Genomic DNA, 144,179 nt, shown 5'->3' on the forward strand with positions numbered 1-144,179 from the left:
TATGCTTTCCCACTCTCTTGGGGAAATGCATGTTCAGTTAGTCAGTTGCCACCAGTAGCTCTGACTTCTCTTCTTCTGAGGCAGAATCAGTAGTCACTCTAAGCTATGAATCCCTGCAGATAATACCCATTGTAGTCCCCATCTTCTTTTTTAGAACATCTATGTCTCTTCTCCAAAGGAGAAGTGGTATTCCTTCCCATCATTAAAACAAGGTTCTCTCCTTTTCCTTCTCCTTTTCAGTCCCTCCTTTTGTTTCTTTGCCCATTCTCCAATAGGCTGTCTTCTTCCTGACTGTCTACATTACTTATTTTCCCTTCATTTTTGGCCTTTCATTTTATTCAGGTATATGACATGATACTCTCTATCTGCTTCTTCCAGGCCCCCTTTTTATGTGCCCTTCCATTTTGTAATTTAGTCCTACAAAGGCATTGATTTATCCATAGATGGGATCTGTGAAGTTTAGTCTATGATGCTTCAGGCCTGTTCTTGATCAAAATTTCTATTTGACTTCTGTTTTCACCCATTTCTCCTTTTGTACATTGAGAAAGAAGTCTTTTAATGGTGTCTTTCACTATTTGGTTATTGTCATCGTTCTTAGTTGCTCTACTTGTTTAGTGTTCTTACATTTCTACTGTCTGGGGTGTTTGAGAAGTAAAAAAATCTCTTCAAATCTGACTTTCAGGAAATGTTTCAAAGCCTTCTTTATTATTGAATGTCCATCTTCTCTCATTTATGGCAGGGCTGAGATTTACAAGTTATATCACTCTGGGTTGCCCCTTGAAGTCCATTGCTTCTTAGAACATGTTATTCCAGTCCTTTCTTTGTTTTCCGCTAGGAGCAGTCTTAGAGTATTTGAATTTCATTTTGAATTTGAATTTTCCTACATTTGAAAGTCTTCCTCCTGGTTGGCTGCAGAATTTATTATTTTTCAATGATATTGTTAAATTTAACAACTATGTGTCTTGGAGTTTGCAGCATCCCCCCCCCCGAGATGATCTGTATGGATTATTTTGAGTGGAACTTTGTTTTCTGTGTTCAGAAATTCTGTGTATTTTCTCGTATTATTTCTTACATTATGATGTTCAATATTTCAGAACATTATGGTGTTATGATTTGGACTAGAAAGTTGCATCATAATGCTTCCATTTTCTCTTTTGACTGATCCCTTCTTTCTCTACCCATCCCTCTCCTGTGAAACACTTTATTTTTCTATCATAAATTGTTGTAGACTGCTTCTAATTGTATGTGTATTTTAAGCAGATCTGAAAAGTTACAAAAATGAAATCTGTACACCAGGATTCTGAATTTGCAACTAGTAAAAGGAGATTCATTAGCATGCTAATAAATCTCTTTACTTTTGGCCTTCTGCCTTTGACCCACAGTCACTCCTGACAGACGTGACTTTCCCAAGAGGTAGAGAGAATTTCCCTAGAGTATATTCATGGTTCATGGATATGAAATGGGTGAAGATTCATCAAAAATAATTGAGGAGGGTCAGACAGATAGGAGGATAATGAAGAGAGAACAGTGTCACTAAAATCCAGAGAAGAAAGGGTATCCAGGAGGAGAAAGAAGTAATAATGTGAAATGTTGCCAAAAGCTTATAGATTGCAAAAGGATTTTTAGGTCTGTCAATTAAGAGATCATCAGTCACTTTGGAGAGAGCAGTTTCTGTACAGTAATGTGGTCAGAACCCAAGTTTTTGCAAAAGAGAGAAAAGACAGGAAGTGAAGGCACTGAGTGTAGATAACTTTTTCTTGGAATCCAGCTGCTAAGAAGAGAAGAGACATAAGTTGATAGCTAGTGGAACTGAGAGGATCTAGTGAGGATTGTTTAATGATGGATGATATTTGAGCATGTCAATAGGTATCACAGAGGGAAGCTGTAGGTGGTTATTGGGTATCACTGACATGAGGTGAGGTAGGTGGAGCATGCATATATGAACCATTGAAGAGCTAGCTCCAGTAGAACTTCAGGGGATTGGAGGAGCTCTACTAATGAAGGCAAGTGATTAAAAGGTTCAAGTTTTTGTGTGCTTATGAAAAATGGAGGAGAGATTTCCCCCCTCCCATTTATGTAGCATTTGGCAGTTTACAAAATTGTTTTTCACAAATGAACTTTTGAGATTGATCATTCAAATATTAATAAAGGCAGCATTGTGTAGAATAATAAGCATGGTACATAAAATCCAAAGACTTCAGTTCGAAGTTAATTTCTGATATTACCCCTATACCTATTATTAAATTGCTAACATTCCCTGAGATCCAATTTTACCAACTGTCAAATGAGGATAGCAATAATCCATTGGCCTAAATCATATACTTGTTGTGACAGAAGCCCTCTCCATTATTACAGCCAATCAGAGCCGTTTTCCCATCATATAGATGAGGAAATGAAATCCCAGAGAAGGGAAGCAGAGTGTTGTAAGTTCTTAGAGCTGCAAGGTTATGGAGCTGGACCTAGAAACCAAGTTATCTGATTCAGAGTATCCATTCCACAATTTTCCATCCCCAAAGGAGTGAATGTAGAGTTGAGGGAAGAGAGTCCTGGACCAATTTTGGAGGGACATCTACACTTATTGAGCAGGAGAAGGAAGAGAACCCAGCAAAAGAGACTGAAAAGGCACAGTAAGGAGAAATTAGTGAGATCGTTGCTGTAAGATCACAGAGGACTCAGGAGGTGACAAGATTTTTTAAAAAGTTAGTTTTAGCAGATCAGAGACCTACCTGGTCTGAGAAGGAGGAGATGAGAGAACAGAAATATTTGGATTCCTTCATTCTCAGTGCAGTAGTAGCATAATTTCTTATGACAGCAGGGAGGGGAGGCAAGTTTGGCACAGTCACTGTGGGGCATGACATAAGGCTGTAAACATGAGTGGGATAGAAAGATTGTCAAACAGCTGTAAGGATCTAACCAAGGATATCCACCATAAATATGTAGTGCATAAAATCGTCACCAACTCATGAATTTCTTTAAAGGCTACCAAAAAATGGGAAATAAAACATCCCAAATCAGACTCCAATCAGATTGTGGTGGATTCCTAAGGTTGAAGATGAATAGATGGGAATAGAATATAATGGTGAGGGATTCTAGGGTAATGACTGTTGAGTAATTAAGAGATACCTCACCATCAAGGTTGTATATGGAAGCAAGGGAAGCCATTTTGTAAAGATGACTATGTAATAAAGAAGGATAAAAGGACTTGAAGCAATTATAAGAGCTATGAAAAAGTGAAGGATGAGTGAAGAAGTAGAAAAGTAGAAGAAAATGGAATATAGTCAGAGTGGGCCACTAGGTGGTGCCATAGTGGATAGAGTGTTAGGCCTGAAGTCAGGAAGACTCATTTTCTTGAATTCAAATCTGGTCTCAGATACTTACTAGTTCATGACTCTGGGAAAGACAGTTAATCCTGTTTGCCTCAGTTTCCTCATCTGTAAAATGAGCTGGAGAAAGAAATGGCAAATTGCTCCAATTCAAGAAGGTTTGGAAATAATTGAAATGACTGAACAACAAAAAGTCAGAGGAAAGGTTTGTGACTTTAGTATTTGTGACCTCTGATCAGTATCACACCTTTTGTTTAGTTCTAGGTGTCACAGTTTAGGAAAACCATTGACAAATTAAAGCACATGTAGAGGAGGACTACCAAGATGAGTCCATGCCATATGAATATGGGTTGAAGGAACTGGGGATTAATTGGTAGAGAGAATGTTCATTTGGGATTCAATAACTGTTTTTAATGGGGCAGTTAGGTGGCATAGTGGTTAGAGCACTGGTCCTGGAGTCAGGAAGACCTAAGTTCAGATCCAACCTCATACACTTCCTAGCTGTGTGACCCTGGGTAAGTCACTTCATCCTGTTTGCCTCAGTTTCTTCACCTATAAAATGGGCTAGAGAAGGAAATGGCAAACCACTCTAGTATCTTTGCCAAGAAAACTCCAAATGGGGTCACAAAGAGTCAGACATGATGAAAATGACTCAGCAACAATAACTCTGTTTGAGTACTTGAAGATTTGTGATGAGGAAGAAGGATTCTACTTGCTCTTCTTTGCTTTTCAGGGCAGAACTGGACCAGAGAGGGGAAATTACAAAGTGGCAAATTTCAACCTGATGCAGGAAAAATGTTTTTCCTATCAGAACTGTCCAAATCAGGATAGACTGCCACAGGAGGCAAGTGGCTTATCCTGACTAGATGTTCAAGCAAAGAATACACTTATCCTGTATTGCATAGAGGGATTCTTTTTGGACTAGGGAATGGAGTCATTGTTAATGGTTCAATTTTAACTTGACCTAAAGTTCTTTAGTAGAATAATCTAAGGATCTCTATATGGCACTATGTTGATCAACACCATCAATGATTTTTATAGTACATCCATAAACTCTGAGCATCATTATCTCAACCTCTACTCTCACTGGCAGATTGGGTCACTGGGGTTTGACTGGCTATATTTCCACTTGGTGTTCTAGTGGAGCCTGAGAGGCTGGTAATATCTTTTCTCATATGATTATTCAAGAGCTCCCATTATGTTACTCTCTTCCTAATATCAATGAATGAGTTATCTCTTCAATATGGTTAAACCAGAGGTTAAGGCCACAAAAATCATTTTGACTAGTTGCTATCTCCTTAATATTATTGATAAACAATTGAAACTAACTGATTTTTTTGGCTTTTTTTTGTGAGGCAATCAGGGTTAAGTGACTTGCCCAGGGTCATACAGCTAGTAAATATCAAGTGTCTGAGGCTGGATTTGAATTCGGGTCCTCCTGACTCCAAGGCCAGAGCTCTACCCACTGTGCTACCTAGCTGCCCCCAAATTAACTGATTTTTAACCAAAGAATATTTGTTGAAAAAAATATAGCAAGAACTAAAGTCGAAAACATTGTCTTGAAGTAGGGTACACTCTCCATTCTGAACCTTGAACCCTGGAGAAAAGAGAATGAATATTAATGGTGTGTTAGCAAACATTTTCCTCTCCTCTGATATTCTCTTCTGAGTGTGCAAAGCTCGGGAACAAGTCTTTCCCTCACCAGCAAAGGATGCTGTCTTAGCAGCCAAGCTCATTCATTGCTGGATGAGGTCAAGCAGCTTGCTCCTCAGGAGGAGTTTTGCACTGGACTCAGTTGCTGGAAAACTGTGCTATAGACTCCTGTTCCAGGACCTTTTGTAAGTTCACCAACATTTCAACAGTCACAAGGTCATAGTCTGGGCTATTCTGTCACCTACACTCAAAGACCTAAGAGGAAGAAAGAATGAAATAAAACATAAATAAAAATACAGGATCACCTTGCCATGATTTCATAGGGGTTACGTGGGTAGATAAGACTGTCCATTTTTGTTATCTATTTCATTTTTCATATAAATGCCGGTTATCTCTCTTTCTAGGAAGTTTACAGTCATTTTTTTCGTCACCAAGCATCAGTAGAAATTGACAGAAAGTGACCAGATTTCCCCCATAAGGGCATTTGTATGCACACTCAATTCTAACTTAGGAATCCATTAAGAGACTTTTCATTACCAAGAAATAACCTCAAAGGAAACAGTCATTGCACACATCAGAATTTGATGGATTGAGGAGTAGCCTACCAATTAAATACCAACACAAAATCCTTGAAGCAGGCTCACCAAGCCTTCACTTCCATTGCCAAAAGGCATAGCATACTGGATATGATCTAAGGAATGAGCTCCCACTGACCAGCCCCTCATTTCACCTGTATAATGGTACAGCTGAAATGCTTGTCAAACTTGTTAATTCACTTCTCTTAGCATGAAGGGACTTCCTGATGCAAAGAATCCATGAATAGATGCAAGGTAGATAAAGGAATGTGACCCCCATTTTCCTCAAAATTGTATTATCCAATAGTATCTGAGGGACTGAGATCTTGCAGTGTTTTTGAGCTTATAGAAAAGCAGAAAGCACCATGATTAGAAGAGAGAGATCATGATAGGCAAAAGTATCAGAATACATTCCATAGAACCACCTTGCTTTCCTAGTACTCTACTGTCTTACAAAATCCTAGACCCTTTCATTTCCCTTTGAATTGTGAATAAGGAAATGGGCAAAGATGGTCACTGCCCAGGTCCCCCTTTAGTCATTATACTCTGCAAGTGGAAGCCTGCACCTCTAAATGCCGATTTCTCTTGTTCTGCTCTTTGAAGTAATGATTAAACCACAGGGCCATTTACAATGATTTCTGTTCCAGCCTCTAAGTGCTCATTTTGGGGTTTGGAGATAAGAAGTCAACCCAATAGAAAGATGAGATTTTCCTTAGCTCAGACTGATCTGGGCCAGTGAAGTGATTGGTGAGGTAATGTCTTCAATAATGGCCATCTCTGAGCTATTCACATGCTAGACTTAAGTGTGGAATCCAGGTGATACACCCAATGAGGAAACCTATCCCTAACACTGAATGCATTGGAATGGATGTCAGTGCATATGCCCTGTACTACAGCCTCAAAGCCCATCTGGTTCCATTGGTATTCTTTCAGCCCTCTGCAAAGTTGAATTCTGATACTCCATTGTGCCAGGAAGGTATCTGATATCTTTTTTTAAAATCTTTTTTAATTTTAGATTTAAATACTAAAACTTCAATACATAATAAGAGAAGAAAAACATTATAAACTTAACTATTAAAACAAATATAAAATAAGAAAATGAAAAATGTCACCTGCACAGCAGAAAATAAGAGGATTCAAAATATACAGCGATAAATGTCCATTTCAAGAAAGCCTTCATAATAAATACTACACGTTGTGCTGAGAGCTGTCCATCTTTTCTTTGCTTCATTGTAAGTTTTCTTTTATTCTCTGCTGTGCACTTTTTACTTTGGTCTTTCCCCCCCTTCCTCCCCCTACCAGCTTGTGTATATTTCAACATATTACTTCTTTTTTAAAAATATTTTTCCACATGTACATGTAAAAACAAATTTTGACATTTGTTTTTTAAAATTTTGAGTTTCAAACTCCCTTTCTTCATTTCTTCCCTCCCCCCTCAATTAAGCATAGGCATATTTATATATAGATATATATGTACACATATACATATATACACATACATACATACATGCATAAACATATACTTTCCCTAACAGATTCTACTTCCAATCTTTGTTTTTATGTTTGTGTGTATCACTTACTTGCTATGCCTCCTGACTCCTCTACTTCTACCCACTACTTTGCCCTCCTCTTACTTAAACTACCCCCCTCGAAGGATCCCTCATTATCCTTCTATTCCTTTTAATCTAAACACCCTTCTGTGCCTCCCTTTAACCTATTCTCTCCCTCTCCCCTCTAAAGATCACTCCCTTATCCTCTCCCCCCATCCCTATCTCCTTAGCATTTTATTTCTTTCTAATTTAGAAGACTTTTATACTCTTCTACATGTATATATACGTATTGTTCCCTCTTGAACTCCCAGCCCTCCTCCCCATCTAATTCCTCTGTGTCAGTTCTTCCTCTCACACCTCATTTGTATAAGAGAATTACTTTTTTTAGCTGTTCCTGGATGGTTTTACTTTTTGAAGTCATGTCATACTCAGGTCTATTCCAATTTTTCTTATGAACTACCCAATTACTAATACCAACCTTAGACACATGTTTTACATTTTACATACATAAAAGGTAAACAGTCTGTCCTTAATTGAGTCCCTTGTAATTGGTCTTTGGTATGTACCTTATGTTTCTCTTGGCTCTTGTGTGCCAAATCTTTCATTAAGTTAAGGGGTTTTTTTGTTTTGTTTTGTTTTGTTTTAAACAAAGTCCTGAAGGTAACCAGTTTCTGGAAGTCTTTGTTAGTTGAACACAAACTCTAGAATATTCTACCTGAATTATAATGCTTTGATTACAATCCCAGGAAATGACAGCATTCCTGCCTGTGGAGTGTGGAATATAGTTGTGATGTGGTCCTGCCATTCTGGAAAGTAACTATACTACAAAGGTCATTGAACATACCCTTTGAACTGGCAATACTGCACTCCCAGGCCTGTTCCTCAAAGTGATAAAAGAAAAAAGAAAAAGACCCTTCTGTGCAAAAATATTAACAGCAACTCTATTTGCTGTTGCAAAGAATTGGAGGCTCAGGGGATGTCCATCAATTGGAGTAGGGATGAACATATTATGGTATAGGAATATAATGTAATATCATTGATCTGTAAGAAATGAGCTAAGGGATGATTGCAGAGAAACGTGAGCAAATTCGTGTTATCTAATCAAAGTGAAGCAAGCAGAACTGGAAGAATAGTTTCTACGGTAACAATATCATAAAGTCTGAAACCTTTGAAAGACTTAGGAGCTCAGATAATGTAATGACAAGCCACAGTTCCCAAGGACAGATGATTTGGGACAGGCTCAGTCAATGAAGGAATTTATTTTGCCTGATTATGCATATTTATTACTAAAGTTCTCCTGACCTCCATCCACAGGGTGTAGAAGAAGGGGAAAAGCCTAATATTCAATTGGAAAAGTTAATTTTGGAAAAAAAATCAATGGAAAAAAACAGAAAGAAAAAAAAACCCTAGGCAAGTAGGACATCATTGAAAGTTACATGCTGAATTTATCATATACTTCAAAGGAAATCAAGTTGTGTATGATAGATGGGAATGGGTTGGGGTACGATGGTCCTCTGTTCTGGTTGGTATTTGGATATGTTCATCTTATTCTAAGATTATTAAACTCAGAATCTTTTATTTGTTTGTTTTTGTTTTTTGCAAGGCAAGCAGGGTTAAGTGACTTGCCCAGACTCACAAAGCTAGTGAGTATTATGTGTCTGTTAGAATCTTTTAAAAAAGAATTTTTATTGATATCTTTTGTTTCTTACATCACCATAGTATCTGATATATTCCTTTCTCTCCCTGAGGCCCATCCTATATAACAAATAGTGGTTTTTAAGACAGGCAAAAGTCATTACATTGAGAAAGTCCAAAAATTTTACAATGTGCACAATGCCTATGAACTACCATCTCCATGAAGGCATAGATTGGGGGTGTCTGCTCATATCTCTTCAAATCAAATTTCAATTTTATGATTTTGTTACATTTAAATTGATTTTTTTGGTGTTTAATTCTTCCCATTTACATTATTATAGTTACTGTATATATTGTTTTTTTATCTCTACTTATTTTAATTTGCATCAGTGAACATATATTTTTCCATGTTTCTCTGTATTCATGACACACATCATTTTTTTTATAGCATAGTAGTATTCCATTACATTAATGTTCAATGATTAATTTCCCCAATCCCCAATTGTAGGACATCTGCTTTGTTTTCAATCTTAGCTGTCCCAAATATTTTAGAGTACTGTATGTGAGGACTATTTCTTGTCTATGGCTTCTTTTGGGTATGGCTAGTAACAGAGTCTCTGGTTCAAAGGGTATTGTCATTTTAATAACTTCATTTGCATATTTCCACATTATTTTCCAAAATGATTTCACAGCTCCACCAATAATGTATCAGTGGTCCTGTCTTTCCACAATCCCTCCAACACTGAATGTTGCCATTTTTTGTCATTTTTGCCAATTTGCAGAGTTTGAGATGAAATCTTGAAGTTGTTTTAATTTCCATTTCTCTTATTATTAGAAATTTGGAGCATTTTTAGTATGGTTTAGAATACTTTGCAATTCTTTTGAGAATTATTTGTTCATAGTTCTCAGTTTTTTTGGTATATAACTGTAAATAATATGTTCTGATTATCTTTACATTTCTTCTTGTTTTGCTATGATTTCACCTTGCTTATTTGCTATTTTATTGATTTGATTTCTCTGCTCTCTTCTTTTCAATCAGATTACCTGAGGCTCTATCAATTTTATTAGGCTTTTCAAGAAACCAGTGTTTAGTTTTATCATTTGTTTTTTTCTTTTGAATTTATCAATTTACTTTCTAGTTCTTAATATCTTAACATCTCATGTTTTGTGCTTAGTTTAAGTTTGTCCATTTGTTGATTTTCTAATTTTTACAAGTACATATTCATTTCATTAATCTCTTCTTTTTTTATTTTGGTAATCTATTATTATAAGGATCTGATTTTTCCCTATGGACAGCTTTAGCTGAATTCCAAAAATTTTAGTATGTTGTTTACAAACACGAACATTTATGTGTGTGTATGTGTATATATACATACATATATATATGTATGTATATATACACACACACAGATCTGTTCTCAACAGCCGATAACCAAATAAAATGTGCATATCCACAGTTGAGCATGAAAATCAATTATATATTAAACCATGACTTTCTATTCCATAGTGTTTATTTTTTCAATGTGTGTGTATATTTCAACATATTACTTCTTTTTTAAAAATATTTTTCCACATGTACATGTAAAAACAAATTTTAACATTTGTTGTTTTTTTTTTTACAATTTTGAGTTCCAAACTCCCTTTCTTCATTTCTTCCCTCCTCCCTCATTGAGAAGACTAGCAATTTGATCCAGGTTATATATGTGCAGTCATGCAAAACATATTTCTATGTTAGTCATGTCATGAAAGAAAACACAGACCAAAAAAAAAAACCTCACAAGAAAAATAAATAAAGCAAAAAAAAAAGCGTGCTTTGATCTGCCTTAAGACTCCATTAGTATTTAATGAATTGTTAGACTTTCAGGACTTTGTTAAAAAAAATGTGAACTTAATAGAAAATTTGACATACAAGAGCCAAAAGAAATGCAATGTACATACCAAAGACTAATTACAGGAGATGAAATAAGGACAGACTGTTTACCTTTTCTATATGTAAAATGTAAAATGTATGTCTAAGATTGGTTATTAATAATTGAATAGTTCACAAGAAAGATTGGGGCAGAACTGAGTATGATATGACTTCAAAAAATAAAACCATTCAGAAAGCTAAAAAAAAGTAATTATTTTATACAGATGAAGTGCAAGAGGGCTGGTAGTTCTGGAAACCTACTTCATTGGGAATGGGTTCAAGAGGGAACAATACACATATATCTAAAAGAGTATAAAAGTCTTCTAAATTCAGAAAGAAATAAAACACTAAGGGGGTATGGAGGGAGGAGAGGATAAGGAGGGATCTTTGGAGCTGGGGTAGCTTAAATAATAGAATGTTAAGGTAGTGGGTAGAAATAAAATCAAGGAATCAAGAGAGATAGGAAATAAGAGATACTTACAGATATAAAAACAAAGATTTGGAGTAGAATCTGTTTGGGAAAATGCATGTTTATATATGTATGTATGTATATATGTATGTGTATATGTATATATATTTATATAATCTGTATCTTTATATAAATATATCTACACTTGATTGTAGCCTTCTGGGAGAAGGAGAGGAGAAGTAAAGTAGAGGAGTCAGGAGGGATCGGGCAGCTAGATGGTATAGTGGGTGGAGCACTGGCCCTAGAGTCAAGAGGACCTGAGTTCAAATCTGGCCTCAGATACTTCACACTTACTAGCTGTGTGACCCTGGGTGCTTAACCGCTATTAACTTGTAAAAGAAAAAAAAGACTCCCATCAATTCTTTTTCTGGAACTGGATAGCATTTTTCATCATAAGTCCTTCAGAATAAGCTTAGATTATTGTATTGTTGAAAATAGCTAAGTCATTCACAGCTGATCATCATACAAAATTACTGTTACTGTGTACAATGTTCTCCTGGTCCTGCTCATTTCATTTTGTACCAGTTCATGTAAGTCTTTCCAGGTTTTTCTGAGAGTATCCTGCTCATCACTTCTTAGGTTAGCACAATAGCATTCCATTACAATCATATACCATAAGTTGGTCAGCCATTCCTGAACTATTGGGCATTCTCTCAATTTCTAATTCTTTGCCACCACTAAAGGAGCTACAGTAAACATTTTTGTAAATATAGGTCCTTCTTTTTTTTTTATCTCTTTGGTATACAGACTTAGTAGTGGTATTGCTGGGTCAAAGGGTATGTATACATGGTTTTATAGCCCTTTGGGCATATTTCCAAATTGCTCTTCGGAATGGTTGAATCAGTTCACAGCTCCACCAACAGTGCATTAGTGTCTCAAATTTTCTGCATCCCTTCCAACATTTGTCATTTTCCTTTTCTATTAGAGTAGAAAATCTGATGAGTGAAGGGTAGTACTTAGAGTTGTTTCAATTTTCATTTTTCTAATCAATAGTGAGTTAGACCAATTTACATATACTTATAGATAGCTTTGATTACTTTGTCTGAAAACTGCCTGTTCATATCCTTTGACAAATGGCTCTCATTTTTATAAATTTGACTCAGTTCCCTATGTATTTGAGAAGTGAGACCTTTGTCAGAGATAGTTGCTATACATTTTTTCCACACCGATAATCACTGTGTTTTCCCCTCTATCCTCTTCCCCCCATTTATTCTATTCTCTCTCTCCTTTCTCTGCCCATCCTCAAAAGTGTTATGCTTCTAACTCCTGCCTCCTCCAATCTACCCTTCCTTTTATCATCCCTCCCTCTTATCTCTTTTCTTTCCTATTTTCCTGTAGGGCAAGATAGATTTCTATACCCAACTGATTGTGTATGTTATTCCCTTTTTGAGTCAATTCTGATGAGAGTAAGGTTCAAGGGCTGTCACTCACCTCTCTTGTCTTTCACTCCACTGTCAAAGCTCTTTTGTACTTCTTTTGTGTGAGATAATTTGCTCCTTTCTCTCTCTTGCCCCTTCTCCCAGTGCGTTCCTTTCTCACCCTTTGATTTTTTTAAAGAGATCATCCCTTCATATTTAACTCATACTCATGTCCTCTGCCTAGGTATAATCCTTCTAGCTGCCATAATAATGAGGAAGTTCTTAGGAGTTACAAATACCACATTCCCATGTAGGAATGTAAGTTTTTTTAACCTTATTGGGTCCCTTCCAATTTCTCTTTCCTGTTTACCTTTTTATTCTCTTGAGTCTTGTAATTGAAAGTCAAATTTTTTATTTAGCTCTGCTCTTTTCATCAGGAATGTATGAAAGTCCTCTGTTTCATTTTTTTTTCTCCTGAAGGATTATACTCAATTTTGCTGGGTGGGTAATTCTTGGTTATAATCCTAACTCCTTTGCCCTTCAGAATATCATATGCCAAGCCCTCTGATTCTTCAATGTAGAAGTTGCTAAATCTTGTGTCATACTGACTGTGGCTCCATGATATTTGAAATGTTTCTTTTTGGCTGCTTACAATATTTTCTCCTTGACCTGGGAGCTCTGAAATTTAGTTATAATATTCCTGGTAGTTTTCATTTTGGGGTCTCTTTCAAGAGGTGATTGCTAGATTCTTTCCATTTGTATTTTACCCTCTGGATCTAAGATATTAGGGCAGTTTTCCTTTATAATTTGTTTGAAAGATGATGTTTAGGTTATTTTTTTAATTATAGCTTTCATGTAGTCCAATAATTCTTCAGTTATCTTTATTTGATTTGTTTTTCAGGTCAGTTGCTTTTCCAGTGAGATATTTCACATTTTCTTCTATTTTTTTCATCTTTTGATTTCATTTTATTATTTCTAAATGTCATTTATGTCCACCTGTACAATTCTAATTTTTAAGGAATCATTTTCTTCAGGACCATTCATACACCCTTTTCTATTTGTCTAATCCTACTTTTTAAGGTGTGTTTTCTTTTCTTTTTTTGTTTGTTTTTAGGCAAATGGGGTTAAGTGACTTGCCCAGGGCCACACAGCTAGTAAGTACCAAGTGTTTGGTCTGAGGCTGGATTTGAACTCAGGTCCTCCTGACCTCAGGGCTGGTACTCTATCCACTGCACCACCTAGCCGCCCCTTAAGGAGTGTTTTCTTAAGTGAATTTTTGTATATATTTTTCCATGTCACTAATTCTGATTCTTAAGGAGTTTTCTTCAGTGAATTTTTGTACATTCTTTTCTCTCTGGCCAGTTCTGCTTTTTAAGGTATTCTTTCTTCATTGGATTTTTGTACCTCTTTTGCCTATTCTGTTTTTAATGTACTATTTTCTTTAGTGTTTTTTGTACCTCCTTTACCAAGCTGTTGTCTCTTTTTTCTATGATTTTCTTTTATCACTGTTATTTCTTTTTAATTTTTTTCTACTTCTCTTATTTGATTTTTAAAATCCTTTTTGAGCTGTTCCAACAATTGTCTTTGAGCCTGTGGCCAATTCACATCTTTCTTTGAGGCTTTGGATGTAGCAGTTTTGACTTTGTTCTTTTCTTCTGAGTTTGTGTTTTGATCTTCCCTGTTACCATAGTAACTTTCTGTGGTCAGGATCTTTTTTTTGTTGTTGTTTGATCTTTTTTCTAGCCCATTTCTTGCCTTTTAGCTTTATCTTAAAGTTGGGCTCTGCTCCCAGCATGGAGGGAGCACTGTCCCAACTTCAAGTTTATTTTGTACAGTTATTTTCAGAGCCAGGTCTGAGATTTTGTAACCTTTCAGTTCTTCCCTGGTGGTATGATCTAAGGAGAAGTTTATTTACTACTTTCCTGGCCTGTGCTGTGGTCTGTGAATGACCACAAGCATTCTTTTCCACCCTGGAGCTATGACCAGGGTCCCAGATCCCCTGTAGACACAAGGTCTGGTGTGCTAGTGGTCCTCTTTGCCCTGGGGCTGTGATCCAGGCCTGCAATCTGGATTTGAGTGTAGGTAATATGGCAGAGTTATGCACCTAATGCCAGCAAAAGGATCCTGTGATCTCCTTCTGACCAGTTATCCAACCCCCTACTATCTGTCTGTCGCTAGTTTGCTGGAGCAAGGCCTGTGCTGGAGTGAGCTCCATTCTTACCCTTGTGTGATAGCCTTTTCTGCTGACTTTGTAAGTTGTTTTGGACTGCAAAATATTTCACCGCATTCTTTTATGTATTCTGCTGCTCCAGAATTTATTTTGAGGTGTTATTTAAAGTTGTTTGGAGGGGAATTTGGGAGAGCTGAGGTGAGTCCTTGTCTTTTCACCACCACCTTGGCTCCACCCCCTAACACATTACTTTCAAAGCTGTCTCTTTTGTTTTCTTCCTTCTGAACTTCCTTCTATTCCATCCTGTGTATTTCAAAAAAGTTTCAGTGTCCCTCTTGTCTTTTCCCTTGTGAACGTTATTTATACCTACTTATTCCTAATCCACTCCTAATAAGAAAGCAAAAATAAAACAAAACACAAAACCTTATTGCCGGGAGCGCCTGCGTCCCCGGCTGTGGTCTGATGCCGGCAGAGTGTGAAGAGAGAAAGAATCACGGGCCAGGTGAGGGCAGTGAAGAACAAACTCTGTTTATTGATCTGAGGGCTCAGGCTTATATAGTACTGTATCAAGCAATAGTAACATTGTTATTCATGAAAACTACAAATCTAATTAGGTGATTTCCTTACTTCCTTGTACCTTGTCTGTTACATTCTTTCCTGCATCCTGTCCTGTACCCCATCCGTTTCCTCCCTTCCTGCATCCTGTTCTCAAGAGACGGAACAGGGGGGTGGTGAGCCGACATCCTGAGTTTCACAGCTGCCAGGCTTAGTACAAGCTGCAGGTAAGACCCGGGCTGGCCTAAGCCCTCCAACTCCCCAAAGCCGGCCCTCTACATCTCCCCTTTCTTCTGTTCTAGCTTGAGAACGTGGGATGCACATCAGGAGAAAACTCAAGAGTAACAGTCTCTTTTACACACACACACAGACACACACACATTATAGCTCTGGATCTTTCTCCTATTTCTTTGCTCTTTTCCTTTTTTTTTGGCCAGGGGAGTATGAGCCTAGTAGTGGTATAATGTATTACTGAGTCAAAAGGCAAACATACTTACTTGACTTTATGGGTATACTTTCAAATTGCCTTCTAAAATGACAGTATATAAATGTGACTGCCCACCCAAAACAATAGTCAAAGGAGAGATGAAGGTAGGAGGAAGGGTGGAGTATAAAAATATTATCAAGATAAAATCTATAGGGCTTGGAAACAGGCTAGATGTGTGTGTGTGTGTGTGTGTGAGACAGAGAGAGAGAGAGAGAGAGAGAGAGAGAGAGAGAGAGAGAGAGAGAGAGAGAGAGAGAGAGAGAGAGAGAGAGAGAAGATGACACTTGCTGATTAGGAGGGATGATGGTATCCTTGACGTTAATAACAAAGTTAGGAAGAGTAGGAGGTTTTGGGGAAAAGATAAGTTCAATTCCAGAGTTTAAGAAGTATTTAGGACATGCAGTGCCTGGCACACAATAGAAACTTAAATGTTTTTTAGTAACTGGTTAACATCCAATAGGTTGTTGGAGATGAGACTGAAAGTCAGAAGAAAATTTAGGTCAGAACAAATGGATCTAAGAATCATCCACAAAGCAATGATGCTTGAATCCATGGGAGCAAATCATATCATCAAGTGAAATGGTATAGACAGAAAAAAAAGGAAACTTAAGGTTGAACCTTAATGGGACACATGGTTATCAGATGTAACTTAGATGAAGATCCAGAAAAAGAGAGATGGAATAGAAGGAGGAGAACCAGAAGATATCAGTGTCATGAAAAACCAGACAGAAGATAGTATCAATGAGAAGTTGATGATCAACAGTGTCAAAAACCTGCTAAGTGGTCAAGAACAATGAGGATAGATTTTTAAAAATAAAAGTCAATAGATTGGGCAATTAAGAAATCTTTAGTAACTTTATAGAGAGCAGTTTCTCTGAATGATAAGGTTAGAAGCCAGACTGCAGAGGAAAGTTATTGTGTTGAGTGAAATACAGAATTGGTTAGGGAAGAGTACATAAATTGGTTTTTTTTTGTTGTTGTTGTTGTTTTTTACAGTGAAGGCCCAGTTGAGATTATGTAATACAAATTTGTATTGGACTCAGTCACTACTTTTATGACATCCTCTAGGCTGGGGTTTGGCAAGGAAAAGGTCTTCTGAGAGAATAAAGGGTCAAGGGATTTAAGAGAAAAGAACATTATGGAGTTGAACTGGTTCAAGAAAGGCTTAAGATGAGGAATGGAAGAGTGTGTAGTAGGTGATGTGCCCTAGGAAAGTAGTGAAGGGTGTACTGAGTTGCATGCTCAAATTTTTGTTGTTAACATTTATACCTCAGAAATGGGCAAACAATAACAATACAAATTGTCGCTTGATTAAATGTTTTATTGATTATCTAAACTTAAGAAAGTAAAAGAGAAAATGTTAATAATGTAGGTCAAAGTGAAAAATATGTCATAATTTTTTAGGGAGCCAGAACTCCCACATCCCCCCATGTCCCCACATGGAGGTATTGTGGTGAGGACAAAGAATAGGGTTTGGGGCTGCAAGTCAGAGGAAAAGATGGAATGATAAGAGATTAGGATCAGAATTTGATAATTCATGGACATCAATGAGGAACGCTTGTGGGTGATGTTCAGATCAAGGGTATTATGGTCATTTCTGTGTGGAACTATGATGGGTGGAGGAGTAGGTCACAGGAAATAAGTAAGTTGAGGAACTCAGAGGTTAGGGTGTTTGAGAGATTATCAGTATCTATGTGGAATTCCTCTGATATGGAGGCAAGAGGTGAGTTGGAGAAGAATACTATGAGTCAGGCTCACTTATTGAGGAAGGAAGGAGAATTTCCTAGGGGTCAAAAAATATCAGTTGTCATAATCTTGATTGGGTGACAGATTTGGATCCAATGTACTTAATGGGAAGAGAGGTTTACTGAAGGGTAGATGGAGAATCCGATTGTGCCAAGGGGAAGTAAGAAGTATTTGAATTCCTCTACCAGGAGCAGTAGCTAGCACAACCAAGGATGCAGTGTGACTGTTCTGTTAGTTCAGTCACTTAGCCTCCATGAGAATCAGAAGATGGAAGGAGAGAGAATGGAAAACGTTTAAGATGAAAGAAAATATGTTTAGCAGGCATTCCCGGAAGCACAGTAGAAGAGAAAGATAAGTTTAGAGTAGGATACCTGATGGGAGAGGGATTATGGGGGATGGGAGTAAGGAAGAAACAGTAGGGAATAGGGTATAAAATTTTACTATGATACATTAAGATTCAGGATCACTGGGATCAAGACAATATGAGGTAGCTGGAATATATCGATTTCTGAGGAATGATGTCATGCAGTCTATCAGTTACTGGAAAGGTATGTTGAGGAATACAGGTTATGAGAGTGTTCAAGGCCTTCTTCGGAAGTTCAGTCTCCTGGCAGGTGATATCATGTCCCATGATGCCCAGGAGGCCCTGGAGTGAAGAAAGCAGCTGAGAGGTAGGTGGTCTGGATCTAGGGCTGACACAGGAATCCTTGATAAATTTCTGGAGATGAAGACAGAAGTCAAATGGTTCAAATCTGTGGCTGGCTCAGGGTCTCCAGGAAGTCTTTGCAAAGGAGCTGCCAGAAGTATGTGGGATACACAAGTAGAGGCTCCTTGCAATAGCATGCTGTCTAATTGTGAGAATAACATGGGTGTGGGAAGAGGTTGGCAGTGGAGAAAATACATAGACTTTTCTTTTTGGCGCAAGGGCATAGTTAGTTATGTGGAATGAACCAGTTTGGCTGGAATGTATAATACATGAAGAGTAATAGAAATAAATAATGATAGAAATAATAAGTAATAGAAATGCTCCAGGTGAAAATACCCAGGTGATAAAGGACTGAACTTAGGTAATGTCTATGTGAGTGGAGAAAAGGAGACATATAAAAGGTTAGGAGTTAAGTTGACAAGACTTGGTAACTGATAGGACATGCTTGAGGGAGAGGAAACAGTCAAGATTGGCTATGAAGTTCTGAAGCTGGAGGAATAGAAGAGTAGCGGAAGTCTGCAAGAGAAAGAGGTAATTTAGAGTTGAAATGTATTTGGGGGAGATGATGGTCTACTGTTTGGGCATATTATGTTTGAGATGCCAACGGGATGAAAGAACAATTGAATGTAGCAGTGAATAAAAGTAATGTGAACTTGAAAACAATCAATAACTTTTATTTTTATTTCCATCTCAGGGGCTATCTAGTATAGCCCAAACCTAAATAATACTGCTTCCTACAACATGCCCAGAGATTGGTCATCCATTCTTTGATAAAAGAATTGCATTGGTAGGAAAGCCACCACCAGCTCATTCTGAATAACTGTAATTTTTAGGGCAGCTAGCTGGTACAGTGGACAGAACATCTGGCCTGGAGTCAGAAAACCCTGATTCCAAATCTGGCTTCAGACACTTACCAGCTGTGCAATTCTGGGCAAGTCACTTAACCTTGTTTATCTCAGTTTTCTCACCTGTAAAATGAGCTGGAGAAGGAAATAGCAAACCACTCCAGGATCTTTGCCAAGAAACCGCAAATATGGTCATGAGCACTCGAATACCACTGAACAACAACAACAATAATTTTTGAGAATTTTTTTATACCATATTTTCCTCTGAGATAATCAGAGCAATTTAAGATCTTTCACAATACAACCAGTCCCTCAACAACCTTCGTGTGATGCTTCCATCCTCAATAACTATGACCCCCTATGTCTTCTGCTCTTTATGGATAAACTCCTTGAGAAGACTATCTATAAGAGGTGTCTCCAATTTCTTTTCTCTCACTCTTCCCATAACCCTCTACCACTAGATTTCTGGTCTCATCATTACACCCAACCTGCTTTCTCCACAGCCAATAATGACCTCTTAATAGACAAATATAATGGCCTTTTCTGAATCTTCAGTCTTCTTGACCTCAGTTCAGCCTTTGACACTGTCCATCATCTTCTTCTCCTTCATACTTTCTTCTCTGTAGTTTTTTGGTGACACTGCTCTCATCTAGTTCTCCACCTACCTGTCTGACCACTCCTCATCTCCTTTGCTGGTTCTTCATCCAAGTCAAATCTACTAACCGTGGGTGTCCTTAAAGGCTTTGTTCTGGGTCCTCTTCTCTTCTTCCTCTAGGCTATTTCACTTGGTGATCTCATCAGCCTTCATGGATTTAATTACCATCTCTATGCTGGTGATTCTTAAATCTACTTGTGTTGTTTGTCCTTAGTTCTAAAAGAGATCCAATGACATCACAGGTGACATCTTGACTTGTGAATTGGATTAAAGTGAGGCAGAGTTGCACAGTCATCATCTCACTCTCTCTTCCTGAGTCATCAAAGTCCAGTGGCAAGACAAAAGTCCCAGGTCCAGGATGCAGTGGATGACTTTGGCATCTTTGATGGCTGACCAAGCTCTAAGTGCTCCACAGCTCCTGCTTCAGCCTCTTTCATGGCTGTTGGAACAAATTGTTTTCATCTCCCCCCATTCCACTGTGGGAAATCTTCACATGCTTGGGGTAGACGTCTCCCCAAATCACTGATGCTGTTGCTTACTTTCTACCTGGTTTAGCCCATCTGCCAAGACAGTTTACCAGGGTGTGGCTGCTGCACATGTTGCAGCTTCTTGAAGGCACAGGTGAGAGTTGGGTGAATAAGGTGGATACCAAAGGTGGATGAGTAACCCTGAGAAGGGCTCAGCAGCCCTCACACCAGAGGTGCTAGTCCTCCTGAACAGCCCATACACCCCAAATCTACTTGTAGAGCCTTAATCTCTCTCCTAGCCTATCTCCAAATGCATATGAAACATCTTGAACTAGATGTTCTGTGAATATCTTAATCTCAAAATGTTTTAAACTAAATTCATTATATATTTTCTTTTTGTAAAAAAAAATCTTGAATTTTTTATTGATGTCTTCCTATCTTCCATTTACTTACGTCACCTTAGTTTTTCCCAGTATCTCTCTCTTCTTTTTCTCCTTCCAGAGAGCTATTTCATAGATATTGATCAATTATGCTGATTTTTTCCTCTCATTTTTCTTTTATGTCTTTAAAAACATATTCTTAGCTATATGAATTCATTATATATCTACCCAAACCCAACCTTTTTCTTAATTTTCTGATTACTGTTGAGTAATCCACCATCCTCCTAGTCCCCAGACTCACAAAGGAGTGTCCTTGACTCTTCACTTTCTTTCCTCCTCCATATCTAATAAGTAGATAAGTCTTGTCATTTCTACCTTTGCTCTTTTTTTGTCCTTTTATCTCAAGCATTTAGCATGGCATCTGGCACATAGTAGGCACTCAGTAATTATGTGTTGGGCAGCTATGTTGGGCAGTGGATAGAGCTCTGGACTTGGAGTCAGGAAGACATGAGTTCAAATCTGGCCTCAGATATTTACTAGCTCTGTGACCCTGGGCATGTCACTTACCCTGTTTGCCCCAGTTTCCTCATCTGTAAAATGAGCAGGAAAAGGAAATGGCAAACCGCTCCAGTACTGTTACCAAGAAAACCCCAAATGGGGTGAAGAAGAGTCAGACACAACCAAAACAACTGAACAACAGCAATTGCATGTTGACTGGCTAATTGGAGGAAAAACTTGAACAATTTATGATATGTGAACATAATGGAATATCATAGTGCCCCACCAATGAAGGAAAGAGACAATTTCTTGCAATTTTGGGAATACCTGCAAAAATTTATCCAGAGTAAAATGAGCAGAACCAGGAAAATGATTTATACAATACTGACAATATTGTAAAGAGCAACTTTGAAATACAAGAACTCTGATCAAAGGAATGAATGAGTAGGACCTGTAGTACCATTGATGAAGCATGGTGCCCGCCCCCCAGACAGAGAGATGATGACCTTGACAGGCAGAAAGGCGGTCGCTCAATAAAGATTTAAATACTTGGCACGTGCTGGGCACTCTGCTGAATGTTTGGGATACAAAGGCATGCAAAAAGCATTGCCTGCCCTTGCCAAGCTGCCAATCTAACGGGGGAGACAGCGTGCAAACAATTATGTACACAAGGCATAACCATGATGAAGCGTTGTTTTGCTTGAATATAATTAATTTTTACAGTGTATTTTATTTTGAATTGGAGGTGATTTAGGAGGGCTGGGGTGGGGGGAGATTAACAATATGGTCCTAAAATAAAAGCACATAAAAGTGGCCCAGTAAAGAATTTTAAATGCACAGAAAAGATCTAAGGAAGGTTGGAAGGAAGCATAAATAAGCATGAAAGCTTTGAAAGTAATAGATTGAATTCTGTTATTTTTAAAAAGTAAAATGTATGCGGTGGAGATTAATGGATTCCATGTATAGTCTCCTTTTATATTATACTTTATATATGGAAATACTCCATTTTCATGTTTGTTAAGTTTAGAATTTTTTTTTTAAGTTGAAGAGACCTCTACAGATCTCATAGAAAGAGGGTATATTTTGGGAAATGGAAGAGGACAAAGAACTTAGTTCCTGTTAGCTGTTTGCTAAGGAAGGAGGGAAGCAGACAAGTGGCCATGTAACAGGATGTAGAACCATCCTAGTATTTCATCCTAGAATCTAAGAAGGGCAGTGAGCCCTCTGTGGCTCCTATGGCTCCTCTGAACCCTGTTCATTTCTCTTCCTCTCACTGCTTTGCTGACTTGACTTTTCTCAATCAGCTATGTTGATCTTGAGACAATGTCGTGATTGAAGTTGTCCCCTAGTAACCAGCCCATTAGTGATGAGCTTCTCCTCTACTTAGCCAGATCCACATGAAAAAACATACTTAACTAATGACTTGGACCATGCTGGAGGTTCTCCACCATGGTACCTCTCGTGGTTGATGCTACCATAGCAAGGGAAAGGAAAACAGAGCCAGGGACTACAGGAAAAGGATATAATGTGTTTGTGAGTATGAGGGCCACTCCTGGGCTTGAGACCACTGGAAGGAATCCAAAAAGTCTTATAGAAGATACAGACAGGGGAGCTTCCTCCCTCCCTCTATGACTGTGTTTGACACTCACACATCCTCTCCCTGGAAGCCCAGGAAGCTTCCTCTCCTCTCTGCACGTGCATACTTGTTGGAGAAATTGCTGATAGTGATTTGTACATGGTACAAAAACAATTCACTTCTTCTGGGACATCCTTGGCTCCCTTTGCAGACAGTGTCATGTCTTCTTTAGGTGACATGGTAATCACAGCTCGGGCCAATCATTTCAGAAAGCAGATCCTTATAACTAGGGTCCTCGCTGTATACATACACACACAAACAGCACACATGAATATCCTCTCTGATGGTGTCAGCCAAGCCCTGCTGTCCCAGCAAGAGTCATGAGTCTGGTAAGTTTCCCTCTGTCTGTTAGCCTCAGGTACAGAAACTGTAATCTCATAGGAAGAGAGTATATTCCAGGGATAGAAGAGGGCAAAGAACTTAGTTCCAGTCGGCTGTTTGCTAGGGAAGCAGACAAGCGGTCATGTAACAGGGTGTAGAACCATCCTAGTCTTTCATCCTGGAATCTAAGAAGGGCAGTGAGCCCTCTGTGGCTCCTATGGATCTTCTGAACCCAATTGATTTCTCTTCCTCTCACTCCTCTGCCACCTTGGGCTTCTTTGTCTTCTAAAGCTTCAGCTATTTTTCTTTCTCTTTATGAATTTAGGTGTCATGACATTCACTGCATACCCATTTTGTTGCTTTACTTGCTATGTAAATTTCCTATTTCTCTATCTTAACTTAATTTTTTATTTTAGCTTTGTCTGATAACTTGATTGCAACCCATTTTTATAGGAATCAGCCAAAGGAAGAAAAGAAGGAAGAAACAAGCATTAATTAAGCAACTACTATTTGCCAGGCACTGAGTTAAGAGCTTTACATATGTTATCTTATTTAATTCTTACAACTCCATGAGGTCGGTGTTATTATTATCCCCATTTTGCAGTCAAGGAAACTGAGGCAGGTTAAAAGACTTGCTCAGGGTCATGAAGCTAGTAAGTATCTGAGGCTGGATTCCTGACACCAGGCCCAGCACTCTACCCACTGTACCATTTAGCTGCCTGAATGAATCATAAGTTTTGTTAAGGCTCCAGTTTTCATTCTTCATGTATTTTAATTTCAGATGTATTTCTTATATGCCACAAATTCTTAGGATTTATTTCCTTATTTATGAGGCCATGCTAACTATTATTAAGTGAATGTTGATCAGGAGTCATTGGATGAACATGTCCTTACATGCTGAATCAGGGCACGTGTCCATCCCCACTAAGCCAGAATGTTCCTGCACAGCTCTATAGGAGGGGCCCCAGTCTAATAGATCATGGGTTCCCTTGGCTGTCCGTCTTCATACAGATCTCAGGTGTACTCTAGTTCTAGCATAAGGGGCTGTGTGTACTGTAACCATATGGGTTATTTTTTCCCCATATAGTCTGTCTAGTATGCCCTGTCTAGACAGGGAAGCATGAACAGATTGATGTCTCTATGGTCTTCTCCTTACCTTCCACTATTCTCTAACGGAAACTTTGTTTCTTGCCAAGAAGGGAGGCAGGAGGATGGAGACAGAGGCTATCTTCTCTGCTTTCATCAGAGAGAGAGGGTGCAAGGCTAGAATTATATCTACTGTTCCCCTAAATAATGTTAGTTTAGGGGCTATAATTTTATATTCAAGCTGAACTCCTTGTCACAATCTTTTAATGGGGAAGGAGTACCCCAAGCTATATATACGACTTGAATCCCCTCAAAATCCTAGTTCTCCAATGATCAAATAGCAAGTAGAGAATAAATCCATTTATCCTAACCAATAGCAAACAGAAATCAGAGGATTATATGTCTGACAATATAGAGAGTGAAGGAACTCTCTCATTTCAGCTTAACTAAGAAGAAGACTTCAAGATCTCATATGGGGGAAATTTCCCCAAGTCTCTAGGCTGATAAAGTAGGAATAGGGCCATAGTTGAAGTGAGAGCTCCTCTGTATGTCAGCTTCTTCCCAGAATCTTGCTCTCCTTTCTAGAACCTGAAGAGTTTAGAACCATGTAGGTTCTCTCTTGAAGCTGGAAGCCAGAAGAACAGAATCTCTAATTCTAATTCCAAGCTCTTGCCAATTCTGCTTCTCTCTCAGGTGACAAACATTATGTAACCAATCTCCACAAATAAGGTGGGTCCTTTGGAAATGGACTTTGAGGCATATGTTATACTTTTACTTCGAATCTGTATATGTTTAGGTTAAAACAAGGTGAATATGACTAATATTGAGCCTCATAAAGAGTAAATGACAGGCCACAGGAAGATGACTAGAAAAATTTTCTGAAATCACACAACTCTTCCTTTTTTCAGCTCTCTGTGGTCTTTTCTACTCTTGAAATGCTCTGTATTCCTCTAAGGATTGCTCTTTCCCCTTTACTTATTATTAGTTTCCATAATCTATTTATACCTTTCTCCACCTCCTACCTTCATCCTTGCACGGTGTGCTTTACCTTTTTCCCCTGCTCTGAGCTGCTCAAAATCATTTCTATGTTCTTAGCATCACTGATCTTGATCTCTTCCCTACTGTCCTGTGTACCTACCTGGCTGAGGACTTTCTCCTCAGTCCAGTGACACTGGACTGGTTGTTCCACAAACAAGATACTCCATTCATTGGCTTTGGACATTTTCTCTGTTTCCCATGCCTGGAATTCTCTCCCTCCTCCACTCTGATTACTGACCTTCTTGACTTCCTTTAAGTCCTAACTAAATTTTAACCTCCTATAGGAAGCCTTGCCCATCCCCTGTTAATTCTAGTGCCTTTCCTCTATTAATTATTTCCTTTTTTTCCTGAATAGATTTTGCTTTGTATTTATTGATTTGCATGTTGCCTCCCCCATTAGCAAGCTCCTTGAGAACAGTGATTATTTTTTGCCTCTTTTTGTATCCTTAGCACTTAGAATAATGCATATGTTTAAAAAAATTTTTTCACATGCTACTGGGAAATAAGAAATACAGGAAATGGGGTACAGAAGTCTATCCTGCCCTACAGGAAAATAGAAGGGGAAGGGGATAAAAAAGGCGGGGAGAGATAGAAGAGAGGACAGAGTAAGGGAAGGGATATTCAAAATGCATGCCATCTTGGGGTGGGGGAAGGGGTAAGATGGGGTGAAAATTTGGAACTCAAAAACTTGTGGAAGTGAATGTTGAAAACTAAAAATAAATAAATTTATATTAAAAAAAGAAAAAAGATTATTGATACTCTGCAACATTGCTGAAGTTGTTAATTTTTTTTGATTAGTTTTTTTTTGTTGACTCTCTAGGGTTCTCTAACTAAAGCATGATATCATCTGCAGAAAATGATCGTTTTATTTCCTCCTTTTCTATTTCTTCAGTTTCTTTTTCTTGTCATTGTCATAGCTAGCATCTTAGTACAATATTGAGTAGAAATTGTGATAATAGGTAGCCTTCCTTCACTCCTTATCTTATTGGAAAGACTTCTAATTTTTCCCCATTACAAATATTTTTGGCTTTTGGATAGATACTACTTATTATTTTGAGGAAAGTTCTGTTTATTTCTATATTTTTTAGTGTTTTTTTAAAATAAGAATGGATGTTGAATTTCATCAAAAGGTTTTCTTCATCTATTGAAATAATCATATGATGTTTGTTGTTTTTAAAAAATAGTATGGACACTTAGTAGCTGTGTGACTTTGTGGAGGTCATTTAACCTGTTTACCTCAATTTCCTCATCTGTAAAATTGGGGTAATAGCGGTACCTACCTCCCAGGGTGGTTGACCAAATTAAATAATTGCAAAGTACTTCACATAGTTCCTGGAACATCATAAGCACTATGTAAATGTTAGCTATTATTATTATTATTATTATTATTATTATTATTATTATTATTTATTATTATTATAAGCTATATTTGTAGATTTTCTAATATTGAACCAGCCTGCATTCCTGAAACAAATTCAACCTAGTTGTAGTGAATGATTTTTGTGATATAAATACTGTTGTGTTTTTGCTAATATTTTATTTAATTTATTTAATATTCATTTAAAAATTGGTTATAGTTTTCTTTCTGTTTTGATTCTTCCGGCTTTAGATTTCAGTACCTTATTTGTTTCATAGAAGAAATTTGGTAGAACTACCTCTTTTAAACCTTTTTTTTTTAGTCAATTGGGGTTAAGTGACTTGCCCAGGGTCACACAGCTAGTAAGTGTCAAGTGTTTGGTCTGAGGCCAGATTTGAGCTCAGGTCCTCCTAACTTCAGGGTTGGTGCTCTATCCACTGCGCCACCTAGCTGCCTCCAAACCTTTTTTTAAACCTATTTTTCCAACTAGTTTGCCCACTATTGGAGATAATTGTTCTTAAATGTTTCATAGAATTCATTTGTAAATCCATCTAGTCTTTTTCTTTTTCCTTGGGGACTTCAGTTACAATTTGCTCAACTTTTTTTTTTCCATGATGGAGTTATTTAAGTGTTCTATTTTCTATTCTATTAATTTGGGCAAATTTATATTTTAGTAACTATTCATCCATTTCATTTAGGTTGTTGGTTTTATTGCTTTATGGTTGGGTGAAATAGCTTTTAGTAATTGCTTTTCTGTCTCCTTTGTTGATTGTGAATTCATCTTTTTCATTTTAGATACTGATAATTAGGCTTTCTTTTTCTTATTTAAAAATTAAATTAGCTAATGAGTTATCTTTTTTAATTGTATTTTTCCTTCTCAAATTTATTATTTATTTTAAACATTATTTTCTTTTTAAATTTTAAGTTCAAATTCTCTTCTTCTTCCCACCCTTCCCCCACTTACTGAGAAGGCAAGCAATAACCTATCAATTATTACTGATGTAAAATCAAGCAACACCCATTTCCATATTAGTCATATCACAAAAAGCAGAAATAAATTATGAAAGTAAGAAAATCATAATTCAGTTTGCACTCAGGGTCCATCAGCTCTCTCTCTGGAGTTGGATAGCTTTTTGCATCATGAGTCCTTTGGAATTATCTTACATCATTTTATTGATCAGAGTGGTGAAGTCTTTCACAGTTGATCATCATGACAGCATTGCTGTTACTGTGCACAATGATTTCCTAATTCTTCTCCTCCACTTTACATCAGTCCTTGTAGATCTTACCATGTTTTTCTGATACCAGTCCCCCTTGTCATTTCTTATAGCACAATAGTACTCCATCATAATCATGCCACAACTTGTTTAGTCTTTCCTAATTGAGGAGCATTCCCTCAATTTCCATTTCTTTGCCACCACAAAAAGAGATGCTCTAAATATTTTTGTACATATAGGTCCTTTTTCTTTTTCTTTAATCTCTTTGAGAAATTGACCTAGTAGGAGTATTGTTGAGTCGAAGGGTATACTGTTTTTTAATCCCTTGGTTATAGTTCCAAATTGTTCTACAGAATGGTTGGACCAGTTCACAATTTCACCAACAGTTTATTACTGTATTTATTTTCCTTAATCTGTTCCAGCATTTGTAATTTCTGATAGATATGAAGTGGTACCTCAGAGTTGTTTTAATTTGCATTTCTCTATAGTGACTTAGAACATTTTTTCATAATTCTATAGATGACCTTGATTTTTTCTACTGAAGCTGACTGTTCATATCCTTTGATCATTTATCAATTGGGAAATGTATTTATTTTATAAATTTGGCTTAGTTTGCTCTGTTTTTGAGAAATGAGGCCTTTATCAGAGACACTTGCTGTAAATTTTTTTTTATATTACTTCATTATCTATGGTACCTTTTATTAAAATGTAGTTTCTCTAATTGTCTCTTTTAATTAGGTCTGTTTTTGCTTTTCCTTTGTCTGAGATCATGATTGCTTTTTTGTTGTTCAGCTATTTCTGTCATGTCCAACTCTTTGTGACCACATTGGGGCTATTCTTGCAAAGATACTGGAGTGGTTTGTCGTTTCCTTCTCCAGCTCATTTTACAGATGAAGAACTGAAGTAAACAGGATTAAGTGACTTGCCCAGGGTCACATAGCTAGTGTCTGAGGCCAGATTTGAACTCTATCCACTGCACCACCTAGCTGCCCCTATTGATTTCCACTCTGCCATTTTTACTTGAGCTGAAGTATAAAAGATTCTGCTCCAGCCTTTTTTATTAAGCTCCTAATTATCTTTTCATAATTTTCTTGCATCACTTTCATTTCTTTTCCCAATTTTTCCTCTATCACTCTTATCTCTTTAACTCCTCTGGGAATTCCATTTCAGCTTAGATACAATTAGCATTTTTCTTTAAGGCTTTGCTTCTGGGTATTTTCATGTTATTGTCTTCTGAGTTTTTGTCTCAGACTTCTTTGCCTTTATAGTAGCTTTTTACAGTCATTATTTTTTGTTGCTTGCCTATTTGGTAACTTTGAACTTTATGTTAAAGTTGGACTCTGTTCATCTCAGGGTGGAGAAGCTCTGTCCCAGGCATCAGGCTTTTTTGTGCTGCTATTTTCAGAGCTAGTTCTGGGCATCTATAAGTTTTCAGTGCTTTCAAAGATGTATAATCTAGGGAGAGGTGTGGTCACTACTGTCCTGGTCTGTGCTCTGGTCATTACCCAGGAAGGGCCCCTGATCCACTGCAGCCACAAGCACTAGTATTCCTTTTGGCCCTGGAACCGTGAGCAAGGCCACTGCTCTCTTGAGATCAACTACAAATGCTCCCCTGTGCCCTGAAACTGTGATTAGAACTATAACTGGTTTTGGGGATTTCTTTTGTTTGTATTTTATTGGGGGTTTTAATTAGTTGGTTTTCTTGGTATATTAATTACATTGCCCAACTTGTTGATCTGCTGTTTCTCCCTTCTTCTGATGGAAGAATATAGATCGACATTCCCTCTCCCCCACCGAATACTATTTCAGATGCAGCTTGCAACTTTTGATACGTTGTCTTATTGTTGTCATTATCTTTAATGAAATACCAATTGTTTCTGTAATTTGTTCTTTGATCCACCCATTCTTTAGGATTAAGTTATTTGGTTTTCAGTTATTTTTTAATCTTTGCTTCAAAGGTCCTTTATTGAACATAATTTATTGCATTATGGTATGCAAATGCTTTATTTAATTTTTTTTACATTTGTTTGTGAAATTTTTATTCCTTAATACATGGTCAATTTTGTAAAAGTGCTATATCTAGTTGAGTAATCATTCTGTTCCTATTCAATATTCTCCAGGTGTCTATTATGTCTAATTTTTCTCAAATTCTACTCAGGTTCATAATCTCATGTTTATTTTTTGACTAACTCAGTCTAGATTGTCAGGGAGTAAATTGAGTTCCTCCATTGTTATAGTTTTACTGTGTACTTTTTTTAGATAACTCATTTAATTTTTCTTTTAAGAATTTTGATGCCATTTGATATATATGTATAGTATTCAAATTAATTCATTGTTTATGGTACTTTTTTTTCTTTTTAGTAAAAATGTAGTTTTCCAGTTTACCTATTAAGTCAATTTTTAAAATTTTGCTTTGTCTGAGACCATGCTTGCTATCCCCACCCCTCTGCCTTTTTGCTTCAGCTGAGCCATAATAGATTTTGCTGCAGCTCTTTATTTAAACTTTATTTGTTTCTTTCTGTTTCAAGAGTATTTCTTGTAAAGAACATATTGATGGATTCTGGTTTGTAATACATTCTTTTATCTTCTGTTTTATGAGTAAATCATTCACATTCACATTCACAGTTATAATTATTAACTGTGTATTTCCCTGTGTTTTCTTATTATCTTCTTTCTCTCCCCTCCCCTTTTGGAGTACGTTTTGCTTCTGATTAATGCCTCCCTTAATCTATTCTCCTTATTCTCTCACTTTCTCTTAATCCATTTCCTGTAAATTTCTCTGTCAGGTAAGGTGTATTCTCCACCCAACTATGTGTGTATTCTTATTCTTTTTTCCTGTTATTAGGTCAGATGAAAGTGGTGTTCAAGTATCCCCTGCTGCCCCCACTGCACCCTCTTTTTTTTTTGTAAAAATTCTCTTTTCACATTCCATTTATGTGAGATAATTTCCCTCATTTTTTCTCTCATTTTCATACACTTCCAGGGTACTCCTCTTCTCTGCCCTTTACATTCTTCTTTTGAGATAATCAATACTTAACAGTTATTCCCAGGTCTTCTGTCTAATTGAGCTCCCTCTGTGATCTCCAAAAATAATAGCATTCTGAGGGCTACATATATCATCTCTCTATATGAGAATTTAAACAGATTTACTTTGTTTAGAACTTTATAATTGGTCACTTATTTTTCCTTTTATGTTTGTCTTGACTTTTCTGTTTTTATGTCAAATTTTCTACTGATCACTGGTCTTCTCATCATGAATGATTAGATGGCCTCTAATTAAAGATCTTCATTTTTTTCCCTTACAGGATTTTACTCAGTTTTTTCTGGATAGGTTATTTTTTGTTGGAAGCCTGGATCCCATGTCTTCTGAAATATCACATTCCAAGTTCTGCAGTCATTTAGAGTGGTGGCTGCTAAATCTTCATTGATCCTGTCTGCTGCTTCTTGCTACTTGAATTCTTTCTTTCTGGATACTTGCAGTATTTTTGTGTTGACCTGGGATCTCTGGATTTGGGCTATAACATTCCTGGGACTTTTCATCTTGAGGTCTCTTTCTGGAAGTGATTGGTGGATTCTTTCAATTTCTACTTTGCCCCCTTTATTCTAAGATATCTGGTCAGTTTTCTTTTGTGATTTCTTCAAATGTGATATGTAGACTCTTTTGTTAATGATTTTCAGGTAGTCCATGATTATTAAATTATTATGTCTTGTTTTGTTCACTAGTTCAATTGCTTTTTCCTAGTAATTATTTCATATTTTTCTCTTTTTTAGGCCTTTGACTTTGTTTTATTATTTCTTAATGTCTCATGGAGTTATTAGCTTACATTTGGATAATTCTAATTTTCATGAAGTTATTCCCTTGGGTAAAGTTTTGTACCTCTTTTTCCAAGCTATTAATTCTCTTTTCATACATTTCTTCCATATGTCTCACTTTTTTCTCATTTTTCACTCTTCTACTCTCATTTGGTTTTCAAAAAAAATATTTTTAGCTTTAATTAACTCTTGCTTTAACTCTTCTAGGAATTCTTGTCAGACATATTTCAGCTGCATTTTTCTTTGAGGGTTTACTTGTAGATATTTTAGAGTCACCACTCTATGTTTGTGTCTTGAGCTTCCCTGTCATCTTAATAGCTCTTTATGGTGGGATTCCCTTTGTGTTTGTTCAATGTACCAGCTTACTTCTTGAATTTGATCTTTGTTAATGCATATACATATGCTCTGTACATTTCTGGGAGATATGCCTAACTTGACGTTCTGTCCTCAGATGCTTTTCTGCCACTTTTATAGCTCAGGCTAAAAGCTGGCAAACTTTCAGTGCTCCCCAAAGTGTGATCCTGGGTAAGCTACTTCACTGCCCTCTTGGTTTGAGCCATGCAAGTTCTTGACCCAGGTCTGTCAGTTTATTCCTGGTTTAAAGTTCCAGTAGGCTACTCTTAAAATCAGCCACTATTAGCCCACTGGGAAGTTCTCTATGTTCAAAGCAACTGAGCTATCAGGTTCCCCTTTATTCTATGACTTTCATCCTGATTATTCCACTGCAGGCTTACACACTGGACTCAAGGCTAGAACTGAGTCCCAGCTCTGCTCCTGGGATCAGAGTCATAAAGCAACCATATGTTTCTGGAACTTGTTTTGTGTACAGTATGCTCCACTCTCACCCCAGTGTGACATACCTTTCCTGCCAAACTTTTAACTTGTCTTTGGCTGGAAAATTGTTTCACCCCATTCTTTTGTAGGTTCTACCACTCCAGGATTTGTTCCAGGTCATTATTTAAAGGTCTTTGGAGGGGTTTGGGGGAGAGCTCAGGTGAGGCCTTCTCTCCACCATCTTAGATCCACCCCTGCTTCAAATGTTTTTGGTGCTGTTTTAGGGTGAGTTTCATAATCCTAACATCTACCAGATAGCTTCCTTTTGTCTTTCCTTAAGAAGTCAATCAGTCAGGGGCAGCTAGGTGGCACAGTGGATAAACCTCCAGCCTTGGAGTCAGGAGGACTTGAGTTCAAATCTGGCCTCAGACACTTGACACTAGCTGTGTGATCTTGAGCAAGTCACTTAACCCTGATTGCCTCACCAAAAAGCAAAAAACAAAAAAAGTCAATCAGTCTCAAGTAGAGTTTTTCATTATCAATGACTCAATTTTTAGGATAAATATGCATATTTGTCAAAGGATATTCTAATCAAAAAAAGATCCCATTAGTACAACCCCCTTATCTTATCACAAAAGGGCAATACTGAATGTAGAAATGTTTTATGTAGTTTGCAGAGTTGGAGGACACATTATCAACATGTCCTTTGGAATGTGAATAAGCTAAGAAGTGTTCAGGAATATCATGAATCCATTATATTTCCACTCAGGCAAGCATTCGCTATAAGGACACTCCCAAGATATCTCTGAAGAATTTTAGTGTTGACTGTGAGACATGGGAAACACTGGCACGGGATCACCCAATATGGTGTGCCTACGTGAAAGAAGGTGATGTACTCCATGAGGAAAGCAGAATTGTAGAAGCACAGAGGAAACTTGAGTCGTGCAAATCCACCCTAAATGTTTTAATGGACTGCTGTGGTAGTGCCTTCTGAACTTATATTGGACTGAGCATCCACAGCTGAACACACTGTACCCTGACTCCAACATTGTGATGTCATTGGTCTTCTTTGAAAATGAAGAATATACAAGAATATTCAGGTACTAAAGGCTCTGAATGCAAATCATCTCCCAGGAATCTAAGAATATGAATCCTTATGAAATTATTCTGATGGTTGTCTTTGACACTCAGATTGCAATTGGAGTTCTAGGGAACTCTTTCCTAATTTATCTCTTCAGCATCATGATCCTCACTGGACAAAGAATGAGGGTCATAGATGAGATTCTCATCCAACTGGCCTGGGCCAACTTTTTAATGATTGTCTCCAAGAGCATCCCCCACACAATGGCAGCTGTGAACCTAAAGAATTTAGTGAATGATCATGGCTGTCAAATTTTATTTTATCTTAATGGAGTGTCTCGTGGTCTTTCCTTAAGCATGACCTGCCTCCTGAGTAGTTTTCAGGCCATCACCATCAGTCCTAGCAGCTCCAAGTGGGCAGAGCTTAAAGACAGAGCCCTAAAGTACCCCACCCCCACCTCTTTCCTCTGCTGGATCTTCCATTTACTACTAAATATCCTTGTTCTTGAAAAAGTTGAAGGACCAAGGGTCTCTGGAAATGTCTCAAACATCCTACCTTATGGATATTGTTCTACTTCAGCAGCCACCACAGTTAGTGCTTCACTATTTGTTGTTGTGGTCTCCTTCCCTGATGTTGTGTGTGTGAGTCTGATGGTCTTTGCCAGTGGCTACATGGTATTGCTTCTGTATAGGCACCACAGGCAAGTCCAGTATATCCACATGACCAAACTTTCCCCTAGAGTCTCCCCTGAAACCAGAGCCACCCGGTCTATCCTGCTCCTGGTTAGCACCTTTGTGTTTTTTTACTCATTCATTCCATCTTGGCAGCATATATACATTTGAGAAAGCCAAAAATCTGATTGGCGTACAGCTCTACCTTCCTGGCTGCCTGCTTCCCAACTTTTAGTCCATTTGTGCTTATCAGCACTGACTCCCAAGTTCTAAGGTACTGCTCTGCTCTCTGGAAAGGAATAACCTCTAGTGCCTAGTAGAGAGCCTGGCTCACATAACCAATTAATAAACTCCCATGGTTGAGTGACTGATCTTCAACCCCAGTTTTATAAGGCTCCTATTACAGTATTTCCTCTGGATTAATCTGTCACTGCTTCCCTTTGAGAATATCATCCCAAAAGTTCATTTCCCAGAGTGAAGGATAAGTGGAGGTCTATAGAGGTCTTTGCAAATGGCATTTATGACTGAACTCAAGAGTAGGGTTCTCAGATTTACTGTTCTGCATGACAATGTCAATATCATAGAACTTGAGGGTTGTTGGGACCTAAGAAGGAGTCTAGTCCTATATAGTTCGGAGAAATTCTTTCCATAATGTACCTGAAAAAAGTCAGCCAACCTCTGCTTGAAGGCTTCCAGGGCTGGGGATTCTACTTCTTCCTCCAGTGATGCATTCTACTTTGGGACAGATATGGATGTGGTGAACACACTTGGCTTTCTTTTGTCTTTACTTGCTCCCAACTCAGATCTCTCTTGCTTCTCACTGTAACATGTGCCTAGCTCTCCTGATTTTGCTTTCTAGGGCTAAAGAAAAGCTTAATCTCTTTCCATATGAAAACTCTCTTCAAGAATTTTAGAACTTGCTTGTTTCCCTAAGCCTTCTGTTGCCCAGAATAAACTTCCTGCATTCCTGCAGTTGATTCTAAAGTCGAACTGAGTCCAGTTCCCATTTTCTCTTGGTGAATTGGCTTAGTACTTTAACCCAAATTTTTTATATTCATATTTTATATTTATAATTATCCCTAATCCTGGAGTGAAAACTGAGTTCAAATGTTGGCTTAGACACTTACTAACTGTCTGAACTTGGACAAGTAACTTAAACACTGTCTGCCTCAGTTTCCTTTTCTGTAAAATGTGGATAATAATAGCACCCATTCACAGTGTTTTTGTAAAGGGAAAAATGAGGTAATATTTGTAAAACATTCTGAAAATCCTAAAATAATATATATGTGCTAGATATTATCATCATTATCTGGTTTGGTTCAACATCTGAGGTATTATGGAGATAAATCAACAGTTTATTCTTCTCTTTCAATGTATCAAAGCAGCTGGTTGGTGGCATCCCGTACCTGTGCTCCTATGTGGGTGGTGCCAGATTCTCTCACTTGGTTGGAAATAGGTTGGTGTCTTTACCAGTCAAATAACTCAGATCATTTGCTTACAATTTCTTACTACTCCTATTCATTCTTATAAATTGGGGCTCATTGAATCTCTACATATATCATTATTTTAGAAAAGCATTTAATCCTTATTATTATTTGCATAAGGATGTTAGTTTCAAACCATATAGAATTTCAATGTTATATAAATTAGTTTCAAATGATATGAATAATAAAATGACAATTTTTCAGTTAGTCAATAAACATTTATTAAGTACCTACTATGTGTCAGGCACTATGCTAAGTGCTGAGGATACAAAAAAGGGTAAAAGACAGTACCTACCCTCAAGGAGCTCATAATCTAACAATATGATTCAATCACCACTTCAAATCCTTAATCAGGAAAAAAAAATCACTATTTGGGTTGGTAGCCATGTCCTCACCTCAAAACAACCACCTGTTCCCAGGCCTGGGTCAATGGTCAGAAAGAATAATTCTTTGTTACATCTAGAAGAAGCAATACAAGGACACTCTCAAGATCTCTCTTAAGAACTTTGGAACTGATTGTGTGACGTGGGAGACACTGGTGCAGGACCACCTAGCATGGTGTGCTCTCACCAGAGAAGGTGCCATGCTCTATGAGCAGAGCAGAATTGAAGTAGCTCAAAAGAAATGTGAGATGCACAGATTTAGATAATCCAGCCCAAATGTTCACATGGACCATTTGTACCTGACCTATGATAGAGCATCCTGAGCCCATACTGGTCTGCTCAGCCACAGTTGGACGCACCGTAACTTGACTCTAACTTAGTGATGTCATTTTGGCCTTCTTTGAGAAGGAAGGACAACAGCCAATCCAGTAAATGAGAAGGTAGATGTATGCCATTAGCTCAAAGCTGGTTTGAAGAGCATTGTACAAGTTTGGACTCTTCCCTTGGTTATAACTGCACAGACAAATAGGACAATAGGATACTTATTCCAATGGTTCAAGCCTTACTCCTTGCCAAGGAATGCATTTTCAGGATGGGAGGTTGGAGCTGTTATTGCATCCCCAAACACTGAAATGAGATAGTTCAACATACTGATGGAAATGGGGAGATTTGAGTTAATACCTACAGACCAACAAAACAAGCTAGGACTATTTTGGGTAAAGAAGTTTTGGAAAAGATCTGGGATAGTTTCCATTGTATTTGACCTTAAGGCCATAGATCTGGGATGGAATTGTGGGTTCTGTTGGATATCAAGTCAGCTTTCAGGCTCTGACAAAACCCTTGAGGCCTCAAAGCACTTCCTTGCTCATTGTTTTTAACATGCTTTTACTTGCTTTGATCTTCATGAACCAATTTTTAACTATCTTGGGAACTGCTTTTACTTGGGGTCCATGAATATTTTGTATTAAATAGATGATTTATTTGAACTCTGAGTCTATGAGTGATCCTTTGCAAGAGACATTGAACCTAGTGATTGAGAGATCTGGAGCCTGTCAAGTCTTTCCAGGAGGCTGAGCAGCAAGCTGCATGGGTGACCTGTGAGAAAGCCTTGAGAAACTGAGCAAAAACAATTTTTTAATTCAGATTCTTGGGTGATAGTACAGGGTTTGGCTGAGGGGTTGGGCTGTAGAGAAAACCCAATTAGATATCTAAAGCCTTTCCACCTTTGAGGTCAGGAGCACTCATATTTTTTCTGGTGTTTTTAATAGTGCTTTGTGGGGCAGCTTAATACATATTGGACATCAGACTCACTCTGCTAAGATAAATAACCAGGTTAATGCCCTCACAAGACCTCCAGGGAGTTGAGATTAGATTCATTATCAATCTGGACATGGAGGTCATTATGTCATGTTGTGGTCGGTATAGGACCATGTGATCCCCTTAACCAAAGTTGATGCAGCCATTTCTGACCAATGAGGCTCTCATTCATGTCAGAAGGCTCACCTTTGAAGCATCAGATGGTATGTCCGCAACTGTTCTTGACCTTACTCTGATTGGCAAATTGATCATACTGGCAAAGATAATGGAGTGGTTTGCCATATCCTTCTCCAGCTCATTTTAAAGATGAGGAACTGAGGCAAACAGGGTTAAGGGACTCACCCAGAGTCACATGGCTAGTAAGTGTCTGAGGCCAGATTCGAACTTAGAAAGATGAGTTTTCCTGGCCTTGGGCCCAGTGCTCTATCCGTTGAACCACATAGCTACCCATGATCAGTAATCAATAGTCAATCATTTCTATTTGGCAAGCAATAATTCATATAGTCAAACCAATCATACATAATAAATAGATGGTATTTTATTCTCAATAATCAGTAATAACAACAGCAACCAATAATTCAAAATAAATAGCCAAGAGTACCTACCACCTTTGGCCATATTGGTTTTTTCTTCACACATATGAGCAAGGAAGTGATGTTGGATGACAGAAAAGTAAACAGTCTTTTAAAGTAGAAATCCTTTTAAAAATAATTAACAACTTGCAGTGATTTGCAGAAGAGGAGGAAGCAAAGTTGGAGGGGTAGGGTTGGAATACAGGACAACATTCTGCAGGGGGCAAGAAGGATGCTGTTAAATTGGCGTGTATAGCATCTTGAGCAAATGAAACCTGAGGTGGTTGGCTGATGAACAAAGACAGATCTTCCTGCACATAATTTTCCCTGTGCCTCGATGTAGCTTTGGATGCTCTACTGGACCTGCTGAGATATGCCCTTTGCCCTCTGTCTCTATCCCCTCTCCGGCCTCACTCTCTGCTTCACAGCTACCTGCTCAAATGGCTGGTAGGCCCTAGGAGTTTTCTTCCTCTCTCTAAACACTATTGTATTCCTGTCTTTTATATGTATTTCTGTCTTTTACTAAGGAGTAGTCTTCAGAGCCAGATGAGATAAATTTTGTGGCATTATGTGGGAGGAAGACAGGCTCTAAAGGAGCAGAGAGGACACGAGATGCCAGGACACTTGCTTTGGCCTCTAAGGTCTGTATGAAGTCCCAGAAGAGGGGCTTCACAAAATGCTAAATTAAACAACCCCTGGCCCCAACCTTGTCCTTGGGGCTTCAAGGGTTGGAGCCAAAGCCTCAGCCCCCCATGAATTCTCTTACCTGAATTGTAGAACAGCTCTGGCAAAGCTGGCACATCTTATCAGAAAGCCTATGAGGAAAGGAGTCAAGTTTGTAAGGACTCAGAAGGAATGTTTGGAAAGCAATCAAAATGGGAAGGCAGCTACTGTGGCCACAAATGGAGAGGATATAGTTCTGATTGCTCAAATGCCAAACCACACTGATGTAGCTTCCTCTAAAAGATTTTCAACTTTTCTAGAAGAATGCTAGCATGGATCAAGCCCCAAAGACATTTGGTGGCCAGAGTACAATACCCCCACTCCCACCCCCAGCTGCTGCTGGTTCCTTCTCCTCTTTGATTTGCTTCCAACTACTCTATACACCCTGTATGTTCCTAGATTTTTTCACCATTGTCATCTCCCTCAATGAGAGGTCAACTCTTGGAGGCAAGGGATTATTTTGTTCTTTCTTGAAGCAGGGCTGTGGATTCATTGAGTGACTAAATCAAGTTCACCCATCCCAATGAAAGTCATGAGAAGATTCTAAGATGTATTATACATTATTCAGTTGATAACACCAATGGATTGTTGACTCAGTTTCACCAAAGTCTGGACATTTCATTGAGGTGGAAGCAGGGGTAGTGAGCTTCCTGAAGAAAGGAGAGAGTATTATAGCTGGACCTCTGAGAAGAAATTCACAAAGGGTGGAGAAGTTCTTTTTCTTTTCTTTTTTAAAATTTATTTATTTTTAGTTTTCAACATTTACTTCCACAAGATTTTGAGTTCCAAATTTTCTCCCCATCTCACCCCTCCCTCCAACCCAAGATGGCATGCATTCTGAATACCCCTTCCCTTAATCTGCCCTCCCTTCTATTTCTCCCCCCTTCTCTTATCCCCTTCCCTTCTATTTTCCTATAGGGCAGGATAGATTTCTAGACCCCATTTCCTGTATTTCTTATTCCCAGTTGCATGTGAAAACATTCTTTTTTAACATGTGTTTTTAAAAGCTTTGTTCCAAATTTTCTCCTTCCTCCCTCCCCACCCACCCTCATTGAAAAGGCAAGCAACTCAATACAGGTTATACATGTATAGTTATGCAAAACACTTCCATAGTAGTCATGTTGTGAAAAACTAAGTATATTTCCCTTAATCCTATCCTGCCCCCCATTTATTCTATTCTCTCTTTTGACCCTGTCCCTCCTCAGAAGTGTTTGCTTCTGATTACCTCCTCCTCCAATCTGCCCTCCCCTCTACCATCCTCTTGCTCTCTTGTCCCCTTCTCCCCTATTTTCTGTAGGGTAAGATAGATTTCCATACCTAACTGAGGGTGTATGTTATTCCCTCCTTAAGCCAAATCCTATGAGAATAAGATTCACTCATTCCCTCTCACCTTTCCCCATTTTCCCTCCACTGTAAAAGCCATTTCTTGTCAGTTTTATGTGAGATAATTTACCCCATTCTACCTCTCCCTTTCCCCTTCTCCCAGTATAATCCTCTCTCACCCCTTAATTTTATTCTCCAGATATCACCCCTTCATCTTCAACTCACCCTGTGCCATCTATCTATCTATCTATCTATCTATCTATCTATCTATCTATCTATCTATCTATCCATATATTTTTTTCCCTCCAATTGCCCTAATACTGACAAAGGTCTCATGAGTTACAAATATCATCTTTCCGTGAAGGAATGTAAACAGTTCAACCTTAATAAGTCTCTTATGATTTCTCTTTCCTGTTTAACCTCTTCATGTTTCACTTGAGTCTTATATTTGAAAGTCAAATTTTCTATTCAGCTCTGGTCTTTTCATCAAGAATGCTTGAAAGTCCTCTATTTCACTGAATGACAATTTTTCCCCTGAAGGATTATACTCATTTTGCTGGGTAGGTGATTCTTGGTTGTAATCCTATCTCCTTTGCCCTCCAGAATATTATATTCCATGCCCTGGTCCTTAATGTAGAAGCTGCTAAATCTTGTGTTATCCTGATTGTGTTTCCACAATACTTGAATTGTTTCTTTCTGGCTGCTTGCAATATTTTCTCCTTGACCTGGGAACTCTGGAATTTGGCTACAATATTCGTAGAAGTTTTCCTTTGGGGATCTCTTTCGGGAGATGAGTAGTGGATTCTTTCAATTTCTATTTTGCCTTCTGGTTCTAATATCAGGGCAGTTTTCCTTGACAATTTCTTGAAAGATGATGTCTGGGCTTTTTTTTTGATCATGGCTTTCAGATAGTCCAATAATTTTCTAATTATCTCTCTTGGATCTATTTTCCAGGTCAGTTGTTTTTCCAATGAGATATTTCACATTGTTTTCTATTTTTTCATTCTTTTGGATTAGTTTTACAATGTCTTCATTTCTTATAAAGTCACTAGCTTCCAATTGCTCTATTCTAATTTTTAAGGAAGTATTTTCTCCAGTGAGCTTTTGGACTTCCTTTTCCATTTGGCCATTTTTGCTTTTTAAGGCATTCTTCTCCTTATTGGCTTTTTGGACTTCTTTTGCCATTTGGGTTAGGCTATTTTTTAAGGCGTTATTTTCTTCAGTATTTTTTTGGGTCTCCTTTAGCAAGCTGTTTTTCATGATTTTCTTGAATCACTCTCATTTCTCTTCCCAGTTTTTCCTCTACTTCTCTTAATTGCTTCTCAAAATCCTTTTTGAGCTCTTCCATGACCTGGGACTGATTCCATTTTTCTTGGAGGGTTTGGATGTGGGAGCTTTGACTTTGTTGTCTTCTTCTGGTTGTATGTTTTGATCATCTTTTTTATTAAAGAAAGATTCTATGGTCTGACTGTTTTTTTTTGCACCTTTGTTTGCTCATGTTCCCAGCCAATTTTTTGAGTTTTAAACTCTTTTTTAAGGTAGGGTTCTTCTTCCAGTGTTGAGAATGTACCCAGGCTTTGGGGGTTTTATGCAGCTGTTTTCAGAGATAATTCTAGGGACCTGTAAATTTTCAGTTCTTCCAAAGTGGTATGATAAGTGGCGAAGTGTTTACTCCTTTCCTGGCCTGTGGTCTGGTCTATGAGTGACCACAAGCACTCTTTTCTGCCTTGGAACTGTAAAGAGGATTTTCTCTTCCCACCACTATAAGATCCACCACACCAGCACTCCTCCTCGCTCGCTCCAGGACCACCTCCTAGAACTGTGACCCAGATCCAAGCACAGGCAAAGCAAGAGATTCCTGCCTCAGCACTGGCAAAGAGATCCCTGCAGTCCACTTCTGATCAGACACTCAATTCCCCCTCAGTCTGTAGACCAGAAGCTCTGTAGGCAGCCACTGCCATGGGGCCACACTTGGGGACTGGACCTGGGACCAAGCTTCTCTGTCTCACAGTAGTCACAGAATTTTCCCACTGACTTTCTAAGTTGTCTTTGGTGTTTGTGGGTTGAGAAGTCAGGAAACCACCACAGCTGCCCATGAGTAAGTCCTCTGAAGCCTGCTCCAGGTTCACTGAGGCCTGTTTTGCCTGCATGCCTGCACCAAACTGTGCTCCTCTTCCCACCTGGCATGATATAACTTTCCAATTAACCACCCAGGCTATCTTGGGCTGGAAATTTGTTCCAATCTCTCTTTTTGTGGGTTCTGCTGCTTTAGAATTTGTTTAGAGTCATTTTTTTACAGGTATTTGGTAGGGTTTGGGGAAGAGCTCAAGCAAGTCACTGCTTTTATTATGCCATCTTGGCTCTGCCTCCCAAGAAGTTCTTTTTCTACATTACCTCTTGTTCTAGAACTTCAGGGCAATTTTCCTTAATAATTTCTTGTAGTATTTAATCCAGATTCTTTTTTCTATGATAACTTTCAGATAGACAATTCTTATATCATGTCTCCTCAATCTATTCTCCAGAACAGTTGTTTTTCTAATGAGGTGTTTTAGATTCTCTTGTCTTTTTTTCTAGTTTTATTATTTCTGGGTGTCTAATAATATCATTTGATTCCTCTTGCCCAATTCTAGTTTTCAAGGAGTTATTTTCTTCCTTAACATTTTGTTTCTCTTTTTCTAATTGATTAACTTTCTTTTAATAAATTTCTTGGATTGCTTTTATTTTTTTTCCCTAAATTTTCCCTCAATCTCTGTGATTTGATTTTTTAAATTCCTTTTAAAATTCTTCCAAGAACTCTTTTTGGGCTTGTGACTGCTTGACATTACTCTTTAGCATAGGAGTGACTTTTTTTTTTTTTAGCTCACTATCTTCCTCTGAATATGAAACCAGATTTTCTCTTACACTAAAGTAGCTGTCTATGGCCAGGTTCTTTTTCCTTTGCTTACTCATTTTTATTTTGCTAATTTTTGTCCCCAAAATGTTCTTGCTCCCTGCTGTCCTACACTCACTGGACTTGTGTTGCTCCTTACCCACTGCCACAGCCATGGTGATCACATCTGGTTAGCATTGCTCGGACTGGCTCCTGGAAACAGAGGGGGTCCTTCAATCTTCCCCCACTCAGCATCTGCTGTTCTTTAGATGAAAGTTCATGAGGTGAAACTTCCTGAGATCCTGAATGATGTTAAAGTTAAGGTGAAATTTCTTGAGGTCTAGTCTGTTTCTTGACAGAGCTGCCCCAGGGCCTGCTGTTTGTTGATTCAGTAGAGTCAGCCTGGAGGTTTCTACACTTCACTCTGGCCAAAACCTCAGCCCCTGGAGGTTTTGTCTTCTCCAAGGGCCTCTCAAGTTGTCTTAGGAGGACAACAGCTTTACTCCTTTATTTTTGCTGCTCTACATTCATTTCATGCTGATTTTCCTGTCTGTGTGGAGGAAATCTGGAAAGCCTGGAAATTTCTGACCTACCCTGCCATCTTCCCAGAATGCTGCCCCCACCCCAATGCTCCTCTATTTTTACTACTAACCACCTTCTTAATTCTAGTAACTTCCGTCTGTTGAGTATTTCCTATTTATCATATATAGGATACATACATATCTATATATCTAGCTTCCTGTATATTTATTTGCATGTTGTCTCCTTCATTAGATTGTAAGCTCCTTAAAGTCAGGGACCATCTTTTACCTCTTTTAATATCCCTGGTGCCTGACGTATAGGTGGTGCTACTTGTAACTCTAACCCTAAATACATTTAGTTCCTAATGATCTCTCCCTCAAATTATGTTGTATATACTTAACTTGTACATGTGTACATATCTTATTACAACAGTGCAATGTAAGTTTCATGAGAGGATGTATGTTATTTTTTATTTGTACTCGAAAAACCTAATATTGCCTCCCATAGAGATTGCAATCTACTAAAACAGATATTTTGCCAATGAACTGGCATCTTTTGGGCTATACAAGAGATAACATCAGAGGTAGGGGGTTCTTGACTATTTAAATGACTGAACTAAAAAAGTATTCATTACTGTAATGATGGAAAACTGGAGCAGGTCTCCATTTAATGACACAATGATTTTTTTCCTTGGCATCATGTTACTCAACTGCTTTATTAATGAATGATTAAATGATGGCAGAAATCACTTGCATCTGAAACTTGCAAAGGAAGGAAAAGATGCAAAGCAGATTTCCAGGAGTCAAGATGGTGGAGTAAGAAATAAATTGTTCTCACTCTCCCTTATTGACCTCTAAAAACACAGAAAATATCATCTCAGGAAAAAACCTGGGATAACTGAGCCCACAGAAAGACAGGGTGCAGCAGTCTTTTAGTCTGGGAAGCTTGGAAGATTAACAGGAAAGGCCCCCTTGTTCTGGTGGAAGAGGAGTAGTACAGGATGGGAGGCATCCCAGCAAGCCCCACCTCAGCAAACCAGTGGGAGATCCTGAGCTCCAGGGTGGTGGAGCAGGCAAACACCAACACCAGGACCCCCAAGTGCCTTGGTACAGGCAGGGGAACCAGGAGACTCCAGCAACCAAATCTCCCCTTGCTTCAGCTCTAGGAAATACAACTCCAGGCAGGTAGGCAACCTACAGAAGCCAAACCTTTCAGTGATTCAGGATAAGCAGGTGTCCTCCATGAGCTAGACCCCGCCCCACCCTGAGAGCTTCAATGTTGCTAACTCCAGTTCAGTACCAGGTAAGCTGCCAGACCCCTATAGCCTCCAGCTGCCAGCACCTGAGGCCCCATCACACAAAGCCAGGGACCAGGTCCCTGGCCCCCAGCACAAGAAGCTTGGGTCAGGGCCCCCTGTGCTCCAGCAAGAGAGCTCAACTTTAAAAGCCAGGAAATAGGCAAACATCATGAGCAAAAAGCAGAAATGGATAATGACCATAGATTCTTTCTATGGGGGACAGGGAAGATCAAAACACAATTTCAGAAGGGGACAATATTGTCAATATACCCATATCTTAAATTTCAAAGGGGAATATGATCTGATCTAAAGCCCAAAAAGCCTTCTTGGAAGAGCTCAAGAAGGATTTTAAAAGTCAAATAAGAGAAGTGGGAAAAAACTTGGGAAGATAAATGAGATATATACAAGAGAGAGTCAATAGCTTGGAAAAGGAAGGACAAAAATTAACTGTAGAAAACAAGTCCTTAAAAAATAGAATTGGCCAAATGGACAAGGAGGTACTAAAGCTAATTGAAGAAAACGATTTGTTAAAAATTATAACTGGGCATGTGGAAGCTAATGACTTTATGAGACTTCAAGAATCAGTCAAACAAAATCAAAAGAATGAGAAAAAAATAGAAGAAAACATAAAACACCTCATTGCTAAAACAATTGACCTGGAAAATATCCAGGAGAGATAATTTAAGAATTATTAGTCTACCTGAAAGCCATGATCAAAGAAAGAGCCTGGATAGCATCTTTCAAGAAATCATTAAGGAAAACTGCTCTGAGGTCCTAGAACCTGAGGGTAAAATAGTCATTGAAAAAATCCACCAATCACCTCCTAAAAGAGATCCCAAATTGAAAATGCCAAGGAATATTGTAGCCACATTCCAGAATTATCAGGTCAAGGAGGAAATACTGCAAATAGCCAGAAAGAAACAATTTAAATATTGTGAAACCATAGTCTGGATTATGTAGGACCTTGCAGCTTCTATATTAAAAGATTAGAGGGCTTGGAATATGATATTCTGTAAGGCAAAGGGGCTTGGATTACAACCAAGGATCAACTACCCAATGAAATTGAGCATAATCTTTCAGGGGAGGAGTTGGACTTTCAATGAAACATGGGACTTCCAAACTTTTGTGATGAAAAGACCAGAGCTCAACAGAAAATTTGATCTTCAAATACAAGACTCAAGAGAGGCATAAAAAGGCAAACAGGAAAGAAAAGAAAAAAAAAACATTGTTATTCAATAAAGGCAAACTGTTTATATCCCTAAATGGGAAGATGATACTTGTAACTCTTGAGAACTGTATCTTTATTGCAGCATATAGAAGGGGTATACATAGGCAAAGGATGTGTGTATAAGTTGACTTTGATGTGATGATAAAAAATCTAATTAAGTGGCAAAAAAGGATTGTAATGGGAGAAGAGGAAAGGAGGAGGCAGAAAAGGGTAAATTACATCACATGAAGAGGCACAAAGACCTATTACAGTAAAGGGAAAGAAGAGAAGGAGATGAGCATTGTTTGAACATACTTTCATCAGATTTTCCTCAAAGAGGAATAACATACTCATTTAGGTATAGAAATATAACTTACCCTATAGGAAGTAAGAGGGGAAAGGGGAAAGAAAGGGGAGGAAGTGGATAGAAGGAAGGACAGACTAAGGGAGGCGGTGGTCAAAAGCTAAACTCTATTAAGGAAGGAATGGGAGAAAGGAGAGAGAAAAGAATAAAGGGGGTGGCATAGAATGGAAAGAAAGACACAGATAGTAATCATAACTGTGAATGTAAATGAGATGAACTCTCCCATGAAATGGAAGTGGATTAGTAGAGTGGATTATAACCTATAACCCTACAATATGTTGTTTACAAGAAACACATTTGAAGCAGAGTGACACACACAGAGTAAAGGCAAAAGGCTAGAATAGAATATATTATGCTTCAGCTGAAATTAAAAAAAAAAGCAGGGGTAGCAATCCTGATCTGAGACAAAGCAAAAGCAAAAAGAGATATAATTAAAAGAGATAAGGAAGGAAACTACATCCTGCTAAAAGGTACCACAGACAATGAAGTAATATCATTACTAAACATATATGCATCAAGTGGTATAGCATCCAAATTCTTACATGAAAAGTTAAGGGAGTTACAGGAAGAAATAGACAAAAAAACTATACTAGTAGGGGACTTCAACTTCCCCCTCTCTGAACTAGATAAATCTAACCACAAAATAAGCAAAAAAGAAGTTAGGGAGATGAATAGAAATTTAGAAAAGTTAGATATGGTAGGCCTCTGGAGAAAACTGAATGGGGATCAAAAGGAATATACCTTTTTCTCAGTTGTACATGCTACCTACACAAAAATTGACCATGTATTAGAGCATAAAAATCTCATAATTCAATGCAGAAAGGCATACATATTATATGCATCTTTTTCAGATAATGATGCAATAAAAATTATATGTAACAAAAGGCCATGGAAAGATAGACTAAAAATTACTTGAAACTAAATAATATAATCCTAAAGAATGAGTGGGTCAAACAACAAATCTTAAAAACAATCAATAACTTCATCCAAGAGAATGACAATAATGAAACAACACAGCAAAACTTATGGGATGCAACAAAAGTGATTCTTAAGGGGAAGTTTTATGTCTCTGAATGCTTACATGAATAAAATAAAGAGGAGATCAATGAATTGGGCATTCAACTAAAAAAGCTAGAAAAAGAACAAATTAATATCCCCAATTAAATATGAAATTAGAAATTCTGAAAACTGAAGGAGAGATTAATGAAATTGAAATTAAGAAAACTATTGAACTAATAAATGAAACTAAGAGCTCTTTTTATGAAAAAATAAAAACCCAACAAAATAAACCTTTGGTTAATTTGATTTTAAAAAATAGAAGAAAACCAAATTACCAATATAAAAAATGAAAAGGATGAATTCACCACCAAATGAAGAGAAAATTAACAAAATAATTAGGAGTTATTTTGCTCAACTGTATGCCAATAAATTTGACCATCTTAATGAAATGGATGAATATTTACAAAAATATTAATTACCCAGATTAACAGAAGAGGAAATAAAATACTTAAATAGCCTCACTTCAGAAAAAGAAATTGAACAAACCATCAATGAACTCCCTTAAAAAATCTCCAGGGCCAGATGGATTTATAGGTGAATTCTATCAAACATTTAAAGAACACTTAATTCCAATACTATATAAATTACTTTGGAAAAGAGGCTAAGAAGGAGTCTTACCCAATTCTTTTTACGATACAAATATGGTGCTGATACCTAAACCAGGAAGAGCCAAAACAGAGAAAGAAAATTATAGATCAATTTCCCTAATGAATATAAATGCAAACATTTTATTTTATTTTAAAATTTTTTTATTAATTTATTTTGATTTATCAACAATCACTTCCATATGCTTCTGAGTTGAAAATTTTTCTTCCCTTCCTCCCCCCCACCCTCCCCAAGATGGTGCACAATCTGATATACGCTTTACATTTATGTACCCATTAAACATATTTTCACATTAGTGAAGTTGTAAGTAAAAATTAAAACCAATAGGAGGAACGATCAGAAAGATGAAACAAAATTCAACAGAAGGTAAAAATAAGTGATAGTGATTTGACTTCCATAGTTCTTTCTTTAGATGTGGACAGCATTTTCCATCCCAAGGCCTCTGGAGATGTCTTAGATCTTCATAATGCTGAGAAGAGCTCAATTTAACAATCTTAGTCATGGCTAATGTGAAAACATGTGTAATATGAATGTATATGTAAAGCCTATATCAGATTGCATTCTGTCTTAGGAAGTGTGGAGGGGGAGGAGGGGTAAAATTAAAAACTCAAAATCTAGTGGAAGTGAATGTTGAAAACTAAAAATAAATAAATTAAAAAAAGAAAATATGCAAAGGAAAACTAAACATATTGCATGTTATCTCAAAAGTTATCTCAAAAGATAATTGACTCACTCTTGAAGTCCTAGGAAAAGATGTGTTCTTTGGCAGTTTTCTCTCTCTTTTACTGTGTATCCCAGACACTTTGATATAATCTGCTGTTTCATCGCCCAGATATTTCCAATAAACTGATTTTTGGCTTAAACACAAAGAATACACTGGGTAACTAAAGATAGATTAAGACACAAATTTAGGATGGGGCAGAGCCAAGATGGCAGAGTAAAAGCAGTGACTTGCTTGAGCTCTCCCACAAACCCCTCCAAATACCTGTAAAAATTGGCTCGAAACAAATTCTAGAGCAGCAGAACCCACAAAAAGACAGAGTGAAACAAATTTCCAGCCCAATACAACCTGGATGGTTGATTGGAAAGGTCTGTTGCACCAGCCTGGGAGAAGAGCTGTGCAGGCAAAGAGCAGGCCTCAGTGAACCTGAAGCAGGCATCAGAGGACTGAATCAAGGGGAGCTGTGGCAGTTTCCAGATTTCTCAACCCACAAATGCCAAAGACAACTTATAAGGTCAGTAGGAAAGGTCTGTCAGACCTTAGTGAAAGAAGAGCATGGTCTGGCCCCAGTCCTTGGTGCAGCCCTGGGGTGGCAGCTGCCTCTGGAGCTCTCAGCCCATGGACAGAGGGAGGGATCAACACCTCACTCTTGATCATACCACCTTGGAAGAACTGAAAATTTATAGGTCCCTAGAAGTATCTTTGAAAACAGCTGCACAAAACCCCTGAACTTGAGACAGCACATTCTCCACACTGGAAGCAGACCCCTACCTTAAAAAAGAGTTTACAACTGAAGTAAATGGCTGGGATAATGATCAAACTGCATAAAAAAAGTCAGACCATAGAATCTTTCTTTGGTGACAAAGAAGATCAAAACATATAACCAGAAGAAGACAACAGAGTCAAAGCTCCTACATCCAAAGCCTCCAAGAAAAATATGAATTGGTCACAGGTCATGGAAGAGCTCAAAAAGGATTTTGAGAAGCAAGTAAGAAAAATAGAGGAAAAATTGGGGAGAGAAATGAGAGTGATGCAAGAAAATCATGAAAAACAAGTCAACATCTTGCTGAAGGAGACTCAAAAAAATACTGAAGAAAATAACACCTTAAAAAAATAGCTTAAACCAAATGGCAAAAGAAGTCCAAAAAGCCAATGAGGACAAGAATGCCCTAAAAAGCAGAATTGGTCCTTAAAAATTAGAATGGAGCAAATGGAAGCTAATGACTTTATGAGTACTATAAAACAAAACCAAAAGAATGAAAACATAGAAGACAATGTGAAATATCTCATTGGAAAAACAATTGACCTGGAAAATAGATTCAGGAGAGATAATTTGAAAATTATTGGACTATCTGAAAGCCATGATAAAAAAAAAGAGCCTTGACATCATTTTTCGAGAAATTATCAAGGAAAACTGCCCTGATATTCTAGAACCAGAGAGTAAAATACAAATGGAAAGAATTCACTGCTCACTTCCTGAAAGAGATCCCCAAAGGAAAACTTCTAGGAATAGTATAGCCAAATTCCAGAGTTCCCAGGTCAAGGAGAAAATATTGCAAGCAGTCAGAAAGAAATAATTCAAGTATTGTGGAAACACAATCAGGATAACCCAAGATTCAGCAGCTTCTACATTAAGGGACCCCAGGGCATGGAATATAATATTCTGGAGGGCAAAGGACATAGGATTACAACCGAGAATCACCTACCCAGCAAAATGGAATATAATTCTTCAGGGGAAAAATTGTCATTCAGTGAAATAGAGGACTTTCAAGCATTCTTGATGAAAAGACCAGAGCTGAATAGAAAATTTGACATTCAAATGCAAGACTCAAGAGAAGCATGAAGAGGTAAACAGGAAAGAGAAATCATAAAGACTTGTTAAAGTTGAATTTTTACATTCCTATATGGAAAGATGTATTTGTAACTCATGAGACCTTTCACAGTATTAGGGTAGTTGGAGGGAATATATATAGACAGAGGGCACAGGGTGATTTGTATGTGAAGGGATGATATCTAAAAAATAAAACTAAGGAATGAGAGAGAATTGTACTGGGAGGAGGAGAAAGGGAGAGGTAGAATGGGGTAAATTATCTCACACAAAAAAGGGAAGACAAAGCTTTTACTGGGAAGGGGAAGAGGGGGGAGGTGAGAGGGAATGATTGAATTTTGTTCCCATAGGATTTGGCTTAAGGAAGGAATAACATACACACTCAACTGGGTCTGGAAATCTATCTTACCCTACAGGAAAATAGGGGGAAAGGGGATAAGAGAGGGTGGAACAATAGAAGGGAGGCAGATTGGGGGAGAGGGTAATCAGAAGCAAATACTTTTGAGGAGGGACAGGGTCAAAGGAGAGAAGAGAATAAATGGAGGTGGGATAGTCTTGCCTCCAGAGATCCATAATGCCTGGAGGAGCAAGGACTGTAGATGGTAAACTGTCTTGGTTATAAATATAAATAAATAATAAATAAGTATAAATATAAATGATAAGGACCCTGGGAGACTCTTGACACTACAGTCACACATGTCCTGATGTAGTTATGAATGCTCCAATGATGACAGCCTTTAACACATGGATATAACCTCTGAAATTAACCATGTGTCAATGCAGGGGATTGGCAGAAGTAACCATGTGTTATAACAATGGTGTAATCACCTATTTCAATAATTAGCTGTTTTTTAATCTGAAACAACTGAATGGACCTGAAGGGCCACGGGGTTCCCAACTCTGGGGCTTTGGGGAATTTACTTCACACATTAAAGCATGATGCTCTGAAATTCCTGGAAAGTTGGTGAGCTTCATAAATATCTCACTTTTCTGCTCAGCTCAGTCATCTTCATTTGCTTCTCCTTTTGTTGGTTGCCTCTCAAGGGCTGGTATTTTCCAACTCAGGAATATATAATCCCACCTTTTCCTCCTTGCTTTCAGACTCTTGGAATATCAATTTGGTTCTAAGGGGGCATCTCACCTGATGTACAAGTTCTTCCAACCAAGTCTCACTTATAGTGACTTTGATTGATTCCAGATGTACAGGCAGTTCATTTCTTAGGAATTCAACCAACCAATAAACATTTATTAAGTGTCTACTAGCCAGAGACTATGCTAAAACCTGGGGATAAAAAGAGGCAAAACACTGACCCTGCCCTGGAAGAGCTTACAATCTAATGAGGGAAACAAGATGCAACCAAATATTTACAAAGCAAGCTCTATAAAGGATAAATAGAAAATATTTAATAGGGGAAAGGCATTGGAATTAAGAAGGTTTGAGGAAGGCTTCCTGTAGAAGGTGGAATTTTAGTTGGGACTTGAAGGAAGTCAGAAAAGTCAGTAATTAGATTTGAGGAGGGAGAGCATTGCAGGCATTTCAGGGATAGCCAGAGAAATACCCAGAGCCTAGAAGTGGAGTGTCTCATTGCTGGAATAGCCAGGAGGCTAGCATCAGTAGATCAAAAAGTACACATCTGGGAGTAAAGTATAAGGAGGCTGGAAATATAGAAGGAAGTTAGATTGTGAAGGGATTTGAATGTCAGAGAACTTTGTATTTGATCCTGGAGGCAATAGAGAGCCACTAGCATTTATTGAGTAGAGGGATACATAGCAGAATCTGCAGTTTAGGAAAATCACTTTGGTGGCTGAATGAAAGATGGTTACCCTGAAGAATAGAAGGCCTCATGAGATAAACTAGTTTCTAAAATATTTGAAGAGTTATCAGATGGAAGAGAAATTAAATTTGTTCCATCTGGGCTCAGAGGGCAGAACCAGGAGAAAAGAATCCAAGTTGCAGAGACAAGGAGATTTTAGTTTCAGGAAAAAAAAACATTTCCCAACGTTTATTTCTGTCCCAGCAAAGATTGCCTAAAGGAAGTTGTGGGTTTCTTCTCCTTGGAAGTGTTCAAGTAGTGTTTATAAAAACTTCATCTAATACACTGAGGAACTGCTTTTTCAGGTATTCATATCACCAGGTTTTATTTCTCTTCGGTCCACTCCAACCCTGGTATCCAGTGATTCTGGGGCTGACACTGAAAATGATAAATCACAGAATGATTCTCCTGAGTTCAGCCACTGACCTCAAAAGACCTCAAGGGATATCTAGATAGCTATGCTTCTGGGAAAAAGGTCATGGGAAGATATTTTCAAGAGCCATCACATATGAACCCTGGGGGAAAATGAGACCTTGGGAGTCCTAAAGTTAAATATCCATCTGCCAATCAATCAATATGTATTAAGCATGTACTATTAGCCATATTCTGTGCTTAGCATTGGAGATGCAATCAAAATCAAAAGTCATGGGATGATTCTTCCCCAAAGATCACAGCAGTACCTTCAAACTTGGGTGTCACTGCTGATTGGCACAAATGAGCTAAAAGTTGGGAAACAGGAACCCAGGAAGGCAGAGCACTGTACCAGCCAGGGTCTTGGCTTTCTGAAATACATATATGTGAATAAGATGGAATTGAGTGAGTAAAAACAGACAAAAGTGGTCACCAGAAGCAGGATAGACTGGGTGGCTTTGATCTCAGGAGAGGCTCTTGAGGAAAGGCTGGTTATGTGTATATGCTTCACTCTCTTATGGTGCCTGTCCAGAAGAAACATCATGTAACTACTGGCAAAAGCCATGAGCCCCACACACACAGCATCAGGGAGTATGATCACAACTGTAAAGAATTCAGTACTAATTGTAGTGGCTTCTAAAGTAAAACAGTATCCATAACTGCGTATCTCTGAGCTGTTTCTGGATGCCCTTGGGCTTTGAATTTTCTCCAGAACAATTATATTGAGTAGAAGTTGCAAGAACCAACAGAGAAGACTGCAGGGGATGATGGACTTTGGGCCTTTGTCTTTAAACTTTGCCCATCTGTAGGTGGTAGGACTGATGGTGATGGCCTGAAAGCCACTCAGAAGGCAGGTCAAACTAATAGAAAGACCACGACACACTTTGTGAATGTAGAAGACAGTTTTACAGCCATTATCATCCAGAAAATTCTTCAGGCCCAAACTTGCTGTTGTCTCAGGGATGCCCTTAAAGAGGAGCACCAAAGAGTTGACCCAGACCAGCTGGGCAAGAATTGTATCTATGGGCCTCAGTTTGTGTCCAGCCAAGAAAGTAATGATCAAGATCCAGACTAGGAAGGAGTTCCCCAGAAGTCCAATTGAAGTCTGGAGGCTGAAGACAGTAGTTAAGATGACGGCATGAAAGGGAGACCCCTATGTACCTGTATAGAAATTTAATTAATTTATGACACTCCTGTAAACTTCAAAATAGATATGATATGGTGAAGGAAAGAGGGTAACACTTTCACCTATAACTGCTTTGTACTTGAGACTTCCCCAAAAGTGGCATCTATTCCTTATCACCAAGCTGACACACACATCATTCCCATAATTAGACTATGTACCCTTGCCAGAAGTCTCTACCTTTAGCTACACACCTCTCACTCCAGAGAATTCACAGCAAGCCCTAAGTCAACCCCAGACACAAGCCCCTGGCCCCTGTATTCAGTCCAGGACTTCTCAATGAGCCCTACATCAGTCTTGGATCTAGAATAACTACCTGCCAGCCACTGACATCATCCTTGGCCTTCCAATTCTCTCATAGTTATTTCTAGACAAGACAAGTCAAACTGTCACTTCTTGTCTATTCTTCAGATTTTCTGTAGTCCATACTGTTCCTGCTTCACTTCAAATGTGAGGTGGCCTCCCTGGACCTCACAAGACACCATTTGCCAGGAGATTTGACCTACAAAGAGGGCCTTGAACAATCTAATAACCCATCTCCCTTAACAGACATCTTTCTAGCTACTGATACATTGCCTTGATTCATTCTTCAAAGTTTGATATAGTCTACCTAACTTACTTCTCCACATCCTATTAATTCTGAATCGAGACCTGTTGTTTTAACAAATCCTATCTACCTTCTACTACCTGGTCCTTCATTCTTATCTTCCCCATCTCAACCCCCACCAGATATTCCACATCAGCCCTATCAATCCCTTTTTACTCAAGAACACTCAATTCTTGATGTCTCATCCACAATCATCCCACTTGCTTTGATCCTAAATCTTTCCTTTTTTCATTCTTTCCATTTTCTGGCTCTCAATGAGACCAGGCTAAGCCCAAGTGAGAATAACCAATATGTCTCCAAAATATTGGTGAGTTAGGGGGATGTCTAACCCAGACATGTGAAGGCTTCCCCTGGTGGAATGGACAAATGAGAACAATTTGTTCCAATGGCCATAAAGGAGGCTGAAGCAGGTGCTGTGGAACAATAAGAGCTTGGTCAGGCACCAAAGAGGCCAAAGTCCTCCACTGTACCCTGGGAAATTGCCCAACATTTGTCCTGCCACTGGACTTTGATGACTCAAGAAGAGACAGTGAGGCTGATGACTTTGTGCAGTTCTTGTTCACTTAAGTGCAATTCATGCACAAGTCATGATGTCACATGGTCTTCTTTGAAAACGAAGGACAAACAACAGCTTAGCATGATACATGGGACATTGCAAATACTGAGAAAAGGCTTTCTGATAAATAATTCTAGTCCATCTCTCAGGCTGTAGTAGTAAAAAGGACTAAAAATCACAAGGGTTCATAAACTGGGATGAGTAGCTTTCTACTTTCACTGAGATAGAACACAATGGAGCACAAAGGCTCTCAATTGCTGGGAGTTACCATGGAGACTTAGATAATACACTCACTTCCCAAGTGCCCAACAGGAGAAGAGAGGGTGGTGCAGGCTACTGTGAGAAGGTTTGGTAGCAGTCTATGCCTAAGTTGGAACCCAAACACTTCTCTGCGCAGGCCAAGCTAGGAAAGAAAGGAAGAGACAGTTCTTCAGCCAGGTAACAAAGTGGGAACTGACACCATAGAAGGTAACAAAGATGTTTTACCAATGCTAATATCATCCTGGAAGGGCTTATAGTAGAGGGAAGTGGGAGGAAATAGCATAAAAGAATTAAGGGCAAGGAAAGGAGAAAGTCAGATAGTTCAGGCAAATTCATAGAAAAGTAGAGGTTCTTAACATGGAGTCCAGGGATCCAGTGAATAGATTTTGTGGGGTCTGAGATATTGGATTGGAAAAAGTCCATCTTTATTTTGGTAAAACTAGCTCCCCTGGCCATTGCCACCTGAAGGCAAGGTATATTACATTTCACTCCTCCCCCTAGGTTCTCTGAGAATTCTCTTAAGGGGATTAAGGGTATCTAGGCTCTTTGCAAATGGTGCCAGCCCTCACCAACTGTATTCTTCCCAAGTGTAGTGGGATGCCCTGCAACCCATTTCCATTTGGCCACTAATGGATGAGCTTTGACATAGAAATAGTTTCTTTAAAAAAATATGATTACAAATATATAAATTTCCTCCCCCAAAACATGGGAGATGTAGTCTCACCACCTTTGGACCACCTAATTCTCTGGGGAGGGGAAGGGAATTAGGTTCACGTCTTAGACAGGTTCTTACAGAGCACAGTACCAGTTCCCAGTCCAAAACTTCCTTTGGGTTTAGGTCCCAGGCACCTTAGATTCTTAGAGCTTGTAGACTAGGTTGGCTGGCTGCACTATCCCTCCTTTAATCTTGACTCCAAAGTAGCCACAGCTCAAACCTCTGGGTCCAGTAGAAATCACCTCTAGCACCTAAAAATGACAAGATCAAAAGGAGGATAAACAGAAGAAACTGGAGGGAAGGAAATGCACAGTTAGTAATCATAACTGTGAATGTGAATGTGATGAACCCACCCACAAGACGGAAGCAGACAGAATGAATTAGAAACCAGAATCCACCAATAAGTTGTTTACAAGAAACACACTTGAAATAGAGACACAAATAGGGTGAAAGTAAGGGGCTGGAAGAGAACCTGTTCTGCTTTAGCTGAAATAAAAGAGGCAAGGGTAGCAATTATAATCTCAGACAAAGCAAAAGCAAAAATAGACCCAATTAAGAGAGATAAGCAGGGAAATTACTTCTTGCTAGAAGGCTAAAAAGACAATGAAGTAATATCAATACTAAATATATATGCACCAAATAGCGTAGCAACCAAATTCTTAAAGGAAAAGTTAAATGAATTGTAGGAGAAAATAGACAGTAACATTATACGTGTGGGGGAATCTCAACCTTTCCCTCTCAGAGCTAGATAAACTTAACCATAAAATAAATAAAAAAAGACATTAAGGAGATAAACAGAATCTTAGAAAAGTTAGATATGATAGACCTCTAGAGAAAACTGGATGGGAATAAAAAGGAGTATACATTATTTTCTCAGCTGTACGTGGCACCTTCACAAAAATTGACTTTATATTAAGTCATAAGATGCTCACAGCCAAATGCAGAAAAACATAAATATTGAAACCACCCTTTTCCAGACCATAATGCAATAAGAATTGCATTCAATAAAGGGCTGTGGAAACAGATTAAAAATTAATTGGAAAAAAATCTAATCTTAAAGAATGAGTGGGTCAAAGAACAAATCATAGAAACAATCAATAATTTCATTAAACATCAAGACATTATACCAAAATTTATGGGATGCAGCAAAGCAACATTTAGGGGAAATATTATATTTCTAAACATGTACATCAATAAAAGAGAGAAAAAGTGGGTCAATGAATTGGGAATGTAACTAAAAAAACTAGAAAAAGAACAAATTAAAACTCCCCAATTCAACAGCAATTTGCAAATCCTTAAAAAAGAAAATAATATTAATAAAATTGAAAGCAAAAAAATTGAACTAATAAATAAAACTAGGAGCTGATTTCATTTAAAAAAAACCCAATAAAATAGATAAACCTTTAGTTTTTAAAAAAAAAACCCAAATTACCAGTATTAAAAAATAAAAAGGGTGAATACATCACCAATGAAGATGAAATTAAAATAATTGTTAGAAGTTATTTTGTCCAGTTGGATGCCAATAAATATAACAGCCCAAGTGAATTGGATGAATTTTTACAAAAATATGTACTGCCCAGATTAACAAAGGAGGAAGCAGAATACTTAAACAACACTGCCTTAGAAAAAGAAATTGAACAAGCCACCAACGACCTCACTAAGAAAAATCCTCAGAACCAAATGCATTCACAAGTGAATTCCACCAAACGTTTAAGAAATAATTAATGCCAATATTACATAAACTATTTTTAGAAATAGGTCAAGGGCGTGGCTGGGCACGTCCAGCCCCAGGGGCGCAGGGCTCTCGGGGATTCCTGCTTCATCTGGGCAGAGCTGAGAAGCTGTGCATCCCGAGGGCCCCAACACCCAATAGCCTGGCTTGAAGACCAGGGGGCAGGTGGGAGGCGAGGCCGGCCATGGTAGCCAGGCAGTCTCCCCATGGCAGCGATGGCCGATGGCCGGACCCCTACCAGGAGGACGGGGCCAGGTGAGCCTTCCAGGCAGTCAGCGCTGGGCCCTGGGTGCTTTGGGGAGAACCAGAAATCCCTCAAGTGGGCCCCCAATTGGCCGTTAGGGGCAAGGTTGGCTCCACACTGCCTGGGAGGCCACAGGTGACCCGAGGTGGGAAGGAGCGCGGGTGACTGGACAGCCCCCGGGAAGCAGGGCACAGGGCAGGGGCTGATGAAGCATCAGAGGAAGTGGAAGAAGAGGTAGAGGCAGATGGATCCCTCAGCCGTGTGTGGGATGCCACTCAAATTAAAAAAAACACACACACAGAAGTATCCAAGGAGAAACAGAAAGTTAATTTATTATTATTATTTCAAATCTCGAGATTTGGGTGTCCCTCCACCAGAAAGCTCTGATGAGGGGAGACAGAGCACAGGAGCAAAGGATCTGATTAAATAGCCCTAATGGGTAAAGTCCCCCTCCCACCAACTGGCCAATGTTTTGGCTCACAATCTCAACACGAAACTCTACCATAGGAACAAACAACAACAAACAGTATGCATATCTTAGTTCCAAATTATATTCATATTGAGCCCTTAGTTTGTTGAAATATTACCAAAAAAGCAATTAAAGATGTGCAGTCAAGCTAGACACTGTGCTGTTGTGGCAAGGCTACCACCATAACCAGAATATAGCAACAGGTGTAACAACATGATACAAAGGTGGGGGGTTTCAGGAGTTTCAGGCTTGGCAAACTTTAACTGCTGAAATAACAATGGCATAGAAAAGGGGGCTAGACTCCCGTAACTCAGGTGATTTCTAGTAAACTAAAACTTAGGCCTGTCAGGCTACTACGCCTGACTTGAGTCTAATACAATTTCTATTTATTCTTCTGAGAAATCTTCATGGGACCCCTTATCCCACTTAGCCTTATCCTAAACCTTAATTACACTGAGGAGTCTTCACTGGGACATCACATTCAGCTGGGAAGCTGGGGCTGGAGAAAGGACTGCAAGGTGCGGGTAGGGTGAGGGAGCCGGGCTGGTGCCTTTCTCTTGGCCAGCGGTAGTCTACCCATGCCTTACCCCATAGCATGGCGGGGAGGGAGGTGCCCAGGCAGTGGCTGAGCCCCGAGGCCAGGAGATGAGGCAGTAGCGGCATTATTGAGGGACCGAAGGGCAGGTAGAGGGGGAAAGTTGGAGTTGGAGGAACAAGAGGTGGGTTACATACCTCACCAGGGGTGGGAAGTGGCTTAGGAAGTGGTTCACCAGCTCCAGGGCTTGTTAGGAAAATAGGGGTAGTGGGTGGTGCTTAGCTGGAGAGGTCCAGACAAGATTCCCTCCTTCCCCAAAACAGAGCTGTGACTGAGGTGGGGATCCAGGTGGGGCCAGGAACATCCCAGGACCTGGTGACTTCATGGTAGAGTGGAATGGCCACCACTGAGGAATGAACTTCAAAGTCAGGCTCTGGAATGTGGAGGTAGCTATCTGGGGGTGGGGAAAGGGTGAAAAGAATAGGGGATGAATGATAAGGATTGCCAGGACCTTGGGATCAGCTGGAGCAAGGGCGGGGAACCTGTGGCCTTGAGGCCACATGTGGCCCTCTAGGTCCTCAAGTGCAGCCTTTTGCCTAAATCCAAACTTCATTCATGAAGGCCATGTGCCTCAGCTTCCCCACCCCTGAGCTAGAGGATGAGTCAGAATCATTTCCCACACTTCTGTTGCAGTCTGAGAGGTTGAGACCCCTCAAAGACTAGAGTATAGGACAGGGTCCTCTGGAATGAATTCACAGACTCAAGCAATCTTTAAGTCAAGTTGGCAAAAAGTTTAGTTACGCTTTTCAGCAGACAAGGATTCTTAAGGAATCTGTGATCTTAGAGGGGTACAGTTAAAGTTTATATAAGATAAAATATTATAAAACGTGTCAAATATGCTAAATAGGGGATTCAGGGTGGGATCAGGGAGTGGTTAAGGAGTGGTCAGTTCTTAAAGGAACATACACTTCTTGTGCCTACCATGCAGGCATTTTACCCAGAGTTCACTAGGGAGGCCACATGGAGGTGTGGTTTTAGGCCTGCTACATCACTAAGTTAACTAGAGTTCAGGGGTAACTGAGAGTTCTCCTGTCTGCCACCACTCAATGTCTTGTTTGACAAGATAGATGCAGGGAGTATACATATGTCTTAGGGCTAGAATACAGATAATTAGGAGTCCAGGATGTAGATAATGAGGTAGGGTGGTAGTATAGATAGTCCAGTGTGTAAGAATATCTTTATGATCCAGTGCAAAGCCAGTTTAAATGAATAATTCCTTCAGGTGCTATTTGTAACTGCACCAGGGAAAGAGATAAGGGTCTTGCTGGGGCCCACTCATGAGTAATTGCTAGGCACGGTGTCCTTGGGCTGAGGAGAAACTGCCAGGGATAGTGTTTCTGAGGCTAGGGAGAAATTGGGGTCCAAGCACAAGCATCCAAACATAAGCACCCAAGCACCCTATCACTTCTAAGGCTATAGATGATTCAGTTATCCTGGTCAATGTCTCCAGTTACTGCTGGCATCATCGACCATCCATGCTGTCTAGATCAGAGGGTGACTGTGCATGGGAGCTCCTGCTGGGAAAGGAAGTGGTTACCCCATATCAACTTCAGTTGTCTATCCTCACATGTCCCCCAGAAGCTATATCCACTCAGTGGCTTCCTATTAACCATATTCATTCTCTTCCATTTCTTTACCCACCTTATTCTTTCCCACTTTAGTATATCCCGGGTCCCTGAAAGAGTTTTCCTTTTGAAAGTATTTTCCCTTCACTTCTGACCCAACCATGTCACCCCCCTACACAATACACTGCAGCGCCTTTCTATTTCCTCTAGGGTTAGACATCTCTTTAATTTTTAAAGCCCTCAACTACCTGGCCCTAACCCGTCTTTCCAGCCTCTTTAGACATTACTCCTATTCCCGCACTCTTAGCTCCAACCCAGCTGGCCTCTCTTCCTCATATACAACACCCCATCTCCAGTCTCTGTGTCTTACCAAAGGCAGCTGGTGACCCAGTGGAAAGAGCGCTGGGCCTGGAATCAACCTGAATTCAAATATTGTCTGGGACAATATCAATGTGACCCTGGGCAAGTTACTTATGACTAGCTGCTTCAGTTCCTCAAGTGTCAGGTGGAGATAGGAAGAACACCTCCCTCCCAGAGTTGTTATAAGGGCCAAACTAGATAACCAAAGAAGGACTTAGCACTACTGTGTGCCTGGCACATAGTAGACTATATAAATGTTTGTTCCCTTCTCTCTTCCCCTTCTCTTTACACTGGCTGTTCTCCATGCACTGGGAAATACTCCCTCTCACCTCCACCTCATAGAATCCCTCTTCAAGAATCAAACCTTTTCTTCTCCAAAATTACACTGCATTTAGTTACTTAATATGTATCCAATATATACTTGTAGAATGTAAGCCCCTTGAGGATAAAGATTGTTTCACTGTATTCCTAATACAGGGTCTGACACATAGTATACTTGATAAATACTTGTTGACCTATGATCACCTCCCAACACAATTCCCCTAAGTCAGAAAGATCACCTCTTAAATATTCTCTTTACTTATTCCTCATAAGAAGGCTTCCAAATCTAAAACCCTACCCCCACAGAAAAAAGTAGGATCTGAAGAACACACCAGGCTCTGGGGGTAGGGGTTGCTGTCTGGTTTCCCCTTTTCCCCTATCTTCCACCCTGTCCACTAAGTCAAGTTGTTCCCAACGCTCAGAGTGTATTTGTTCTTCATTTCATCCTCTCAGAAACTTTTATCTACCTCGAGTCTCAAGTCTTCCTGACCCCACCAGTTTGTGCTTTATGCCCTTGATCTGCTTTGTACTGCACTTTCTGTAAATGCGTTCCTCTCCCCATGATGCCCAGTAAAATGTAAATCTCTTAAGGGCGGGGACTTCTGTTTTTATCTTTGTATCTGTGGATACACACAGGAGGATTTATAAATATTTGTTGGCTCAAAAAGAAAAGAAAAAATGGGTAAAGGTAAGTTCCCTTGGGACACAAGTATGGTTTTGATACCTAAGCCAAGGAGGGCCAAAACTGAGAAAGAAAACTATAGACCATTTCCCTTAGTGAATATTGATGAAAAATTACAAAAAAAAATACTATCAAGGAAATTACAGCAATATATCACAAAGATTACACATTAGGACCAAGTGGGATTTATACCAGGAATGCAGGCCTGGTTCAACATTATGAAAACTACATAAGCGTAATTGACCATATCAATAATAAAAAACCAAAAATCATATTATATCAATAGACACAGAAAAAGGGTTTTTTTTTGCCTTTTTTTCTTTTAGTGAGGCAATTGGGGCTAAGTGACTTGCACAGCTAGTAAGTGTCATGTGTCTGAGGCCACATTTGAGCTCAGGTCCTCCTGACTCTAGGGCTGGTGCTCTATCCATTGCACCATCTAGCTGCCCCTAGAAAAAGGTTTTCACAAAATATAACACCCATGCCTATTGAAAACACTAGATAACATAGGAATTAATTCAGCTTTTCTTGAAATGATAAGCAGTATCTATAGAAAACCAACAGCAAGCATTGTTTGTAATGGGGATAAACTTGAAGCCTTCCCAATAAGATCAAGGGTGAAATAAGAAAGTCCACTGTCACCACTATTATTCAATATTGCATTAGAAATGCTAGCTATAGCAATAAGAAAAATTGAAGGAATAAAAATAGGCAATGATGAAACAAAAATATCACTCTTTGCAGATGAATTAACTTAAAAACAGTTGAAACAATTAAAACTTTAGCAAAGTTGCAGGTTATAAAATATACCCATGTAAATCATCGGCATTTCTATATACCACCAACAAAACCCAGAAGGAAGAGATAGAAGGAGAAATTCCATTTAAAAACTGCAGACAATATAAAACACCTGGGAGTCTACCTGCCAAGATAAACCCAAGGACTATACGGAAACAATTACAAAACACTTCTCACACAAAGATAGAATTAAACAATTGGAGAAATATTAATTATTTATGGGTAGGCTGAGCCAATATAATAAAAATAACAATTGTACTTAAGTTAATTTACTTATTCAATGCCATAACACTCACACTACTAAAGAATGATTTTATAGAACTAGAAAAAAATAACAAAATTCATCTGGAAGAACAAAAGGTCAAGAGTATCAAGGGAATCAATGAAAAAATGTGAAAGAAGGGAGTTTAGTAGTACTAGCTTTCAAACTGTATTACAAAATGGTAATCATGGAAACAATATGGTATTGGTTAAGAAATAGAGTAGTGGGCCAGTGGAATAGATTAGGCACATCTATTAGGTACATTAGGAGTGAATGACCATAGTAATCTAGTGTTTGATAAACCCAAAGATCTAAGCTTTGGGGGTAAGAACTCAACGTTTGACAAAAATTTCTGGGAAATACTGGAAAGCAGTTTGACAGAACTAGGTATAGTCCAACATCTCACATCATATACCAAGATAAGGTCAAAATGGGTAAGTGATTTAAAAGGGTGATATAAGTAAATTAGGAGAGCATGGAACATTTATCTCAGTTCTATAGATAAGGGAAGACTTATGAATAAACAAGAGATGGAGAGGATCACAGGAAGTAAAATGGATAATTTTGATTACATGAAATTAAAAAGTTCTTGTACAAACAAAACTAATGCAGCCAAAATTAGTGTGGCAAGTTTCTTTGATAAAGGCCTCATTTCTCATAAACATACTATATATATGTATATGTGTATATAGATGGAATTGAGGCACATTAATTAAAGTACAAACTATTATTCTCCAATTGATAATTGTTCAAAAGATATGAACGGGCAGTTTTAAGAAAAAAAAATTAAAGTTATCAATAGTCATGTAAAAATGCTCTAAATCACTACTTACCAGAGAAATGCAAATTAAAACAATTCTGAAATAGCACCGCACATCTATTAGATTAGCTAACATGACAGAAAAAGAAAATGACAAATGCTGGAGGAGATGAGGAAAAATGGGGACACTAATGCACTGTTGGTGGAGTTGTGACCTGATCTAACCATTTTGGAGAACAATTTGGAACTTATAGTCCAAAAGCTGAAAACTGGGCATACCCTTTGACTCTGCAATACCACTACTAGGTTTATGTCCCAAAGAAATCAAATAAAAGGGAAAAGGACCTATTTGTATTGTATTTCTTTCTTATATTTAATAACTAACTATTGTATTAGGACCAAGACTTTTCCCCTTTTCTACTTCCTCATTTAGAAATCAACCAGTGTGGGAAATCTCTCTTAGAGATTTACCCAGGCCAAGATCTAAGACAGTGAAATAAATTCTAAGTTTAGGCTAATGGGTATATTTCCACTCATTGTGTTTGTTCAGACAGGTGATATGGAAGTTGATGTCTCTTTGACCAAGATTTGACTCACTTAAATCACCCAAGATAACCTACTTCCCATTTGATTAACCAATCAGAGTTGAGTAGGCACTACTCAGGATCACCTCCTCTTTGAAGGGCATATAAACTCTGACCCCATCACCATTAGAGATATTTGGTCTAAGAGAGATGGCCAAATGACCATCCATTTGTTAATAACCTGCTGGCCTTATTAATAAAATGATGAAATTACCTAGAAACTCTGTCTCTTGAACATTTTTAAATGTCACAGTACAAAAATATGTACAGCAGCTATTTTTGTGGTGGCAAAGAATTGGAAATCTAAGGGATGCTCATCAACTGGAAATTGGCTAATTAAGCTGTGGCATATGATTGTGCTGGAGTATTATTTTGCTATGGGAAATGATGGGTAGCATGGTTTCAGAAATACCTGGGATGACATATATGAACTGACACAGAGTGAAGTGAGCAGAACCAGAACATTGTGCACAGTAATGGCAACATTGTAGCAATGATCAATTGTGAAAGACCTAGTTACTCTGATTAAGACAATGATTAAGACAATTCCAAAGGACCCATGAATGAAAAGTCCAGCTGCAGAAAAAGAACTGATGAACTCTGCAGATTGAAATACACTTTTTAAAACACTTTCTTTATCTTTTATGTTTGCCCGTGTGTGATTTCTTTTGCAACATGGCTAATATGGAAATGTTTTCTATGACCTCTCAGGTATAATCAAATATTGCTTACTTTCTCAAGGAGTGTGGGAAGGGCAGGAGGGTGTGAGAGAATTTGCAACTCAAAATTTTTAAAAAATGTTAAATTTTTTTCATATTTAATTGGGAAGTATTTAATGAAATAAAATATATATTTTTTTGGTTTTATGTTTTGTAATGAAGAGGGACAAAAAACAGAGGACAGAAATAAATACCTCAGGCCCATTTCTTGGAGCTGAGATAAAAGGAGACCAGGAGACAGAAGTCCTTCCTCTCTCACATGTTGATTCATGACACCAGCCTGTGAAGGGAATGAACTGTCATCTTCACCCTCTGCACAAAGTAGGGAAGAGCATGAGGCCGAGAAAGAGTGAGAGGCTCAGGCTTACCAGTTTTAAGGGTGCAGGCAGCCAATCAAGGGAGGCTACAACCACTGACATGGTAGGTTAAGCAGAGACCCTTCCATGAGGCAATCTGGACATGCTACAAAGGTCCTTCAGGTTGACTCAATATTTTCTGAACTGGGCATACTCAGGCAAGTATGAGTTGCATTTTCACTAAATTGTAACCAAATTTTGCCTCTTCCATCCATTTTGAATGTAGACAACCTAACAATAGTCTGAGAAGGAAATCATAGACTTTACCAGACTGCCAAAGATGGCTATGGCATAGGGAAATTTAAGAATCTCTGCCTTCCTTGGTGAGATGCAGAACATTTAGAATACAGCAGAGGATTCTTCAGGCAGCTCAAAACAGGGAGACACTAAGAGATCTCAAAGGATTGCTAAAAATCATATTTTTCAGCTCTGTCTTTTACACTAATTAGGAACTTATATTCCAAAGGCTATAAAACTGGGCATACCCTCTGACTTAGCAATACCACTGCTAGGTCTATATCCCAAAGAAATCAAATAAAACTCCAAAAAGAAGCTGAGATTTCTCTGTAGTGGGGCAGATGGGAAGTTTCCCATCCAGTGAAGCTAGGCTCACAAATCCTGTCTACACAGGGACAGGCTTGTGACCTAGCTCAGCATTTAAAGCCATGATGGGCCATCATATAAGGACCAGTTAGTCCTCATATGTCCACATGATTGGTTTGCTTTGTTAGCTAAACACCTGAAAGTAGACTTGTTCATTTCCCCCCACTGCTTTTCACATAAATGTATATGTATATAGATGTAAAATTCCATAACCATACACACATGCAATACAATACAATATACAATAAAGTACAGTAACCACAGGAGGGAAAATGTAAAATAGAAAAAAACAGGGGAAGAAAGAGCGAAGCAGCTTGGAGAGGAAAACAAACCCAACCATGTGTGTAGTATAAGAAACACATCTAAAAATAGAGTGAAAATGGGAGGCTGGGGTGGATGATTACCCCCAAAAGCAGGAGTTGCAATCCTTTTCTCAAACAAAGCGATGGTAAGAGAGAAAAGCAGGGAAACTGCATTATGCTCAAAAGCATGAAAGAGAGTGAAGCAATATAATCACTAAATGTCTATGTCCTGAATGTTGTAGCATCTAAATTCATAAAGTAAAGAAGTCATGAAAGATGGGGAGAGAAAAGATAGGGGTCAAAGAGTCTCAGCAGTGCTATCTTTAAGTTGGGTGCAGAGAAACAAATGAGATCCTGGAACAGATTCTGTTCCTCTTGGACTCTAGGATAAGATCCTCAGACTAATCTGCAGCCTCTTACAAGGCTACTTCTTTGTCACTAGCAAACATCCAATTTGAACCAAGTTCTTCATCCACCTCCATGCCCTGAATTGTATTCTCTCCCTCTGAGAAGACAGTCCCTGTATCTGAGGCCCCCACACAAAGGGAAGCTTACCAGGCTGGCATCACCAACTGGGATAGAGGACTTGGCTCTGGCAATCAGTGTGTGTATATGTGTTCATGCAGGTACAGCCAGGGCCCTAGTTATAGATAACCTATTACCTCAGAGGAGTGACCCCAGAGCTGTGATTATCATGTCACCTATAGAAGACATGACACTGTCTGCCAGGGGAGCCAGGCACATCCCAGAGGAAGTCAACTTTTGTCCCAAGTGCTAATAATCATGATTAGAAATTACTCCTGATTAATGAGAACAGTCAAACAAGCAGCCACATGCCACCAGGAGAGAAACTTTTCTGGGTTCCTAGGGAGGGAATGTTTGAATGTCAGACAACCACAGAGGGAAAGAGGAAGTTGACAATGTCCAATCTTGAGAAGGCAGCACCCCCAAAACTATGCCCAAATCTTGTATTAGATGTTTTAATTCCCTTCCATGATCTCAAAGAACTCTCCCTCACATTTATTGCCAAATACACTGTTTCCCCTTGGTCCCTATATCTTCCTTCCTTCCTTCCTTCCTTCCTTCCTTCCTTCCTTCCTTCCTTCCTTCCTTCCTTCCTTCCTTCCTTCCTTCCTTCCTTCCCTGCGCAACTGAAGCAGCAACCTGGCAAGGACCACCATGCTGGAAGGGTGTGGAGTGTGCTCCAGGCTCCTCATGAGCTTTGATTTCCTGTGGCCAACCTAGTACAGGAGATGCTCACTACCTGTAGGCTGGCTGCTTGGGGATGACCTCCATCTCAGCACTGTTTGTGACCATGGCGACCATGAGAACAAAGCCAAACCAAAAGTGCCTCTCAGTCCTGTGTTAGCCTCTTCTGTTGCTATAAAAGGTGATTTTTTTCTTATTTAATATTTTATTTTTTTCCTACAATTACACGTAAAAACAATTTTAGCTTTTTTTTTCAAATTTCGAGTTCCAAATTCTCTCCCTCCCTCCCCACTCCCCCTTATTGAGAAGGCAAGCGATTTAACAAAGGTTATAGATGTGTAGTCATGCAAAATGCATTTCCACATGTTATTCTGTGAAAATAAAAAAACACAGACAAAAAAAAACCAAACCCAGTCAAAATGAAGTAAAGAAAAAGTATCTTTGATACGCATTCAGGCTCTACCAGTTCTTTCTCTGGAGATGGACAGCACTTTTCACCATGAATCCTACAAAACTGTCTTGGATCATTGTATTGATGACAATAGCTAAGTTATTTTGTAGTAGATCACCATATAATATTACTGTTACTATGTGCAATGTTCTGGTCCTGCTCATTTCACTTTGCATCAGTTCAAGTAAGTCTTTCCCTGTTTTTCTGAGATCATCCTGCTCATCATTTCTTAAAGCACAAAAGTATTCCATCACAATCGTATACAACAACTTGTTCAGTCATTCCCCAATTGATGTATATCCCCTCAATTTTCAATTTTTTATCACCACTAAAAGAGCTGCTATAAATCTTTTTGTACATATAGATCCTTTTCCTTTTTGTTTTTCAATCCCTTTGGGATACAGACCGAGTAGTAATATTGGTTCAAAGGGTATGCATGGTTTTATAACCCTTTGGCCATAGTTCCAAATTGCTCTCCAGAATGGTTGAATCAGTATACAACTTCACCAATAGTACATTAGTGTTTCAGTTTTCCCGTATCCTCTCCAACATTTGCCATTTTCCTTTTCTGACATCTTAGCCAATCTGACAGGTGTGAGGTAGTAGCTCAGAGTTGTTTAAACTTTCATTTCTCTCATCCATAGTGATTTAGATCATTTTTTTTCACTTTTTAGTGAAGCAGTTGAGATTAAGTGACTTGCCCAGGGTCACACAGGTAAGTAAGGGTCAAGTGTCTGAGGTTGGATTTGAACTCAGGTCCTCCTGACTCCAAGGCCAGAGCTCTATCCACTGTGCCACCTAGCTGCCCCAGATTCAGAGCATTTTTTAAATAACTATAAATAGCTTTGATTACTTTGTCTGAAAACTGCATGTTCATATCCTTTGACCATTTATCAGTTGAGGAATGGCTCTTATGTCTATAAATTTGACTCAGTTTTCTTTATGTTTGAGAAATGAAGTCCTTATCAGAGAAACTCATTGTAAATTTATTTCACAATAATGATTACCAAACTATGCATCTCTCCATGCCATTTCCCTCATTTATCCTTCCTTCTCTCTCTCTCTCTCTCTCTCTCTCTCTCTCTCTCTCTCTCTCTCTCTCTCTCTCTCTCTCTCTCTCTCTCTCTCTCCTTTTACCCTCTCCATTCTCAAAAGCATTTTGTTTCTGACTTTTACCTTCCCTAAACTGCCATCTCCTCTATCAACTTCCCCCTTCTCTTATCCTCTCCCCTTACTAGTTCTCTGTATGGTAAGATCAATTTTTATGCCCAACTGAGTGTGTATATTATTCCCTCTTTGAGCCAATTCTGGGAGTAAGGTTCAAAGAAGTATGTATAGAATAATTTTACACACACACACACACACACACACACACACACACACACACACACACACACCCCTATTTGTGTCTAATGGTAGCCATCCCTAGGATGGGGAGGGGGAGTGAAGAAAAAAAAGAAATTTACATGAAAATTTTGTTGTATATTTGAAAGGAATAGCAAGTTGTCCATAGTAGATTTAGTTTCATATATATTCATCTTTTTTTATTGTACTTTGTTATAGCAATGCTTATTTTATTCCATAAATTAAAAAGAAAATTAAAAAAGAAAATGTAAAACCCTAGGAAGAGGGTAAGGATGAGCACAATTATAAACCTTCTTTGAAATAAAATGGTACCTCGATCAGAGAAAATAATACAAGTGGGCCCATAATGAAGATGAATGTGTTCTATGAGGACTTTGCTAATGTCTGAAGTGGTAGCAAAATTAATTGGCACTGCCATCCCATATCTTAAACAGGTGTTTACTGGAATCAAGGTAAACTTCTTTCCTTTAGATCAATGAAAGGGGCCAATATAATCAATTTGCCAATCAGAGCCAGTCCAAGAAGCAGGTGAGATTCCACCATATTGATGTTTCAAAGGTGGGCTCTTTTACTGACAAGAAGTGCCTCATTGAACAGAAGTGACTACATCGCATGGGGATCTTATGGTCCCATACATCCCGCAACAATGACATCATGACTCCCATGTCCAACTCCAAACTTTGCCTTTCTTGTGAGGGGATAAACTGGATTATTGATTTTGGTAGAATTTATGATGTCCCTGATAGTCACTAACCTGCTGTGGGATGAATTGTGTGCCATTAAAAGCAGCAGCAAAATTAGTTCATTGATCCTACCTGAAAACTGAAAATCCTTTAATTATCTAATTCTCTTCTTCTCAGGCCCAAAATTCATAGCCATGACACCCTGAAATCTGTATTAATAAAAAGTTCATCTGCCAGCTGTCTGGGAATAGTATAGAAAACGGAAAATAGAAAATATGGTGATTATGCATCCTGAATTTTCTCTATAGCAAATAGGTACTCTGTTCATAGGAAATAGTAGAAAGCATCCATGGGGGAAATGATGTTTTGAAATGTCCTTGATAGGGGTTACAGCATTAGCAAACTTAACTGGTACTTGACTCCTATATCCTGAATAGCTTTTAATTGCACTGAGAGCAATCCTATTGTCCTTAGGTGAGTTCTTGTGTGTGTGTGTGTGTGTGTGTGTGTGTGAGAGAGAGAGAGAGAGAGAGAGAGAGAGAGAGAGAGAGAGAGAGAATGGGAGGGAGGGAGGGAGAGAGAGATGGACTTGTCTGGCAGTCCTTTAAACCACTTCTTTTTTTTCCCTTTAGGCAATTGGGGTTAAGTGACTTGCCCAGGGTCACACAGCTAGTAAGTGTCAAGTGTTTGGTCTGAGTTCAGATTTGAACTCAGGTCCTCCTGACTTCAGGGCTGGTGCTCTATCTACTGCGCCACCTAGCTGCCTCCTTTAGACCACTTCTCAGATTAATGTTACCTATGTTCATAATTGAAGGAAATACTCAATTTCAGTTAGAAGATAATGAAAATAAAGATTTTTTTTCTATGTCCAAGTTCACAGACCCCTGTGTAAAATCAGTGAAACTCTTGGGAATCTATAGACCCTAGGTCAAACATCCTTGAGGATGATAGTATAATAAATTTGCTAAACAGACGTATATCAGGAGCCACGGGGAACTGGACCATCCTGATCCTTCAAAGATGGAATTAACTCTGTCAAGAAGAACATTGTTGCACAGAAGTGTCTATCTACATCATTCTTACTTTAGGGGATCATATACTTTTATACCCATTAAAAGAGAGCTTCCAAATCCAGATTGATGATAAACCCAAGTTCCACTATCTGCAATTCTGGAAAATGTCGATCAATATTCCAGAATCTGGAAACCCAAGTCCCACTATCTGAGGCTACCAATCTCCTTGAGGCTTTGTTTGTCACTGGACCCAGTGTCTGGTGTGACCAATTGTTAATAAGAGCCTGAGTGTTCAAATACACAGTCTCTTTAATAAGAACATAATTATGTACTCCCAGGTAAAATCTGTTCCTAAAACATTTAAAAAGGCATTTAATTAAAAAGTTAGTTGAAACAATTAATAATTTTAGCAAAGTAAAAGGTCATAAAAGTAAATCCAAAAAATCATCAGCATTCCTATATACAACAAACTGCAAAAAGAGATGGTAAGAGATACCCCATTTAAAATAACTCTAAACAGTATAAAATACCTGGGAACATACCTGCCAAACAAATCTGGGAACTATATAAATGAAATTATAAAAACTTTTAATACAAATAAAATCAGATTGAAATAATTGGAGAAATACTAATTGTGCATGGGTAGGCAAGGCCCATATAATAAAAAATGACATTTTACCCAAACTACTTTATAGAGTCAATGCCATCTCAATTAAATTACCAAAAATAATTTTACTGAATTAGAAAAAATAATAAAATTTATTTGGAAAAGCAAAAGTCAAGAATATCAAAAGAACTAATAAAAAAATGGAAAAGAAGGAGGTTTTACAGTACCAGATCTTAAACTATTTTAAGGCAGTAATTATCAAAACTATCTGGTATTGGTTCAGAAATAGAACAATGGAATAGACATACAATTTATAGCAGCAAATAAATATACTAACTTTGTATTTGACAAGTGTAAAAGACTTAAGATTTTGGGATAAGAATTCATTATTTGGTAAGAAAAAAAATTTATGGGAAACTGGAAAGCAGTATGGCAGAAATTGGCCATAGACCAATATCTTACACCATCTACCAAGATAGTCAAAATGAATATATGCCCTAGACATAAAGAGAGAGATTATAATAAAATTGGAAGAAAAGGAACATATTGCTTATTAGATTTATGGATAGGTGAATAACTTATGAATAAACAAGAGATAGAGAGCAGCAGGAAGGGGTAAAAGAGATAATTTTGTAATTAAGATGTAATTAAATGTAATTTATGTAATAGATGTAATTAAAAAGGTTTTGGACAAATAAAACAAACATAACCAAGATCAGACAGAAAGCAGAAAATGAGGGAAATTGTATAGACAGTTTCTCAAATAAAGGTCTCATATCTCAAATACATAAAAAAAACCTTTGTCAAATCTATAAGAATATGAATCATGCCCCAATTGATAAATGGCCAAAGGGTATGAACAGGCAGTTTTCAAAGAAGAAATCAAGAAAATTTATAATCCTGTGAAAAAATTGCTCTAAATCATTATTGATTAGAGAAATGCAAATTAAAATAACTTTGAGATATAATTTTACACCTATCAGATTGGCTAAAATGACTGAAGGGGAAAGCAACAAATGTTGGAGGTGATGTGGAAAAATTGGGACACTAACTCATTGTTGGTGGAATTGTAAAATGATCCAGCCATTTTGGAGAGGAATCTGGAATCATGCTCAAAGAGTTATTAAACAACCTATAACTTTTGACCTAGAAATTCCACTACTATGACTGTTCCCAAATATGGTTAGAGAAAAAGGAAAAGAACCTCTACATTCTAAAATGTTTATAGCAATTGTCTTTGTGGTGGCAAAGAAATGGAAATTGCAGGGACGCCCATCAATTGGGGGATGGCTGAACAAGTTGTGGTATGTGATTATGATGGAATACTACTGTGATGTGAGAAATGATGAGCTCAATGATCTTAAGAAAACATGGAAAGAATTACATGAAATTATGAAGAGTGAAATGAGCAGAACTAAGAGAACATTAAATACAGTAACAGCAGTGCTATTTTAAGAACAACATTGAAACAAATTAGTCAATTTGACTATTATAAATAGCCAAATTAACTACAAAGGACATAATGAAGGAAGATGCTATCTGCATCCAGAAAAAGAACTGATAAAAAGTATATAAAGAATAATTTTACATATATATGTATATGTATATTTGTGTGTGTGTATCTCTCTCTCAGTATACACACACACACACACACACACACACACACACACACACACACACACACGTTTCTATCGGTAGCCATGTCTGGGGAGAGGGGAAAAAGGAAAAAAATTTACATGAGAATTTTATTATCCATTTAAAAGGAATAGCAAGTTGTGCATCATAGATTTGTAGTTTCATTCACAATCATCTTTTTTTCTATTTTACTACATTATGGAACTTCCTGTTTTATTCCATAAATTAAAAATAAAATAAACATTTAAAAAAAAGCAGTTTAGGCAGATAAAAGCTAGTAAAAGCCACTGACGAGAATGTTAAGGCAATGAGTGAGGAAGTAATCTGGGGTCTCAGAAGCTTGTCCAAGTCTGAGAATTAACTATATCTCCAAAAGGATTCCAGCTCAGTCCCAGATGAATACCTCTGGGGTCAAAGATAACGGAACTACTCCAGAGATTTAGCATACCTTCTTCACTCACCGTAGTCCCAGCTAATGTTATGGAAATGTTTGGTGTTAGCTCAAGTCTCTACAATTCCACCAGTGTTGTGGCCCTGTTTCAGTGCTGAGGAAATGCAGAAATGGCTCCAAACCACCTGAAATCCAATTTTGTTGTAAAGAGCAATGCCTGGGTCCCTAGAGTCAACTTTTTGCTCTCCTATTTGCCTGTGCAGTGATGATTCCAAGCTTGTAAAATCAATCCTCTTTAAACTCCTTGTGGTTCAGTCATTTTTAGTTGTGTCCTGCTTTTTGCGACTCATTTGGGACTTTCTTGGTGAAGATACAGGAATGGTGGCTCTAGTCTCAGGGGAGGCTGTGGAAAAGGCTGCTCATGTGGATGTACTGGACTTGCTTATGGTCCCTGTACAGAAGTAGCACCATGTAGCCACTGGCCTACCAGAGGTGGGGAACCTACGGCCTCAAGGCTACATGTGGCCTTCTAGATCCTCAAGTGAGTCTGACTTTTAGAGAAGCAATCCTTTTATTAAGGGGATTTGTTCTGTGAAGTTTGGATTCAGTCAAAGGCTGCACTTGAGGACCTAGAGGGTCACATGTGGCCTCGAGGCCCACCCTGGTCTACATGAAGTGCTAACTGTGGTGGCTGCTGCAGCAGAGCAATGCCCATAATCCTTATGCTTGAGATGTTTCAGGGGATCCTAGGTCTTTTAATTTTCTCAACGACAATATTAAGGAGTAGCCACCACAGTGCAGCAATGGCTTTAGTGATGGACTTCTTCCCTGATGTTGTGTATGTGGGTCAACAACAAGAAGTCTAGCCTTCTCAGCCTTTTCTTCTAAGGAATTACAGGCCTTAAGTCCAACCCACATGCAAGCCAAGACACCACCCTCATGATGCCATTGGTCCTATTTGCACTGCTGTCCTGGACAGCGGAGCACAAGCGAGCATTGTATTGTAGTCATTCCATGGGAAACATTTGAAGGAAATACTTGTTCTGGAACGTGCCCAAGGACAAGGGACCTTTTCTAGACCTTTTTCTGGAATGGCAATAAGTAAGTTGGCTGTATGATGCACTCTTTGGGCACATTCCACATCCCCATCATTCACTGAGACCATGTTCTCTCCTCTTGCTAAACTCCTGTTTCAACTGCTAGTTCTTCTTTGGTACCAGAGAATTTCCCATATTAAATGTCTCTGGACCCACTTCAAAAGTGGCAAAGTGAGGACTCTTATACGGTTCACTATGATAACTTGGCTTTGCCCATTTCTTTGCTCTTGTACAGCCTGCACAGATAGCTAAGTTGTCCAGGTATTGAAAATCCGCTGATTGTTTTCAGGATTCTGCTAGTATCCTACATGGACTGGAATTGGTTCTATTCAAAGCTGACACTCCATTCCCCTCCCCTCCCCTCCCCTTCTGTCACACCAGAGCCAGACCATCCATTGTCGTGCTGACATCAGCAATATCTTTAGGGAACTCAAAAGTCACTTCAATATATCACAGATATTAATGTCTGGCTTTTGTTACTCATGCTTCAAAGGCCAAAACCTTCAAGATGCAGAATAAGTATTTCCTTCCAATGTTTCTCACAGAATAACTCTAACCCAATGGCCACTTGTGCCCCACTGTCTAGGACAGCAGTGCAGTCCACATTCTTGATTTCTCATTCTCTCTATATCAGGTCCTGTTGCTGTTTGTTTTCAAAGAGGACCAATGACATCATGAGGGTGGTGTCTGGACTTACACGTGGATTGGATTTAAGGTCTATAATTCCTTAGAGGGGAAAAGGTTGAGAAAGTTAGAGTTGTTGTTGGTGGGTACAGTGGTGATCTCCTTCCCAGTCCCTATCTCTTTTTTTTTTGAGGACTGGTCCTTTGGACCTAAATTTCCACACCACCAACATTACATTCTCATGCCTGGTGCGTGTGGTCTGTATATGGCCATCTCCTCCAAAACTGCAAGAAGAGGAATATCTGCCTTTCTACTTTCCTTCTGAAGGTGACACTTATGTATCAGGCCATCTTGCCCTCCTTTGTCTCTGATAGAAGCTGCACCAACCAATCAGAAGTGAAATGCATCTGTATAGACACTATGTAAATGTTATAAAAGAGTTGTTCTGACTGTCAGATGCATCTTAACTACTTAGGGATCTTGCACCCAAATAAATTGGATGTGCTATGTGTTAGCTATATGAATAAATTAATCATGCTCAGAACTTTGTGCCTCAATTTCTTTTCTGTGACTGGTGAAATTTGAAATAACTGAGGGAACAAAGGTTCAAGCTTTTGAGAATATCCATTTATTAAGCAATGCATGCCAATTGCGTAATGAATCAGGACCAGGCCTCATCAGGTCGGCATTGAATACGGGGGAAGACAGATTTTTTTTATGCATTAAAAGAAAACAATTAACAGGATATAAACCAGGATACAAGATTAGGTCATTCGATTTTTAATTGAAGGACAGATTAGGGACTTTTCAAGACTTGAGGGGAAAGGGAACAGGTATGATTCCCTGAAATCAGAAAAAGAGATGTCCCACTCCACCCCCCCAAGTATCTATATTTAATCAAAGGAACAAGGAAATGAACTGACTGACAAGTATGGGGCCAGTTTTCAGATAAGACATACGGTTTGCTTGAGATGTATAATGGTGAGAAAACTTCTTGCATCAATCTTTGGATCTGACTGGGTTTCTGGCAGAGGTAGTCTAGCTTTCCAGCCATACAGGGCTAGGTTCAAATAATGCAATAATTTTTTTTCACAGTTCCCATAATTGCATAAAGTTTTCTCACAAGACAGAAATCAGACAAGACCCATAAATGAACAGAAAGGGAACTGGGCTAGATTCAGAATTGAATCACACAGTGGTTCACTCAATTCTCACAATTCTCCCCTTTGATTCTTGAGGAACCAGGCCAGTTCCTTCCCCTATGAATCATTTATCTGTAATGGTTTTCACATATTCATAATCAGAAATACTTAAGTCAAGCTACAGATCAAATCTTAGAGGGCTCACTATGGACTAATCTGAGAGGGGAGGTTTACATGTTACCAAGGTAACCAAGAACACTTCAACATCATGGAGCAAAAGGCCAAAGCAATACAATAATCACCATCAACATTAAATAATAGCAAGTTTCCCTGTGTCCTAGTAACCCACTCCCAATGTCTACTTAATTGTCAGATTTTGTCTTGAGTGCCAAAAGTCCCATGTAGTCTCCTGGACTTTGGAAATATCTTCTCTTGGACATTCTGGCATGGGTCTCGTTCTTAGAACACCGCTGAAAGGGGTTTTGCTTCTCTGGTTCCAAATCACTTGTAGAGACTCCTAGATAAATCTGCTAAAATCTGCCAGAAACAAGACTTAATACACTTTAATACAACTTCCTAAATTTGGTTTTCTAATGACTATTTCATGTGGTAAAAACTGGCTCGAGATTTACGGTTCTGATCATGTCACCAACAGAACTATAAAAAGAATGTCAAATTGGGAACCCATAATTCACCTGACACTTTAGAGAATTTCAGTTTTTATATGCTTCTTGCTGTTTCTTTCTTTACCTAAACACCGTACCAGAAACAAGAATCTTTTTAAAAAAATTCATAAGAGTTTAGTTTGTAAAAAGAACATTTCTGCCTTTTGAAAGGGGACAGGGGATCCTTTTTCTCAGTTGTAGGTTCTTTTTTTTAAATATTAATTTATTTTATCCACAATCATTTCCATAAGCTTTTGAGATTTAAATTTTTCTCCTCCTCCCTCCCCAAGATGGCATGCAATCTGATATAGGCTATACATATATATTCCTATTAAACATATTTTCACATTAGTGATTTTTTTGTTTTTTTTTTAAATTTTATTAATTTATTTTGATTTATCAACAATCACTTCCATATGCTTTTGAGTTGAAAATTTTTCTCCCTTTTCCTTCCCCCCACTCTCCCCAAGACAGCACACAATCTGATATAAGCTTTACATTTACATACCCATTAAACATATTTTCACATTAGTGAAGTTGTAAGTGAAAATTAAAACCAATAGGAGGAACCATCAGAAAAATGAAACAAAACTCAACAGAACATAAAAATAAGTGATAACGAATTCGACTTCCATAGTTCTTTCTTTGGATGTGGACAGCATTTTCTATCCTGAGGCCTCTGGAGATGTCTTAGATCCTTGTAATGCTGAGAAGGGTTCAGTTTAACAATCTTAGTCATTGTATAATGTGGCTGTTATTGTGTACAAAGTCCTCTTGGTTCTGCTCACTTCACTCAGCATCAGACCATATATGTCTTTCCAGGTTTTTCTGAAGTCAGCCTGTTCGTCATTTCTTGTAGCACAATAGTATTCCATTACATTCATATACCACAACTTGCTCAGCCATTCCCCAATTGATGGGCATCCTATCAATTTCCAATTCTTTGCCACCACAAAAAGAGCTGCCATGTATATTTTTGTACATGTGGGTCCTTTTCCCATTTGTTTGATCTCTTTGGGATATAGCCCTAGAAGTGCTATTGCTGGGTCAAAGGGTCAGTCACAGGTTCTTAAATTTCAGTACTTTAGATTTTTGTAACATGTAGTCAGTAGGACTGATAAGATCTTATGATACAGTCTGCATACAAAGTCTCAAGGAACACACAGGTAAAGACATCTTAAAGGGCTGTGCAACTGCTTTCCCCAGATGGCAAATTATTGTTTCATTACTGTTGTTGTTATTATTATATTATTTACTCTAAAACAAAATATGCCCCATTTAATATTTAAGTTTTCAAATATCTATTTTATCACATTCTTTTAACAGGTCAATTTATAATCTAAAAGCATCAAGATTTTTTTAGAAAAAGGAATTGTTTTCTAATAGCATTCTGATACAATGATTTCCAAATTTCACAATTTAAGAGAATTTAGAAACACAACAGTAACACACAAAATCATATTTTAAAACATGACACAAAACTTATTATCAGTCAAATGACATCAATTTGGCCTAATGCATTTCCAAATTATATAAAATCCAATACAGAATAATTCAGCATGGGGCAACCACAAATAGTTACAAAGAAACATAACTGCTCCATACTGGGCCACTCCATTCAGTATAGAGTTACCACGTTATACAATCAAAGAAGCAATAACAATAGTTAATACTAATATAGTGTTTACCATATGTCAGGCACTGTGTCAAACACTTCACAATCATTATGTCATTATGATCCTTGTAATAACCCTGGGAAATGGGTGCTATTATTGTTTTCCTCTTTACAGATTAGGAAACTGAGTTAAACAGAGATAACATAACTTGCTTAAGATCACACAGCTAATAAACTTAGATTTGCCTGTTATGGTTCCAGCATTTTTTTTTAACATTGATGTCACAATTAATAGAACACATTTCATCACATCATAATTTTGTTAACAGGACAAATCTCAATCAATCAAACCTAGCTTTACCACCACAAAATCAAAATCTCAGTTTTCCAGGGCTGTTAGCCACCTGGGCTTTAAAGTCTAAAGCTCAGAGGTAACAATTCACTCATTTTCAAAGGTTCACAGCAGCACTTTCACCTTTTTATGAGTTTTTTGTTTTCTTTCAAAAATCACCCAAAGAGCCAAATAAATTCCTTTTACGGTGGTAACCTAACCCCACTCTCCCTTTCCCCCCAATGCTTTCAAGTTTTAACCCTGATTGAAAAGAAGGGGAGAGACTCCAGATGGCAATCTCAGGTTCCCAACCCCTTGCTTTGGAGTTCATGAGATTCTAAAGAATGTGGAATAGAGTCCTGGAATGGTCTTTCAGGGGCAGAGTCTTGTATACTCCAAACTATTGAAATAGCTCATCTTTATGCCATAGAATTTCTCTTTCACAATTTGGCACAACATTTTACAAAACTCCAATTAATTGCAATCCTATTACCTTTTTGGGTTCCTAAGAGCTTACACCTGCATTTTTTTCTAGTTTTCTTTGGTGACCTTGCTTCTTAGGTTACTGAAACAATCAATGCTGTTTTATACAGCTCTGACAGTTCTACTTCAGCCCTCCCAAAAGCCATTCCTAGTTCATTGTCACTTCTCCTACCCCTTCCCATCACTGTGAATATCGATCCAAGGTCTAGGCTTAGGTGATGATGGGCATGGGGTAGGTGGTCCCTCCTCATAGACCCCTCTTCAGTTTAAATAACTCCATTTAAGGAATGGAAAGGATTAAAGTACATTTTTACTTATTTCCATGTTGCTCCCTGATTTAAACGAGCTTTTCCCTTTTCATGGTCAAGAAAAGGTTAACAAGCAGCTACCAAGTTCCAGATAAATTTAAAACGTAAACCACATACCTATATTTTTTCTTCACTCTGGGATTACTTTCAAATTATCTACCTTTCTTCATTATGCTAAAATAATAGATCTCTCCATCTTCAGGGGGAAAGTTGCAAACACGTCCCCCGGTCTTCCGCTTTCCTTCTAATTTGGGTGGCATTGGCTTTGTGCAAACCCTCTTTTAATTTAATGTAATTGAGTGCTCCATCTTGTTTGGTTATGAATTCTTCCCTTATCCATAGACCTGCCGCGAGAGCGATTTCACACTCTCCCAATTTGCTCGTATCCCCCTATGCGCAGTCACACGCCCACTCCGATTTGTCTGGGTTTAGACGTCGGGCTACACCTGGTTTCTGCCAGTTTTCCAGCAGCTGCTGTCCAATCGTGATTTTCCCTTTATCCGTGCGCGTGTTTAGCCCTGGTCCAGCACAAGCTCCTTTGAGGCATCTTTATCTTAAGCACTCTAAGCCTTAGAGGGCCGGGGTCACCTAATCCGGGCTTCTTAACCTGGGGGGCTGTCTGGGACGAGACCCGGGTGACCGACACTCAAAGACAAGGGACAGAAGCGCGTCTGCGAGAGGATGACGGAGCCGCGTCTGGGCACAAGCCCGCCGATCAGCGGCCCGCAGTCTGCGGCACATCTTCCGGAGTTCAAATCCAGCCTCAGACTCTTATTAGCCGCGTGACCCTGGGCAAATCACCTGTTTGCCTCAATTTCCTCATTTTACAGATGAGTCTGTCTCATTCCAGGCCCGTTGCTCTGCGCACTATGGCACCCCTAGCGGCTACATCATCCATATCCGAAAATGCATGTATCTCAAGACTTCAAGTCTCGGGGCTGGGGTCCAGAGCCCTGGCCAGTTCTCCCGTCTGTTGGAGTTGTTCTTGCCCGTCCCACCATCACACGTGGTGTGTCCGGTCCTCCTGGTCCGGCTCCTCCACGGCACCTAGAGCTCAGGATTCTGGTCTACTAAGTAAGCCAGACCGTCCAACAGGCTGAGGCACTCCAACGGGCAGGATGTCTCATATGAGCAGATACCCGCCATACAAGAATATCTCAATCATCAACATTTTAAACAAGGCATTTTCCAAGCCCACGGCCCCATTAAGGGAGTCTGAGTCCTAGCTCCAGTGTCTTGGGAAGGATGCATGAGACTGTTGTCCACGTGAGTAGTCCTTCTTAATATACAGTATCATCCCATACCCCTTCTGTCATCCTATCTCTTTTGAATCAAGTATACCAAACTGGTGGAAAACACATTTGTGCCCTTCTGGACTTCAGTTTCTTGCCCCAGACGTCCTAATTATTGGCAATACTTTTTAGGCTCCTTCTGAAAGTGTCATTTGTGCCCAGGGGAATCACCAGAAATGAGTTGCCATCTGTTTTGGTAAGTCTCAGGCCATACCTTGTAGTCTTGGGAAGACAACAGACCTCTTTGTTACTATCAGGTCTTCAAAGAGTTGTTATGGTATCTCTGAGTAGGCAATCACTAACTAGTATTCTTCTGTTTCTGAAGGGGTAATTTCTCACTTTGTAGGACCCTTCTTACTTTCCAGTCTTCTTAGACTTATAATTTACTATCCAGTGACACTGGTTTCCTTGCTGTTCTCCCAAGAAGACACTCCCAACTCCGACTGTTTGTACTGCCCTGTCCCTCACACCTGGAACACTCTTCATTCTCATGTTCATCTGCAAGCTTCCTTCGAGTCTGGGCTGATGTCACAGCTGCACGAAAAACTTCCCAGGCCACCTTAAGAGGCAACAAGGGGCGTGCTAGGCCAGGAACTGGGAAGACCTCAGTTCAAATTGAGCCCCAGACACTTAGGAGGGTCACTGTGAGAGCCTGGGCAACCATAAATGCTCTTTGTCCCTTACTTCTGTCACTACCCCAAATGCATCCTGTACATAGATGTTTGCATGTCATCTCCCCTAATACCTATGAATCCCTTGAAAGTAGGGACTGGCCGCTCCCCCACTCCCCTACTTTGTAGCCCCAGTGGTTAGCACTGTGCCTGGCAAAGTAGGCACTTAATAGCTCACCAATAGCGTTGGTGCCTTTCTATCATTCTTGAGAAGACAAGCACTTTCTTTATCCACAGGAACTCAATTGTCTCCTCTTTATCCAATTCTCAGAGGGAGCTCCATTAACTGTAAGTGAATTCATGTTCATGAGAAAATCTTTGAATGCAGTAAATACATGAAAGCTTTTAGCTGAATGGATATATGTTACTTATCATCAGAGAATTCATACTCAGTGTAACTGTCCTCAGTGCCCGGGGCCTCCACCCTCCTGAAACATCCAACCACAGACAGTTCTCCCTTTTCACAAGTGGACCTTTCAAATGCCTCAATTTTAAGTGATTTTTACATAATGCAAATTTACCCCTACACACCCATTTCACTTAGCCTATATAACAAAGGCATACATAAAATAACACCTTTATACCAAAATGTACTAAAATGCAAACATTAAATACTGTGCCATGATAGTAAACAGAATTATAAATGAAAGGTAAAGTTAAAGATAAAATATGCACAGTACTGTTAACAGTATGTGGCCCTTTCTCCACCCACTGCTCCTAGCTTTTATCATTGGTGGTCCCCAGTGAAACTTTCTTAAAGCTTTCTAGAGATGTTTGGACAGTGGCTCTCTATTACATTATATATATATATATATATATATATATATATATATATAAAATGTGTGTGTGTGTGTGTGTGTGTGTATGACACACTCACATATATATAGCTATATTATCCTCAACTAGTCTTTCAGAATTCTTTACACAAAGGTGCTCACTCTGATACATTCCTCTGCCCGGCCAGCCCCATCTCCCGTGGGTGAGTTCTTCTAATGCTGTTGAGCTGTTTCAGTCATGTCCATCTCTTTGTGACCACACTTTGGGGTAACTGTTGGGGAGGGGAATGGCTAGAAAACCATCCTTTCTAACAACCTGGAGTGTGAAGAGGCATTCTTTGAAATCCTTTCGCTTTGTCCTCCCGGAAAGTGATGTCGAGAACTGGGATAAATCACTCAAATGTGGCAGACATATAAAGACTGCACAATCAATGTAAGTCACTGCTCAGTTTAACCATAAAGGTTAAAATGTTCAGTATTTTTTTTCTTGAAACTACTTATGGGTATTTGCATCTCAACTTGAAACACCTTGTTAGAAATGTTTCTAGCCAATTATTAATTTTTGTAAGTTATAAAATCCACTAATCCACTCTACTGACTGAGTTGTTTAGTCAAGTCTGACTCTTCAGTGTCCTTATTTGGAATTTTCTTGGCAAAGATACTGGAATAGTTTGCCACCTCCTTCTCCAGCTCATTTTAAAGATGAGGAAACTCAGGCAAATGGGGTTAAGTGACTTGCCCAGGGTGACACAGCTAGTAAGTGTGTGAGGTGAGATCTGAACTCAGGAAGATGAATTTTTATGACTTCAGGCCCGCTTTCCATGCACTTCCCCACCTAGCTGTTCACAGCTCTTTTGTTCCACTTACCTTTTCTTACTCACCTACCTTGTCAACTATCTTCTCTATACCTTTCTGGAGTCCATCTTCTCAGGTTCGACTCCCTCATCTTTCTTAATTCTCTTATATCCTTCTTAATTTTCCTTCATCTTCCTTCTCTTACAATCCAGAAATTGATTATGGAGTTATATTTGGGCTTAGAGAATGTTCTTCTTTTAATTTTCTTCAATTTCTTCCACATTGTGCCCAAATTCTCTTCCTCCCATTCAACTTCTGATCATCTTCATGAATCCAAAGCCCCTCCAACTCATCTATATGATTCCCTTCTTAGTTAACTCAGGTCCTCTCCTCCCATTTTCCAAGAAAGCAAGGATGTGAATGTCTCTTGGAATCAGGAAATATTCAAGTTCCATGTCCCACAGCATTTACATATGCTTGCATTATGCAACATATGTACAACAGTAATACAGGTGAGGCTGGCAACTTTTTGTACAAAAAATATTCACAGTAACATTCATAATAAGAAAACATTAGAAATAATTCATATGTCTTATGATTTAGAGAATAGGTAAACAAATTGTATTTTATGAAAATGATAGATTATTGATTTGCCTCAATAATTACATAGACTCCAAAGAAAAATGGGAAAATGTAAACAGTATTATATAGAGTGAAGAATTCACAGCAAGAACAACGCACACAGTGACTATAACAACAAATAAGGAACAACATCACCAAGAAAAATCGAAGAAAAAGTGTTCTCCAGGTGACAAGGAAACAGAACCTTTTGGTTACTATCTTGTGAAAGTAAATAAACAAGTTTTACTTTTAAAATGGCACAGATTATTTTTGCATACATACTTTTTATTGCTATTATATTTGAATATTTTTGTGGGTTATTAAATTTAGGAAAAAAGGAATGAAAATAAAATTAAATTTCCACATAAATAAAACAAAAAAATCTCATAGATTTTGCTTAAAAGATCAGTTAAAAATAAAATCCTGAATCAGGCACACTTGCTACATTAATTTATGCAACTCTATTTTCACTTAATGGCACCTTTATTGTTTTACAGAAAAGAATCAAGGAAGGCAACCCTTTAATTTTGAAAGCAACGAACAACATTGTAGTTGCTGACACACTGCAAACTTGACTTGTAGTATTTAACAAAAGATGAGTCCTTATGAAGCTTTCTCCACATTTTTACATGCTCACAATTAATCTCCAGCATAAAGTTTAGCACTGCCTCCTTTCCCTGAAAGGTATCCCCATGGCCAATACAATTCAGAATGTATTCTTCCAGATAAATTAGCTTTTTTCTTGTAGGTCCAGCTGACATAGAAAGCATTCTTGCATTACATTTATAAGGTTTTTCATAAGCATAAATTCCCTGATGTGCAATATGGTGTCTGTCTCCTCTAGCTGACAGCTTAAGACCATGCAACACTTTTGAACTTTATCATGGGAATCCTGCATTCTAAGCATTATGATGCATGATGTGGAGATGAGAACCCAAATGAAATCATTCCTGCCCTCAAAAAACTCACATTGTACTAGGGGAATACAACATGTACACAATCAATCAATCAACATTTATTAAGCATCTACTATGTGACAGGTACTGTGCTAAATGCTGGGGATACAAAAAAAGTCAAAAGACAGTCCCTGTCCTCAAGTAGCTTACCATCTAATGTGTTTTTATGTTTTTTTGGTTTTTATTTTACCTTTCATTATGAAGTCTCTGAGGGTAAGTCAAAGATGACAAACTGCTAAATATATACTAATGTTCATGTTTCTCCATCATGGAGTCTATTATTTTGTGAAGTCCACTTGAGCTGGAAGGATTTTCTACACTCATTACAACCAAAAAGTTTACTTCTAGTATGAATTCTGCTTCATACAATAAGGCATTCCATTGGGCTTAAGCTTTTTTTTTTTTCACATTGCTTACATTTAAAGGGTTTCAATCTAGTATGAGTCCTCTCTAGCTGAGAGGTTTTCCACAATCACTATATTCATTGAGTTTTTTCCTAGTATGAATTCCCGGATGATAAGTAACACATATCCACTCAGCTACAAGCTTTCATGTATTTACTGCATTCAAAGATTTCCTCATGAACATGAATTCACTTATATTTAATGGAGCTCCCTCTGAAACTGAAGATTTTTCCACATTCATTTTACTCAATCAACAATTAGTCAACAAATGTTTTTGGTATGCATCCATCAGACACTGTGCTAAATGCTAGGGATGCAAAGAAAGGTGGAAAAACAATCCCTGATCTCGAGGAATTCACCTTCTGATGGATACAGGTAAATAATGGGTACATCCAAGATATATACAGAGTCGATGGAAGATAAAGAGGGGAGACACTAGGGAGGAAGGTGGAAGGTTGGGAACAGCAGAGCCCTCCTAAAGAATGTGGGATTTGAGCTGACTTTTGAAGGAAGCCAGGGAAGCCATAAGGCTGAAGTGAAGAGAAGGAACATTCCAGGCACGAAGGACAGCCAGTACAAAAACAAGAGTCAGAAGGACTTTTGTTTGTATGAATCATACATGTATACATGTATGATGAGGAAGAGCAAGTAAACCACTGTTTCTCAATTTTACCAGCCACACAGGGGGGTAAAGTGCAAGAAGACTGGAAAGGTTGAGAGGAGACACATTATAAAGGGCTTTAAATGCCAAAAAGACTTTACATTTGATCCTGGGGGTACTGCAAAGTCTTGTTGTGTGACATGTTCAGATCCATGCTTTCAGAAATTCACTTTGGCAGCTGAGTGGATGATGGATTGGAATGGAGAGAAAACTGAGGTAGGAAGACTAATTAGGATTTAGGTTACTTCAGTAGTCCAAGTTGAGAGATTATGAGGGCCTATACTAGGGTGGTGAATGGAAAAAAGGGGATGTATGTGTGTGTATGTATATACATACATACATTTGTATGTATATGGCATAGACAGGACAAGATTTGGGGATGGAGTAGATATGTAGGGTTGTTTCCCTTTGTTAACTTCTATTGAATACACCTTCTTCCCTAATCTGTTATTGCCCCTACCTGGGTGCAAACCTCCTCACTTCATACCCGGACTGCTGCAGTAGCTGCTGGTGGGTCTGCCTGCCTCATCTCTCTCCATCTTTCAATCCTCCATTCAGCTGCCAAAGTGATTTTCCTAAAGCACTGGTCTGACCATGTCAACCCACACCCCCCCCACCTCAATAAACTCCAGTGGCTATCATTAAAATGATTAGATAGATATAGATATAGATATAGATATAGATATAGATATAGATATATAGATAGATAGTCCTGTTTGGCATTCAAAGCCCTTTATGACCTATAACCCACCCCTCCTCACACTTCCAATCTTCTTGTGTCTTACACCACCACTGCACCCTACACCTCACACCCAGTGACTCCAGGCACTTTCATTGACAGTCCCCCACGCCTGGAATGTTTTCTTCTCCTTATCTCTGACTCCTGGCTCCTCTAGCTTTCTTCAAGTCTCGGCTAAATCCCACCTTCTACAGGAAGCCTTTCCTGATCTTGCATAATTGTAATGCTTTCTGCTAATTATATCCAATTTATTGTGCACATAGCTTGTGGGTACATACTTGTTTGCATGTGGCATGTTGTCTCCTGCCTCATACTTGTGAGTACCTTGAGGACAGGGACTGTGCCTTGTCTTTCTTTTCCTAGTATGTAAAAGTGCATGGCATTTAGCAGGTGCTTAGACAGTTACAGACTGATTTAGGTCAAGAAGTTAAGTAGGAGACTAAGGTTGTAAGACTTGGTACGTGGGAGGATGGTGGCACCTTCAGGAGTAGTATTGCTAACTTCTGCAGTGCACACACCAAAACTGGAATGACAAAGAAGATTCACATGGCCCCTTGCACGAGGATGACATGCAAATTTATAAAATGTCCCATATTTCATTATTAAGTGAGTAACAGGGAAATTGTAAAAAAATGAGGGGGAAGATGAGCTACTTTGGACATACTGAGTTTAAGTTGGCTAAGGAACACCCAATTGTAGATATAAAAAAGGTGATTGGTGGTGATAAAATCCAGAGACTTAAACTCTGTAGAGAGTTTAGGGCTAGATACATACAGATCTGTAAATAATATGAATAGAGATAACTGAACACCTAGGAGCTGGTGAGATCACTGATATATAGAAGAGACTCCAGGACAGATACTTGGGGAATATAGTTAGTGGACATGACATAGATGAAAAACCAGCAAAATAAGACTTATAACACAAATGGAAATGAACAGTGTTGAAAAACCTTGATAATATTCAGGATGCAGTGGTTAACAATGTTAAAGGCTACGGAAAGGTTGAGAATTAAGATTAAGAAAAGCATAATCAATTTGGCAAGCAATGGATCCTTGATAACTTTGCAGAGGGCAGTTTCTGTAAAATGATAGTCAGAAGTTAGACTATAGAGCAGGCCTGCCCAATCTGCAGCCCTCAGGCTGCTCACGGGCTGCTTGTGGCAAGCTGAAGGATTTCAGGCTGCCCACGAAAAAACGTAGAGGAAACATCCTTTGTATGTAGAGGAAATCCTTTGGCTGCTGCAAGCAGCAGATTCTGCGGGCCTGCTACAGAGGATTTAAGAATGAATGGGGACAAAAAGTGCAGGCACCAAGTGTGGAGTGTTCTCCAGGAGTTCAGGTGAATAGAAAAGATATACAATAGCTAGTGGAGATGATCAGATCAGATCAAGTGTTTAAGTATGGGGGAGATACGGTCTTGTTTGTAAGTAGTCAGAAGAACATAGGGAGTGACTGAAGATTGGGGAAAGAATAGGGATGACAGTGGGAGCAATGTTCCAGAGAAGAATGGAATGTGTAGAGACATTTGCATTGGAAAGAAGGGCCATTTCCTCACCAAAACCAGGAATGAAGGAGATAGTGGGGTAAGATGTGAAAACTGGAAAGGTGTGAGATAGCCTCTAAAAGTTATTGATGTAGGGGCAGCTAGGTGATGCAGTGGATAGAGCACCGGCCCTGGATTCAGGAGGATCTGAGTTCAAATCCTACCGCAGACACATTAACACTTACTAGCTGTGTGACCCTGGGCAAGTCACTTAACCCCACTGCCTAGCCAAATAAATAAATAAATGTTATTGATGTGGATTTTCTTCTGAGTCCTGTCATTTTTATTATTCACAGGCTTCTTTCCAATGAGCTCTCTGATATTTAAGGTCATATTCGGAGTGAAGACTCCCCAACATTCACTAAATCACAGAATCAGAATTCTAGTTTCAGTTAGAAGGGACCTCCCTTGGAGGCTATCCAATTGAACACAGAGCTCCTAAAAAAGGATCTTCTGCCATACACCTAATAAGCTGTCATTTAGCCTTGGCTCCAATCAGGGCAATTCTCTACTTGCTGGGCATTTCATTCCACATTTGGACACTTTCTTCTTATGTCAAGCCTAAAGTTGTCCCTGTGAAACTTCCCCCCTGCTCCTAGTTTTGCCTTTTGTAATCAGGCAGAATAAGACTAATACTATCTCCATACCTGAAAGCTCTTTGGGTTCTATCATGTTCCCCAGGAGTCTTCTCTACTCAAAGCTAAACATCCCTAGACCCATGAAATGATCTCCACAAGGCAGATACCTTCACAGGGCCCTCCACCACCCAGTTTGCCCTCTTCTGGAAAAAACAAATCATCCTACTACTTCCTTCTTAAATTGTGTTGCATGGAAATGAGCACAGATGTGGTCTGACTGCGGCAGAGGACAATGTAAAATGGTTTGATAGATAACTTCCTACTTTCAGGCGACGATGCAACTTTAGTGCATTCCCTTAATGCACCCCAAGATTGAATCCACCAAAACAAAAAATCCAATCTTTGCAAGGTGCTGTTGATCCATTCCTCCCCTATCTTGGACTTCAGAAGTTATTTTTAAAAAAATACAAATGTAAGTTGTAATATCTGAACATACAGTCTTGATCAGCAGTGGCAATGTGGGCCACTTGACCACCAGTGTGTGATCAGTCGGAAAGGAGACATATGGGTTGTATCCCCTTTCACCCCAAGACAATCTTGGGCTTGTCACAAACACATACACACACTATTCCCTTCAACACTTCCCCATTCTGACCCTTCTCACTGCTGGCCTACCTGCTGTGGCTGCCTAGGGCCACTAAAATCTAAAGCAATGAAGACACCTCAGCAGGAACACAGGCAAAATTAAAATCCCCTCCCCCCCAACCCCATCTCCTGGTCACGTGCCAGAGTTTGGTTGCCATCAGTGGATGGGCTCTGAGCTCAGGAGCAATGGAAGGGGAGTATTATTCCACACACTTCATTTTCCCATGAGAAAGAAGAAGTAACCCAGGCACGGGTTGGACAGGCATGGATGGGTTGTGATCACATTCTCTTTCTTCTCAAACTTACCTTTTCCATAAGAGCATCCCCAGCCTTATAGTCTGCCAGGTAACTTCCTTGTTATCCTTGACTTAAATGAAATTGCTCTCTTGAAAGTTACCAATAATCAATTTGCCAAAAGAGGTGGCCTTTTATCAATCTTTATTCTCTGGACCTCTGCAGCATGACCCCACCGACCACCCTCTCTTCCTAGATTTACTTTCTTCTCGATGACTTATCGTTCTGAGGCTCTATCTGGTTCTTCTGATTGTGACTTCTTTTTCAAATGTCTGTAGCAGGCTCATCACCCACATGACTTTCCTTAATGCAAATATTGCCCAAGTCTGTCTTCAGCGCTCTTCTCCATACACTCACTTGTTGCCTTAATCAGTTTTATAGGTTTAATTATCATCTCTGTACAGATGACTCATAAAATTAAAAATCCAGGCCTAATTTCCATTCTGCTCTCCAACCCCACATCATCAAAGATCTACTGAACTTTTTGAATCTGATGTCCCATAGCTGTGTTCAAAACATGGCTGTTTACATTTCCTTAAAATGCTACTGTTGGGGCAGCTAGGTGGCACAGTGGATAGAGCTCCGGCCTTGAAGTCAGGAGGACATGAGTTCAAATCCAGTCTCAGACACATGACACTTATAGCTGTGTGACCCTGGGCAAGTCACTTAACCCCGACTGCCTCACCAAAAAGCAAAAAAAAAAAAAAAGCTTCTGTTTTTCCATACTTCCCTATTCCTGTTGAAGGTACCACTATCCTTGTCATTCAGTTTCATAACCTTAAAGTGTTCCTCATTCTTCCATCTCTCATCCCACATACCCAATTAGTTGCCATATCTCATCATTTCAACCTCCACAACATTTCTAAATCTGTCCCCTTCTTTTTATGCATATGGCCACCAGGCCTTCATCACCTCTTCCCTTCCTTTAAAGCCTCCTAATTGATCTCCCTGCTGAAATTCATTGATTTTCCTAATGCAAAGCTCTGATCATGGCCTTCCCCTACTCAGTAAATGCCAGTGGCTTCCCACAGACTTTAGAATCAAATATTTCATCTTTGCCTTTTTAAATTGTATTTTAAAAATTATTTACCTAATTATTCATAAAACTGTTGTGTTAATTGATTTTAGTCAAGTCTGACTTGCCTGGCACTGTATCCACTATGCCACCCAACTGCATTGATTAAATAGTACATGTAAATGATTTCTAGATAAGTCAATCAATTATTGCTAAATAAGTGAATTTACATATATGTAGGGTGCATATTCATATAATTTTTATTGCTAGAAGTGTACAATTAAAAAAACTGGATACCATTATTTTAGACTGTCAAGATCTTACCAGATCCAGATTCCAATATCTGAAATGTCAGCTATCCTTCCTGGATTTGAATATTTTATGAATATGGGTCATAGATAAAGATGTTAAAATAGTATAGGTTCAAGTATGCCTGGAGCAATTCATTCCATCAACCCATTAATAACTACTCTGTGGGGCAAGTCATTCCAATTGTCCTGAATCCACTGGATCGTTCTATTGTGTACCCCCAACTTCACCACCTCTTCTTGTGAGGATTTATAAAATGCTTTGCTGAAACATCGGTCAATCACGTCTACAACATTTCCCAATCTACACATTTTGAAGTACTGTCAAGAAAAGGATCTAATCTCAAACCTGCATAATCTGCACTTTGTTTAATAGTTTTTAAAGGATAAAGTCATTGGTGTACTTTTTTCTTATACCACTTTCATTTCCAAATATATCCTTCCCCAGCTTTTCCTCCAGTGGGCCATTCTGGAGGGCAGGGGGGGGCATGAAGAAGAGGAGGAAAAGGAACAAAAAGTAGTCAGCAAAAGTAACCAAAACACCAAGAAAGTAGCAAAGCATAAGCAGTATTACACACAGTTGCCAACTTCCACAAAGGGAAAGAGATGCTTTTCCCTCATTCTCTGGGACCATACTTGGATATTAAAATTATATATTGTTCAGTTTCTTTTTTCTTGTTCTTTCCATTTACATTGTTGGAGCCATCATATATATTGTTACAGCCCTTTACTTCCTTCTGTAAGTTATTATCCATGTTTTCCATACTTCTTTAAATTTACCATATTCATCATTTCTTACAGCACAGTAATGCCCCATTATATGAACATATAACAATTTGTTTAGCCATTTCCTAATTGCTGGCCATCTACCTTGGCATAATCTGATCTCAATAAAGATATTTATTACACTCAAAATGTTACAGTCCAGGATGAATTCTCTGATGTTTAATAAGGCTCTCAATTTCTCAGAAGCCCTTTTCCCATTTATTATATTAAAACTGGTTCTCTAAAGTGTAAGTATTCTTATGGGTAGTAAAGTATATGCTTTGGCTGAAGGCTTTCCCACATTCATTTACATTCAAAAAGTTTTAACCCAGTCTGAATTCTGTGATGGGTAACAACATGTGCTTTTCTGCAGAAGCCTTTCCCCAATTCATTACATTCAAAAGGTTTCACATCAGTATGAGTTCTCTGATGTCTAATAAGGGCTTCCTTTTCAGCAAAGGCTTTGCCACATTCATTACATTCAAAGGACTCTATTCCACTGTTAATTTTCTGATGGCCATCAAGGCAATTCTGGTTGAAGGCTTTCTCACACTGACTTTGTTCAAATAATTTCTTTCCAACATGTATTTTCTGATGGCTTTTGAGGTAACCCTTATGGCTGAAGGTTTTCCCACATTCATTACATTTAAATGGTTTCTCTCCAGTATGGATTCTATGATGACTTTTAAGGTAACTCTTCTGGCTGAAGGCTTTCCCACATTCATTACATTCAAAGGGTTTCTCTCCAGCATGAATTCTCTGATGACTTTTAAGGTAACCTTTCTGGCTGAAGGCTTTTCCACATTCATTACACTCAACAGCTTTCACTCCAGTATGAGTTCTCTGATGAGTAATAAGGTATCCTTTCCGACGGAAGGCTTTCCCACATTCGTTACATTCAAATGGTTTTTCTCCACTATGAATTTTATTATGATTTTTAAGGTAACCTTTCTGGCTAAAGGCTTTTCCACATTCACTACATTCAAAAGGCTTTTCTTCAGTATGAATTTTCTGATGACTTTTAAGGAAACGCTTCTGGTTGAAGGTTTTCCCACATTTATTACACTGAAAAGGCTTCATTCCAGTATGAGTTCTCTGGTGGCTCATAAGGTTTCCTTTCTGATTGAAGGCTTTTCCACATTCATTACACTCAAATGGCTTTACTCCAGTATGAGTTATCTGGTGACTTTTGAGTAATCTACTCTCACTGAAGCCTTTCCCACATTCATTACATTCAAAGGGTTTCACGCCTGCATGAGTTCGATGATGTGCATTGAGGTTTCCCCTCACACTAAAGGCTTTCCCACATTCATTACATTCAAAGGGCTTTACTCCACTATGAGTTCTCTGATGGCTCTTGAGTTTTCCTCTCTCACTGAAGGCTTTCCCACAATCACTACATTCAAAAGGTTTCTCTCCAGTATGAATTCTAGTATGTTTAGTCAAGCTTCCCCTGTGGTTAAAGGTTTTTCCACATTCATCACATTTATAATGTTTCTCTGCAATTCTACTTCTCTGATGTCCAGTAAGATCTGATCTTCTGTCAAAGGCTTTTTCACATTCACTGTGTTCACGTAGCTTTTCTCCCACATGTATCTGATGAAATTTAATTAGGTTTGAGTGATAACTGAAAGGCTTCTTGTATCTGTCATATTTAGAAAGATTCTTTTCCAAGGATAATGCATTAGATGTAATTAGGTTTAAAAAATCCCAGAAGTTCTTTCCAAGTGCTGGAGATTTATGAAGACTCTCTTCTGCAGCATCTCTGCAGAGTGGAACAAAGACCGAGCCCAGACTGAAACTTCTTGCAAAGGTGTTACAGAAAGGCACACTCACTCTATTAAATGTTATTTTAGGAGTGTCTATTACTTGTCCGGACACTGTCCCTGGGCTGTCCTTGTGTCTTTCTAAGTTGAAATGAGCTTCTCTTATTACGGAATACCAGGAACCATCCGTTGGCAGTATTTTCTTGGATAAGGTTCCCATCCAAATGTCTGACATCAGACTTGAGTCCTTGATTTCACACTGTGTCCCCTGACAAAGGGAATCTGAAAGAAATTGTTTTAGAAACGTCACTAGCCACTGTTCTCCATGCTGGAAAAAAGGAAACTGCTTCAGAGTATGTTCTAGTTTCTATCTCTTCCACCAAGGAAAAAGATGCTCAATCTAGGCTATGCAGAAAAAAGACTATTTTAGGAAGAATGGAAGCCAAAGAGAGTAGAGGACATAGTAACAGAAGACCTAACTGCCTAGCACTAACTGACTTACTTTCAGGGAACTGAAAGACCACACAGAGGTTATTTAAAACAATTGTTGTTAAGTGGGTGTGTTATGTTCTGAAGGATAGAACAGTACAAAACTACAAAGAAGGGAAACAGAGCTCAAAACATTACTCAAATGGAAAACAATTTGGCACCTCTGTATATAAAAGTGACAGATCTGGAAGACCAAGCAATTAGAAACAATTTAAGAATTACTAGGCTTCCTCAAAATTGGGAAAGATAAAAATATCTTGAATTTTTCAGGAAAATTTCACATATGCAATATTTTCAACCTTTAATAATATAATAACATAATTCTTAAAGCCACCAAGCAGAAAGGCAAAGAATTTCAATTAGCAATTTGATTTGCACAAGTTATTCTGTCAAAACAAGAAATGAAAAACACAAGATAACATAATTAAATGAAATAGGTAAGCTACATTTTAAAGCCCTGTTTTGGATCACACTTGAACAAAGGCATATACAGCATGATAATCAAATTTGCCAATGACAAAGATCTGGGAGTGATAGCTAACATGGAGATGGTTAGGACTGAACAAGAGCTCAACAGGCTTTAGAAATGATCCAAGGGGCAGCTAGGTGGAGCAGTGGATAGAGCACTGGCCCTGAAGTCAGGAGGACCTGAGTTCAAATCCAGCCTCAGACCAAACACTTGACACTTACTAGCTGTGTGACCCTGGGCAAGTCACTTAACCCCAACTGTCTAAAAAAAGAAAAGATCCAAAAATAATAAGAAATGTTAATAGAGATAAGTCCTATATTTGGACTGAAAAACAACTCCATGAATATAAAACAGGGGAGGCAGAGTTAGACAGCAGTTTATCATTAAAAATATCAGAGGTTTAAGTAATTCATGAGATCAAGATGAGCAAACAAGTTTGCATGGCAACCACGGCTGATGCGATCCTTCTTAGCTTCATTACAGCAGCTAATAGTGCAGTGGATAGAGTGCTGGGCCTGGAGTCATGAAGACCAGTGTTCAAATCCTGCCTCAGACAATTCCCAGCTTTATGACACTGGGCAAGTAACTCAACCTCAGTTTCCTCAAGTGTAAAACAGGACTAATAGCACCTACCTCTCAGAGCTGTGAGGCTCAAATGAGATAATTTCTAAAGAGAGCTTAGCACAGTGAGCTCAGCACGTATAGAAGGTGTTATATGAAAACTTATCCCTTTCCCCTGCAGAGGGGAACATGGAGTACAGATTGTGAAAAGTGATGTTCTGCCCTGGTCAGACTCTACTGTATGACGTTCACTTCTGGATGCCACATTAACAGCAGAATACTGCTGAGCTGGAACACCCAAAGAAGGGCAGTCGGCAAGCATGGTGAATGCCCCAGTACCATCTCATCCTAGAATTAGGAGAAGGAACTGGGATGCAGACTGATGAAGAGAAGGCTTTTGGGGGAGATAAGAGTCATCTGCAGTTATCTGGAGGATTCTCATGTATTAGCATTGGAAGGAAGACGCAGAAGACATGGAGAAGCTACAGAGCTAAGTGTAGCTTGATGTAAGAAAACCTTCCTAACAATCAGAGCTTTCTAAAAGCGGAATGGGCTTCTCTAGGAAGCATCCAGGGCCCTCTTCCCGGAGGGCTTCCCTTCAAGGCTGGGTGGCTGCTTGTCTGCTATCTCCCATGAGGCTGTGTGAGGAACAGCAAGGCAGGCTGTACTGCCAAGTGCAGAAAGTTAGGGAAGAGGGTCCTCAAGTCCAAGGGACAGACTTGCCTGTCAGGAAAATCCCTGTTTAGCATCTGTGTGGAGGATGGACCAGCATGGGGAGAGAAACGAGGCAGGGAGACCCCAGAGGAGGGGCTGAACAAGGGTGAGGGCACGTGAGAAGAGGACAGAAGCAAAAGATGTTGGGAAGGCATGGAGGACGGGTTCAGTGAGGGAGGGAAGAAGAGTTGAGAAAAACAGAGGTCGTGAAACTAGGTAACCAAAAGAACAGTAGTGTCCTTGACAGAAATAGGGAAGGTCAGAGAGAAGTAGGCTTTGAAATATCTAATAGGTAGTTGGAGGTACTGGACTGGAGCTCAGAAGAAGGCCAAGCGCCACATATATAGAATGGAGAACCACTGGCACAGAGATAATTAAAGCCACGACAGTTGATAAGGTCGTATGAAAAAGAGAAGAGAAAGGGGCCCATCAGGAGACTACGATGGACTCTCACCATTGAGGACACAAAGATACGGATGATAGACCAGCAAAGGGCCAAGAAGGGGGGATGCTGAGGAAAGGGAAGAGAGAAGCAAGGGAGAACTGCATCACACCAAACGAGACATGGGAGAGACCAAGAAGGCAGTGATTTGCAGTGGCAAATGCTGAAGAGAACAGAAAGGGTAAGGATCAGAGGTCACTGGTGACTTTAAAGATGGTGGCGTAAGCTGAGAATGAAGTCAGAAGTCAGATTTTGGAGAGATGAAAGCAAGTGAGAAGAGAGGAAGCAGAAACACAGAGTGGAGACAGTCTGGCTGTGAAAGACAAGAGGTAAAGGGCAATAGCTGGAGCAGAGAGTACAGTCTCATAATGGTTTTTTAAGAATGGGAGAGAACTGGCTATGTTTGTAGGCTGCAGGGAAAATAGGAAGAGATGGAAAATTAGAGAAAGTGGATGACTGCCAGGGAAATCTGGAGGAGACAAGAGGATGTGAGAAACAAAGACAAATACAGGACTGGCTTGAGAAGAGTGGCCTGCTCATTAAAAACCACAGCAAAGAAGAGGGGATGATGTCAAGGGGTCTTGAGAGGCAGCCGAGGGGAGAAGGAATTCACGGTGAACGATCTCTTCTCAGTGAACTATGAGGAAAGGCCTTCAGCAGAAAGAGTCAGAAACAACAAAATTAAAAAACCCAGCATTCAATAAACTGGAAAACATCAACTACACAAGAAAGAACACCACGTCTGACAAAGCAACTCAGAACACTAAGAAGTAATTCTATCTCATACCATGTAGTACAGTAAACTCAAAATGGGTATACAGCCTGAATGTTAACGGTCATACCATTCAAAACTTAGGAGATCAAGCTCCCTTCCTCCCATGAAAAAGATACCAACATGAACTATTTAAAGAAGGAACACAACAGAGCAAAGGCACAAGAAACTATTCTAGGTTTCAACCGTAAACATTCAAATGAAAGGAACAGCGAGGTAAATCAAATTTGAAAAATTCAAAATTACAAACGTTAATGCTGGCTTATGTGCAAGTTCTTAATAGCAAAGAAAACTATATTTTCATATTTTAATGCTGGTGAGGCTGTGGAAAAATAGACAAATATTACAAATTTCTAGAGCCAAGAAACAGTACCATCCTTTGGGAAAGTAATCTACAATAAGACTACAAAAACTGTTTCTCCCCTTGGATGCAAGGACGCTACCATTAAATACGTGGGCCTAGTGGTGCTACCAATATCTTAAGGATGTTACTGACGAAGGGGACAAAGATGTCCTTCTGCAAAAGGGCTAAAAATAGCATTACTTGTAATAACAAAAACTTTAAAATAGCTCAGATGTCCAACAAGTGACAGGGGGCTAAAGAAGTTGTTGAATGGTCTTAATGTATGTAGTTATGACAGAAGAAAATACAAATGAGAATAATAAATAATATGAAAAAACTCATTAGAAGTAACACAGAATGAGGAAAGCAGAATTAGCACATAAAGACAAACCACCAAGACGTGAAAGATAGTAAATATGTCAACCACAAAATCTATAAGACATAGAAGAAAACAGTTCAGAAACAGACCAGGATACGAACAGGACCTATATCTTACTGTGATGTTCAGGTTAATCTACACTTAAAAATAAACTGGCTGTGTGATCCTCGGTAAGTCACTTCCCCATCTACCTCAGTTTTCTCCTCTGTGAAATGAGAATAATGAGAGCCCCCACCTTCCTGAGCTGTTGTGACGATGAAATGAGAAAATGATTGTAAAGTGCTTAGCACAGAGCCTGGCATGCAGTAGGGACGAGATAAGTGTTAGCTCTTTCTGCGCTCAGTGTAGGATCATTCTTTAATCTTGTCTGTATATGTATGCATGTGTGCATGTGTATACCAACTATGCATATCTGTGTGTGAATATATTTACTGACAGTTTTAAACTTTATAAGCTGCTAAAAATAAAACTAAAAATTGAGGAACATGTCTCTTTTAGAGGGAGCTAAATATGAAAGAGCTAGAGAGGCAGGAAAGTGATTTGCTTCAGTGAAAGCAGCCCCTAATGACTGACAGCATGAGGGACCTCTGAGGGGAGGTCTCATCAGCTGAGATACTGCTTGCAAGCCCTCCCACCTGCCCACATCTCACTCACCTGGACAGCGCCCTCGGGGCACTTCTCGCTCGGGGTCTGGGGCACTTCGTCTCTCTCCAACAGGGAGATTGGATCCAGTTTGGAAACAGATAGCCCTGCTCACAGAAGGAGAAATGGCTAAGTGCTAGGGACAGAAAAGCATCAGAGAATTCAAATCTATTCAGAGAAGAAGGTGGCTTAGAAAGCACCAAGGCTGGTAAGAAAGCCCTCTGGAGCACACTTTGTCCCGTGCTTCAGAGGAGGAATGGTCACAGATCTGAGGGAGGTTCAGAGAGAACACAAGCTCTGCTAACCCCCTCATGCGAGGAGGGGAGGACGCTTCCATGTCCATCTCAATCACCTACTGAGCATTTATGAAGCAGTCACTGTGCACCAGGAGTCGCTGGGAATAATGAGCCATAATGAACAGTCACTGGTTGGCTGCAGGGAACCTCTGCTCTATCCAGGGGTGGATGTGTACATATGAGCAGAGAGGAAATGAGTACAAATTAACTTCAGGGAGGAGGAACTAGGACCTGCAAGGATACGGGAAGGTCTCGAGTAGGAGAGGGCAGCTGAGCTGAGCCCTAGGCTGAAGCAGGGGACAGGAGGGTGTCATGACAGAAACTGAATTTGGATAAGAAATGCCTTCTGGGACGCAAAGCAAGCAGCCCCGTTGGGGGGGATGGCAGAGTGCCCCAGGGGAGGATGGGGTAATAGGCCTGAAGGTCGGCTGCAGCCCCATAGGAAGAGGGCTTGGGATCGAGGTCCTGGGGAGCACTGCAGCTCTGGGACCAGGGGAGGCCCGGTCAGATTGGGGACGTTCTATCTCCGCTATGACAATCTGGCACGCTCATCGGGCATTTCAGTGCTTACTGTGCACACAAAATGGCGCTGGGAGAGACAACATGAGGTAAAACAGTCCCTACATGCCCTGCTAGAGCTTCCCCTCAGGGAGAGGGAGAGCCACTTCAAGGAGGGCCCCAGGCCGAGCGCCAAAGGAAGGCCGCGGAGGATGCGGGAGAGAAGGGAGAGACAGTCGCCTGAAAGATGCGTTCTCCTCGCTCCCCCGGGACACAAGCAAGAATCTCTGACCAGCAGGGAGGGACAGGGAGGAGGGGAGCTGCTCTGGGATTCCCACTTAGGCAAAAGGTTTTTGACCTGAAAGCAGGCAACTGTCTACTGGCCAGAAGGGATTCTGAATCTCTTCCCATGTTATGTGGTCTTGAATGCCACTCTACGAGTCAAAACTCGACCAAGCATCTCAGACAGCCCAGAGCCTACAGCAAGGAGGGCACAGAGACACTCCAGGAATCTGATGGGGGATCCAAAGGGCTTGTCTACAGGGGACACCTCTGCTTACCCAGGGAGACAAGGTGCTCCAGCGTCTCCAGCATCACGTTCCTGTACAGGGTCCTCTGAGCAGGCTTCAGAAGTCTCCATTCCTCCCAGGTGAAGTGCACAGCCACATCCTTGAAGGTCACCGATTCCTTACGCCGGGTCACAAGAGCCACGGAGACGGGGGGACAGAAAGGGAGAGGTTCTTACAGCATGGAGGGCCAAGAGTATCTCATGGCAAACAATGATTACTACTTATTACATGCCTCGCTTCGTACCAGACCCCCTAGCATGTGGTCTTACAAGATGCTCAAGGAAACCCTTACAGAGCCTCTTTACCAGTGCGCCGCCAGGAAATCACTCCCTTGACTCCTGCAGGCCTAACTCACACAACTGGAACAAACAGCCCGCGTCTTGTAGTTAGACACACAACGCCGCCACCAGCTGTCAAAATCCAAGCTTCAAAGCTTGATTAGCAATGTTACAGCACACATTCGCCACGACTGGGCACTGCGGCACATTGGCTCAGGAGTTAGCAGACCGAAAAGTGGCATTATCGTGCTGGGAGTTCTCCCCACCCCACCCCTACCCCCACCAGTCACTGTTTCCTCTGTACAATGTAGATCCAGGATGCAATCCACACTGCATGTTAGCCTAACAAACATTGTTAGACTATCTACTGTGTACAGAGTGCTGGGGGAAGGATTTCCTCCAAAACATACATTGTGGTTAGTCAATAAAGATTTATTAAGTGACTGATGTAGCTGGCACTGGGCATACCATGAGATAACATACAGTCCCTGCCCTGGAGGCCCTGGGAGAAGACAATATGTATGAATAAGCCATACCCAGGATACACAGGGGCAAGGCCCTGCAGTCACAGGGGCAGAAGATGGGATTTTGGTTGGGACTTGATGGAAGCCAGGGAGGTCAGTGATGGCAGCAGAGGAGAGACAGCATTCCAGGTATGGTGCACAGCCACAGAAAATGCCTGGGGCTGAGGGAATGAGGGTCTTGTCTATGGGATGGCCAGGAGCCGGGGTCACTGGATCCAAGAGGATGTGCTGGGGAGCAAGATGAGAGAAGACTGGAAAGGTAGGAGGGAGCCCGGCTATGAGGGGCTTTGAGTGCCAAACTCTGTGTGTGTGTGTGTGTGTGTGTGTGGTGTGGTGTGTGTGTGTGGGGGGTGGTATGTGTGTGTGTGACTGTGTGGAATGTGTGTGTGTGTGTGTGTGTGTGTGTGTGTGTTGGGGGCTCTCTCTCAGTTGGTGACACCTACGATCCCTCTTTTCTTCTATCATGAGTCTCCAGAGGCGCTCCTGCCCCCTTGGTTTAGACGGAATCATTTCCCAGTCACATGTTTCTGGATGCTCTTCAATGCGCCTTCTAAAACCTCCTATTTCCCTCCGCTGCCCTTTGGCTGACCTTCCTCTTCATTCTTCAGAGACTGAGGTGCTCCGTGACTCATGGTAACACAGCATCACCAGAAAACCACTGGTAACACAAGACATGCTTTGTTTCAGGAAGCTCAGGGGCCGTAAGGAGCAGAGTACAATTTCTCCAATGCCATCCGGCCCACTCTCAATTCTGGGTTGAGGATACGTACCATCCACATTATTTGTCCACACTATACGTATTTAGGAACTAATCCTATGGAAGGCCAGAAAATGGCATATTCGAGTCTGGAAGACAGGCTTCCACCATCTTGGTTTTGCCTTTCAGTATGATGAGGTCAAACTCCCTTGAGAGCACATAGATTTCTTTTAGGAACTGTCCAATAAGGTTGGCTACCATTTCCCCTAAGTAGTCTCTTCTCCAATGCACATATCCCACTCTTCAATGGATCCACCATTCAAGATGCTGCCCTCCCAACACTCCTGCTTCTCCATGGCCTCCCTAAAACATGAGGGCAGAATCAGAGCACAACACTCTAGCTATGCAGAGCCACAATGAGGGACTGAAGACAGAGCTTCTGTCTATCCAGCATCCTTCTTCCTTACCTCATGCTTTTCTCTCAGTCTCTCTCTCTTTTTTTTTTTTTAGGTGAGGCAATCGGGGTTAAGTGACTTGCTCAAGGTCACACAGATAGTAAGTGTCAAGTGTCTGAGGCCGCATTTGAACTCAGGTCCTCCTGACTCCAGGGTTGGTGCTCTATTTACTGCACCTCTTAAGCATCCTCACCCCCACCCCCGGTCACAACCTCCTATATGGCTGTTTCTTCCCCGATGCATCTCTGCTCTCTCATCTGTGTGTATGTGTAGCCTCCAACAGAATCCAACTTCTCAGAAAGCAGGGACTGAAATGTTTTTCATCTTAAATCCCCTTTCCTTGACTATCTCTATCTTAAAACATCTCCAGAGCTAGAAGGGGCTTTTGGGGTCCAATGAAATGTACTCACTTGCCTCATGGGACATTGCAGCACCAATGTCTGCACACAAAGAACCATAGCCTCCTGCAGGAGGATCCTTGGGATTCAGGTCCTTAAGAGGACACGGGCAATCTAACACCACTGAAGTTAAGGGAAACAAACACATTCACCTGAGGAGACATGAGAGGAGCCGTAAGCAGAGCTCACCTGCCTGCTGGCTGCCAGGAGCCCGGAGGTCCTTTCTTCCTCCTCCTCCTCCTCTGTCACGCCGCCATAGGCCTATCCCGGGGAAGGGCTGGGCCTGGAAGACACGTGACCTTGTCAACAGAAAGAAGTCCTGAGACTGCTCAACCCTGCCCCATTGAGCCTGATCAGTCTGGAGTTTTCTTGGCAGATACCGGAGCGGAGCTGTCTGCCATTTCCTTTTCCAGTTCGTTTTACAGATGAGGAAACCAAGGCCAACAGGTGAAGTGACTTGCCCAGCGTCACACAGCTAGTAAGTGTCTGAGGCTGGATTTGAACTCAGGTCTTCCTGACTGCAGGCCCAGCGCTCTGTGCACTAAGCCACCCTGGCCCCTCAACCCTTCCCTACAACTCCTTTACCGAAGACCCTCACTAGCTCCCTCAGGCCCTTCAGCCCCATCTGCATCACACTCCTCTAGCTCACTGCCTTTCTCCACCCCTGTTCCCAAGCTTACCACGCTCTGCTGACAAAGCCAGGAAACTGTATGGGGCAGGACACTCCATGACTGCCCGTGCTGGGCCCTCCAAACAGCCACGATGCCCAGTCTGGGCCTGCTTCCCCAGAAGGGGCAGCTAGGCGGCACAGTTGGTAGAGCACTGGCATGGAGCTGGGAAGATCTGAACTCAAATCCAGCCTCAGACAGCAGCTGTGCGACCCCAGGCAATTCACTTAACCCTCATTTGCCTTAGCTCCTCACCTATAAAATGCAGACACACCAGAGGAGGACATGGCAAACCACCCCAGTGTCTTTGCCAAGAAACCCCATAGACAAGTCTGCAGGGGTCACGGAGAGTTGGAAGTGACTGAATGACTGAACACGGAACCAGAAGAACTGGTTTCCTATCTTATCTGAGGATGAAATCGTCTGACAGACCCGTCGGCTTCCCTGCGTTTTCACTTGAGGTCCCATCTCCCCCTCCTGCCTTAGAGGAATCTATCTCACTCCACGCTGTGTCTGCTGCCCAGACTGGTTTCAGAACAAGAGGTGCTTCCCAGGATGAGCTCATCGCCACAATGCTGACCCTAGCCTTGACTGACCCCTACCTCCCTCAGCCTTCTTTCCCTGGACTGGAGGGCCAGAGGGCAGAGTTCCAACCTTGCCCCAACGCCTTCCTTCAACAGAGGACAGAAACCAGACCTCTTCTCAGTATCGGCTGCCCCTCAACTCCACAGAGCCGGTGACCCCCTGGTGTCCCATCCTCTGTACTCTACTCCCTGCCTCCTTTTGTGATTTGTCTCCTCCTTCAGACTGTAAGCTCCCTGAGGGCAGGAACTGTCTTTTTAATTCATTGTCTCCCCAAGCTCAAGTGCCTGGCACACAGTAGGCACTTAACAAACGTTTACTCCACTGAATTAGATTGGAAATCAATTCAATGCACTCCTCACTTATTAAATACCTACTAGGTGCAGGCCATTCCCTCGGGCATTGCATGGGGGCAGGGGAAGGTCTAACACAAGTGTAAGCCTCACCACTGTAGTGTCAGCAAAGGTCTCAAGCTGAAGGCAGCACATGAGACACGCCCAGAAGGTAGCGGTGAGGAGAGAGAAGGTTCCAGGCCTGTGGACCAGCCCAGAGGTGAGAGGTGGACACGCAGTGGGTGCTTGCACGAGTACACCCCTCACCCAGTAGGGGCCCAGTCCATGTTGATCGGCTGACTCACCACTACCCCACCACACAAATGATTTTCACCTCTCTTCTCAAGCGTGAGGTCCAAGTCTTCCATAGTCAGTGACGGGTCCTGGCTGTTATCTCCACCTTCTGACCCCTCAGATCCTTTCTCCCAGCCACCATGATCAGCACAGCCACACCCAAGGCCTCAGGACAGGTGTCTTTCTGTGATCAGGAGTCCTTTCTTGGGCCTATGGTCCACCATCTTCACTTCCCCTTAGAGCTCGGGCCTGGGGGCTCAAAACCACCATTAGGTTGGCTAGGACCTGCACTAGAAGGCTCAGCTTCTTCCCTCCCTGAGGCGCTGCTGGCTATGCTTCAGGGGGGCCAAGGAACCCCTATCCCACTGGTAACTTAGGGGGGCCAAGGAACCCCCATCCCATGTAACTCAAATCCCATCCCATTGGTAACTTAGGGGGGCCAAGGAACCCCCATCCCATGAAACTGGGGGCCCAAGGAACCCCATCCCACTGGTAACTTAGGGGGGCCAAGGAACCCCCATCCCATGTAACTTGGGGACCAAGGAACCCCATCCCACTGGTAACTTAGGGGGGCCAAGGAACCCCCATCTCATGTAACTCAGGGCCCAAGGAACCCCATCCCATGGGTAACTCGGGGGCTCCTGAAGCTGTCACAGACTCCGTGCACACAGCTGGGCACAGAGCCCACTTCACTGATGGCATGGCCACGAGAAACACTCGTGGGGCCCCACGGTCACCGTCTTGGGGGGGGTCCTCAGAATCTCTCTACACACGCCTGGCCTCAGTCCGGAGCCGGCACACCATATGGCGCTTCAGAAGTGCAGGTCTCCAGCCCCCTCCCCAAGCTTCGTGACCCCTAGCCCACGCGGGCAGCCCCCTCGGGGGCGGGGGCGGGGCCTCCAGGTGTCCACCCCACAGACCTCGTGGGCGGCCGCGGGCAGCACGGGGCACAGCGACATCCAGGGCGGGCTACCTAACCCTGCCTGCCTCGGTGTCCTCATCTGTAAAACGGGGGTCATGTGAGCACCTCCCTCCCAGGACTGTGTGTGCGGGTGTGTGCGCGCACCTGTCCCCCCATACACCCCCTCCCAAGCGTGATCACACCCACGCACGCTCGTGCCCAGCACGCACAGCCCCAGGTCACACACGCAGGCTGATGCGGCGCAGTCCCGTGCACAAGCACACACTCCAGGTCACACTCCCACAGACACCCGTGGGCATGCGGCAAAAGCACACAGTGACATGCTGACACGCGCACACGCACGCACACCCCTGTACTCACGGATCCAGGATGCGGGTGCACTGGAAACTGCGCAGCCCGAAGGCTTCGATTGCTGAGCGCATGCGTACTAGCATGGCGGGACAGGCGGAGGAGGGGCGGGGGGGGCGGCGCCAGGACGGCGCCACGCGTGCGCTCTGCACGCTCCGGTCCCTCAGCCGGGAGGGGCTGGAGCAGCCATGCGCACTAAGTCATTCCCGCCCTCCTCCGCCTCTCTGAAGTAGCCACAGGCGCAAGGGTTGGGAGGAGGGCCCAGGGGAAAGACCATTTCCCACAATGCACCGGCTTCGCAGCCGTCCACATTCCACCTTGGGCCTTCCGAGGCATTCTGGGAATTGGAGTCTAGGTATATGAGCGGGTGGCTCAACTCCGCAGCCCGCCCTGCTAGGGGGAACTGGACTTCATTTCCCAGAGGGCTCCGGGACCCACCTTCGCTCCGCCAGCCTCTGAGTCTGCGCACCGGGGGGACCTGGGGTGGCTTGGAGCGCTGCCAGTTTTTAGTGCACGTTTGATTGCTGTCATTTGGCTTTCCTCTTTCTTTTTAAAATCAAAGTAGACAACGTCAGTCGTCAATAAACGTTTATTATAGGCCTACCATGTGACAAGCACTGTTAACCATGTAAATATGGAAAAGGCGGGCCCTGCCCTCAAGGCGCTTACAGTCTGAGGGCCGCAGCAGAGATCCGAGAGAATGGGTGCTCTTCAGGGCTGAATTCAGCGGTCTGGGATGTCTGAGCCCTCGTCTAGGCCCGAGGCGAAGACGCCACGTGGATGGGATTCCTGGAGACCAGGCCCCAGCTCGGCGAGTGCCCTATCCGAGGGCTCAGCCACAGGAAGGACCGAAGCTCCTGGGGAAGTGAGGAAACCACACCCTGCAGCGGCAGAGTGTAGGCCAGGGCTAGGGGACATCCGAGTCCTCGAGGGGGGCCCTCCTGGAGGCCACATGCGCCTCGAGGCCCAGGCTCCCCAGCCCAGACTACACTGGGTGCCGAGATGAGCCCTGAAGGATGCGGGAGTCCTGGGAAGAATCGGCCAGACAGAGGAGGAGCGAGGAAGAAAGCACCTTTTCAGGCTGTGGATGGAGGAGTTCAAGACTAAGCAGGCCACAGAGGCGAACCCACGAGATAAAAGCATAGCTTTGATTACAAGAGATTAAAAAGGCTTTACATAATCTGATGTAGGGAAAATGAAAATGGGTATCTGTTCTTCAGTCAGGTCAGACCCTTCGGGACCCCATTTGGGTTCTTCTTGGCAAAGATACTGCAGTGGTTTGCCATCCCCTTCTCCAGCTCATTTTACAGATGAGGAAACTGAGGCCAACAGGGTGAAATTACTTGTTCAGGTTCACAAAGCTAATAATTGTCTGGGGCCAGATTTGAACTCAAGAACATGAATCTTCCTGATATGAGGCCCAGAGCTCCATCCGCTGAGCCACCTAGTTGCTCCAAAAAGGAAATAGGTAACAAAAAAAGATTCACAACAAATTTCTCTGATGAAGTCTCATTTCAAAATATATAAGGATCCAATTAGTTTTTGTAAGAATAAAAGCCAATGAATAAATAACTATCGGAGGAACTGTGCAAAGACAGGTACACTACTACACTGTTAGTGAAATCATAAATGGGTACAGCCATTCTTGAAAGCATTTTGGAACTATTTTCAGAAAGTTGCTAAACTGTCTACTCTTTGGCCCAGCTACATCAATACTAGGCCTGTCGTACAAAGAAGTCAAAGAAATAAGAATCTATTTGATAGCCCAAAGTTGGAAACTGAAGAGATTTTCCTATTGGAGAACAGCTAAACAAACTGTGGCATATGACTGTATGGGAATATTATTGTGCTGTAAGAAATGATGAAATGGACCATTTCAGAGGCACCTGAGAAGACCTTAATGAACTGATGGTATGAATAACACTGTAGAGAAAAACAACTCTAAAAGATTTTAGAACTCTGATTAACATGGTGATAAACAAGTCCAAAAAAATGGAGATAATGTGGGCTACTCACTTCTGGACAGAGATGTGAAGTGCTCAAAATCTAGCAAAACTTACATTTTCAGACATGGATAACGTGGGGATTTGTTTTGCTGGTCTAAGTAGATCTCTATTGTGGGATTTATAATTTGCTCGTTGAGGGCTGAGGGAAGCAGGGTACTGGAAAAGACAAATTACTTAAAAAAACTTCTAAAAATTTTTAAAAATCAAATTGAAAATTAAAAAAAAGAAACCAAATTCGAGGAAGGCAAATGATCCCCTACCCTGCCTCCCCTACAAGTTCTCAGTTCTCTTGGATATGTGTAGTACAGTCAGACTTTCAACTCATCATTGATTTCTATTGGATCTGCAGTTAACTCCAGTTTTTTTTTTCCCAGGGGAACCATCTAGCCACACCTCCTGATTTTTCACTTGTGAAGTTGAGTCTTTGAACTCTGCCTTCCATGAGGTTGGGATGGCTTACAGGAAAGAACCAAAACCTCCTAATCATCGCCTTCCTCATAAGATCTCTCTCAAGCTACTTCTTAGACTCATTTACCTCTTATTTGCAAATTCCAACCCCTACTCTCTCAATCCTCGTGACAAGTGAACACTCTGTGTAAAGAACTGAAGACATCCTCAGCAGCTTCTTCTGAATGTCAGTGAGAGGGCAGTGTTGGCAAATGCCATTGACTCGTGTTTTTCTCTTAGTCTCTCTGACTCTGGTGCCATTTCTTCTCCCCAAGATATCAAAAACATGAGTCCTAATGATGTTGTCCTGAGTATGTTCTTCTTCCAGACAGGAAATGGGGTTCTGTGAGCCTCTTCCTTATTTTTCCAGTCATATTCTGCTTTCTCTATGAATATTGACTGAGATCCATGCACATGATTTTCACTCAATTGCCTTTGGTCAACTGTTTGGTGCTTCTCCCACATGGCGTTCCTCAAAAAAAAAAATAATAGCTTTGGGTCTGAAAAATTTCAGACTTGAAGACCTGCATGACTGTTTGTAAAATTGTCTTCTACCTTCACAGAGTAAGATTGAAGTCTTTCCCTCAGCATGGCCTGCCTATTGAATGGCTTTCACACCATCACCAACAGTCCCAATTACTCCAATTGGACAGAGCCTCAGAGTACATTATCCTCTCCAGTATCTTCTGTGGGAACCTCTATATGCTTTTAAATTTCATTGTGCCTTGGGGAATTAATGGATGAAAGCATACTGGAAACATCACCAAGATAACAGAATTGTGGGTATGTTCTCATTTAATTCCCTATGTATTTCATGCCTCCTTCTTTGTAAGAGTTCTCAGAGAGTAAACAACCTTCTCTCTCTCAGCTTCACCAGCCAATGAGACTTCACCACTCTTTGAGGCATCAACCGGTCATCCTTGTAGGCAGAGTGGTTAATAGGGATTTACTGAGCCAAGTTAACTCTGAAGTCTGCACCTTAAGGCCTTTGCTGCTTTTCCTTCTCCCTGAGCTTGTTGAATTTCACTGGGTCCAAGTCAAGTGAACTTGTCACAATGGAAGAAGCCTCTTCACAGGATCAGATAGAGCATGCTTACTGTATCCAGAAGTTTTACTCTTTGCACTGAGCCAGTAAATGCAGCAATACGCAATAAAATGCCTACTATCCAGAGACATCCCTGCACATTATCACAGACTCAAGTGGACCCTTTCAGCCATGAGGCTCACACAAAGGCTAGATAAATAGACTATCTATCAGATATAACAGATAGATAGATAGAAGGCTATTCCTTCTGTCAGTGGGCAATAGGAATTACCAAAAAGGTCCCAATTCATAATTGATTCTTAGGAACTCTGAACTCAGGTCTCAGTCCTTTTTGAAGCATGGGTGCCTGTACACAGAAAGTAGGTGTTTTTCCATTTGGTGTCTACAAATCTCCATTTGGCCTGGCCATTAGACAATGTCTCAAGAATCCCAGGACGACTATTTTTTTTTAATTCTGTGTCCTGACATTGGCAAAGATAGAAGCACAGAATCACAGAATTTGAGAATTTGAAGGGAATTCAACACAAATCTATTTAGTCTAAACTACCAAAAAAAAAAAAAAAGGATTCCTCTTTATAAGATACTCAACAGAAGGTCTTTTAAGAGAAATTCAAGGAAAGGAGAGATGATTTCTTGTTGGGTGTTTTATGGTGGTGATGCCTTTCATGTATGGGTTTGGACTAGATGACCTCGAGGTCAATTCCAACTTTGTGATTGTGTGGGTTACACAGGCTCTGCTTTAATAAGATCAATGAGACACAACTCACTACCTCTTTAAGCAGACTATTCCACTTTGGCACAGTCCAAACAGCTATAATGTTTGCCCTTCTAGCAAACCAACACTAGATCCTTTAATTTTTTCTTTCTTTGCTCCTGGTTCTATCTGCTCTGGCCAAATAGAGCAAATTTTATTCTTTTTCCATGTAACAACACTTCAAATACCTGTCTACAATTGCTGTGTCTAGGTAAAATGAGGTTGCTTTAGCATTCAGTCCTCAGTATCTTTCTTTGAACTTTGATGCCACTTTGACTTTCACCTTGCTTGAGAAAGCAATTTTGTCTCCTTGCTTGAGAAAGCAAGAGTAAGATATCTGAACCTCTAGTGGATACTCCCATAAAATTAGATCATGAGCATCTGAACTGGAGTCTTCCTGAGTTCAAAAAGAGATTTTGGGGGGAAGCTAGGTGGTGCAGTGGATAGAATTCTGGCCTTGGAGTCAGGAGGACCTCAGTTCAAATCCAGCCTCAGACACATAATACTTACTAGCTGTGTGACCCTGGGCAAGTCACTTAACCACAATTGCTTCACTAAAAAAGGCAAAAAAGTAATAATAAAAAAAAAATATGACAGCAGAAGATGAGTTCCTCAGGTTGGAAGGTGTCCAACCCACTACTGTGGAAGAGAGGATAACTACAAGTAGCTCCAGTACTAATGAAGTGACTGAGCCAAAGCCAAAAGGAAGCTCACCTGTGGATGTTTCTGGCGTGAAAGGAAAGTCTGATGCTGTAAAGATCAATATTGCGTAAGAACCTGGAACATAAGATGTATGAACCAAGGTAAGCTGGATGTGGTCAAACAGGAGATGCAAAGATTAAACATTGACTTCTTGACATTTTAGGTGCCAGTGAACTTAAGCTGACAAGAATGGGTGAATTTAATTTAGGTGATCACTACATATACTACTGTGGGCAAGAATCCCTTAGAAGAAATGGAGTAGCCCTTTTAGTCAGTAAAAGAGTGAAAAAAAGCAGTAGTGGGCTATAATCCCCAAAATGACAGAATATCTGTTTGTATCCAAGACAATCCATTCAACATCACCGTAATACAAGTGTGTGCTAGTAGAGGTAATGAAATTCCAGCTGAGCTATTTAAAATCCTATAAGATGGGGCTGTTAAAGTGCTGCACTCAATATGCCAGCAAATTTGGAAAACTCAACAGAGGTCACTGGATTAGAAAAGATGAGTTTATGTCCCAAGTGTAAAGAAGAGCAATGCCAAAGAATGTTCAAATTACTCAATGTGCTTCACATACCAGGAAGATTATGGTTAGGTTCTGCAAGCCAGGCCTTAGCAATATGTGAACCAAGAATTACCAGAAGAACAGGCTAGTTTTCAAAGAGGCAGAGGAACTAGAGACAAAGTTGCTAACATTTGCTGGATTATGGAGAAAGCAAGGGAGTTCAGAAAAAAAAAATCCTTCAAAGGAAAGGAATACCAGGACATCTTACTTGTCTCCTCGGAAACCTGTATATGAGTCAAAAAGCAGCAGTTAACATGCAACAATTGATTAGTTTAAGATTGGAAAAGGAGTATGACAATGCAGTATATTGTCACTGTATTTATTTAGCATATGCAGAGTACATCATGTGAAATACTAGACTACATGACTCAAAATCCAGAATTAAGTTGCCAGGAGAAATATCAGCAATCTCAGATGTGCAGACAATCCCACTGTCATGGAAGAAAGTGAAGAAGAATTCATAAGCCTCTTGATGGGGGTGAAGAGGAGGGTGTAAAAACTGTCCTGAAGCTTCACGTTGAAAAAACTAAGATCATGAAAACTGGTCCCATTACTTTCTGGCAGATAGAGGGAGAAGAAATGGAAACTGTCAGATTTATTCTTGGGCTCAAAGATCTCTGCAGACAGTGACTACAGCCATGAAATTAGAAGACACTTGCTCCTTGGAAGGAAAGCTATGGCAAATCTGGACAGCAGACTTAGTTTCCAATTATTTTTTTAGTTTATCTTTCCATGGCCCTTTATTACATATTATTTTTATTGCATCATGATCTGAAAAGGATGCATTTAATATTTCTGCCTTTCTGCATTGGATTGTGAGGTTTTTATGCCCTAGTACATGGTCAATTTTTGTGTATGTGCCATGTACTGCCGAGAAAAAAGTATATTCCTTTCTATCCCCATTCAGTTTTCTCCAGAGGTCTGTCATACCTAACTTTTCTAATGTTCTATTCATCTCTTTAACTTCTTTCTTGTTTATTTTGTGGTTAGATTTATCTAGTCAGAGAGGGAGGTTGATGTCCCCCACTAGTATAGTTTTGCTGTCTATTTCTTCCTGTAACTCCCTGAACTTCTCCTCTAAGAATTTGGATGCTATACCATTTGGTGCATATATGTTTAGTAATGATATTACTTCATTGTCTATGGTGCCTTTTAGCAGGATGTAGTTTCCTTCCTTATCTCTTTTGATTAGATCTATTTTTGCTTTTGCTTTGTCTGAGATCAGGATTGCTACCCCTGCTTTTTTTACTTCAGCTGAGCATAATATATTCTGCTCCAGCCTTTTACCTTTACCCTGTATGTGTCACTCTTTTTCAAATGTGTTTCCTGTAAACAACATATTGTAGGATTATGGTTTTTAATCCATTCTGCAATCTGTTCCGTTTTATGGGAGAGTTCATCCCATTCACATTCACAGTTATGATTACTATCTGTGTCTTTTTCTCCATCCTTTCCCCCCTTTTTCTTTCTCCTTTTTCCTTTCCCCCTTCACTAGTGTTTTGCTTTTGACCACTGCCTCCTTCAGTCCCTCCCCCTTTTATTATCCCTTTCCCTTTTCTTCCCCTTTAGTCTTACTGCTTCTTCCCTCCCTTCTTTCCCCCTCCCTTTTCTTTCCCCTTTTCCCTCCTACTGCCTATAGGGCAAGTTAGATTTCTATACCTAACTGATTATGTTATGCCCTTCTTGAGCCAAATCTGATGAGAGTAAGGTTCAAACAATGCTCCCCCCCTTCTTTCCCTCTGCTGTAATAGGATTTTGTGTCTTTTCCTGTAATGTAATTTACCCTTGTCTGCCTCCTCCTTTCTCAGTACATTTTCTAAGATCAGATTGATCCACTTATTTGGATCCATTTAACCCACTTGATTAGATGTATTTTTTTTATCATTACATCAAAGTCAACTAATATCCACCCTCTTTATGTTTACTCCTTTAACGGTGTAATAACAATACAGTTCTCAAGGTTGCAAGTCTCATATTCCCTTGTAGGGTTTAAACAGCCCCCCTTATTAACAACATATTGTATCTTCTGTCCCATTTACCTTTTTAAGTCCTTCTTGAGTCCTGTACTTGAAGATCAAATTTTTTGTTGAGCTCTGGTCTTTTTATCAGGAAAGTTTGGAAGTCTCCTATTTCATTGAATATCTACCTCCTCCCTTGAAAAATGATGCTCATTTTTGCTGGGTAATTGATCCTTGGCTGCATTCCAAGCTCCTTTGCCTTATGGAATATCATGTTCCATGCCCTGGTCTTTTAATGTAGAAGCTGCAAGGTCCTGTGTAATCCTGACTGTGGTTCCATGATATTTAAATTGTTTCTTTCTGGCTGCTTGCAGCACCTTCTCTTTCATCTGGTAATTTTGGAATTTTGCTATTATATTCCTTGGCATTGTCAATTTGGGATCTCTTTCAGGTGGTGAGTGTGATTCTTTCTATGGTTATTTTCCCTTCTGGTTCTAGGACTTGGCAGTTTTCCTTTATGATTTCCTGAAAGATACTGTCCAGGCTCTTTTTTTCATCATGATTTTCAGGTAGTCCAATAATTTTTAAATTGTCTCTCCTGATCGATTTTCCAGGTGGTTGTTTTACTGATGAGGTATTTTATTTTCATCTATTTTTTCTTTTTTTTTTTGTTTCTGTTTGACTCTTGCTCTCTCATAGAGACATTAGTTTCCATTTGTCCAATTCTAGTTTTTAACAGATTGTTTTCTTCTGTTAGTTTTTGTACTTCCTTCTTCAACTGGCCAATTGTTTTTTAGGGACTTGTTTTCTTCAGTGTACTCTTCTGTTAGTTTTTGTCCTTCCTTCTTCAATTGGCCAATTGTGTTTTTTAGGGACTTGTTTTCTTCAGTGTTTTTTTCCAATTGGCCAATTGTATTTTTGAAGGACTCTTCTACCTCTCTCATTTGACTATTAAAATCCTTCTTGAGCTCTTCTAAGAAGGCTTTTTGGGCTTCAGACCAGTTCATATTCCCTTTTGTTGTTGCAGATGTGGGTTTGTTGACAATGTTGTCCTCTTCAGAATTTCTGTCTTGATCTTCACTCTTCTCATAATATGAATCAATGGCATAGTTCTTTTTACTCGTGGTGTTTCTTTATTCCCTGGCCTTTAAAGGGATTGAGCTCTCCTGCTGGGGAACAGAGGGCACTGAACACAAGCTTCTTGTGTTGGGAGCCTAGGTCTTGGTCACTGGCTTTATGTGCTGGGGCCTCTTATGTTGGCAATTGGAGGCTGTAGGGTTTTGGAAGCTTACCTTGTGTTGGGCTGGAATCAGCAAGGCTGGAACTTTCAGGCAATTCTAGGTTGCCTGCTTTTCCTTTCCTTTCGCTTTCTTCAGCTTCTTTTAGAAGGGTGCTGCAGGGTGTTTATCTGCCTGGGGCCCCTGCATGCTGCCTCCCTCCTTTCTACTAACACAGTGGGAGATTTCTTTGTGGTAGAGTGCTGAGGCACCTGGTGGTTTTCTGAGCTGGTTTCTACTGGTTCTCCCACCCTCACTGAGGCACTCAGAGGTCCAGGTGTTGGTGTTTGCCTACTCTACCACCTGGGCTTCATGATTTCTTCCTGGTTAACAATTGGAGGCTGCAGGGCTCTGACAGCTTACCTGGTGTTGGGCTGGAACCAGCAAGGCCGGGGCTTTAGGAAGGCTTTAGGTTGCTTTCTTCAGCTCCTTTCAGATGAACGCCGCAGGGTACTTATCCGTCTGGGGCCCCCTGTAGTTCTGCCTCCTTTATTTTTGCTGAGGCACTGGGAGACCCATTTGCTGGGCTGCTGCACTGCTGCTCCCCATCTTTCTTCTAGTTCAGCTGTTCCAGGGATTTTTTCTGGGGTGATATTTTCTGGGTTTTCAGAGGTTGATAGGGAAGAGTGGCGACTACCTTTTCACTCCACTATCTTGGCTCCCAGAAGTGGAACTGGACAGCAGACTAAAATGGAGACATCACTTTGCTGACAAAGGTCTGTGTGGTCAAAGCTACATTTTTTTCCTGTGGCTATATATGGCTGTGAGGGTTGGACTATAAGGATAGCTGAGTGCTGCAGAATTGATGCTTTCAAATCATGGTGCTCGAAAGAAGACTTTTGAGAATCCATTGGACAGCAAGGAGGTCAAATCACTCTATACTTAAAGAAATTAATTCAGACTATTCACTGGAAAGTCAAATACTGAAGCCAAAACTTCATACTTGAGAAGACAGACCATTGGATAAGCCCCTGATGTTGGGAGACAGCAGGAAGTGAGGTGGATATAGTGTCATGGAAGCAATAAACATGCTCTTGGACAGACTTTGGGAGACAGTGGAGGACAGAAGGGCCTGGAATGCTGTGGTTCATGGGGTCATCACAAAGAGTCAGACTGAATGAGTAGATAAGGAAAGGGACAAAGAGAGGGGATCAAAATGCATGAGACTGCCCTTTCCTATATGCTGGCTGGCAGGTAGACTAAACAGGGATTTAAAATGGAGTTCCTTAGATTGACCCAGCATAAATTTCAATACTGGCTCCCATCAGAATTTGGAAATCCATCTATAAAGATTACTTATGAGTTACAAGTGAAGATGGGAGAGGGGCAGTTATTCCATCCTTCCCTGTATTCACATCTGTTTTCTTACATTTTAACCCAGCCAGAATTAAAATGTCAGGATAAAGCCATATCCTTTGATGTCACTTGCATCCTCAGAAATTTGCAATTCCCTCTCCTTCTCTACCATTTTTTAAAATACAATTGGGTTTAAGTGACTTGCCCAGGGTCACACAGCTAGTAAGTGTCAAGTGTTTGGTTTGAGGCCAGATTTGAGCTCAGGTCCTCCTGATTTCAAGGCCGATGCTCTATCCACTGCATCACCTAGCTGCCCCCCTACCATTCTTTTCTGTAGCTAATCAGACCACAAGAATAACTAATTGTAACCAGATAAAGAATACAGAATTGTTGGCTGCATACGTTTGATTTCTACAACAAATTAACTCATGAAATTGTTGTAAGAATTTTTTATTTTGATTTTTTAAATTAATTTTTATTATTGGGGAGGGGGCTTCAGGGTCATTTCTCCTAAATAGTTTATTATGCTGGCTGAAACCTGTCCCAGGGGATGTGAAAATTTACCTAAGGTCTCAAACATTCCTCAAAGAAGAAGCCAGAAAGGGAGTCAAGGACTCCCAAAGTAATTTGACTTGTTTTAGGGCTGAAAGGATTTTCCTAACTCAGCAGTTATTTTGGGGACCTGTAAATCTCCCCTTCCAGTCAGCCCATTTTGAAGTCTCTAAATGATAATCTGATAACCTGACTTAGTTTGCCTACAAAATCTGTTTAACTATGTTTGTTTCCTTAGAGATTATATGAGATTATGATTCTGTTTAACTCAGTTTGTTCAGCTGTTATGACCTAAAAGGATGTAAAAGACTGCTGTGTGTCAAAAATTATTTCTCTGTCTTTCTGATGTAATTTTTTTTCTATAAAAAAACTTTAGAATCTTAATCTTTGTTCAGGAGCCTGTGCTTAAGCATAATAAGACTTAGGTTTTTACCTTTAGAATTTCTATGTTGTGACAGATCTATTTGGCAGTAATAACCTAATACACAAACTCAAAGAGAAGACATTTCTCCCATAACAAAATGGAGAAAATAAGATGAACTCCCTCCACCCCCCCCAAAAAAGAAATTTCACTTCCTAGAGACTCAGGCAACAGTCTGAATTTCCTCTAACACTTATGGAGTTATATCTATGTTTTAAAGGATTGGAAAATTTTTCTGTCTTTAGAACCCTACCTCTTGGTTTTCAGTTTCTCCTTTTTATACTATCAGAGCAATTTCTCAAAAAATAAACAAACAAAAAAACCCAACATCCATGGTTCTTGTGCCACAAGATAACAGTGAGCTAGTATCAGGCCACCGCTGAAGACGGGAGATAGAATCTTTGCCCTTTCTCTTCTCCTTATTATACCCAGCAATTATTTTCACCATCTGGCAAAGAATTGGAAATTGAGAGGATGTCCATCCATTGGGGAATGGCTGAGCAAGTTGTGGTATACGAATGTAATGGAATACTATTGTGCTATAAGAAATGATGAACAGGCTGACTTCAGAAAAACCTGGAAAGACTTGTATGATCTGATGTGGAGTGAAGTGAGCAGAACCAAAAGAACGTTGTACACAGTAACAGCCACATTGTGCGATGACTAATATTGATAAACTTAACCCTTCTCAGCAATACAAAGGTCTAAGACATCTCCAGAGGCCCTGTGATGGAGGGTGCTGTCCATATCCAGAGAGAGAACTATGGAAGTTGAATTGCTATTTTTTTTTCTCTTCTGTTGAGTTTTGGTTTCCTCTTTCTGATGGTTCCTCCTATTGGTTTTAATTTTTACTTACAACATCACTAATGTGAAAATATGTTTAATAGGAATGTAAATGTATAGCCTATATCAGATTGTGTGCTCTCTTGGGGAGGCTGGTGAGGAGGAAGGGGGAGAAAAATTTTAAACTCAAAAGCATATGGAAGTGATTATTGATAAATCAAAATAAATTAATAAAATAAATTAAAAAAATATTTTCACCATCCCAATGGTGCCTCCAAATCTGCAGGGCAGCTCAGTGCTAAGCCCACATAGCAAATGATACAAATGGCTAACTTGGCACAAACAAGAGTGGTGTGTGTGTATGTGTTCTATGTATAAATTTTTAAAAAATGGGTGTGTATATAACATATATACTATTTTAAACATATGTGTATATGGGTGTGTATTTTATGTATAAATATAAACATTTACTTTCATATAAACATATATAAAACTATACATATATTCAAATAAATGCATGTGTATATTTGGCAAGGGTAGAGTTATCAAATATACAGAAAGGCTACGTGATACAAAATTGGAATCAGTCATATTTGTAGCCAGCAGACAGACTTTCTGTGTCTTACTCTGTTTCCCTCAGTGAGGTTGTTTTCTGATCCCAATCTCAGAGCAGCCATCCAAGGTGAGGGTCTCCTTTTGTTCAAAGGAGTAGTGGCCACTCACCCTGTGATGGATTTTATCCCCAAATCATTACCCAGGAAATAGGACAGGGTCTATGTGACCTCAGGCATGTCAATTTTATCTTTTCCAACCATTCTTTTCTGACTCCCTTCCCCCCCCATTTTATAAGCTCTGTTTTATAAGGTTTATAAGCTTTTCTGTTTTATAAGCTTGTTTACCTGCTCCCATCTAAGGAAATTCTTACTATTCTTACCACTCTTCAAGTATATATCTCAGGACTGCTCAGCATGGCATGCCCACATCAGAAAAGGTGCTGTGCTCTATGAACAAAGCAGAATTGAAATAGCTTGAGAGAAACACAGGATCTGCAAACTTAGAGAATCTGCCCCAAAAGTTCACATAGGCTATTTGTGCCTGACCTGTGGTAGAACATTCCAAGCTCGTATTGGTCTGATCAGCCACAGTTGGTCCACTCTATACCTTGACTCCAACATGGTGATGTCATTTTGGTTCTCTTTGAAAATGAAGGACAACAACCAGTATATCTTAGCAAAGGTTGAAGCAGGGCCTGGCCAATGCCCATGCCATTGGCCCTGCTGGATACTCTGAATCAAGTATTACTTGGAAATTATATGGGATTTTCTATATACTATGGGTAACTCATAGAAGGCATGGCTTTTTTCTGTGATTAAATAAAACAAAATATGCTCTCCTTAAAACTCATGGGTTCAGAGCATCCTGTGTCGTGTGTGTCTATTTTTATATGTGAATATAAATATATATATATATATATATATATGTGTGTGTGTGTGTGTGTGTGTGTGTGTGTGTGTGTGTATGTAGTCTATATAAATCTACCTCTATTCTCTCTCTCTCTCTCTCTCTCTTCTCTCTCTCTCTCTCTCCTCTCTCTCTCTCTCTCTCCCTCATGTTTAGGGAGACATCAGTCTGTGAGAATCAGCAGAAATACAGAAGGACAGTGGATGTTTTATAGATATGGATCTTTATTCCTTTTACAAAGGTTTTTGTTTATTTGTTCGTTTACAGGTTTACAAAGTAAAAGTGCTCTCTATCCAGTTAAACAGTTCCATCTATTCTTTTGGAGAAGTCATTTCCATTATGACCAGTTTACTTGACAAGTACAGAAGGTTCAGGGAGGAGGAACAAAGACCAGTGAGTGTGTACTCGAGAGTTAATTTGGAGGAGTTTAATCCACCTCAGCGACCTGGCATCTTGACTGATGAGACAGTGAGTGTGGCCATGTAGACAGGTGAAGCTGAGAGAAAGAAGATCGACCATCCCAAGAACTTTTGGAAACATTGGCACTTCCTGCTCCCATGGGTTGGAGCACACAACTACAGAGTGAGGTGGCACCTCAGGGTAGGAAGAAGTTGGGAATCCCAAATGGACACTTTTCCGGTTGAATGGGTAAGAGTAATAGCTCATGCTGTCACCTGGTGGTTAAATATGCATTGTCTATTACTTGAATCTATTCCAAAAAGGAACTATTTGCTTCACAAGTTGGTGGGATTCCTGCCTCCAAGGTTTTCAATCTGTATGTGGGTGACAGCTGGTCAGGGTGGTTTTAGATGGCATTCTTAGGTATAAGGTTGTGTAAGTTTTCTTAGAAACATCCATTTTTATATTCTGTTCTAATATCAGTAAATCCCTCCACCCTGTGGACCTCACCCTCTCTGTACTATGATATTTTGTTCATTTTTCTCTTATTTATCTATCCCTACTCTGAACCTCACCTACAATGAGCAAATCTTTTCAAACCTGGAAAATCAATGCCTTAAATACATTGTCTAGCAAAACAAGTTCCTATTTTGGCCATGTCTAAAAATGTATTTTTCTTACTGCATTTTAAATTTCGTACCTCTTTGATAAGATGTGAGTGGCATGTTTTATTTCCAGTCTTCTGGATGTGGTTGATCATTGATTTGACTAGAGATGTAAAGTCTTTTAAAACAAGTTTCTCTATAACGTCTTTATCATTATATAAATTGTTCTGATTCTGTTTCCTTTTCTCTGCATCATTTCACCAGGGTCTTCTCAACATCCTCTGAAATGGTACCTTTTGTCAATTCTTATTGCATAAGAATATTCCACTATAACATTATGCTACAATTTGTTTGGCCATTCCTCAATAGGTATGACACTATGTGAGATTCCAATTTAGGCTACCATGAAATAAACAACTGCAAAGATTATTGTAGATATAGATCCTTTTGCTTAGGTTGATTTTTATGGGGTATCAGCCTAGTGGTAGGTACCTCCACATATGATATTCTGGGATTCCAGGGATTTTATTAGGAATAATAGCCCCAAGAATCATTAGTCTGAGTTTGTTCACCCCCTGCACCCATGATCAATCACTTTAAACTTCACCTGCTTCTAATAAGTGGGAGCCTAGCCTAATGTCAAGGGATAGATTCAGGTTTCCTTCCTTGGAGTTTTTATAGGGCCATCCCAGGTAGAGAAGGCTAATATGCTGCTAGGGCAGAATGTGGTCTTTTCCTCCCACAAAGAGCATAGCAGTACCTGGGAACTTGTGAGTCATTGTTGATGAGCATACAGGGGCTAACAGCTGGGAAACTCAAAGTCAGGAAGGCAGAGGTCTGCATCAGCCAGAGCGAAGTTTTCCTAAAATGCATGTATGTTATGAAGATGGAGTTGAGTGAGTAAATGGTGACAAAGGTACTTTCCAGCAGTAGGATGGTTTGGGTGGCCCTAACCTCAGGGGACATTCGGGCAGAAATGCAGGAAATGTGAATTTGTTGGACTTGCTTATGATGTCCATACAAAAGAAATACCATGTAGCCACTGGCAAAGGCCATGAGTCCCAAACACAGAGCATCAGGAAAAGAGAATATGATCAAAAGCAGGACAGCTTGATATCTTGGAGCAAATAAATAAGAGCAATATTCAAAATGTTGAATTTCAGTGCTGTTCCCAGCATGCCTTGGTCCTTTCATTCCCAAAGCAATGAGGACATTTAAAAGCAGGTGGAAAGTCCAAGAGAAGAGACTGGAGGGAATTATGTACTTTGGGGCTCTGGCTTTAAGCTCCACTAAACTGTACATATTAGGAGCTATGGTAATGGCCTGAAAGACACTCAGGAGGCAGGTCATGGTGAGGGAAAGACCCCGAGATACTCTGTGAAGATAGAAGACAATTTTACAGCCAATGTCATCAAGGAAATTCTTCAGACCCAAAGTTGTCATGATCTGAGGGACCCCTTTAGGGAGAAGTACCAAGCAGTTGGCCAAGGTGAGCTGGGTGAGAATAGTATCTATAGGTCTCAGGCTATGTCCTCTGAGATATATGAAGATGAAGAGACAAGTAAGAAAGGAATTCCCTAGGACCCCAATTCCTGTCTGGAAGAAGAAGATGATACTCATGAATTTTTCATTCATATTCATGTTCTTGTTATCTTGAGGAGAAGAAATGACGCCAGAATTAGAGGGACCTATAAAAAACACAAGCTGTGGGCATTTTTTAGTATTCCCCACACCCCTTAATTTGTCTTAGAAGAACCTGTTGAGAATATCTCCTTCAGGTCTTTACAGAGATGTTCTCACACAGCTTTGCCCTATCAGGCAGGGAGATTGGTGTTAGGGGTAGGATACTATTCTTTTAGACTCTACTCATTTGAGTAATGGCTTATGACATATTCAAATAATTATCCCTACAATTACAGTCTTGCCATAGATGAGGGCTCTCAGTGACCATTCAGGGACAGGAGGGAGACCTGTGGTGTCAGGATTATCAAACACAACTTCCTGGAGGTGCTTTGAAGACACTTTTCTAAACCAGCACTGGAACCAGTCCAACAATCAGTTAATAAACATTTATGAAGTATCTGCTTATATGCCAGGAACTGAGCTAAGCACTGAGGGTACAAGAACGTGGGTGAAACTGTCCCTGCCCTTAAGGATTCTGATTAACCAAGAAGTGTCCCTATAAAAACATACATAGAACTAACTGGAGTCATTGTGCAAGCATCTGGATTATGTCAGGGAGATCCACTTTAGCCAGGAGTACCTGTAGAATCAGAGTGCAAAGGGCTTCTAGTCTCTAACAATACCAGGGTTTGCTTTATGCAGATTTGTGGGTATTTGATTTTCTCTGGAAATGCACTAGCTATCAGAAGTTCTTACAAATAGTTGGCCCTCAAAAGATCTTAAATGTTTGATGCACTGATGGATATGCCAAAAAATATCATATGTATTTCTGCACATGTAAAAGGAAAGAGGAGACAGGGAGACAGAGAACTAAAATGATCATCTCTGTCTCCTCCTCCTCCCTTTTCCTTAAACTTATGTCTTTAGTTTAAGCCTCATGACTCTTCCCATAGAATACTGAAAAAGCTTTTTCATCTAAAATTTTTATTTCATTTCCCTCCTTCATCCTACTCCTCTCATTGAAAAAATAAAAGCAAACCTCTTGTACCAAATATGTATAATCAAACAAAACAAGTTCCCACATTGGCCATGTCCATAAATGTACATTCCATTCTGCATCCTGAGCCCTTTGCCTTTTGATTGAGATAGGGGGAGCATTTCTGCAACTTTCCAAAGGGACTCCCTCCTCAAGTCTTTCTCCTATCCAATCCATGACACTTCCTTGTTAAAAAATCTTCACTATCTTCTCATTATCTGTAAAATTAAATTCACTCATCTCTCTTTGGCCTCTGAATATGTCTATAGCCATTCTTCCAACTCCCTTTCCCATCTTATTTCATTTTGTTCCCCTTCATATAGTCTTCATTTACATCAAAATGGCTTGTTAACTTTCCTTTGTAGATGTTCCTGTTTCCACTGCTGTGGTCCTTTTCTACATCCTTCCCTAAGTCTTGATTTTGGGGAAGCCTCAGGATAGCCCTCCTCCAATCTTTTCTTGATTCTGAGTATCCCTCCCTGGACTTGACCACCATGCCTCTGCTGCCTTCTCACCCTGGGAGTTCTCTTAATTCCTGTGGCCTTCTTGAGCTGGAAGTTCTCTCTGCCTCTTTGGTCCCCTTTTCCCATTGAAAGCTCCATTTTGAAAAGGGCCCCATGATAACCATTATTTCTTCTCTTGACTCTCTGTACATCATTACCATGCCTCATTTGCCTTGTGGCTTCAAAAGTTCTCCTAACCCTGGTAGCCTTCTTAACCTTGAAGTTCCTTCTGTCTCCCAGGCCACCTTCATTGGTTAGTCCCTCCCAGAACTTCCACTTTGAGGAAGGGCCTAGGACAGCCATTCTTCATTCCTCTCCCAAGTCTGCCTCTTATTTTCTGCTACATTATCTTGCTAGGCACTTTACTGTCCCACCCTGCTTCCCAAATCCCTTCTACATGTTACCTTCTTTCATTAGAACATAAGCTTCTTAAGAGTATAGACTATATTTGTTTGTCTTTCAAATCCCCAGTACTTATTACAGTGCCTGGCATATAGTAACTGCTTAATAAATCATTTTTAATACATTTACTATGTACATGTGGGGTATGCATATGTATGTGTATGTGTGTGTGTGTGTATATGTGTATATATATCTGCATATATATATATGTATATGTGTGTGTGTGTATATATGTATATATATATATATACATATATATACATACATATATGTATATATATGTATATATATATATATATGTATGTATATATATGTGTGTGTGTGTACATATATATATATGTAGACCCTCACAGTATATTCAATCATTCTCCAACTGATGGATGTCTCCATAAATTCTAGATCTTTTATACCACAAAAAGAGTGCTATAAATATGTTTGTACATATGGGTTCTTTTGCTTTCTTTGATCTTTGTGAAGTATAGACCTACTGATACAGTGATAGTGATAACTATAGACATAGTGATAAGTTGTCCAAAGGTATATACAGTTTAGTTAATCTAAGGACATATTTCAAATTTCCCTATGGCTTTACAAAATAATGGGACCAATTCAAATACCATCAATTGTGTATTAATGTGCTGGTTTTTCCACACACCCTCCAACATTGCATTTTTGGTTAAATTTACCAGTTCCATGGCTGTATGGTAGAACTCTAGATATTCTTTAATTTGTATTTCTCTAATTATTAGATATTGAAATCATTTCCCCCCAAATAGCCATTGGTAGCTTAGATTTCTTCTTTTGAAAACTGCAAATTCATATACTCTGACCATTTATCAATTGGAAAATGGTTTCATTCTTATACATTAAAATCAATTCCTTATATTTCTCAGAAATGAAAACATTTATCTGACAAACTTGCTGCAAAGGTTTTTTTTTTTCTGTTAACTCTTTCCATTCAAGTGCTAGATCAATTGATTTTGCTTGAATGAATTTTTAAAAAAAATTTATGTGATCAAAATAGTCCATTTTATCTTTTGTAATACTTTTTTATCCTTTGGTTATGAATTCCTAGATACAACTGGTGATTTCTCCCCTCTGCTTTAATTATGATGCGACATTTTATATATAAATTATGTATCTCTTTTTTTTAGCTTATCTTGTAACAAAGTGTGTGGTAATGGCTTATACCCAATTCTTTCTAGTTTTCTAGCATTTTTTGTCAAATAGTGTATCCTTATTACAGAAACTGGTGTCTGGATTCATGGAGCAACTGACCATTAGGTTTAGGGCTTGCAGCATTGTATATCTAATTTGTGCCTCTATTCAACATCTCTACTTTTTTTAGCCAGTATCATATAGCCATGATGAATACTGATTTGTAGTGTAGTTTGACATCTGCTCCTGCTAGATCTCTTTCCCACTCTTTTCTTAATTTTCCCTTGATATTCTTGACCATTTGTGACTCCAGATAAATTTTATTGTTATTGTACTCAATCTACAAATAATCATTTGGGGTTTTAATTGGTTAGGTACTTAAGTAAACTATTTTTTGTTGTATTTGCATTTGTTTTGTACTGGTTTAACTTTCTTATAAATAATATTTTTCATTTATTCAGATCTGTTTTTGTTTTTGAACCAATAATCACTGAATAAACATTTATTAAGCACCTACTATGTGCCAGGCACTGTGCTAAGCCCTGGGGATACCAAAAGAGGCAAAAGACAGTCTGTGCCCTCAAGTAGCTTGCAATCGATTGGGGGAGACAACATGCAAACAAATATATGCAATGTAAGCTATCTATGAACAAATAGGAAACAAAAGAGGGAAAGTACCGGAATTAAGAGGGATTAAGGAAGGCTTTATGTAGAAGGTCAGATTTTAGTTAGAAGGAAATTAAAAGAAGTTAAGGAAGCCAGTGAGGTCAGTAATCAGAGTGGAGGAGAGCACTATAGACTTAGGGGACAACCAGAGAAAAGACCTGGAGCTGAAAGATGGAGTGCTTTGTTTGTGGAACTGCCAGGAGATCAGTATCACTGGGTTGAAGAGTGTGTCTTGGGAACTAAGGTGTGAGAAGACTGGAAAGATAGGAGGGGACTAGGTCCTGAAGGGCTATAAATGCCAAATATACCATTTTGTATCTGCTCCCAGAGGCATTAGAGAGTCACTAGAGTTTATTGAGTAGATAGGGGATATGGTCAGACCTGTGCTTTAGGAAAGTCACTTTAGTGGCTGAATGGAGGCAGTATTGGAGTGAGAAGAGACTTAAGTCAGGTAGACCCACCAGCAGCTATTGTATTAATCAAAGTATAAAGTGATAAGGACCTACTCTAGAGTGGTGGTAGTGTCTCAGGGAAGAAGGGGAAGTAATGGAGAGATGTTGCAGAGGTGAAATCAATAGGCTTTGGCACCATAATGGAAATGGGTGGGGGGAGGTGAGAGATACTGAGAAATCCAGGATGACTCCTAGGTTGTGAGACTGAGGGAATGGGAGGATGGTGGTGTCCTCTATAGTAATGGGGAAGGGGGGAATTTAGGGGGAAAGATAATATGTTCTGTTTTAGATATATTGAGTTTAACAGGAAAGAGAAATCATAAGAGACTTATTAAGGTTGAACTGTTTACATTCTGCATGGAAAGATGATATTTGTAACTCATGAGTCCTTTGTCAGTATTAGAGTAGTGGGAGGGAAAAAATTATACACACACACACACACACACACACATACATACATATATATGTATATCTATCTATCTAGATAGATAAATAGATAGAGGGCACATACATCATAAATCACAAAATAAACCACAAATAAACCACAAATGTATGTAAACAAAACTATAAAAAACTTTTTATACAAATAAAATCAGATTTAAATAATTGGAGAAATATTAATTGTTCCTGGGTAGTCAGGGGCAATACAATAAAAATGACAATTTTACCTAAAGATTATTTTACTGAATTAGAAAAAATAATAACAAAATTCATCTGAAAGAACAAAAAGTCAAGAATATGAAAGGAACTAATGAAAAAAATGTAAAAGAAAGAGTACCATATCTTAAACTACATTAAAAGGCAGTACTTATCAAAACTATCTGGCAGTGGCTAAGAAATAGAAAGGTATAGCAGTGCAATACATACACAATTTACAGCAGCAAATAAATACAATAACCTTGTATTTGACAAGTATAAAGACTTAAGATTTGGGGAAAAGAATTCATTAGTTGGTGAAAATTGTTGGAAAAACTGGAAAGCAATGTGGCGGAAATTGGGCATAGACCAATATCTTACACCATTTAACAAAGATAAAGTCAAAATGGATACATGACCTAGATGTAAAGAGAGAGTATAAGAAAATTTGAAGAACATGGAACATATTACATATCAGACTTATGAATAGATGAACAATTTATGAACGCACAAGAGATAGAGAGCAGTGTAAGGTGTAAAACTGATAATTTTGATTACATAAAATTTTTAAATGTTTTTGTACAAATAAAACAAATGTAGTCAAGATCAGAAGTAAAGCAGAATATTTGGAGGAAATTTTAATAGACAGTTTCTCAGATAAAGGTCTTATCTCAAATCATTCCCCGGTTGATAAATTGTCAAAGAATATGAACAGGCTGTTTTCCCATGAAGAAATCAAAACAATTTATAGTCATATGATAAAATGCTCTAAATCATTATTGATTAGAAAAATGCAAATTAAAACAACCTTGAGATATCATTTTATACCTACCAGATTGGCTGAAATGATTAAAGAGGAAAGCAACAAATGTTGGAAGGGAAGTAGAAAAATTTGGACACTAATTCATTGTTGTGCACTGATCAAACCATTTTGGAGAGCAATCTGAAATTATGCTCAATGAGTTATTAAACTGCCTATAGCACTATTTCCTCAGTACCACTATTAGGTCTATTTCCAAAGATGATTAAGGGAAAAGGAAAAGAACCTATATGTTCTAAAATGTTTATAGCAGTTCTTTTTTGTGGTGGCAAAGAACTGGAAATTGCAGGGATGCTTATCAATTCAGGAATTCCTGAACAAGCAGTGGTGTATGGTTGTAATGGAATAATAGGATGCTGTAAGAAAGGATGAGCTAAATGATTTTAGAAAGTCATGGAAAGAATTACATGAAATGGTGAAGAGTGAAGTGAAACAGAAACAAGAGAAGCTTGCATACAGTAACAATAATATTGTATTAAGAACGACTTTGAGTGACTAAGTCATTTTCACTATTATAAACACATGAATTAAAAATAAAGGAAACATGAAAATAGACAGCATCTACATTTAGAGAAAGATGGGACGGGGGAGAAGGAAGAAAAAAGGGAAAAAAGAAATTTACATGATAATTTGGTTGTATATTTAGAAAGAATAGCAAATTGTACATGGTAGATTTGCAGCTTCTTATACAATCATCTTTTCTATTGTACTCTGTTATGGACGTGCTTGTTTTATTCCATAAATTTAAAAAAAATAAAAAAGGATTCTTTAAAAAATTAGATAAATAAACAAATAGATGAATGAATGAATAAGTAAAAGCCTAAAGTTTAGGACAGTGCCTTCCCAGTGTCACATGAACAGGAATGAATTTTAAATTTAAAAGTTCAGAGACAAGAAATAGACTAGAAAAATGAGCAAACAAAAAGAACCTTCCCCTAAAAAGCTACTATGGTGGCAGGGAAGACAAAGACACAAACTCAGAAGAAGACAAGAATGGGAAAACATACAAGCAAAGCCTCGAAGAAAAAAAAATGCAAATTAGACACAAGCCTGGCAAGAATTCCTGAAAGAGTTAAAGAAAGAGATGAGTGGTAGAAGGAAAATGTGGAAAAGAAGTGAGAGAAATTCAAGAAAATCATTCAAAGAGAATTAACAGCTTGGTAAAAGAAGCACAAAAAATACTGAAGAAAAGAATAAGAGCAGGGTTGGGTGAATGGAAAAAGAGGTACAAAAGCTCACTGAAGAAAATAATTCCTTAAAAATTACAATTGGATGAGTGAAATTAATGATACCACAAGACCACAAGAAACAATAAAACAAAGTCAAAAGAATGGAAAATAAAAGAAAATGTGAAATATATCATCAGAAGAACAACTAATCTGGAGAACAGTTAAGAGGAAAAAGAAAATAGAGGAGAGATAATTTAAGAATTATTCGATTATCTGAAAGCCATGATTAAAAGAGCCTAGGCATCAAATTTTAAGAAATTATGAAGGACAACTGCTCTGATATCTTAGTTTCAGAGATAGAAATGGGAAAAATCCATCAATCACTTCCTAAAAGATATTACAAAATGAAAACTCCCAGGAATATTGTAGCCAAATTCCAGAGATACCAGGTCAAGGAGAAAACATTGCAATCTGCCAGATAGAAACCATTCAAATATCCTGGAGCCACAGTCAGGATCACAAGATTTGGAAGCTTCCATGTTAAAGGAGCAGAGTGCTTGGAATATGATATTCTAGAAGGCAAAGGAGCTAAGATTACAATAAAAAATAACCTACCTAGAAAAACTGAATATAATCCTTCAGGGAATATTCTCTTGGCTCACTCTTATAGGCCAGCACCAAAGGTGGCAGTCACAGGAGAACAGATCCAGTAGAAGTTAGTGACAGAAAGATACCATTAAAATCCTAAACAAAGGCTCCCCTCCCTATAAGCTCATGGAGTTGTTTAGGGAATTACCTGACTCATCACCTATATTGGAACTAAAATACATGAGAGATCATTAGGTATCCAGACAATAGTCTTCTGGCATGTTGTAGAGCTACATAATTTTATTTTGTAGGCTCATTCACTTTTCTCCTAATGTTGTATATACTGTTTTCATTACCTGTATGACAAGGAGTCTCTTCCTCTCTCAAATGAGGGCATCTGAAGTCCTTTCCAACAGTAGTTGAATCTGTAGTGCTATGAGCCTGTGGCTTTACAAAACAAAACCATTTAAAGGCAAAACCTAGAATTGTGCTATAGAATTGTGTAACAGAAACAAAGGGGGAAGAAGAGAGACAGAAGCATCAGAGAAGTTTCGGTAGAGAGAGAGAGGGGCCCCTGAGCTGAGTTCTGAGGAGGGAAAGAAAATACATTATCTCCTTTGATTACTGGGATACATGCCTATGTCTTGTGGCAGAATCTTCCTTTCCATTCAATTCTCCACCCTCATCTTATAGGGAATTTGTACCATGTTCTGTACCTTTTTTTTTTTCTTAAAGAATACTCTCTCCTTCCTCATAGACAATCCTTGTTTCTGAGGCTGGGACATAGCATGAAACTCACCTGGTTGTTTCAACTTCTGTAATATCAGGCATGACAGTGGCAAGCAATGTGTGAGTGGGCAGGAGTATGTAAAACAAGGCCCCTAATTATAGGGTCTTGATTCCTTGAGAAGATCTGCCCCCCCTCCCATCCTCCTCCCATTGGGAGCTGTTTATCGTGTCCCTTGCAAAAGATGTGGCATTGACATTGTCAGCAGGTGGAGCCAGGGATGTCCCACAAGGAGAGAACTTTTACCCCAAATGCAAATGATCATCATCAATTACTGTTAATTAATATGAGCTCCCCAGTGGAAACAAATTGTGGCTAATGAGAAATGCCAACTGAACAGAAAGGAGCAGCTGGCTAGAAACTTTCCTGTGCTTTGAGGCAGATGGATGAGAATGTTAGATGGGATCCCACAGACAGGGGGAATGTGGCAGTGAATAAGTCTGAGATGTGAGGGTCCTATGCCTCCATTCAGGACCAGAATTTGGGTCACCAATTTCCTTATGGCTAGAGGAATCTCTTGGGTGGAACTCAAGAGAGAAATAAGGGCTGGAGACACACACACACACACACACACACACATACATATACATATACATATACATATACATATACATATACATATACATATACATATACATATACATATACATATACATATACATATACATATACATATATACATACATGTGGAATATTCAGAAAGGTAGCTGAACGAGTTGGAGGAAACAATGTCATGAAATTTGAGGATAGAGAGTGGATCCAGGAGAATGGGTTGATCATCAGGGCCATAAGATTTGGAGTAAGGAAAACATATTTCAAGCATGCTCTGAGATCTTGGACAAGGCACTTAACTGCTCCCAGCCCCAGTTTCCTCATTTGTAAAATGGGGATAAAGTATCACCTCCCTCACTGGACTGTGAAGATCAAATTGTATAACATGTATGAAACACTTTGCCAACATTCAGGTCTATATAAATTCTGACTATTGAGTTTTGGGGATCCTATTGGGTGCTCTCAGGCCCAGAAGCCTCCATCTCTTTGACTCTATTTTACATCCTGTCTCCACAGTCTCAGAGTTTCCACCACATCCTTAGTGCTATTAAGATGCTTAAAGTACAAAGATCCCTATATCACCAGTCTAGTTTTCTAGAACTTAAACAGCCTTTTTGATTTTGAAGAAAAGTTAGGACATTGGAATATTGGTTTAAGTCTCGTGTCCACTTCTAGGAGGCTCAGGCAGCCACAACAAAAGGATGTCTTGATTTCCCATATTCCTCTATTCCCAGCTTTTCTCCCAGGCTCAAAGAGAATCCTTCCCAAAGATGCAACCAAGAATATTTTCACCTCAGGCAAAAATACTTCCTTGGGTGGTGAGAATGAGGAAGTCTGTAAGGCAGTGGCAGGGCAGAGGACAGTGTAACTATGGGTACAATGGCACTAGGAGGGACATGGCTGCCCAATCCTCACCATCATGAGAGTTGGGAGTAAAGGCAAACCCTAAAAGATGAGGTCCTGTCAAATGTCAGCTCTGGCTCAGGCCAGGCTAGAGAAAGGACATGAGACACTCATCATTCATCTAATAGTCCACGAAAGGATGGCTAGCAGAGTAGGCCCATGGTGCTAACCATGTGGGGCCAGGAGATCCTCAAGAGCAAATCATTGATTCTTCAGTAGCTGGTGAGAGAATGTGGACATTAGAGGAAAGAAAACTGGTCCATACAATTCTGACTAAGACAGAGAGATGCAGCAAACTGTTGAACCTTTTTCTTCAAAATAATATGCAGCTGACCTTGGGTGCAGGACCAAATGCAAAGGAAAATTACCCTGCAAAGAATATTTTTCCAAGAGAAAAATACTGGTTTTGATACCAGTGGAACAGAAATCTTACAACACGAGAGTAAAGGAGGACCACATTTCTCCAGTCTTCAAAAATAAAAACTGCCACTTTTTGCTATTTTCCATGGAATCTAGAAGATGTTTCAACATAAAATGGATCAATTATGTGCTTGAAGAAAATTTCACTTGCCTACCCAAATGAATAATAATTGTAAAACATTTAAATAAGACTTCAAAGAATGTATTCAAAATGTAGTTCAGATAGAAAACATTTGAATTTCAACAAAAACTTATAGAGAAATGGTAATTTTTTAGACTTACATTACTCCTCAGGACATTCAAACAGCATTTGAACTTTATTAATTTATTTTGAAGTGGGCCACAATCATGTGAAACTCAAGTGTGTCTTTTAGGGAAATCAATTTTTCTCTGAAAAACTGTAACTCGCAGTAACTGTCAGCAAAGTTGTCTAACTCCCCAAATCAGATTAAAATCAAAATCACCAATTTTAAGAGTACAAAGAAACACCATTCAGGTTAGTGAAATAATCTAATTATGATGGGTGTTAATAGTAACGTAGGAAAAAAATGTAAATAGGCTATTATGTGCCAGGTGCACACCATGTACTGGGATATAAAAGAAAATCAAAAATAGTCCGTGCTTCTAGGAGCTCACAGTCCAATACAGGATACAAATGTGAACAATCATGCACAGACAAGATATGCACACAAGAAACTGGAGATAATCAACAGAGGGAAGGCACTAGCATTAAAGTGAAGTAACTAGACCAGGCTCACAAGGGCAGTATGCAAATAAAACCAATGTAGCCAAAATTAGAAGGAAAGCAGAAAACTGGGGGCAAATTTTATAGACAGCTTGTCAGATAAAGGTATTATATCTCAAATATATAGAGAACTTTTTCAAATTTCTAAGAATATGAATCATTCCCCAATTGATAAATGGTCAAAGGATATGAACAGGTGGTTTTCCAATGAAGAAATCAAAACAATTAATAGTCATATAAAAATGCTTTCAATCACTATTGGTTAGAAAAATTCGAATTAAAACAACTTTGAGATATCATCTCACACTATCAGATTGTCTAAAGTAATTGAAGGGGAAAATGACAAATGTTGGAGGGGATGTGGACCAATTTTGGACGTTAATACATTGTTGGTGGAACTGTGAACTGATTGAACCATTTTGGAGAGCAATCTGGAATTATGCCCAAAGAGTTATAAAACTGTGTATACCCTTTGAAACAGCAACACCACTATTTTTCCTGTTTCCCAAGGAGATCAAGGATAAATGAAAAGAACCTATACATTCTAAAATAGTTCTCTTTTTGGTGGCAAAGAATTAGAAATTGAGGGGCTGCCCATCAATTGGGGAATAGATAAACAAGTTGTGGTATATGATTTTGATGGAATGTTTCTATGCAGTAAGAAATGATGGGCTGGTTGATTTTAGGAAAAAAAACATGGAAAGACTTGCATGAAATTAATGAAAAGTGAAGTGAGCAGAAACAAGAGAACACTGTATACAGTAACAGCAATAATGTCTGAGGAATACTCGTGAACAGCTAAGTTATTCTGAGTACTATAAATACCAAATCAACTGTGAAGGACTTATGAAGTTAGATGCTATCCACCTCCAAAGAAAGGACTGGTAAATAGAAGTACTTATAGTATGATATTACATATATTTATAAACCTGTGTCAATAATGTGAAAAAATGTTTAATAGGAATGTATATGTAAAGCCTATACCGGATTGCGCGCCGTCTTGGGGAGAAAGGCAGTGAGGGAGGGGGAGAAAATTTAAAACTCAAAAGCTAATGGAAATAAATGTTGAAAACTGAAAATAAATTAATTAATTTTAAAAAAATCTGTGTCAAATGGTGGCCTTCTTTAGTGCAGGGTAGAAAGGAAGGGAGGAAAACATCTTGGAATTTAAAATGTAATAAAAATAAATTAATTTAAAATTTAAAAAGAAATATTATTGTGTTGTGAGAAATTATTAAATTGATAATTTCAGAGGACTTTGGGGGGTACTTTTATATACTGATACAGAAGGCAGTCAGCAGAACTAGAAAAGTAATGTATATCATTAATATATATTAATCATTGCAATAGCATTCAATTTTGCATTTACGGAAAATAAAATTATATTTCATTATAATTATTGAAAAAACTAGTTTGACTTTAGAAATCTGGTCAATACATTGATAAGCCAAAAGCCCAGAAGACTGAGGATGAAACATTTCACTCACCTGCTTTCCTAGAGGTGGTGAATTTAAAATGCAGTAAGAGAAATAGAAATACATTTTTAGACATGCCAATATAAGAATATGTTTTGATGGTCTATGCATGTATATAATGAGGGCATTGTTTTCCAACACTTTAAAAAAATTGCTCATTGATTTCAGGTGTAGTTGGAGAGACAGATAAATAAAAGGAAAAAAAATAAATGAAATCTGAGGTTATGGGGAGGAGAAGGCATGTACTGGGAAAATCAGGGATGTAAAAACAAAGTGTATACATTTATTTTTAAGAAGGAAAAAATGGTGAGTCCTAAGAAACCATCTAGTCCAACTATGCTGAACAAGAATGCCATCTAATACACTCTTAACAGGTCATCATCCCCACCCTGATTGATAGCTTTCTAATTGCTGCCAAAGGAAAAAAGTTCCTTTTGGGTGTAGAACAAGTTAGTAGAACGTGTTTGTTATTTAACCACTAGATGGCAGCACTGGCTATTGCTCAGCCCATTCTATTGGAACTATCTGGACTTAGGAGTCCCAGATCCACCTTGGAAGTTAAGTAGTCCAACCCACCAAGCAAAAACGCTGGGGGGAGGGGAAGGGTCAAGCTCTCCAATGGAGAGACTGGGCAACCTTCTGTCTCGATGTCAGCATTGTCTCCTTGGTGAAAATGTATTGAGCCAGGGTTTACACATCATCTGATTTGTATAACAATTCAGCGAGGGAGGTGCTACTTTATCTCCATTTTGCAAATAAGGAAACTGAGGCTTGGAGAGGTTAAATGTGTTTTCCAGTGCATACAGGCAGTGTCTGAGGCAGGATTTGAACTCAGGTCTCCCTGGCTCCAAGTCCAGCACTCTAGCCATTATGGATTCAGCTGTCCAAAGTCTTATGCAGATGTAGCCATAGGGGCCTTCACTTGAGGTTTAGTCAATACCATCTTTTCTCTGTGTCTCTGTCTGACATTCTCATCCCCCTCCCCCAGGGCACAGGAAAGTTTCTTGCCCAGCTGCTCCTGGCTGCCTCGTTGACGTTTCTCATTATCCATAAGTTGTTTCCATTGGAGAGTTCTTGTTAATCAACGGTAATTGCTGATGCTAACTTGTAGCTGGGTAAGAGTTCTCTTCTTCTGGGATATCCCTGGCTCCCCGCGCTGACAATGTCAATGTCACATCTTCTGCAAGTGACATGATGAACACAGCTCCCTGAAGGTCAGGGGACGGAAGGGTGCAGAACCTTTCAGAGAAACAAGAGCCTATAACTAGGGCCACATCTTTACTCACCCCCACTCACCCACTGACTGGCCCTGCTGTGTCTGATCTTCCCCCTGCAGAAAGCAGCCAGGTGAGTTACATTCTATGTCCCAGCCTCAGACATGAGGATTCTCTATCAGGAGGGAGAGAATATTCTCTAGAACATGAAAGGGAGACAGAACCTGGTACAAATGTCCTACAGAATGGGGGTAGGGATGTGCTCCTAAAGAAGATTCTGGAAAAACTCATAGCATTTTACTCTCAAATTTAAGAAAGATATGGTATTTCCTTTCCTTCCTTTGAACTCATGTTAGGGCTCCTCCTTCTGTGTCTGCCCAGAGCCCTCCAATGCTCTCTCTCTCTCTTCGCCTTCTCTATTAGGCCAGACAGTACTATTATGTAGCACTGTTATTCCTTCTTTACATTATTTCACTTTGCAAAGCTACAGACTCATAGAACCATAAATTTCAAGTTGGAAAGGACCTCAGAGTGTAAAAGAGGAAACTGAGGCCTGATCTAGAGAAGTGAATTGACCTTCTCTTGGTCATACAGTTCACTACATACAGCATTATCCTAAAAGTGATTGAGTCTATAAAACAAAATTAAAATTATGTCTCTTCAACATACCAGAAAACTCCTGTCTCAATATATATTGAATTCCCATGCATATTAGTTCCAAAGAAGATAGCTGGTCATGGGGCTCCCTAAACAACTTCATGACGTTATAACTAGTGGTATAGGGGAGCCTTTGTTTAGGATTTTAGTTTTATACACACATACAGTATATGTATATGCCCACATATATATGCACAAATATATGTAAACTACTTTCTTGTTTGTTTTTCAATCAGCAAAACTCTGCTTTCTTAGCCTTCCATCCCAACTCACCTATTTGAGTCAAAAAAAATGTATACTCGGTTAAAATAAATTTCCACATTAGCCATATTTTTTTAAAAAGTATTTGTTTTGTTCTGTACTCTAAGTCTTTCATCTCCCTATTAGGAGGTGGGTGGCATGTTTCATCACTAGTCCTCTACAATCATGATTGGTCATTACATGGCTAAGAGTTCCTTATTCTTTCAGAGTTGTTTGTCTTTACCATATTGTTGTCATCGTATAAATTATTCTCCCAGTTCTGTTCACTTTGCTCTGGGTCAGTTCATGCAGGTCTATCACTGCAATTCTGGAGCTGTATCGAAGACTGCCTAGAAGGCAGTGTTTTAGGCAGGGGCAGTAGGACCAAAGGTCAGCCTATAGCTCTGCCACTCTGAGCTAGCAGACTCCTCAAGAGAGCTTATCAGAACTGTGGACAGCAACGCCTCCTGAAGTTCTCCACAAGGTGCAAAGTGGAGTTGCTTAGCCACCCCCAGACCAGTATCTGTAGAGCTGGACCCTGGAGCATGGACAGCTCAGCCCAGAAGGGCAGTAATCAGACCATATACTGGTTCAGACTGCTTAGATCCCTCCAAAAGTTTTCATCTGCCTTGCCTGAAGCTTCCCTGTTATCTCAGCATTCACTACTCAGAGACCACAGGGAAAGGACTTCAGGCAATAGTTGTTCAGTGTTTCAGCTATGTCTGCCTTTTCATGACCCTATGGACCATACTGTCCATGGGCTTTTCATGGCAAAGATACTGGAGTAGTTTGCCATTTCCTTTTCTAGTGGATTAAAGCAAACAGGTTAAGCGATTTGCCTAGGGTCACAATAGCTAGAAGGATCTGAGGCCAGATTTGAACTCAGGTCTTCCTGGTTCCAGACCCAGCATTCTATCCACTGAGTTATCTAGTTGCCTTATGCCCAGTCCCTTGTATAGTAAGGTGATGATCTGTCCTGTGAAATGTGTTCCCTTCTCAGAGTCAATAATGTGGAGAATTCCAAATCTAGGTACTAACTCAATCAGCAGGGATTTTTGTTTTGTTATTTTGGTTGTTTATTTTGGTTGCTGTGAGGGAAGAGACCTTTCTGCAAGGGAGGGCTTCTACCCAGCCTGAAAAAGAATCCACTGTATGTATTTAAAGCCTTCCTTATGTGGGGGCTTTATGAAGTCCATTTGAATGTTAATGAAAGGACCCATGTAGAGGCTATTTCTGCTGTTTCACTCCCAGTTTTATCTTGACTTGTTTTCCAGGATTATGCTGCATATGTATTTGTCATTGCTGACATATTGTATGTGCTATTTGGTTTATGAGAGGGACTTCCCAATCTCTGAGTATTTAGGCTACCCCACCCCCACTTGTTTTTGTTCAGTGGGCAGCAGGGTACACTACACAAAACCAAGCAGGCTGAAACCCGGGGTATTATTACACCTAGCCTCAGAGACCCAAAGTATGTTGTAGGAAGGGGCAATCTCTGAAGCCTTCCAAGAGCCCTGCTTGGTGGAAGGAGCAGTAGCTTGGTGGGTACTAGGTGGATACAGAGGGGCTGAGGGTGGTATGAGTGGGAAGTGAAAAGAAAAAGTATGAGTCCTAGGGCTGCAGGATCTGTATGGACTTTTCCAGAAGAGATGGGGTCAAAAGAACTCATTGTAGTCTTGGCATTTGCCAATGGCTAGTTCTGAAGAAACTATGATCACTAGGAGGAAACATGAGTGATGTGGCTTATTGGCATGCCAGCAGCTGTGAGGACTCCCCAGAGCTTCCACAACTGACCAAAGTCCTGGGCCATATTGAAAGCCTACCAGTATAGATGGTGGCAGTCTTAGAAGAGGCTAGGTGGCAGGTTTCAGGGAAGGTGAACAGTTCATCCCCTTGTGCAGAGAGCACATAGGAAAGATGGCAGGAGCCCAAGGTAGCTGTAGTGGAACAGATAGCAAAGCCCACATGGGTGTTCTCAGGGTCATTGTGGAGACAGCTGCCATCCACAAAGAGGATGAGATCAGGGTTGACCAGTGGAATATCCTTCAGATCAGGCTGAGGAGAAATGGACAACTGGCAGGCAGTGGAACAGTCACAGCCAGGGAAATCAGTACCCTTGATATCCAGGAGAGGTAGGCATAGAGTAAGATTAAGTTGGTGTAGCAAGATAGGCAGACAGTCTTGGCCAGGAGGAGGAGTACATAACTGACTTAGACACTGATTAGAGAGGCACTCAGTAGATTTATTCTTCAGCAGCTGCCATACATCATGGGGGAGAGAGATAGTAAGTAGGTGGCACAACACCAGGGGTTGTACCTTTTCAACCAGGGCTGTGGTAGCAGCAACATCAGGGACCTGATAGAGGTAGAGGCTGTGTTAAGCAACAGGGTGGTGATCCCCACGGCCCTGGGTCATTACCACAGAGGCAAATCCAGAGGTCTAGTGGCAAAAGAAGTTAACTGACTTAGAATTGTCTGGAGTCTGAGGGCAGGGACTGGTTGGAGGGCAGCTGGGAGTTTCTCAAAAGATTCCTGGGCCTCAGGTGACCAAGGGAAAGGGTGGCCATGGATGTCTTTGGGAGTCTGAACTTCTAGAGATTTCACAATCTGACGAGTCATGGATCCAGAGGTGGCAATAGCCAACCATACTAAGGAAGGATTGTGGGCCTTCTTGGTCTCTGGAGAGTGCAAGGTCAAAATGGCCAGGATGCAGTTTGGAGAAAGACATCTCTGAGCATGGGACAGGGTTGAATCCTTTTTCTGGAGGCCTAATAAGCCAGGGAATGCAATACCAACAGTAAGTCCATGGTGTCCTCCTCCCAGGACAATAGGACACAGGAGTATATCCCTGACATACTGAACCAAAGTGGAACTGTGGGGAGGCTAGAAAGTCTGCAGATTCCAGGTGCAATTGGATGAAAAAAATGGGAAGGGAGTCCCCAAACCCCCGAGGCAAACAAGTCCCAGTTTACCGCTGCCCTTGAAAGTGAAGACAACAGAATTGGCTGTTGGGGTGCACCGGTATGAGGAATATAGATCGATGATAGTAAATCTAATGGATTCAAGAGGTACCAGGGGAGTTATGGAAGCTGAGTTTGGGACCACAGAATTACTAACTAGAGGTCCTGGGCAAACCAATAGATGTTTCCCTTAAGGAGTAAATTTCCCTTTGTTGGCCAGAATGGTGAAAAATATCAAACTTATTATCATTTCTAATTTTTACTGTATTGATTTTATGATGTAATTTATTTTATGCTGTATTGATTTTTATAACTGAGTTAAAATCTCAAAGCCACTTTCCGATGATCTTGAGATAGGCTCAGGCATATAGCTTTCCCTCCAAGTTAGTTTAAAGGTATAATTAAAAAAAGAGTTGTTATCATTCCATTAATTCCTAAGACACCTGCTTATTTTCTTTAAGCTCCACCAAGTTAACCTGGTGTCATCCCCCAAAAGATATGTCTCTTGTTCTTGTGCAATTAGAGGAGGTTTTGTCAGCTCCAAGAGGACAGCAAGTCTGGTAGTTTTGATCCTCCAGTAAAGATTACAAAAGGCAGATGGGTGCCATAAAACAATGAACATCCCTTAATTATCAGGGAGGGGCATGACTAGCTTCCCCTAAATGCCAGCTCGCTTTTCTTAGAAGAGTCAATTATAAGGTTCCATAACTATCAAGACCCCCTTCCTTCTGATGTATCAATAAAGAGGGTGCCCCCTTTTCATTGGGTTGGTGGCTTTACTGAGGTGACTAGTCTGATCCATTCTGTTAACAGTTATATGCATTACTATGTGGTATATGGGGTGTTCAGGGAGGACTAGCACTTTTGGTATGAAGCCTTGCTGAGCCTTTTTCGGGGCTGATCATCCACCTTTGATGTCCAGCTCTCATCTGACTCTTTTCTGTGGCTACAAGAAGCTGTAGCATGCACGGTGGCCAATAAAACCATTTTGGCAGACAGGCCAAACCAGGTTGAGGGTAATCAACATGCCTCAAACTCATCAGAGAGTGTGAAGACTTCCCCTGGCAGAATGGGTGGATGAGAACAATTTGTTCCAACAGCCACGAAGGCAGCCGAAGCAGGAGCAGTGGAGTACTTGGAGCTTGACCAGACATCAAAGATGCCAAGGTCATCCACTGGATCCAGGACCTTTGCCAGTCATCTTGATTTTTGTCTTGCCACTGGACTTTGATGACTCTGCGAGAGAGAGTGAGGCTGATAACTTTGTGTAACTCCGTCTCACTTAAACCCAATTCATGCACAAGTCAAGACATCACTCCATGATGTCATTGATTCTCTTCAAAAACAAAGGATAAACAACAACAAAAACTGTTAATAAATGGATTTTGCTTGGAGTATGTACCTCAGTCCACTTTTGTTAAATTTACTTATGGTAATTTGGAGGTTGCAACTGAGACCAAGGGGAGAACTTGCTTCCCCAACTCTCTTCAAAGAACCCATCACTTTTCTTTTATGTTCTGTCTCCCCCAGCCATAGAACTTTCCAGGTGAAGAGAAGTCTTCTTCTGGAGAACTGTGGTTGAGACCTGACTCTCCCCTTAAACCCAGATCTTCTCTGAGCTAGAAAGGTAATCACCCCTTTGGGGGAAAATTCCCTTTGTCTGTCTGTGTCTGTCTTGGCGTATTGTTTTTATTTGATGTGATAATTTAGTAATTATTGGAAATGTAGAACCCAGGACCCCCCATTGTTAATGTCCCTTGTTTGATGCCTTTTTAGGGAAGTCATTAATAGGCTTATGAAGACATTTTATTCAAGGTGGAGCCCCAGTTTTATACTGGAAAGGATACTTTCCAAAGGAGGTTGAAGAGGCCTGGAAAAACAGGCAAGCATTCCTAGTCAGGATAAAAAGGGGTAGGGGAAATTTAGGCTTTCCAGTTGAGGGGGTGGTAACTAGAATTATGACAGAACTAACCAGAGAACCATGAAAATTGGCCTAAAGAGGGAGCTTGCTTTCATGTGCACAGTGAATTCCTTTTTTAAAAGTTTTTTTTTTTAGTGTAAGTTTCATCATGGTATTTAGTATTTGCTATATGACAATATCTCTTTAATTCATTTAGGAAGAGAGATGGTCTCCAGATTTTACCCTACAGTTGTCCTCTACTGGCTCATAAACTGGGTCTCCAGATAAAGGGCTGAACTTATTGGCAGCTGCACCCATACTGGGGGAGTATGGCACTGTAAATCCAGATATAAAAAACAAGGGTCAATAGGGGAAGTTATATCTTCCCAGGAGAACTTCACTTGTGCAAGGTTTTTCTTAGCCATGAACCACAAGTTCTGGCACTAAAAACTGGCCTCCAATTGGTTCATACCATGAACCATCATAGAGACTCTGCTAGGGATTCCAGAAGCCTTATTAAGATCTATGAACTGAGCACTAGGCCTGTGACTGGGCTATTCAGCTAAACCACACAGCCCCTTAGGAGGGATTCCTGAAAAATGACTAAAACCTCAGAAAGGCATTCTCAGGGACTGTATCTCTATTAACTACCCACATATCTTAATTGGAAATTGGAAATTTTCAACTTCTCCAAACCGGAGGTGCTTCACTTGACAAGGAGAAGTGAAATTCAGCCCTTAAAGAAACAGCAGCTTCAGACTGATACCAATGAGCAGCCCTGTACTCGTTGTCTTAACTAAGATTTGTGGGGAATGCTCCACAAATCCCATCAGCCCTGTGCCTATTTATTTATGCTTCTGTGTATATTTGTGTTTCGTGAATTTTTCTTTGGCTAGATATAAGAAGTTGTTGAGAATAAAGGGAGCAAAGAATTCTAAAGGCAGAGTGAAAAAAAAGAGACTTATTTGGAAAAACTTGGCAAAGCCTGGGACAAGAAGTTCCAAATTAAGTCAGAGATAACCAAAAACCAGGCAGTTAGGTTTTGTGATATTTGGTTTAAAATGGGGAAAATTGAGCTGCTGAATCATTTTGGCCTCAGTTCAGTACTATTTTACTGCTTGCTAAGAGATTTAAGGTTAGTCCTAGGAGATAAAAACCCTAAGCAACTAGAATAATGGTATTTGTGGAGCAAATGAGCTGATCAGCTAATTACATCTAAGTCATCTGATGGCATCTTCCTGACTCCACCTGAGGTGTTCTCTCTTTCTCTGATGTCCCTGCATCTCTACCCTGCTTTATCTTTTTCCTCTCCCCCCTCCTTACCCTCTCCTGCTCCTTTGCCCTTACCCCATCTCTGTACCCTGCCTTGCCAGTTTCTCCCCATTTCTATATCCCCTTCTTCATTATCACAACCCTTTTTGGCTACCTCTCGTGTTGCCACACTTTCTCTACCAACTGCAGCTCCTTCTTCATCACTTCCTTCCTCTTTTTGCACTTCCATTCTACTCTCCTCTTGTTTCAATGGGAGGCTTGAGTTCTTACAAAGAAGAAGGAAAGACTACAGTATCTTCCCTCTTCAAGAGGGTATTAGTCATGACTGTAGGGGCAATGTAGCTTTTCTTATACAACAAAAGCCTTTCAGCCCTTTGACTTCTCCACTTAAAGAAGTAATATTCTTAGATTTGATGAGGTCCCTGGAACAGTCATAGACTGATTCAAGGCCATATTTAGAGGTAATGATTTTACTTGGGGAGATGTAAGTGATTTAATGGAAACCCTACTCATAGAAGCAACAAGCGGCTGGCTCTGGTGGAGAGGGAGGTTCCCTACCCCAAGAGGCTCCCCAGTTGGCCTTTACAAGACCCATATTGGGATCTCACTGATGATGACGATGATGATGATGATTACAATATCAGATTATAATAGGCCAGACAATCTTTACTTAAGGGTATGAATGATTATGCAATATGCGGGAAGAACTGGAATAAGTTCTAGGAGGCAGTGCAAGAAGGCAATGAGGCCCCTAATCATTTTTACGCTAGATTGTGCAAAAGTGTTAGCCTAACATTCTGTAGAAATTTTTTTAAGGAAAAGTAAAAAGTAGGAGGAGACCAAGTTTCAAGACCAGCACTGCATGTCTCTCTCCAGGTTTTTCCCTTCCCCCAAAATGATTTAAGAACACAAAAAGAAAACTCCTGGAACTTTGAATAGTGCCCCTTTTGTTGATAAGGTATTTGCTTCTGTTAATCAGTCCTTTCCAGAGATCAAGTGCTATTTCTATGTTTTATGCACTACGTGGCAAAAATAAAGGGCATCACAGAGTAAAGGCCATCATCGTGCATGGATATGAGGGTAAGAATAAAGAAAGAGTCATCAGTCTGGCCTATATTTGGGGAGTAGATGCTACACAAAGGAGGAGGATTGGAGGAATAAAGAGAACCCTTAAAAGAAAACTAGTTCTAGGGAGTATTAGATATACATTTTTGCTGTTGAGCTTAATGTTTTATGTTGCCACTCAATATTTCACATCAGGGAAATGTGTCTAAAACTTCAAAAATAAGCTTTTGTCCTTAAAGTATACTTTCATCAAGATTTCTCTATGTTGGCCTTGAATGTAATCCATTTGGAATGTCAGCAATCAGTATTTTAGAAATGTATGACACTATTGTAAAAACCATTGTATGAGAAATGTTAAGAATTAAAATATATAACTCTCTAAATTTGAAAATTACAGAGTGCAATCTGGTTAAAGACAGGAGGGTGTCTTGAGCCCCCTCACCTGAGAAAGGCCTAAAACCTGAATTGGCCAATTAAGAGAAAGATATTTTTGGCCCACTCTGAGCTTAGCTACCATAATACTTTGTGTGCTCTGGCATAACGGACATGCTTTGCTTTGCTCTCTGAGTGAACCCAAGCTTTCCTGCTGGATTTTGCTGACTGGGAAAATTCTTCTGCCAAGGACAAGGTGCTTTGAACTCAACACTATTTTGAGTAATGACATCCCTCTTCCCTGTTGTTTATGTTATGATATGTCATGTTATTGATAGAAAAAGCAGACATCCTGGAACTGTAATTTCAATTGACACTTTAACATATTTCTTATTATATTTATGAATCTGTCCTCTTAGGGAAATTCCTTTCTGATATTATGGTTAACACAGATGGAGACTAGAATTTTGGCTGACACAGGCATCCTGAGTTGAGAAGGGAGGGGGAATTGCTCTGAAGATATAAAGTCCCCTTCGTTTATCCTTCCTTGAGTTCATCTTCCTAATGAACTCCCATGCATATCTCTATATGCATGATTCGCCAGCATTAAGAGTAATAAACATGCACATGCAGCCTAATTTTGTTTGTCTTAGAATGAACTCTGTAAAGGTTCGTGGTTGATTAGGGAAATAGTGAAGCTGCAGAGAAAAATCTATTTAGATTCTGAAAACTAGAAAGTGAGATTCCAAGGTGAAGAATAAGAAAACAGGAAAGGAAAAAAGAATAAGTAAAACTTAATTTGGAAAAATACTTTGTGCTACTTCTATGAATGATATGACAGAACTTAATTGTTATTTGAATAGAACATCTTAAATGGATTTTTTGAAGTTTGCAGCTAGGATTAAGACTAAGATTATGCAGTATTACCCTCTCTCCCCTTCTGGGACAGTGAGAGAAATATAAGGTGATTTCATTCCCTAGGGAATAACAGAATTACAACAAATTAGCAATAATTAACAGAGT

General features: G+C 39.8%; 3 protein-coding genes, 1 non-coding gene and 2 pseudogenes across 4 annotated transcripts; 3 read left to right on the forward strand and 3 right to left on the reverse strand.

Moving 5' to 3' along the window:
- The first annotated feature begins 32,995 nt into the window (after positions 1–32,995).
- On the forward strand, positions 32,996–36,828 carry LOC110197897 (vomeronasal type-1 receptor 3-like). The gene has a single exon (XM_020971946.2). It carries the CDS (start codon positions 33,340–33,342, stop codon positions 34,144–34,146), a length of 807 nt encoding a protein of 268 aa, XP_020827605.1. The 5' UTR covers positions 32,996–33,339; the 3' UTR covers positions 34,147–36,828.
- Positions 36,829–46,296: 9,468 nt separating this feature from the next.
- LOC110197807 (vomeronasal type-1 receptor 4-like) lies at positions 46,297–80,509 on the reverse strand (annotated as a pseudogene).
- Positions 80,510–87,173: 6,664 nt separating this feature from the next.
- On the forward strand, positions 87,174–87,282 carry LOC144454636 (U6 spliceosomal RNA). The gene has a single exon (XR_013483146.1). It is a non-coding gene; the product is annotated as a U6 spliceosomal RNA (small nuclear RNA).
- Positions 87,283–90,997: 3,715 nt separating this feature from the next.
- On the reverse strand, positions 90,998–102,854 carry LOC110197808 (uncharacterized). The gene is given in 7 exon segments (XM_078146283.1): positions 90,998–93,881; positions 98,423–98,452; positions 98,455–98,517; positions 99,765–99,891; positions 102,315–102,373; positions 102,376–102,408; positions 102,806–102,854. Coding segments are annotated over 7 exon segments (2,106 nt in total). The 3' UTR covers positions 90,998–92,136.
- A 17,390-nt stretch (positions 102,855–120,244) lies between these two features.
- On the reverse strand, positions 120,245–121,162 carry LOC110197810 (vomeronasal type-1 receptor 1-like). Its single transcript, XM_020971857.1, has one exon. The coding sequence runs from the start codon at positions 121,160–121,162 to the stop codon at positions 120,245–120,247; it is 918 nt and encodes a 305-aa protein (XP_020827516.1).
- A 16,343-nt stretch (positions 121,163–137,505) lies between these two features.
- LOC110197811 (vomeronasal type-1 receptor 4-like) overlaps positions 137,506–144,179 on the forward strand; it is a 9,175-nt pseudogene continuing 2,501 nt past the window's right edge.

This window comes from Phascolarctos cinereus, unplaced genomic scaffold, assembly GCF_003287225.1.
Source record: "Phascolarctos cinereus isolate Bilbo 61053 unplaced genomic scaffold, phaCin_HiC Scaffold_726;HRSCAF=1367, whole genome shotgun sequence".
Classification (NCBI taxonomy): Eukaryota; Metazoa; Chordata; class Mammalia; order Diprotodontia; family Phascolarctidae; genus Phascolarctos; species Phascolarctos cinereus.

Excerpts from the sequence above, each read along its gene's own strand:
- LOC110197897 (XM_020971946.2), top strand. The coding sequence starts at position 33,340 with ATGCAAATCATCTCCCAGGAATCTAAGAATATGAATCCTTATGAAATT.
- LOC110197810 (XM_020971857.1), bottom strand. The coding sequence starts at position 121,162 with ATGAGTATCATCTTCTTCTTCCAGACAGGAATTGGGGTCCTAGGGAAT.